We start from the raw sequence: 144,179 nt of genomic DNA on the forward strand, positions 1-144,179 counted from the left end.
ACCATCAGATGGAAATTGATCCTTTGCACGAATCAGTTTTACAGGCAGCTCACAGATGGGTGTGCTCACAGCAGCGTGCCGGATAAATCAGGTTTGTAATGGCCACTACTGCAGGCATGACAAACCGTGTAAGAGAAGCACTGAGCCCCATACGGGCTCACGGCGCGACCGGCGTCGAGTCGGACGCCTCCTCTTGAAAATGAAGGTTATTAAGTAAGTAAGTCCCTGTGGAACCCAATGTTTCCTTGAAATATTTGCTTTCAAGAGTGAATATCAATGATGTGTGGGAATTACAATCTGCACCGTGAAATCGAAACGCTAAATAAGACGTGACTGTGAAAAAAAAAAAGTTTCTCTTATTGTGCGCCTTGTGACACAGAGATCACTCCCCTGGTGCTGCGACTCCCAACACTAACACATGCAAACTCCTGCAAGCGCTATCTTAGTTTGGTATTTACATGTCGGCATATACAAAAATGCAGTCTATGTGACATTACGATACGCATCCATTTACGACCTTTTAAAAAAGGGTCAAATTTCAGCAGATATGTAGGATGATCAAGTCAAGAAAGTGGCAATAATCACCCTCATTGTCTACCTGTGTGTCTGTGCAAGTGTTCACATGTACGTAGTGTTTGGGGACTGTTCTTTGTCTTCACAAGCTAAATATAAGCTTCTTTGCTGACTGGATGTCTGTGATCGGGTCTAGACTTTTCACCTTTCTGCCAAATTACCGTCACTGTGTTGAATGGCAGATATGGGGAGCTAATACACATCAGGCGAATTAGTATGCCCCCGAAGCACTCAGCGCACTTTGTCAAGACGAGAGGCGATGTAAGAGGGGATAAATGTTGCAGTTTCCCCCTGACCTGGGGCTCACCGTCCCCCGCACAGTGACACACTGCCCCCTCTGGGCTGCTAATGGAGATTATATACTCGACAATTTAAACTGCGTCTTTTAAAGTGATTCATCTAGATTTGCAGTGATGTGGTAGAATCAAAGTGGCTTTATAGCAAGGTGGGAGCCGACATTAGAGGGATATTAAGACTACTTTCTTTCTTATCTGACATTATGTAGACTAATTGAAGGATTGAACAAAAATTGACATTTTAGTAAAAAATAATCTGATCCATATTTCTGTCTGCCGGCCTGTAGCCATATTTTAAATTGGATATTTTTTTTGTTCATTGCTATGTGCCTGTTTTTGCTCTGCTGAGATAATGAAACTCCTTCTTCTTAGTTGAACACACTCAGTCAGATAACGACGCCTGCAGCACACTTTTCTAATAGTTGACGTGTGAGTGAAGACAGCCAGCGTGCAGGAGTTTAAATAGAAAACAATCAGCAGGGGTGTTGTGATGTTTATCACACGGCTTTGTGGAGCAATGCTCTTGCTCACTTTAGACAAAGTAACATTACTGTGGACTTGTTCAGACAGACATATTTCACGTTGCAGCAACTGCAAACTGTTACTACTACTCGTAATACTCCTGGACACTCGCCACAATCTTTCTAGACAGGCATGTATCGAGTGAGAGCAGAAGGTGGAAAGGTTAGTGTGCTTGCTAGACTTAAATGTATTCATAAAGTGCTCTTAAAGCAGGTGTTTCAATAAGTGCTTAAAGAACAGAGGTCATGAATTAAGATGAGCAGAGTACTGAAAAGAAGAAAGAACAAGCTCTTCACAAATGTGATACGGGCCAAAGCTTGTAAGTGTTGCTCCCTTTTCTTCGCATAACCTACCTTTTATACTTAGAATTAAGGGTAAAATTTGGGATCTTTAACTGACTATTTGCAGGTAAAGCACTAAGCGGTTCAGAGCCAAATAATACACCAGTTTTCAGGGTTTTTCCTAACTCAAAATGAGGCGAAGGTGGTACCATCCTGATCATGTGGCGACGGGCCTTCAACTGGCTCAAGCAAACACTTCTTTCAAGCAACATATTTACGGGATTGAAGAAAATGACGATTATATGGACAGCTAGTGGTCGCATCTATAATGTCAATTCCTCTATATTAAATATTCATTAGCAATTTTCCCTACAGTGGTGATATTTGTTCTGTTTACTGTAGCATATCATATGACATGGTTAACTATGTCTGAGACTGAGAACATGACCACAAATACTGATGTACTAAATAAATTCATCACAATGTTAGAAATGACAGAAATCCACCAAGTACAATACTTCAAATTTGACGGAGGCGGCCGCCTTGGAATTCGCTTTGCAGGAAAAACCTCGCCATATTCTGATATCCAGCATTTTACATTGGGTTCATACATTGCAAGTTAGCAAAAGCAGCTAAGGATCATCAGCAGGATGAAAAAATAAACTGGGTTGAATGCATTCTTCGGCTCACAGCAAGGAGGAATGAGTCTAAAAAGAGACTATTACTTGTCCAAGGACTGAGCCCTGAGGGACAGGATTCCTTGCTTTGCATGGAGAAAGTATAATCCCTCAGAGGCAGTGTGCTATAGTTAGCAATTATGGGTAGAAGATTATTATTATTATTTTAATGGTTGCTCATACTGGGACTTCTAAAGAAAGAAAACATCATTGTTTTCCTATAATGGAAGTTTGAAGGCTAAGAATAATAACTAATAAGAAATAACTGTGGTCTCACGGTTACAACAAATCAAGGCCAACCTTATGAGGTACTCACTGTGACTCATGCCCCACGTTGCCCTTCAGAACACAACCTTACACCCATCCCCAAAATACAGTGAACAAGCAAAGAAAAAGAAATGTCCTCAAGTTCATCTTAACACAATACTCTATACTTTGAAATGGGGTATAAAATCCATAGTCCTAGTTCCATGCGTGAAATCAATAATAATTGTGTATATATATATATATATATATATATATATATATATATATATATATATATAAATAACATACCAGCACATTATTACAGCCTTTTGAGTATGAAAATCATTATTGTTGTCACCCCGGACCACAGCAGAGAAATACTGCATCTTAGTTGGATTGCCAGGACAAAAGAAGGTTGCCCATAATTAACCCACACAGGCTCCCAGCACAAAGAAACTGACTTAATCTGGTCAATTCTGACAGCGAAGCCTCATATTATCTTTGGCTATAAGTAAGAATGTATTTTTCAGAGAAAAAGGCTGTGGATTTTATTGCCCATCCCTTACAGCGTGTGTCATTTATCGTGTCTCCTGCAGAATAGTGTTTTCTGCTATTGTTTTAGGCGGTCTCATACTCCATTTAAAGACAAGTGTTTTGCTAATATGTCAACGTTTAATGCGAGTGTTTGGAAATGTTGCGGCAGGGAAAGGATGACTGTGGGCTGTTGGTTTCGGCAGGCATGGAGGTGAAACAAGTCTTTGAGATGCTGCAAAAATAGAGTGAAGGAAATAAAAATCCCTTGCCCTGTCCGCGGATGCATGAGATGGTAAGGACAGTCTGAGAGCACTGAAGGTAATTCAATACTTGCTTGCTGGCATCATGGTGTGTTAGAGACGAGTATTGGGTGCTAAGAGATGTGTCCTACATGAGCACGTCCTGAGTTAACCTCATCTATTAACGAGGGAATTCTGAGAGCAGAGGACTGAGGATATTTTCTGTTTGGAACAGGAAGAAAAGGGTCCAGTGAACAAATGTCCCTGGGATTAGATCAAGCCTATTGGATATCATTCATTTGAGCAGAGAAGAAAGGGAAACCATTGGCTCGCTCTTGTTTGGATAACGATGACAGAGGTCCATAGGATACCTGGGCAGAACAAATATGGACAGCTTTGATCCAAAATGTAAATCTATTCAGCATTCTGATGTTATAATCATTGTATACTCACCACACCGTGGCTGATAAGCATGAAATACCATGTTTCCTTTAGAAGGCTGCTTTCCTACAAACTATAGATTAATTGTGTCCTTGCATTTCCTTGGCTAAGCACAGTCTGCTCTGATCCCCAGCTGAACCAGCCCTGGCTCTATGTATGTCAGCCTGAGGGGTCTGTTTGTGGATATGCGTGTGTCAGTGCGCATGTGCAAATTGTGCATTCGTCCTACCTGGCACCGTGCATACGATCCCTAGGGACCGTTGTGTGTGTGTGTGTGTGTTAGTATGTGTGTGTGCTAGCATCACTCCAGCTGTCTCCTCACATCCATCCGCTCTCTGATGACTGAACTTCAGAGTGAAGCTCTCCGAGCCAATACCATCAGGGCTCCACCCATACAGACACGCATTATAAACAATGCTTCTTGGGATTGAAGCCAAATCACGCAGTGAAAAGTGGAACTTGTACTTCAGTGTGTGCAGAGCAACCAGCGATAGCGGGAAGCTATTTCACAGTGTTTGAAACAGACCAGCTGTGGTCAGGCAAGTGCTACTCTACTCCCCTGATGTAGACGGGAGAAAGCGTGAAACTGACATGCAAGCGACATGCATTCCAGAAACAAGATGAAGGGACAATCTAGTCATGCGATGCCAGATTTCACATGATTTTGCACTCTGGGCTTCGGTGTGTGAAAAATGTAACCAGTTCAGCCAATAAACCCGTGCACAATGTGAAAAACAAGGCCAGTGCCATGTGTTGTTCTGTCCGCTGACATGTTCTGGGAAACCAGGTGATTTGTGTTTCCAGAGAAAGCAACTGCTTCACCCAAAGCCCTGCTCGTTTTCATGTGGCTGTGTGCGGATGTGTTTGAGTACATTCAGCGTTTTCAGGTGTGAACATGACCTGGAAACGCGAATGAGGAAGCAAATCGTTCTCACACAAAAACTGTGTTTTAAAATTAAGAAAGCTGGATGCAGACATGGTGTGTTTCACACACACACACACACACACACACACAACTGCTCACACATGCACACAAAAGTGTGAACTTGCGACTTCCCAGACCACTTAGATTATTCCGGCAAAGGAAGTGTTGACAGAGAGATACAAGGGTGGCATCGACAGAGAGTTAATTAACAGCCACGTTTTCAGCTCCCTGAAGATAAACAACACCTGTAGGGGGAAGACAGGGTGTGAGATTTCAACCTAACACATACTAAACTGCAGAAATCTTAAGGATCATGAATAACTAACACACACACACAATATAATACTGGGAGGTCTGTATAACTTCACTCATTTTCAGTCTGTATTTCTTCTCTTTGAGTTTAAAATAAATTACAAGGCCACATCATTTATGAAACTGTTTGCACTTCTCAAAGTCAATTATATTGTATGTGCGTCATCGATCTTCGCTGAAAGCAAGAGTTTCGGTGTTTTACCGCATGAATTTAATTGTTGATGTTAATGAATTTATTTCCTCTAGGTCAAGCAATTCTTGCAGTTCTAACTTATTACAGTGAGGGTAACGAGCTCCACAACAAACAGCTGCACTGACAGCATATTTGCCCACAGCCACAAACTACATTAATTGGTCACCCATCACTAAAAAAACAAAAACAACGGGAAGTCCAGGAGGATTTGCTCCTTCACAATTGAAACCCAGGCTTATGTTAGGCAGGCTTGTTTATCCTCATGAATTAGGAATTAGCGTATTTTCAAAACTGAGATGAAGCGATAAACATAGGTGAAGGTTTTCACGTTGTGCAGTTGACTCCGTGCCTTCAGTGTTTCTAATTAGAACAAACAGGCTGTTCCTCTGATGGGGTCAGTGTGCTGTGGCTCCTCTCCATCCTGTCATCTGAGCCGGGAAAACAACACATCTCCAGATCTCCTATGAAGAAGAACCTCTTCTATTGCATGTGCTCCTCTGGGTGACAACTTGCTTTGTATGTATAATTGTGAATGTTCTGACATGGCTGTGTTGAAATGAAAATATGAATCAGTTAGCTGCAAACCAGTGTTTACCTGGGAGGTAACCAGAGGGTGGTTCTGCGACCACACCGCCAGTCAGGGCAGAGCGGCAGCCATGAGTTTGCCAGTGGAGTCAATAGAGACTCACAGGCACTAAAAGGTACGTGCGGCTGGCCCAGCTATATCAGCAAACGTGTAAGTCATTCAGCTGCATTCTCTGCAGCAATCAAATCTAAGAGTGGAAATGGCAACGAGCAACCTGAGGCCTGCTCGTAGCGGCATGCCTCGCAGACAAGGCACCGCTGGTGCCCTGCAAACGGCATGCTGCTTTCAGCGGCACTATGATGCCTTCACTGAACGGCCATTATAAATCATCTGCTGGAAGAGATGGAAAGAAAGAGGGTTGGAGGGGAGAGAGGGTACATGGACGGTATTTGAGAAAGATGAAAGCCGAGGATGAGGGGTGGAGTTGTATAAATACATAGATATGGAATAAAACAAAAGGAGAGACAAAAGCATACAATATGCCTTTATGCTGGGTTTTATATTCCGCTTGATTCTCTCCGTGTTTGCTTTCTCATACTATCCACACAGCAACACAACACTTCTAGGACAGCTTTTAGCTCAACGTTGCCTTGAAAATGTGAATAGAATATTGATGTTCGAGTCCTGTGGGAAGCGGCCGTTAATGTCATCCCTTTGCAGTGTAAATCAGCCCTGTTCTATTTGAGTGGGCACGGACAGGAAGTACGGCTATATTTAGTAGGTAGGTTCTCTCCCATGATTAAACAAGGAGAACAACAATTAACATTTTAAAAGGTTAGCCTCGCCGTTGAGAAACATGCATGTTGTCCCGATGCACCGCACATATGGCACATTCGCTATTCTTCTCCACTTTGTGGTGCCAGCGTTGTTTACTGCATATCTTAAGAGTTTGACACAGTTAGGATGGAACACGAGCTTAAGGTTCAGGGATAATCCCTCAGAGAGAGAGAGAGAAAAAGAGGAAGATTATGAGAAAATGATGAAAAAGCGAGTAACATGCTGCAGGATAGCAGTGTTTCGGCTTCGTTTCAACATAGGTAAGGTGCAATAAAGCAGACTTCAATCAAGTGATGACGAGAGTGGGTCTAATAACTGAAAAAAAGCCTCTGCAGTGCCTGATCCAACTCCAATTGCCCTTAAAACACAAAAAAATAAAAAGATTAGACAGCTATGCCAGAAAGGATAAGAAATGGAAGCCCATGCTAATTCAGTCAGGCTGGATCCAACACAATTAGCCTTGTGGCTCACTGTCACTGCACCACAACCCCAGAGAAACAGAGGTGGGCAGAAGAGAAGCCATCTCATATCTCATGTGTTAGAATGAGACCTGAGGTAGAACCCGTCTTTTGTTCTCTTCCAGGCAGAGAGCCGACTATTCCCACTTGATGCCACCTCTCTTGCTGCTGTACATACTGCACAACCTGCTCAGAACCTCCCGATTCCCTCTGCGATTTCCCTTTGAAAACGCACCCAAGTCAGTTTCGACAAATGCGCACAAAGAAATATATTATTAAAGATGTCAACAGTAGTCGGAATAAATCATAGTTAAATTGGCAAATATTTACAAGACTCGCTTGCGCTAGAGTTTAGTTGATGTGCATGAAGCATAAATAGAGAGTTAGCTATATGAAATACCATAAGTGAAGTGGCAGCTCTCACACACACACACACACACACCACAACAACAAAGGTGTACACTCACCTTTCCATTTGTCAGAGAAGCATACACACACACACACAAACCACCATGAAAATGCTATGCAATTACATCATACTGTACCACATACACATGCCTGGGCTCCCAGTCAACCCAGCCCATCCCAATGCTTCACTATAAGATGAGCAGCACTCCATGATGGTGGGCACGACATTTCCTTTTATTGGCCTGCCAAGAGATGTCATTGTGCGATCAGTATGAATTGGATCTCTGCTGTTGTCACACACCGTGGTTTATTGTAGCGTGACTGACAACGCCAGAGTGCATAACCCTCATCCCTCGCTGTTAAAACCATCAAGACCAGACCATCAACATGAAAGAATGCCAGCATATTTCAGTATTTCCGGGAGCATCAAACGCATATGCTCGAGGTGAATTATGGAGTCGATGACTCCTGCTGTAACCACAAGGGACACGCAATCTCCATTTTCATCTACTACGGGTACAGAGGACAACATCACATGTGCAGTATCTTTTTAAAAGATATCTTATCTTATTTATCTTATGCCCTTTTGGCCTGGTCTGTTTTAATAAACTGAATTTAAACATTTAAATGGTACAAGAATTTTAGCAGGACAAGCCATGCTAGCGGCTCTGTGAGGCTGTACCAGTGGTGCTTTGAGCCAAACGCTATGCTCATAATGACAAAGCTAACATGCTGGTGCAGCGGGTAAAATGTTAACCATGTTGATCACCTTTGTTTACTGTAACATGCTACCATGCCATCATTTGCTGGATCGCATGAAAGACAAAGTACAGCTGAGGCTTATGGGTAGATATTTGATCATAAACAAGTGTACTGGACAAATCTAAATTTAGTTCCAACCATCCCCACTTATTACAAATAATTCAGAGGGGAACGTGAATGTCCGTCCCAAATTGAATCGCAATGCATTCAATTGTTTTTAAGATACTTCAATCTGGATTGAAATAGAAACAGAACATGATTTGCCAGAACACTGTCTAGTAGAGTTTCCTTTACGTCTCCGGTCAGATGAAGACACTAATCTACATTTGCTCACATGACAATACTGCAGGGCAGCTGAAACAGAAAGGGAAGCTTGTGGGGCGGTGGAAAAGAAAATCAAAGGATCAGATCAGTACTGCGCTAATCTCGTTGCCATTTAGACCAAAATTGATTTCCATAGGAAGGAGCCCCGGCCTCGGGGCCTCTGCAGCCCAGTCTCATCGTTCAGAGCCCATGGCCTTAGTCAATAGGAGCTAAAGGCCATGCTGGTGTTTATAAGGAAGGTAATTAGCTTAGTGTCTTACCATGCCAAGTAGCAGCCCCTCCAAATCAATCCAGTCACTGTGACCCACTCTACAGGGTCATCCGCCTCCGCTAGCGACTGAGCACAGGAAGAAGCAGTACGTTTGCGTCAGTTCTTTTCTCTCAAGCATTGTGATTGTTTAACTGGTGAGTATATAAAGAAGCCCTTTCTTCTTCATTCTGAGGAGCTGTCAACAAACAAAAGCTCTCCTTTATGCCAGAGAGCGATAGGCAGAAACTGTTGACCCAAGTGGTGAGTTTCATAATTATAGTCAAAGTATAGAACATGAATAGAAGGATGGATGAGTGGATAGACAATAAGCAGACAGAGGACGAGAAAAAAAGTATACGAACCTCTCCGTCACACACTGAAGTCACTGCAGCAGCAATAATGGTTGGAATGACAACTGAAAATACACATTATTTTATATCTATAGATTGTTCTGAACATTTAGTTTGGCTCCATGTGAGAGCGGAGCCGAGCAGAACAGAGAGAGACGTTGAAAGAAATCTTCGGCAGTCTCAGTAAATAAATAGCATCATTAAACCCACAACTATAAGGTCCATCCATTGTAAACTGTCACAAGCCTTGTCTAGTGTGAAGGACCAACAACTAACAGAAGTGCACACCCTTTATGTACTCCTGTAAACCTCTATATCCTGAAATATGAAAGCTGCCGAGCCAAATACGCAGGCAGAATGACATAGACATAAAGGCATATAAAGCGAAGGCCGCGGTGGGTGTTGAGAGTCTAAGGGGGTACACTTTAACAGAAAGAACGAAACCGCAAGAGAAAAAGTCCAGGCGCTAAAAAGCTGAAAGGTCCTCCAATCTTACCATGCAGCTTGCTGTACTGTAAATATGTCCCACTTGGTGGGAATCAGTGTAAAAGGCAGCTAGCAGCTGGTGCTTAGTGGGGTCCTGTTGGCCCAAGCCCACAGCCACCCCGGCTCACTGATGAAGACAGATGGATTGGGCCACAGCCCCGACGCAGGAAACACACCCCCGAGCCGGCAGATTAGAGCCAAGCCGCCGATGGAGCCCTGATAGCCCGCTGAGGGAAAGAGAGCAGACTGGGCAGAGAGCTAGCGCTCGGTACGCAGGCACCTCTTCCCATGAACTTTTGAACCAAGGAGAGAGGATATAGAATGAGGTCGGCCTGATGTCAATGGTTGAGTGAAACGGTGCAGAGCGTTTAGGAAGATCGGGAAAGTTACCGGTAGGTAAATGAACAGCATTCGATGCATTCAACTCATTTCAGATGAAAGACGACCATGAGTTCTCGATGACAACAGTATTTGATGCTGTTTGCCAATAACAAACACTCATGTTGTTACAGAACCTCCAGGCAGTACGTTGCTGTCTAACTGTGTGGTGTTTTCTTTCTCTAAAAACCTCTTATGTACTATATGGATGGATGTTATCCAAACAGGGAGTCGGTGCAATGAGAGCGACAAGTAAATAATGGTGAGAGAATGACATCTATATTTACCAGCTGCATGTTCAGGGAAAAGCATTTTGTTTTCCCCGAAGGCTGATGGCTCTTACCTTATGTTAATCTGTGTTAAGGTTCAGGATATAAGTAGCTTACATTGCTGCCCACACAGCTCGTTATTTTAAAATGAATTGTTAGCGTTGGCTCCAATTGCGACCATTGCTTGGGAAAATGTTACACACAGCGATGCAGAATCACACAAGACGGCCAGCTGATGTAATACATCACTTTACCAAGCTCGCCAAAAAAACAACAACAAACTCAACACATAGAAATAGGCTTGTGACAGCACAACAGACATTTCACTAATACACACCCGCAATTCCATATGCATTGAAGCAACGTGGCATAGTGGAGCCAGGACTGCTGGATCACTGGCCATGAAACCAGTTAACCATGAAACAGCTCTACTGAGTGAGACACAACACATGAAAATATGTTACATGAAGGAACACAGACAGTGTCTGCATATTTAGCTTTCAGATACCAAACGTACAGACCCAGAGCTGGCGAGAGCTGCAGCAGCCCCGGGAGGAGAGCGTATTGATCGGCAAAGCCCCTGCTAGGTGTGTTACAGTTGGCTCAGGCCGTCTCTGGTAGACTTAGTGCGATGAGAGCATAATTAAGACTGCAGCACATTAACAGATGGCCACAGTATCACACCGAGAGTGAGTTGGAGAGAAGATGCCTGGTGCGAATGTTATAGTATGCCGCACGGACTTACCAAAGCATGCAGTACCGACAGACACGTTTTAAGTTGCTAAGCACAATGTATGCAGCTACATTTTCTCACTGTGCTGTAATTGCAATTATTCTTGTGTTTTGACACCTTTATTCCATTGTGATTTATTTTTATCTTCCACGTAATAAATTCATGCTTTTAAGCTATGCTCATACCGTCTGTTTCTTCTCATAGTGCCTTGTATTTCTCTGTTATACAACACACTGCCCTTGCCTTTTACTTTTATAATAAAGTGATTAAGGTTTATCTATGACTTACATGCCCCAGTACAGAGAGTCAGGAATGTCAGGAAATTGACAGTAACATCCATTACAAAGCAATGTTTGTTAGTTTATGATAGTTTCATATTATCAAACTTGTGGTTTGATAATATTAGCCAACATGAGGATACATTATCCGATTAACTACTGAACAAAATTGAGCAATTTGTTAAGTTATTGCTCATGAATTCTATTTATCATTCACAATGTTTGTTTCATTTCTTCTTTCAAAAGTTACAAAGTCTCGATTTAACACCAAGTCTGGAGCTAACGTTGAATGCGACTTACACGGCAGGTCTGCATTGTGTTTACTTCTATTTTCCAGTTTTCATCCCAGCTTTCATTCTCCCCATCTTTTGTGTAGTTTTGCCTCATCCAAATAGGATTAAAAAAAAAGTTAATAGAGAAGAGGAACCTCGGGGAGCAGATGATAAAACAGTCACGATTCAAGCCACATACAATTTGATGACATGAGCAGAAAAATCAATAGGAATTCACTGTGAGAAACCCCCTCAGAGCTTCACTACCAAAACAAAAGAACAATTCAGTGCTCTCTAGCTGAAGCGGTAATAGCCCAGTAAAGTCATTCTCCTGCAGGATTCAAACCATGCGCGCTGAAGCAGTGCATTATCCTTGCAGAGGCTTACCCCCCACCCCCCACTGTCATCACATACTAGGGCGCCAAGTTCTGAAAGCAGTTTCTTTTGAAACACTGTTTACAATGTGAGGGCAGTCAAAAACAAGCGATGAAATGAAAAGTTTGCAGAAAGGCAAAGGAACAAAAAGTGTTTCTGCTGTTCTTTTGGCAACCAGTTAGCTGCTTTTGTTGAACTCTGCAGAAAAGTCATATCCACTTTGTAAATTTGAGGGAGATACAAGCAGCTGCTGCGAGCTTTCCAGCTGCTGTAAGCTCTGAAGCCAAACTCAGATTTAAGAGTCTGAATGCCACAAACATCATTGTTGGATGCCAGTGAATAGAAATCTTCAATGTTACTCATATTTATAGAACCAGGATATCTTTAAAGAAAACACCATTGGCAAGGAAGATGCTACAGAACATATACTGCCCTTTGTGATGTGAAATGTGACCCCTATAGAGTGTTATTCCACCAGGATATCTTTAAAGAAAACACCATTGGCAAGGAAGATGCTATAGATGATTTCATTGGTTCCAACTAAATGTATACTGCCCTTTGTGATCTGAAATGTGACCCCTATAGAGTGTTATTCCACTCAGCACCTTTCTCCAGCACCTTTCTGTGCAACTTCTAAAATGATTCTCTATTCCTTGTGTTGCTGGTGCTTGAATGCTGCTCATCTAAATGTTTCAGTTTTCTTCTCCTCCTCACTGTGGTCTGGCTCATACATGGATAGATTTCACCATGGAGTTATTCGCTAAAGCTGTGTTTTCTCTTTTGTTCTAAATATGAACTAGTATTAGCTGGTTTAGCTAGCATTGACATAATACCCATTCATAATAAAAAAATTGTCAAGTTTGAATTCAAAGTTAAATCTTGCTGTGGTCTATTTGTTGTATAGTTGGAGACCTCACTGTCCAGTCAGAGCGATTCCCCTTTAAGCTTTTTGGATTGTACGCTTAACTTGAGCTACTACAGCCCAAAGTAGTCGACATTATCCTGACAGAGATTTACGTCCTCACTGCCCTCACTGTTCCATCCTTCCTGCCCTGATGTAACCCCTGAGCTGTTTTCTTTTTTTTCACTCAACAGCAAACCCTTACGGGGACAACCCTTCAAAATCTCACCTGACCCAATGTTTATTCATGTGTGTAGGAGAAACAAGAAAACAAGGCCTCTTCACAGCTGAACTAGCCAGACAGAACTAAGGCAATCACCCAAGAGAGCGGGGGGACAGAGAGAGCTTAACATTTAATCTAATATACACCCCCGCAGAGAAGGAGAGCAGGGTGACGGCGAGGTGTTAGAGAAGGGCAAAAGAGTACCTCTTATCATGGCCGGCCTGATGCAAGTCTTGATGCAGCTGCCCTCCAGTCCTGCTGTGCAGACTGCTGAACCACAGGGGCGGGAGTGGAAGACGGGATCCAGAAGCTCAGTGAACGGGGTCACCATTGGCTGACCTTCGGAGGATGACTCACTGGAAAGGACAGGGGCATATGATAATGAGAGGACTGCAGTACGGTTCAAGTGCCGAGTCTCAAGCGGGGTTGGAATGGTACGATATCACCAGGTGTGTGGTGTTACAATATTAATATTCTAAATTAGTATGATTATCAGTTACAATGATCGCTAAAAAGGTATGAGAACAGAATTAATAAAAAACTGAATAATAAAAACTTTAATGTGTTATACAATTACAGCGCGTTTTTAATTTTTTCACCTCATTTATACGAGTTTGCCAAAAGCATTTTTTGTTACTTTATTTTGTCTTTCTAAAACAAAAACAAAAACTCTGGTGTACCCGCTCGGTCACTGACACTGGTATAACTGTTACAAACATAGCAATGTTAATGCTTTTAATTATTTTTGGCTGATATGCTGTAACAGGTATTTGAAGCTTGGGCCTTTACTTTATATAGAAGAGAACACCGATAGACGTTTCATTGTACGTCACACCAAACACTGGTGTAGAGCCTGTTTAAAATGAATATCATGCAACAGAAATGCAAACAGTTGTTCAAATGCAGATAATCTGGTGATGGGAGTAAGTCTTCACATTTTATTTTAAATCGTAAAGAGCTGTATTCTCATTTGAGATTTTCGGCTTGCTTTCATGTTTTTTTTGGAGAGCAACTCTCAATATGATGCTAACAATAATGTTTGGTGTTTTTGGTAGTTGAAAAAAATGGCAGGTTATGGATGATGATCCACAAAGAAATTAAGAAGTTCTTTGTGCTGTGAAACTGTGCTGTGTGATTCCTGCAGTGGTTTTAGAAAAATACAAAACAAATCTGCAGTAAGAAATAAAATACATCTCTTCCAAGAATGTGCATTCTCTCTCTCTCTCTCACACACACACACACACACACACACACACACACACACACACACACACACACACACACACACACACACACACACACACACACACACACACACACACACCCCTGATCTTTTGTCTTGTACTCCTCTTCGGCATTCAAAGCATTTGGAAGTAGCAGTCAACTCCCCATTCAGCCGAGGCAATAGTCCTACTCTGAGGACAGCACAAGTCAAAAAAATTAAACTTCACTCATTAAAATAACCTGGAGTATTTGAAGCTGGCAGGTGAAAATCCCCCGTAAGCTGCTAAACACAACAGAGCAGATATATACGAGTGGAGCAGGAAGATAAAACGCGCCATCTATTCTTGCGAGTTTCTCTTTGAAACTTCTCTTCGGTGTGCCTCCGAGATGGAGGTTCTGTGCTCCCTGCAGAGCTGCTCCAGCTTCTCCTCTCCCTGGAGAGATTTGCAGAGCGAGACAAACACCTTGGGTTTCTCTGCGGCTGTGTGTTCTCCAAAATTCGCCCCAGGCAACTTTAAATTAATACCTAGCACTGCCTTTCCCCTGATAATTATGTATCATCACCCGCGAATGCTATAAACGGAAGATGTTTAGTGCCTTTAGAATAGGGCTAAACTGTTCCACAAGAATCTTGTGCCGGATATAATGAATGTCGCATCTTTCAAGAAATGTGCTGAACGTCTCCAGAATTACAGGTTAAAAATATTTACATGATATTACAGCTCTGTGCCTTCCAGCTACGGTTTCTTTTGTTCAGGGCAAGGTACCTGCGCTGCCTTAATAACCAGGACGGGCTTTGTACGGTGCTACTACACGAGCAGGATGCAGCTCTTCTCTCCATAATGGGCAGACTGACAAGCCCGGGGAGGTTTGTAACAGACAACAATCCTCCCAGGCTCGCTGAATGGCAGAGGCATATGTCCTTCCCGTCGCTGCGGTATGCGCCCTCTGTTGCAAGGAGACTCTCTGCGTTTAGCCGGGAATTCATTCCCGACATGATAATTGCTGTCAAATTACAGCCAACCACCAACAATTATGATGGGTGCCGACAGGTGAAGTGTACGCGTATCCCCAATCGCCATGCTGCGCGCGCGCACACACACACACACACACACACACACACACACACACACACACACACACACACACTAGAATGAGGGAATGCATACTATATACACACGCCAACACAATTTGCAATTGTTCAAGGTCCCCTGGTCAGGCAGCACAGTTCCATCAACACACATCTGTTGAGCCGACTGTGGCGGTGGTGGGGTAATGAAACCGGGAACTCTCTCTCCCCTGTGTGAACGCGTCTTCTTTCATCACGCACCAGTAACTCATCTACAGCCCTCTGAACCGCGTGTGCTCCAGAGGGAGCTTATTACATGTTTAAAGGCATGACCATGGATGCTAAAGGATGTGGAATCTATGGAGAGGAGCAGATTAACAACTACAAATGCACCGCTACAGAAAATAGAATTTACAAACCACGGGTGTTGTGTTTTTTTTATTCTGCGTATCGACCGTTCTTTCTTTGATGCAGCAAAACACAGTGGCATACTAGTTCATACTTTAAAGTGCATTTTTTTGTTGTCTTTTTGACCCGAAAGCAGACTATAATAGGGCCCCTTTCACAGCAGCCATTAAGACATATAATTGCAAGGTAAACACAGGTGACATTGAAAACAATTAATTATGGCCCTGTTCCATTTAGATGGGCTGGGGCCCAGGTAGTGTGCATGCTGGCTCACTGTAATGACCGTGACACTAAATAGAATGGGACCTTAATCAGTTTGATCAATTACACCTGTGTTTACCCTGCAATTCCATGTCAAAATGGCTGCTGTGAAAAGGGCCTATTCCGTCGCATAAAAGCAGAGACGATGGTGCAAAGGGATTTTCAAAAGGTTAACTAACTTAGTATGAAAAGGCCGACGTAATAATTCAAAAATACGTCTTTGTCTCAGACATTTAGTCAGAGTGGGAAAAGCACAGGTGTTACTAATAGCACAAACCGCTCTTTTCTATGCACGCGTTCCAGTGAGAGTGGCACACACACTACCAGAGATCTGAGATCCAAGCAGCTGAATGGCATTCGGCCATCATTCATTTGAAATTGATTATTCACACCTGTGCTCATGCTGCAACAAGCCAAAATGTCTTCTGTGAAAAAGACCAGTTATATATTTTCCATGTTATTTGTACCTTTTATACATTCTTTACACAGGACTAAAGTAACACGAGCTGCTGTGAGAAACATTGAAGCTTAATAAATGTCAGCTTGCTAGCAGCAGGTTTAAGTCAATGTTAACCAAATACTCTTTGTCGGGCGTGCTAATTAGCTCATTAACGTTAGCCTAAACACAGAGTACCGCCGAGGCTGATGGAAATGTCAGTCATTTTGCAAGTGGTTGGTCATAAACTAAAATAATGGGTAAAAAAAAAAGTGACGAGGTAGCTAGGCTACACTGTTCGCTTGACTGAAAATAATTGCCACCTGCTTTTCACCAAACAACCGAACGCTAACGTCATTTCTCCCAATTGTATCATATCCAGTGGCGTTTTATAGGTGAAAAAAAAATGCAACAACTAATGTTACTTTGTACAAAGGCCCAGAACATGTGGACAGATAGTAACACAGTGACATAACGCAGGTGATATTTAGAATGGGCACATACCTGTTCTCAGAATGACATTCAGCACACTGTCTTCTGAAAAAGCTAGCAAAGCCATTTTCCTGGAGATCTCCACTCAATGTTTTTTTGGGGGTTTTTTTACCAGTGGTTCGGTTTATTACAATATCCTGTGGCCACCGCGGTGTTTCATCTCGAGTTGGTCTTGATAAAGCAGACTTCCACATTTGTGCTGAAGAAGATAATCCAGCTGCTTTAAGGTGACCGTAGTTACTACAAGGCGAAACTGACTTCTGACAGCTACCGCATATTGCATCGTTACCTGCCACACAATGCACGGGGCAACACGCACGCGGGCGCAAGTGGCGTTTGTGCCATCCGCCCACATTACCTTTGGGCATGCCTATTGCTGGTCAAATCCTCTTCAGCCAAGCACAAGTAAACGCCATGTTAAAACTATTTTATCACCAACTGACCTTCGATTATAGAATGATAAATAACAGCAGCATTAATCCAGAATTATATTAATTACCTATGACTCAGTACACCTAAACAACTGAATGACCCTTTCCCTATAGTCTTATTGATAAATATGTCAATCTCATGGATGTATAATCCACAGCCAGTCTTTTAGTTTATCTCAAGGAAATCCAAAGAAATAGTGGATTCCACCAGAGCACATCGGTATTCAGCCTTAGCAAGATTGAATGCTGAAATTTAACATTTTAAGTAAAAAAAAACAACCTTTCTCATTAACTAACGGTGCTTTCAAATGGTGATATATTTATTCCAAATGGTTCCCGCAAACAGTTGCTAGTCCTTCTTCCCTAAATCACTTCCTTGCAGAGTAAGACGTGAGCCAAGGTGCGGACGTTTATTAGTTCCTCGGGGTGCATTGTGTCTCATCTCTCATGATGTCTGCAGTGCACCCCATGAAAGAATACAAATACTATGTCACAAGTCTCCAAGGTCCCATCACATAGAAAACTGCCATTCAGTCCATTTGTATTACATAGGGCAGTTTATTGAATTTGTAAATGTGTTAGCTGTCATTATGCATGACCTTAAGTTTTTCTACACTCACAAAACCATAAAAGTTTGAACATTTATAATAATAATTTGCTGCTTCAACATTACATTCAAAGCTGTAAATTGTTATAGCTACATTTTGTTAAAAACACAATATTTACATTAATTGTAATACACAAACTTTATATTTGGCATACTTACATTAATCTCATCATATAATTTACAGGTTCTCAAGTACTGATTAATGTGAATATTTAATCTCAAAAATTCACAACAAATCAAAAAGTAAATTAACAATACAAAAAATGAAACATATAAACAATATCAAAGCTACCCCCCCCAAAAAAAAAAATAATAGAATGGTGCACAGAATTTACGATTGATGAATATTTTAAGCCAAAATGTCCTCTATCTTACAAAACAATGTGAAATGTGCCTGCCACAGATAACTTACTTCACTGCAGCAATGCAATGCGGTTGAACTGTGCAACTATCTAGAGCGCAGTCAACTCACGTCCATCTTTTTAATCAACACAAAGTAAATCTCAACTGTACAAATATTTGACAATGATTAGTTTGTAAATATTTCTTCAATAGAGTGTCAGTCCTTGTGTGTTTTAAGGTTGCTGCTGAGAGTGAAACACTGTTCCAATTACTGCTTTTGTCAAATAGAGAGTTCATAAAAACAGTAATGGTCAAAATACAGATGATTAAGTCTTGTTTGTGCTCATCTGATCAATACATAACAGTTTAATTGGGATATTTTTGGGGGGTGAAATCACCTTTGTGAAATCAAAATTGTGTCTTAAAACTTTCTGCCGCAGTTGAACAAAAGTTTCTTGACAGCACATTGTACATTTTCCTTTGGCAAAATACTTGGTACACCCCCTAAAGATCTGTTGTCATGTACATCATGCAGGAGGGATAGGGTGTGTTCATCTAAATGTCAATGGTCAAAGGCAAAGTTCTAAGCATGCAAATGCACCAGTTTTTGCCCCTGTGTTTGGTCCAGGCTCATGATTTTATTGTTAATGTGGGCAATTTTTGGTAAGTGTGAGAGGCTGATTTTAAGAGAGAGAGAGAGAGAGAGAGAGAGAGAGAGAGAGAGAAGGGCAGTAGAGTGGTTTGATGGCAACTTCCCACTGAAAACCTCTCTCGTTTTCTGATTTACATTTGACCATGTGGAGTTAAATAATGTGGAGTCCAAATTGCTCCCATTACTGAGCTGAAGTTATCTTTACCAAACGTTTTAAATCACCCACCGCATAAAAATGTCATTTTTCGTCTGGCAGAAATAACAGCATTTCTTTTTTTCTTCATGTAACGGTAATACATTGTTCAATGTTTCTGTACCATTGCTCGTGGGGATATGACTATGGGAACACACCCGTTTCTACTACACTTCACTGAAATGCATACTCGAGGCCTCTAGCACCTTTTTAGCCATATAGTACACAAATGTACGGAGTCGTTTAAAAATAAAAAAAAAAACGTGCAAGACTCACGGATAAAAGACTCTGTTTCCAATACTTAAGGCAAAAACAATTCTCATATATATACCAATATACATATATTTGAGATTATTACATCTATCAAAACTGTGTTTTGTCTAGAGTGTTCTGGTAAACATACGTTGCGACTGACCGTGGTGACCTATTATACATACTAGAGCTAAAAGTGCAGAATGACCAAGTCAAAGTCAATGCAATGCCCTCTAGCAAATACAAAAAGAAACGTTCAATATTTGACCGTTTCTTCAGTTGTTGTTTTTTGACTGCCTGTTAATCTATAGGCCCGTGTCTTTTATTGGAGTGTAGGTCAGGAATGCCAAACTGTAGATCACAAAAAAACAAACAAGTGAGTGCCCAGTAGAAAAGTGCAAAATACGCCAGTGTGTGTTTCTTCTCCAGACCTGGACCCGAACCAGCACCTATAGCTGGGACACCTTCCTGGGCAGAGGCCTTGGTCTGGGGACTCGAGGGTCGGAGGTCCCGTCCAGCTTCATGCTGCCAGTGCGGAGCTGGTGAGGCTTGGGCGGCAGGGCCGGGGGGTCCGCCTGTGGGGGGATGGACAGACTGTGGGGCAGCGGCACGGGCCTGCGGGGGTTGTTCCTCTCGTACACGCTGTAGGGGGGAGGCGTCTTATTCTCTCTGCGGATCGGCTCGTCTGAGCTGCTGGAGACGGAGTTTGGCAAGGTGCCGGAGGGAGGCAGCGGGTGGGCCGGGTGGTCGCCCGCGGGCAGCTCGGTGCCCGATGCTTCCGACACGCTGCAGCGGCTGAGCGAGGAGATGCCACTGCTGTAGCTGCCGGAGAGGACGGGGGAGTTGGAGACCAGGCTGGTGGACTGGCACTCAGTGGGTGAAGGGGTGAAAGGTGGCACTGTGGTCTACAGGGAGAGGAAGAATGAAAAAATGGTGAAAATTAAATATGATCATTGCATAGAGATGTGGTGAACAACCTTTTCTTGGCTTCTGGGCCTTTCAAGCAGCTAAAGCTATTGGTCGATTAATGGATTAGCCAAACAACAAACCCTTTTGATCATCAATTAATTGTCTGAATAGCATCCTGAAAATCTTGTTTTTTGAACATGACTTGTTTCCAGCTTCTCTATTGTAATTATTTGCTGTTTTTCTCTGTCCTATGGTAACGATTATCTTAGTTTTTACTTAAAAAAATGCCCATTGCACGGTCTGAGAGCCCATGGTGACAACAGTGCTTGATATTTGTTGATATCAGCAGAATAATCAATAATGACAATAACCTTCTCCGATTGTTTCATTTGAAGAATTGTTCGTTAAGTTAAAGCATCCAGCATTTCACAAGAAAGAGGCAAAAACTAGTTTAACGTCTGAAAAAAAAAATAACTCGACATATAATGGCATTATTTAAAAAAAATGATGGAAAGGATGCAACCGTATTGTATGCACCCCCGATTCTGCTGTCTCCAACACGTGTGCTGACTCAGCCCTACAGCACCGATAAGTACTTAAAAAAATCAGCGAACAGATTGAGAGGGCCAGGTTTTTACACTCCATCAACCGGCCCTGTGCACCGAGACGAAAAAACACAATATGCCCCCTCAAAAATCCGATCACTCATCAAAATGTTTTTCTAAGCAATTACACCACGCTGCCATTATATCTGCTAAAATTTAATTGGATCTAGCGGAGTATACAATTGATCAGTAAGGTCGCATTGCTCATGCTTCAGGGGGCACGCACTAAGAGAGGTATCCAATTATCATGCACGACTGGACAAACCTTTTTTTCCCCACATCTGGGGCGACCATGATGAAAATCTGTGTATTTAATATAGTGCTGACAAGCGGTTTAAACTCCTGACCCAGTTCTCCAGAGAGAGGCTCCCACCGAATAGCATTTCTACCCCTTGCAGATGAGTAGGTGCAGCCCTGTCAGACTGGCACCATGTGTTTTCTGCAGGTTCACTATCTGTCCTGGGGTTTGTGGTCTGGTAATGGGCCCCCGGCTGCACTGACTGATGTGTGTGTGTGTGTGAGTCGTGTGTGCCGGGATAATGGGGCCTGCTGGAGGTCCACGGAGGACCAGTCTCAGACTGTGCCGTGATGGGCAGCGAGGCACTTCGCTTCGGGCCTCTTCTATCAGCACACACACACACACACACACACAAACATGGGTGCCGACATGCGCGCACCTAACCACACGCACAGATGTGATTGACAGAGCACGCTGAGTCCCAAGCTGTCACTCACACTTTCCAGTCTCTCTCTCTCTCTCTCTCTCTCTCTCTCTCTCTCTCTCTCTCTCTCTCTCTCTCTCTCTCTCTCTCTCTCTCTCTCTCTCTCTCTCTCTCTCTCTCTCACTCTCTCTCTCTCTCACAGCAGACCACACACCAAAAACAACCGCATTCACACGCGGCAGTTGTCACACGTGGGGAGACATCGCGCCCGCAACTAAGCTGGAAGCTTTTCACCGTCGCTCGTGACAACCCCCGGGAAGAAGATACCAGTTAGCAGCAGACAAGCTTCGCTTCACCAGAGTTTCAAAACTACTTTTTTTTTACCCCTCATTAAAAGCTCACTCTGCGTTTAGTTGACCTTTCCTGGACCTCTCCTGCATCTGCAGTCTGGTATTAACTACTAAGAGGCTCATTAACAACAAATCAGAGCTTGGAGACAAAGAGAGAGTAATCAGTTTAACTGCAGATAAACATAACACATAAACACATAAAACACTTGAGGTCAGGGGTATTAAAAACATCTCAGCTGAGAGATGCGAGAGGGAACATTCGGTACGGCACACGCAGGTCTCATTGCATCAATAGTGAAGGAAAAAAAACAACCCATAACAAATAGGGTTCAGTCTTTGAAATTCAAATGAACTGACAAGTACATGAAGTGAAGTTGAATAAATCCATCTGGTTATGCATATTTTTGGCAAGCATGCCAGGAGGTGCCCTCCTCTCAGAGCCAGAATGAAACATCGTGGAAAACAGTTGGCGCCTACCAGGTGTACATTCAGCTACCACGATGAGTGCCCTCCAGCCAGTACCGTTTTGGGTCCTCTTTGGGACGGCCGGGTCATAAAAAAGCTACAAAATCAGCAGCACTGGAGCAGTTAGCAGCTTCAGTGAACAGTAATGCAAAGCTCCCAGGCCTCGGCTTGACACAGAGTAGGATAAAGACCCTGGAGCTGGCCGGTAAGACCTGTGCAGTGCAGTACAAAGGCCCCGAGGCTGTAGCTAAGCAAGGTCAGGCAATCTCAGGGAAAGACAGAGGAACAATACACAAATAAATACTGAAACTCACACCAAAAACGGACAGAGGAAGTGAGTGACAGAAACAGAACCAACCTTTTGCGGCGATCTGGACGCGGAGACAGGAGACTGTGACCTCATGTTTTTAGCCGAGGAGCCTGCTGACAAGCAGATGAGAGAGAAACAGAGAGAGAGAGAGAGAAAAGAAGGAAAATTCAAATTAGGCAGCCGTTTTCTTCCATTCACCGTGGTGACACAGCGTGAGTCATGCAAACATACACACATGGAGCGGAGAGGGCCATTGGCTTAAAGCATCAATGAAGCGCTGATGTTCTGCAGGTCCTTTAGGCTGCCTTAAGCTGTTTCTACATCAAACAGCTGTTTCCACTCTACGCAATGAGGGCAGAAGTGTTTGTGTGTGTGTGTGTCTGTGTGTGGGGGGGGGAGGAGGAGGAAGAGGAGGAGGAGGAGGAGGAGGAAGAAGAGGAGGAGGACGGGGGAGGGGGGGGGGGCCACTCCATCTGCTTATTACGCTGCTGGCCAGCACGATATATCAGAAAGCACTGGGGGATAAGTCAAATCTGTTGAATCTGTAAATAAGTAAACAACTGAAATACAGTGTGAGTTGACGGTGGAGAAAGCTGTTGAAACGTAATGACATGCATTTCTCCGGGGTCAAAATCCGGCAATTGACTGGAATTTCAATTGGGATAGACTCCAGCCCTCTTACGGTCCACAGAGATTTTCGGAACTTTTTGTCAGCTGAACTCGTGCATCTCATACCATAAAAATACCAAAGCCAGTTAGTGAAGCAAAAGCTGTTGCCCATCACGTGTGTGCATGACGTTAGGAGCGGCAAGCCAGGAAGCGGCAGCTGAGAGCCTCAGATGGGAAAATGTCACTGTAGGAAGATGCGAGGGAAGCCCCAGGTGTCAAAAGTCGGAGCGGAGAAATTAGTATCATTCGTCAATCGGAGAATTCCATCATGATTCAGCCACTTTACCTGAGTACGGTGGCCTAGGAGGTACGGGAGGGCATAGCATTTTGCCAAAAGAGTCAGAGAAGGACGGGGCGCCCTCTTTGACACTGTCTAGGCTCCAGCTACTGGGTGTGGGTCGCACTTACGGCACACAGAAACATTACAAGTCACTCAAAAGAATATGGGGTTACACAAGACAACATGGAGAAACACATTTCAGATGGATGCTCTGATAAGTGGAAACAAATGGCAGTAACACTGGTTTCAGACCAAACGTGCAGGAGTGTATATATTGCCTGAGATTGAGTGTAGGATGAAGTGCGTTCTGTTAAAAGTCGCTTCCTACGGTGAGCGATGGAATCCAACATGAACGCGCTATCTCCTCCCAAACAGATTGCATTATTTCACTTGACTGATTTCTGTATTTTTCTTCTTCTTTGGGGCCTGAAAAAAGGTGACGTCGCTTACTTGCGTGCACCATTTAGGATGAAGCAGAATCTGAAGGAGGAGCTTTAAGCATCAACTCTGCCACTAAGCACATTCAGAATGTCAACAGTCATAAAATTCATTTTTCAGCCCGGTATCCTCTTCCGCTCTAATACATCATGCCATGCTTGAGATTTATTTATTTGTATTTCATGAAGGACCAGAGTCATATAACTCTGGGACCTCGGAGAGTTTGTCCGATACAGAGAGACTAAAGCCCTCATTATTCCTGCCTCCTGACACTGCTCGAACTCCATTGGACATGCATTGTCAGCGCATTTGGGATTACGCTAAAACCGAACTTTGACAGTCAAGGCAGCCACTACGGCTCACAAAGCATCCCAAGAGAGCACAGCTCAGTGTACATTTTGACATCCCATTTTGATTTTGTCTTCCTGGAATTCTGAAGCCTGTTTCAATTTTTTTTTGACGTGCTCCAGCTGTTTTGCTGTTTTCTTTTTCTTACTTCTAGTCCCGTCTCTCTGGTGCTTTTCAGAGGGTCGGTAGATTATTTTAGTCCATAAATGTGTTTCTGTTCTCCTTCTATTAATATTCGCCAACATTACTGGCAGAGACACGACACAGACACGCAACGTGTTGCTTCAGGTCAAGCAGCAAAACAAACCTCTACAGAAGTGATATGTGTGGTCGGTAAAAAAAATGGTTTTAAACAAAAGCATCCAAATAGAGCGAGGAAATAGAAAAGAGAAAAATAATGCCTGTATTTTGTGCAATTCCACACTCGCACATTTGGTGTGAAAGCAGGTTAATGGGTTTTCCTGAATATAGATTTCACTTCATCAACTATAAAATACACCATTGAACCAACACTACTTGCTCTGGTAGGAATCTCAGACGGTCCTTGTTTAGTCTTTAGCTTTATGGGTCACATTCAATCAAACTAAAGTAGCCTCTTCGAGTCTAGCAGCTGCATCAAGTGCCGGCCTTTCTGTGCAAATAGAAAGTAATCAGACACTATTGAAATCGCAGTCAGGGCGATTGGTCAGGTCACGGTTTATGAAGTGGTGGTAGTCGGATGCCTCCGGACACCGCTGCTGAACAGGCATCATTTCATTTCACTGGTCTAGGAGGCGTTGTATTGTAACAACACTATGTTTGGTTTCTGGAGTTATGATTTAAAAAAGGGGGGGAGGGCGGCAGATGTTGCAAACAACACGTTAACACGATCCCAGGCTTGGTGGCAATCCTAGCACCTTTCGTCGTTGTCGCACGGGCAAAGGTGTCCCGTCGCCATACTGCGGCAGTTTATCTATCTCTCACCGCGTTGTTTCACAGCATCACGCTCGGATCACGTGGAAAGGTGTGCGAGTCACAAGGAAGCTGTCGTATCCGCACTCTTCACTCTTTATTTGAAGGTGTCTCTTCCGCACTCCTCGCTAAAAGTATTACACAAAGTGTTCCTGAGAATGCACTGATGGAAGGAAACACATTTCACGTGTGCATTTTACTCTCTCTTTTTTTGTGTGCCAAAGTTCAGAGAAAAGCAATCAAACTGCTCAGGGTTTTTTTGTTAATTACATAAGGGGGTGGGGGGCTGTAAGCTTTCAGTCTCAATTCACAGGCATATTTTCCCCAGAAAAATGCAAGAATTATGCATCTCTCCTCGGCGATGCCAAGCAAAATGACAACCAGGTGCGTGTGTGTGTGTGTGTGTGTGTGTGGTGGTGGGGGGGGGGGGGGGGGGGGGGGGGGGGGGGGGGGGGGGGGGCTTAACTAATAGATATGAACTCATACATATGAATGTCACACACTTCCATCAGCGTTGCAGGAATAGTACCTGCCATTTTAATTACTCTTTTAGGATGAGGGAAGATGAAAAGCTGTAAGGAGTTGAAGGAAAAAAATGGAGCCCGGTATGTGTGTGTGTGAGTAGATGTGTTTGTGTGTGTGTATATATCCTGAGGCGCTCCCCGAAGCAGCTGTGTGAAGACAGGCGTCTCAAGTCACTCTGAGGTGAAACTGTCACACACACACTGCGTGTCCGAACAAATGGCCGCCAGCCTGGACAGTGGTGAGTAATAGAGGAGATGCCCGATACCGACACAGCCCCCTCTGCATCACTGCTCCAACAGCCGCGGACACACACACAAAAAAAAAAAGATCTAACCTCACTTTGGCATTATTATTCTGCTTGAGGGGATTCCCTGCAAGGTGAGGGTGTATGTCGAAGGGTTGCTGAGTGTTGGATGGAACGAGAAGGGTGTGACGGAATATGCTGAACGTGGCGTTTTACCTTTGTCTGGCGCCGACAGGTTGGGGTCACTCCTTGGTAAAGTGGCATCACCTATCTGATGAGGGGCGGCTCTCTGCACACAGAAGAAATAGTCCAAATGACTGTCAAACACATACAGCGTGAAACAGTGTGTTTGAGATAACGTGGGTAAACTCCAGCCTTGAAGCGGAGAGGAGTAATTGAATATTGAACCGGTAAAATAAATATCAAGGTGTGAAATCTTTCCCCTCACAAATTCAATAGAGCAGAGCGGAGGGAGAGCACGGACGGCAACAGAGTCAGAGAGCTGAATGCGTAATGACCTTTATGTCTAGCAGAGGTGTGATATTTGTAGACGTGATGAGCCCTCCCCCTCCACCCCCCCACACATTTTTTTTATAGATCTTATTACAGTAAATGTTACAAGTGATCAATGTTTCTGATGATCAATGTTCCATTAGCCGCTAATAGCCGGTCTTTCGCTGCTCTCGGTTTGGAAATAATTGCTTGGTCTGCCACCATCTCTTCATCTGTAGAACAATTCTTTTGATGCAACACAAAGCAGGCTACGAAAAAAAAACTAAAAACAGGTGAACTGTGCCGGCAGTGCTGACCGCAACAGATGAAGGGCCTTGAAAAGCAAACACCCTCTTCTTCTGTTACAGTAGCTTTGTCGCTGAGGAGAGAGTGTGCGATGACGTTACATACTGCCCTTCAGCGAGAGGAGACGCTGCAATATCGTGTTGTTCTTGTCGGCTCTTCTTCTTGCGTTACTGGAATGTTATTGTTTGTTTGTTTCTCACTGAAAATGAGGCAAAGCTGGACTGCCGCTCTTGAAAAACTGCAATACTCGGCTACAAATGGCGTCATGGCATGAGACCATTTTTCCTAAGACAGAAGTCACCCATTAGGATATGCCGTGATATACAAAGTAGAACTTGATTTCTGATAAGGAGTGTCAAAACATATAGAGATGGATCTTGTCTTATTCCAAAGCACACAATCACACATTTGGAGGACAGGTGGAGGCAAGTGAGCTCGACTGAAGAGGACACAACCATCCGTAAGAGCCGCGAGTGAGAGGAGGAAAAAATAAGAGGGTTCCTTTCCCATTACCCTCCTAAAAACAAATAGTCCACTGAGAATAGAGAGTGGAAAGGGAAGGGCTTTCCCCATTCTGCATTTGTCTTTCAAACTGTTCTTGTTATTATAGTCCCAGAGTTACTTTATATAGAAGCACAGACGGCTCTCAATACTACTAAACACATTAGCCTTGGCCGCTGTTTCCATGAAGAAAAAGAGCTGTAGGGATTTCAGAACCCTTTGTTCTTGCAGTTGGGAACAAAACACAGCAACATAGTTGCTACATGTACTGTATTATTAGGTTTCGCAACACTGTAATCTTAAACTTCGGCCACTCTGTAACTCTATTGTGATTGTGGCTATGCTTATATGCTACATATGGCAACATGTGGAACAATAACATTTGAATATTAGTTCGCAAATTAGATTTTCTTTTAATATCCTTTTCACCAAACGGTGTTAGATGCTGTGTGTGCTTCTTTTGCTGGCTAACCTTTGCATTAGCACAGTGGAAATACATTTGTTTTTCTTCTTCAAACCAAATAAAGAAATACAAATGTGACAATAGGAGCACATTTTCAAACTTTCCTCATACTAGCAGACATCTTTCCTCATTGTTCGGTCACTGAAAGGTCAAAAGCTGCTTTTTTTAATCCACCTTTTCTTTGCATGCAAACATCCATCTGTTTTAACCTAAGGGGGGACAGTTGCACTGCGCTGTATTTGACTGGATCATCCTACTATCCGTTATAACCTTAATGGATATAATGTGCCATTCCTTCTGGTTATACCAACCACACTTTAACGTGTGTGTACGTGAATGCGTGTGCGTGTGCGTGTGTGTGTGTGTGTTAACCTGTGCAGGGTCCATGGGGTTGGGGAAGATGGCGCTGACCGGTCGGTCTCGTGGAGACAGACAGGCATTTTCTCTGGAATGCTTGTGTTTCTCTGCCATCTGGGGTGAACCTGGAATGGACAGTATGAGATGTTAGAGCGGTCTCTCACACACACACACACACACACACACACACGAGAGCATGTGCAACACATAAGGGAACAAATAGCAGCAAGGTGTTAGACTATTACCCATGACAATCAAGAAAGGCCAATCTCTCTTTCTCCCTCCAAGCCTCTCTGCCATTCTTTCCACCTCACTAGCTCTACGACATGATAAATGGCCTGCTCCCTCCCACACGCACACACACACACACACACACACACACACACCTACACACACGCACACCTTCCTCACTCCCTCACCTCCTCAGTTAGACTGAACAATTACAAGAGACAGACACACGTGCTAAACCTTGACACAGAAACACGTGTAACACATGCATCGAGAGAAACTCAAACCCCCCCCCACACACACACACACACACACACACACAGACACACACACACACACACACATGCAAAGTACTCGCTGGCACCATTTACACAGCACTTCCCCCTCATCTGGTGTTAGCCACTGTAGGGATCTTGATCCATTAGCGAATGCGATAGCACTTGGAGGGCTATCATAGGAGTATGAGATACCCATCGCTGGCTCTCATTCAGATAAGACCACACAAGCAATAATTCTCTCCGGGCTTTATGGGTAGACAGAGGCCACTTTTATAAGGGCACCGCCCGCTGCCCGCAGCCTGCCAAAGGGGAGTGTATAAGCTTCCATAAACGTCTTCATATATCCTTACTGTTTGTGATGTGGATCAGGCAGAAACGTGTTTGCCCATTTGAACACAGCGAGATAAGCGGGCAAGCAGGGAAAGCGTTAGATATTCACTCTGAAGAGGAGGCTTGGACGGCCCGGGCCGGACTGGAGATAGTGTTGAGGTCCAAGAGAGATACCCCACAGAGCTCTGATCATCTCTTACTCCCTCGTGCTGTGTCCTGCATTTTCACTGGCTCCCATGTTTCTTTCAACAGCGTTTGTCACCACCACGTCGCAGCGCCGTTTCATTTTTCATCCCAGCTCATTTTGTATTCTCTCTATTTTTCAGTCTCCCAGCTTTCCATTCAACCCGGCTCCCCTCGCCTGTTCTCCTCTTCTACCCAATCATCCTCTCCTGCTCGTGTTCTCCCTGGCTGCCGTCTAACCTCGCTGACCTCACCAGACAGGATGCTGCGCGGTGGTTTGAGAGAACAATGTGTCACTAAAAAAAAAAAAGGTCAAAGGTTTCTGTCCCCATGTCCAGCGCGTCCAGCTGAACCTCTGTCTTCTGCCCTGGCGCGAGTCACTCCGGAGTGAAATATCAGCTAAAAGGCCTACAGTGTATGACATTGTGAAATGAGTGCTTTCTGTAGAGGGCCAGTCTCACCTCTGGCACTGGAAGGGGCTGAGCTGGTGACATTGGGCGAGGCAGAGTGGTTGGAGCTGAGGCTTGAGGTAGACGGACTGGGCTGTAGGTGGGACGACCAAAAACAACAACATCATCACTAACATGAACCAGAACATCATGAGCATTATGTAACACGTTATATAATCATTTTATAATGCATCACAATGTTAGAATGCATTCTAATGTGATTCGTCTAAGTGGTCATGAGATGCTGTCAGTTAAGTAATGACAATCCTGAGGTATCGGCAGATCACATGACCGTTCTTTGCTTTAAGTAAAGTGAACAAATATCATGAAATCTATGCAAGAAAGAAAAGTATTATTATATATCATAAGTCATTATAAACTGCTTTACGATTTGTTATGAATACTATAATAAAGCATATGCTTATAGCTAATATTACATGGTTCTATAAGCAAGTTATAACTATGTTTATAACGTATTGTAGACATGGACGTCGTAGAAAGTGTTGCTAATATTTACTGTACAGACATGAGAGTGGCATAGATAATGGATAAGACACAAACAAAAAACACACTGTTATCTATCTATCGCAGTCTGCTACTGAAACCTTCAAGATACAGGTCTCCAGAAGGGTGAGGGTTAAGAGCTTAATGCACTGTGTGACTTGAAGTATTCTGCACCGATACTTGTCTGGAAGATCATCGTTCAGTGACTTGTACTTGATCTATAAAATAACAGCTACGATGTTCAAAAATAACACCGCAATAGGTTCAGTCAGACTCAGATCCCCCGACAACAGGACTTTTCCTCTCGTGTTTGTGTCTGCGTCCTGTTATTCAAGGCCTGCCAGGTGCGCTCAGACCGCTTGCCAGGAGTTGTCAGCAGCTTTCCGAATGGGCCAAATCTAGTTTAGATTACTGCCAAACTCCAGCAAGCTGCCTGGACGGACCACACAAAGCACTGTGTCCTTTTTTGGGGGTTGATATCACAACAATTTGCACGGCCGGGCAACGCTGAGGGGACGACAGGGAGGAAGGGTCGGAGGAGGAGGAGGAGGAGGAGGAGGAGGAGGAGGAGGAGGAGGAGGAGGAGGAGAGAAACGAGGGTTGAGGAGGATTTAAAAGTATTGCACGTGAAATCTGCGGGGACTCTTCTTACCTTAAGAACCGTTGTGGGAAGGTTAAAGAGGTTGCATGTATGTGTGTATAAGAGAGAGAGAGAGAGAAAGAGAGGCAGATTACCTGCATGTTGAAGACTTCATCCGAACTCTCTGATTGCCCTGTGATGTTGCTGACTTCATTGGAGGCCTGAGACGACAGAGAGGACGAGGAGTAGCGGTTCACCGCAGGGTAGCTGGGGAGGCTGAGGGTGACAGCGAGACAAGAGAGCGATGCTTATGGTGGCTTTCAATAAAAGGGACATAGGTTGTGGTATTTTGTTTCATTAGCTTTCAGAGGTTTCACTCACCAAAGAATTCAGCACACAAAAAAGGCAGGCAGGCAGGGAAAAAGACAAACAGGGACAGAAAATGTCAGATCCCGAGAAGATAATCGATGCAGCAATCACAGCATTCCATCAAGCACTTGTCAGGCACAAGTGTAAAAGAAAGGTTAGAGAACAAACACAACGGGGGGTTTTCAGAGGAAGGGTAAAACGGGAGGCTTCACCAAAATGCGCAACTTGTTTTCGTGTTGCCAAACAGAGAAGGAAAAAGAAATCAAAACTCGGAAAGTAAAACGTGAAATGCCACTGGGAGACTGGAGTGATGTGTGTGTCTGTATGTGTGGCTTTGCCCCCTGGGATCAGACTGTGGAGGAAGAATGTCGCAGGTAGACAGAGTGGCAGGGTCACTGAACACATCAAAATCACACACACACACACACACACACACACACACACACACACACACACACACACACACACACACACACACACACACACACACACACACACACACACACACACACACACACACACACAGTCTGCCTGCCGGCTCGGCAGCAGCCACACAGAAATATCACCGAGGGTGCCAGCCCGGCAGCCCGGCAGCCCCCCCCCTTATTGTAAGCCCAGATGGAGCCACACCGGTAAAGATCGGAAGGGGGAAGAAAGCAAAAGGACCAGAGAGCGGTGTTCGAGGTGAGGTGGGGACATAAAAAAAGTGAAAAGAAGGAAGTAAGATGAAGAAAGATGGGCAGCACACTAAATATGAAGGCCAAACTTAATGCTGAAGTAAAAGAGCTTTTGGGGTGTTTTTTAACATTTCTAGGACAAAAGAAAGAAAGACGTAACATCAACAAAATACAAAAAGTAAAAGAAGACAAAAGAGGTCATCACCTCCTCCTGGCAACCCCTCTCCCACCGTCTGGGCTGATGATGTTGGGCACAGAGTTCCTGCATGTTCGTGGGCTCCCGTTGGTGAAGTGCACTGGGCTTGCACGCACATAAGCCGGAAACTCCTGGGGTTTTTAAATTGGAGAAGAGGCAGTGCACATGATTAAATGCTTCATGCCAGCATGAGGTACGTCAATAAAGTACACAAAACCAGAAGAAGGAAGTATGTGTAATGAGGGGTGGTTTTCTCCCCGGAGGACTAAAGGGGCCGTTCACTCTGACGTCTCAACACAGCGGTCGGCATCTGTTGTCACACACAGTGTGCACTTCCATAAAAGGTTAAATGATTTGAGTGAAATCTTTAACAACAAGTGGGACTGTTAAAGAAGCGTCACCTTGTTTTCCGGCTCACCTGTATGCCAAGACTGGATTTCATCAGATGGAACTGGTCCACTAACTTCTTGTGGAGAGGTCTCATGTCCTGGGGAACAAACTTCTCATGCACAGCGAGGCCGTACTCCAGAATGTGTGCCTGCAGAACAAAAGCTGATTAACTTCTCGGGACGTTACAAACAACCAAGTTGAGAGGGAAACTGAGCCGTTATTCCTCCTACTTCGTCTGTAAATCATCGGCGTAAATCGCAAAATATTTGGCTCATATGTTCCAGAGGCGCTTTGTTAAAATGAGTCTGCAAATTGTCAAATCCAGTGGAATACTTTCCACTCAACACATTTAATTGTGAATTGAGTTTTTGTTTGGCCATTATTTATGCGACTTTCAAAAAAAAAAAGAAAACAATTAAGAACTTTGTGAATAAAATGAGATAGGCCAAGCTAATCTCACCTGATATAGGTACTAGAGCTAGAGCGCTTTGGGTCTAAAAAAAGCACTTTAAAATTAAACGTATTATTATTACAATTATCATTAGAGCTGGACCAAATAATTGCAGTCTTTTGAATAAACAGTGTTAAGGGACCCCAATCATAAATTCTTGTATATGTTAATGATGAATACTGGCCGATATAATCCATGTTTATTAACTCTCAGACACATCTGCCCAGTTTGTGTTTGGCAACGCTAGGTCCAGTTCCTCGCTTGTTCTCCTTATTGAGAAAGCTCCAGAACAAGCACGTAAGTGGACCTTGAGTCGAGAGTGTTTAGTCAGGAATGAACCGTCACACTCAATAAACACGCTGTTTGATATCAGGTGGATCATTCCTGATCACCATGTTCATGTCCTTTGACATTGAAAGCACAGTATGAGGACACACTACACTTAACTTAACGTACAGATCTTTTGTTACAGACCTGTTCAAACATGAGTTCCCTCAGTCGCCCGATCTTCTCGCCGTCCTCGGGGTGATTCATAATGTAGTCCTTCACGAAGAAGGCCTGAGCGGAGACAAAATGCACAACATCTGTTATGCGCACACCGGGAGCTGGCACTCAGGCATTCTGCTGCGCTGCAGTGCTACCTGAACACCCGCTGGGCTGACGCAGTGAATTAGTGTCCACACATTTCTGTTGAATCCTTGAAAAACAAACACACGAGCGAACTGAGTAAACTTAACATCCAGCTCAAACCGGGTGCAATGCTCCTGTCTGGGTTTTTTTGTGTTGTCATATCAAAAATCGAGTTCAGGGACCAGAATAAAAGCACACGGTGGCTAAAAATAGAGAAACTGTGCCAAACGGTGGGATCAAGGGATGGATTTCACTTTGATTCAGGGGGCAAATTATAAAAGCGTGCGTTCATGTAACTGCTTCCTGCTAAAAATCATTTCTCTTCAGAAACATCATACTTCTTGATTATGGGTTTGAGAGCGTGCTTCCTATTCGCTCCTCCGAGGCTTCAAGGGGAAACAGATAAGATGAGAAACGGCCTGATCGGCTTTGAATGATCCGATTTTGTGGCAGCCATACATTAAACGCCAGTCCGTCACTGTTTACAATGCCATCGACACTTGTGAAGTGTCAACAGATTATGTTAAATCCTTTTTCAATCTGCATCAGAGTACACAAAGAGGAGAGCCGGCGGAAAGGCCCAGCTCACCAAATCTGCTTTCGAATCTGCCACAGAGAGAAAGTCACACTAAAATAAGGGACGGAAAGGTAAAGGGGGAGTTCACTGAAAAAAAGATCAGCGCGGTTCCTCTCCCGAGGCCGCAGCTGTTTATCTCCAAAGAGACGGGTACAGATGACAGTTAAAGAGAAGAGATTCTCCACGCTGCTTTGAATGTGTCACACTCAAACGAGGATGCCTTTCAATGAATGCATGAGACTATGAATCCTAAAATAAGGACAATTATTATTCCAGACAAACATCCCCGGATGGCCATCTTTATCAAGATAGCCTATATTAGTATGCACGGTTCATAATAGCACGTTACTCTTTAATTAAACCATGCAAAATGGATTGATTTCTTTTATTGCATAAATGTTATCACGCTCTTTACAAGCGATGTACTATAAAGAGCATATACATCAGCACCAAGGCAGAGGGGAAACTCCATCCAAGGACCTTTGCAAAAGGCAGCAAAAAAGAAATAAAAAAAATCAATAAGCGTCCTACGAATGATGGAACATTTTTGTCGGGCTGCAGGGAGTGAGTGCCATGGAGTAGCTCAGTTAATCATTAGAAAAGTCCAATTAGAGATGGAGCGCTAAGGGGAAGCGGGGCGGGGATAAATCAGACGGCATTCCCCCCACAAGGGTTTCAACTTAAACTGAAGCAATACATCTGAATATTAATAATGACAATCTCTCTTTCATTTGTAGCCGAGCAAACCTCTGCAGCTGTCAATCGGCATTACGCGGGGAAATCAATTGATTCGTGGCGCGTCTCTCCGTAAGGGCACTGCATGCGATGTTGTGCAAAGAAGAAGGAACGCTGTGTGTCGGCTGCAGAAGCAGCAGCCCCGTCTGTGTCCACCTCGTGATAAATAATAGAAATATGTTGTATTGTGCATGAAATAAAAATAAAAATTAAGGAAAGCTGGGGATCAATCTTTACTCAGAGAAATGCCAATTATACAATTATGTAGAGAAATAAATGCATGGTGTTGCCAACAGTGTATCAAAGTGAAGGGCTGCTCTATAAGTACATCAGAAGCCAATAATCAGTGAAATATGCTGTAATCTTTCTAACAAAATAATGGCAGTGAAGGTGGAAAGCACTTCAGCTGCCCTTGCGGCTCTGTCAAGTTTCCTACAAACCTTAATAGGCTACTTCTACACAGAAGCATGCTCTTCTGCACAAACCCAAGATGCACTCACAAACACAAACACACATACAAATACAGTAAATGCCCACACACACACACACACACACACACATTCATGCACAAAAATGAACCCCCACAAACGGGCTCCCAGTGGAAAAGGGTGGTTGCTATGCGACACGAGCAAGACAGTGAGTCCACTCAGTTTGTTGAGGGGTAAAAAGCATTTTTGGAAGCCATTCTCTTCAATTGAGCTCCTCCTGGTTGTGAAATTGCACGGTATTGTTACCCTGCTATTATTTACTGTCAAGGAGCTATCGGAGCGGCAGTAGATGCGAATGTTTGTCAACGGGATTGACCGTATTCCAGTTTTTCCTTCTATCAATCTGTGTGTGGGTCTGTTACCACTTCAGCGTATAATATAGCAGCTGCATACACACTCCCATCTCATCCATGCAGCCATCATTAGCCATTCATTTCGCTATACTCCTTCCTTTCCCTGCTCAATCTGCCATATTCTGACCTGACCCCGCTTTCTCCCCGCATCCATCCATCCATCCATCCCTGCATTACCCATCCACCTAATTTCCCCACTTCTACCCCTCCTGCTTCACCCGGCCATTCGTGTATCCACCCATCCATCTGTTCATCCACTCCTCCCTCCGCAAAACACCCTCTGTCCATGCGTCCCTCCACTAAAACCCACCTTCATGGATCATTAAGCCATATGTCATCGCTCCTAACTTCAGCCACGGTGTCAAAAACCCACCAAGCCTATCCTCCATCCGTCAATCCATACCTCTTGGTAGCGGGCCAGCCCTCCATTGACAGCGGCGTCGATGACCCCGTTGAGGCACATGGTGAGGGGGTTGATGTTCTGCATCTGCCGGCTCTGACACTGGGTGATCAATGTGCGCAGCTGTAAGTTCTTGTTCTCGATGACCTCGATGGCGTTCTCCAGCGGGCTCACCTCCACCTGCGAAAGGGGGATGTCGTAAATAAAATATAAAATCGTAATAACAAACTCCAGAGGGAAATGTATGAAAAATCATATCTTTAGCTGCCAACTACGTTTACCAGCTAGTTGCTCTCTTTGTCTGTCTATACTAGTCGCGCCCAGTGGATTTTGAAAGCTGCAGACGTTGACACTGATATATGCAGTCAGACTGAATCAAAACAGAGAAGTTGCTAACACCATGGTTTTCTCGATCTATCAATCAACTTGATAACAGCAGATTTAAGTATAAGGCACACACTGTATTATTCCAAACACACACACATTTAGTACATGGTCACTTTTCCGTTTACTCTTGGATACATTAAAAAAAAATGACTCCCTTTATCCTGCATTTCTCTCTTTTTCTTCCTCCGTCTCACACAAAGTTTAGTCCTCTCTGCTAATACAGCTTCTTCCAGTTCTGTATCATAAATGCTATTGCGCTGCATAACTATCGTAGAATAACACTGCTTTCACAATCCACCGTTTCAGACCGCGCTCGGCGGCTATTCACTAGAATATGTGCTTAGACCAACAGGGATACCGTGTCATGCTTTGCATACGCTGGAAAAATATCATTCAAAATCCTCCCACTCCTGAGAGATCTGAGAGAAGATCCAAGACAGAAAGCTTTTGAGGGGATTTACGTGGAGCGATGGACTCCTGCCAAATACGATAGTGATTTCAGGCACAAAAAAAAAATAAGTATTGGTAAAAAGCCCCGATACAAAAATCTATTTTAAAAATTGGACATTGGCAATCAAACCAACGCAATTAGATTCTTGGCACGACATCTAATCTATTCAATGGAGGAAATGAAATGTGTCCAATAGCCCGAAAGTCATGACACAGGTCATTATTGTTGTTCAATGAAACGTCTTAAATCAATACTTGGGTATTGGCCGGCAGTACTCGAAATTGCAACCTGCAAAATAAAAGTGTATTGCAGTGTCCCCTGTGTGAGATGCCTGTGTGTTGCAGTTATGTCTTCATGGTTATTTCATCAGAGGTGGTCACACTCACCAGCTCCCTCTTATCCACTTCAAACCAGCGGGAGATGCCCGGAAGACTCTGGACCAGAGTCAGGGTTGTCCTCTCCACCCACAGACTCTGCATTAACACACAACACATGCGAGGGTTAGCCGATTGCTGAACATGCCCGATGCACACATGCACTCTATCTCCGGCAGACGCCACAAAATGTAATTACGTATACATGGTTTGATGTACTGCTGCCAAACAGGAGCAGGTCAGATGTCACGTCTTATATCGCATATCATCATTCATGTTCCACCACTTACCCAGTCAGCCAGCATGCTCGTCAATAAACCAACATCCCACAAGGTTATTCTGACAGCATGTAAAAACTCCCAGCATTCACTGCAGGCTATTAACATAACGGATTCACGCCATGGTGGAGCACCCGCAGTAACGTTCACGCTATGTTTGTTGAAAACACATCGAGAGACGGGAACAACGGAAAGTAGTTGAACATTTACTGACATTTTAAAGATGACCTCATCAATCATTTACCGAAAAAACAAATCTTAATCGTGGTTCACTTACTTTCTCAGGCTTTTTTTGGTCAAGAATTAGCTTTCACTTTGAATACAAACAAAACTAAGAATCCCTCTGAGGCTGTATTTAGGGCACAGCAGTGCTTTTTGAGCTAAATTCTAACATTAGCAACAACATTTTGCCACGTTCACGTGTTAGTTTAGCATGTTAGCATGCTGAAATCTGCTAACTAGCACGAAACTAACTTATTATAAGTTTAGTTTAGAACCCAGTGTTTTGCTCAAGGACACTCCAGCAGAGGAGATGAGTGCTGACACGCAGTATCGATCCAGTGTCCTCAGTGTACCTGACGAAGGGCCTTCCGACTCACTACACAACCCGGCTGCCCTTTATTGATTTTCTGCGTTTTAAGGCTAAGAAACCCACCTGAACCTCTCTTGGAAAAACACAAACATGCATTACAGTTTAAGAGCGGGAAGTTGAAAAGTCTTGACCTTTTTTTGGAAACAATTGTGTTCTTTTGCAGATTCCTTTTCTACTTCATTACGGCTGATCACACCAAACTGGCTGCTGCACACTCTCGTCACCATGCAGAAGTGTATCATACGTTCTATTCCCGAGGGCCAGAGATGAGACATCCAGCCCTGATGGAAATGCGATATCGTAATTCAATTTGACCAAATAGCTTTGATGGAACGGAGATGAAATGACTCCATGGTGCGTGTGTGTACTAATATTGAATATTTATGAGCCTAATATCAGGGTCTATGCGGTGTGTTTATGTATGTGTTTGGAGTGTGTGCAGCTGTGTGGGTTTGCATGTGTGACTGAATCAGGCTGCCAAGACTTCATTCCGACTAAAACCTAAGTATAATTAGTGTGACGGGACACATGATGAATAAAACATGCGTTATACACGGGCTCATACGTGGGCGCAGGGTCAAACTATCATTATTTATGAAGCCTATGCTCGATGAACAAGGTAGAGAAGGAGGAAAATTAAGCTCTTTCACTTCGGTTTATTGCGAATGATCATAAATGTATAATTTTTTATTCTGAAATATATAAAAAAAATAAACTAGATATCTTACTCTTTATTTCTTAGCACATGACATTTTGCAGCTACTCCACAAGCTGTAAAAGGCTGCAATTTAATTATCTAACAGCTCGTGTTCGAGTGAAGAGTGGAGCTAATTACACAAATGCAGAGAAATGTCTGTCACATTGCCCTCTCACCGTGTGTGTGTGTGTGTGCGTGTGTGTGTGTGTGTGTGTGTGTGTGTGTGTGTGTGTGTGTGTGTGTGTGTGTGTGTGTGTGTGTGTGTGTGTGTGTGTTGTGCATGTGTGTCTACTTTTTCTGCTTTATGTGTCAATGTCCATCATCATCATCGTCATCTTTCCAGTGAATTCCTTGTTTTTCTCCCCTCCGTACCTTAAATTCATTCTCCTTGTCTTTGGTGCCCTTGTGAAAGGGTCGGTCATATCTGAACCTCCAGATGTGATTGAACTTGTAGAAGCTTTTGATGTTGTCAGGCACTCCGTCTCTCTGCAGAACATCCTGACTCTCTGGGATGGGGGTTACGGCATAGATCTGCAGGTCTGGAAGCACCGGAAGTTAAGGAAAGTGCAAGGGACAGCGCTGCGGACTAAAACTCAAAAGAATTCTTCAGTGACCGGAAAGAACATGGGAGACTGCAGATCACACAGTGGACAAGGACACACAGACACACACACACACACACACACACACACACACACACACACACACACACACACACACACACACACACACACACAGGTAGGCAGGCAGGCAGACAGGCAGGGGTTTACAGAGTGATTAAGTATGCGTCTTTGAGATAAGTACATCTTTCCTGAAATATATTTTGTTTCATTAGTCACACACACTTTTATCTGCATCCACATTGGAAACAATACCCTGCTACGGATATATTATAAGGGGCCAAAATATCCAATAAAACAATACCTGGACCTAAACCAAGGATGCCTCACAATATGACACATAAGTGCTAACATACGCCACGAACGTCATACACGTCATTACACAATCAGTGCACTCAAAAGAAGAACACAGTAAGAGAAGAAGAGCTAAACTGAGAAAAATCCGGAGAATAGAGGAGCAGGAAGTGATGCTGTGTTTGTCTGCGCTGCTCGGGGCTCACGGGAGACATATGAGTTGGGACAGCTAATGTACATACATTCATATGCATGAGTGTTTGCAACAAGGAAGTACAGATGGGGGGGGGGGGGACGATCTCAGAGACTCTATTGATTAGCGTGTGAGTAACACAGCGGTGTCCTAATTCAGTCAGACGATCCCTGTCCTTTATCAGTAAGGGAAGCACATACGAGCGAACGCATCACATGCATACATTACAACCACAAAGAATAGCAGAGTGTCTTAAACATGTGTCTCTGTCCTCCATCTGGCTTTCGAGTAGCGTTGCTCTCTAGAGTCACTGTGTCATTATGCCACTAAGTCTTTGCTTTTCTCTCCTTCTCCCTCTATATAGGCCAACAGTTGTCCCATACATCAGGGTGAATTATTAAAAAAAAGGCTCCCACATTGTGCAGCTGAATTTGAAACGAAGAGCACAGCTCTCAATGTGAGTCGGTGACTTGATTTATGTACGTTTGGTTGGTTTCAGAATTGGCTGCACAAAATGAAGCCAAACACAAACAAAAGGTGCGAGAGTCTCACAGGACTCTAAGCAGGCACAGACGTAATTTCATAGTCACATGTTCCACGCACCCCCTCCCATCGTGTGTGTCCGGAAATAAATATTTGGCGCTCTTTCAGTCTCTACGCAACGGCGCTGAGGTCTGCTCGGGAAATCTGTACGTTTCTATCGTACGTGTCAATGTCTGTGACAAGCCTGCTGAGATCTGCTCCAGAGCATCACATGAGCAGGGCCACACCGCCAAACCAAAATGTGTACTGTTGCAATAAATGGTTGCTGTGAACTGCTTTTAAAAGACTGACTTACTTAAAGTCATCTTTAGTATCATAAGATGTAATGTTGAACTCCTCTGTATTACACAGTGCATATGTATGGACGATTACAGCATCTTTTTTAGGAGAGTATGAACTGCAACTTTAGTTGAAAATGTGTATCTTTATGTTCCTACAACTGCCAAAAAATCAGAAGGTGGGCAGAAAGAAACCCCAAGGTAAAAAGGTCCTTGAGGCACCCGCTGCTGTTTTTAAGCTTATTGCACACAATGAAATGACTGAGGGACCCCAATGACTGTCGTATCAAGATTTCTATCATTTTAGAGCTTCTCTCATTATAGCCAGCAAGACGAAAAAAAAACCTTTTGAAATGCGGCCCTTTGTGCTTCAGGAAACGTGTCCATTGCGCATTTGACAGTGCTTTCTTGTATGAGATTTCGATAGACTGCATGTAATATTCAGAACAGTGTGTGTGTGTGTGTGTGTGTGTGTGTGTGTGTGTGTGTGTGTATATGTTTGTTCCTGGGAATGAGTCTTTGATAATGACAAGAAAGAGATTGCGAGAGATAGAAGGATAGCACGTGCCTCATTACAGGCAATTGCATGGATGTAAACACAAACTACGCTGCGTGGAAGCCTCCGTGTGTGTGTGTGTGTGCACATGTGTATCCATCCTGTGCTGTTTCCATTTTATTTATGCATTTCCGCACATTTGACTTGTGTCTGCTCAGCCACGCTTGCGGATGACTTTTGCATGCGCCTCTGTCTACAGAAAGGATACACTGCGCGTCCGCCTGGTATATGGTCTGGTCTGGCTGGTTGACATGCTGCATGGCGATGGCGTGGGGGAACTCGTTGAGCATCCGCTGCTGGAAAGCCTCCAGCCTCTCGTAGTCATGGCCGCGGCACACAAACTCTTTATTCTGCAGAGAAGGGGGGGGGGGGGGGGGGGGGGGGAAGAGCAGAACGCAGCGTGGGGTTAGCTTGACATCTAGTGGTCGCACATTGCAACTGCAGCTTCCAGCTGCAAACCACACAAAGGACATCTGTTACATCATTAAATGGCATTGAATAAGAGAGGCTGAATGTCACCTTACACTGGAGGAGTCTTACATAAGAAGAAGTTAATTCTTCCTGTAGGCCTCTTTCTTCTTTGGAGAGGGTAAACGTATGACTCTATTCAAAATGTTACAAAAGAGGGAATATGACAAAGAGGGAATATGGAGATTTCTTTACCCGTAAGAAGAAAGGAAACTTCTTTCCATAGAAACCCACTCGGAAAAATTCAGGTTCTAGTCTTTGCTGGTCCATGATCTTGTCATAGAGAGAGGCCTCCATCATCTGTCAATGGAAATAAATGACAATATTGATTTGGTGTGCAACCAATAAGGGGTTTGGTGAATTTGCAAAAGCATAATAGATGAATTATTAGGTCCACAATATGAATAAAAGTACTTCTTTCTCATTCCTAGTTTTCCCTATATCACCACATCATCACATGGAAAGACTTCAGCTAACAAAGCTTCTTCCGTCTCTACATCTTGTTCATTGTGGACAACTCACCCTCATCTTGCTCAGGTTCCTGTAGTCGTAGTAAGACTCGTATTGGTCAGCCAGCTCTCTGCACAGGATGATGCCGTTCTCCCAACACTGAAGACACAAAGACGCACACTTATTCATCCTCACGCTGACCCGTGTCCTGTCTCCAAAAGGAAGCAAATATAGAAAATATGAAGGAAGCTCATGATTGCCAGAGTGAATATGAATCGAGGGCTCATTGAAAGCCGCTCTGCAGTGGTGCTGCTAGGCTGCGGTCCCCCCACCGGATGGCACTGGTGAGTCGACAATATCGAGAGTCAGATCGTACCTCGTCATGCAGGTACACGCAGCACCCAGCCATCTTGCTAATTAAATGAAAAGCTTTCCTTTCCCGCTGCCTCCAGATCCCCGTGCGGCAGCAACCGGCAGATGGCAGAGCTCGTGAAAGTGAAGGGAAATTGGACTATGAGTAACGAGGGGAGCCGTTTTAATGATCCCGTAGAGTTATGTTATTTCATCAAGGAATGCTGATGTGGGTTGGTTTTTTGTGCCTGTGTGTGATTTCGGAGGGTTTCCATAATGGCACTTTTCCTACCCGAGAGGGCAGAACTGTGACAAAGGTAGTTAGGATGAAGAGATAAAATCAGCAGAGAGGAGTAGTTGGAGTAGGGTCACAGAAATGTCCTTCCTTGAGTAGCAGAAAGAAAGCCTGTGAACCACTTCTGAAATGCTGCTGCATCCTGAACCCGTTGAGCTCGCTTAAAAGCTGCCAATCTCACTGTTCATTCTTAATAGCTGCCTAAAAGCAACGCCACCAATGCCAGTCTCGCTTCACCCGTCACTCTCGCTGTCATCGCCTCCCACGATATGTCTGAAAAGGAACGTTGTGTAGGATACTGTGGGACGATATGGATCCTGCTTTAATTACAGCCGCCAGAGATTCGTCTGATTAAACCGAGGACGTGTTGATGCCTCGAGTCGTTGTCACAGTTCACTACAGGTAGAAGTGAAATCTCTGACCACAAAGTGAGACGTATTTTTGTAGCTCTGTACAGCTTACAGCTCGGCCTTCTTATGAGGGGGATTTCATTTCATGTGAATGACAGGCGGGGGGGGGGAACTCCAGTTCTCTCACCCTCCACCCTCCGAGTATTAATGTTTAATGTTGAAGCTTATGAGCTTAAATTCCATGTATTAATGGCTGGTATGCATTTATTCGAAATTACCGTTAATAATATGGCTGTGCTTCTTTGTCAGTGCCAGGTATGAGTTGGAGTTACATTTTACAATATGCATGAGAAGCCATGCAGTGTTTAGAACAGTGTTTCTTCGTTTTGGTATCTTCTAAAAACAGAGCTTATTTTTCCTATACAAAATCTGATTAAGGAGGCCGGAGCTTTACATTTTGTCATGATGTTTCTTTACATTAAAAGGGTTCAGAGGATATTAGCTTGTAGATTCCAACATATCTTTTAAGCTCCACGTAACTGTCTTTATGTACCCATGAAAAAGCTACAGTGTGCCACACAAAAGGGCTGAAGAGTGAGAAAGCCTACCTTCCCCCTGTCGAAGTTCTGGACGATAGTGAGGTGCAGATACTCCTTTCTTTGCCACTCGCTCTGCATGGGGTAGTTGAGGAACTCTCTGAGCGGCCTTTCTGACCATTCCAGTAACTCGTCGTACAGCAGCAGGGTGTACGATGCCTCTGTGGCACGCACAAACACACACAAACAGTCGGGAGATTTAATGCTTATTATTCAGGAAATACATGAGGATGCAGTGCTGCCACGACAACAAGAGGACAGGACAGTAAGCGGGGTTTCCCCCGAGTATTTACAAATCTGATAGGTCAAGTCTCGTCTATCTTTTACATACAAAAGAGCTCAAACACCCAATTAACAGGTTGTCCTCTTGACTTGGCATAGAATGCATTTTATAATAGGATGTATTTTAAATCTTTTAATTAATTGGCTGATTTTTTACACCAAAATAGGCAATATTATCATGATCTATTGGGAGACACCAAGCAATTCTACGTAAAATCAGACATTCAGCATCCCTATATAGCCAGACTGGAGTGAATCAGGCTCCTTAATCGTCAAATATGTAACTATTCGGGGTCTCGTACAGCAGGATCACAATAGTGTATCAATCACACATGTAAACACACACTGTATGATAGAGTCGCTCCCTTAGACGTACCTGTGTAGTTTTGTGCTTTAAAGTGCAGGTCGTACAGTTTGTGGATGTAGCGGATGTACATCTCCTCTTTGTTGAGCTCAGTTTTGTAGAAGTTCTGGCGGGGGCCGGAGGTGGTTCAGAGATGTTTAGGGACAAAGGAATCACAAGAGAGAGAGAGAGAGAGAGAGAGAGAGAGAGAGAGAGAGAGAGAGAGAGAGAAAGAGGGGAGATTGAGAAAATTATAGAGAGAGTTGGAGATGAACATGAGGAGAACTTTTTAAAAAGTGACAGATTGTTCTATGGTAGAGGCGGTGCAACAATATATTTCAGTGACTTCTGATCCGTCTGCCTACACACCCGGGAACTCTTACAGATGGCTGCAGTTGCGTAAGGAAAACCTAGTAGGCAGAAGGGCTTGACAATAGAAACAATAGAGTTTTGTAATGTCTATGAGTCAACGACATGAAATACACTTTTCACACCATTAAACAGCAAACGCACAACTATAAAAAAAATAAAATAAAAATGAGGTTTAACAACCTGAACTGAAGAAATCAACTAGTATACATATCACATAGTTTGATTTTTAATCAACAAAAGGGTGGAACTTCACAAGACTCTTAATAGCAACAGATTAGGGCAGATTAAACACATTAAGTATGATTACTATGCTCATACATTCTGCTCTCTTTAGCGCAAATGAAGATTGCTCCAATACTTTTGGATGGAAAACCTACGGAAAAAACTCAAGCCATTATTAAAAAGTCTTAAACTTTATGCAAATATACCTTAAAAACACTTATTTTTGTTGTTGCCAAGAGTTGGTTAAGCCTAGCTGAACATAAAAAGTGGAAGCGGGGTGCAAACAGCTAGTCTGGTCCCCCAGAGGATGCCTTTAGACAACAATTGTGTTGAAGATATGGTTGACTGCTGCTCACCAGTAAACTGACGGTACATCCAATCTTTTTTCCATCCACTTCTCCCAGCTTCATACAATCCCTGTGATAGAAACATCATAAGACATGCAAAGCTATGATTAAAAAAGAAATAATAATCACAAATTCAAATTGATGAAGCATGTTTGCATGTGTCGGAGAGTGTACGGGCGCACTCTTCACCTATAGTCCAGCAACCTCTCCATTAAGCGAGTGACGGTAGCGATCAGGGAGATGCCGCTCTCCCTCCAGGTCTCCCTCTCAATCTTCTTCAGCAGGCTGGAGGACAAGATAGAGAGATGTTGAGATCAAAAGAGACAAGAGATAAAAAAAGAAAAAAGAGAGAGGAAATGGGAAAGGAAAGGTGGCGGAGGAGGAGGAGGGGGGGAGGGTAAAGGAGGAAGAAATTACTAGAAAAAGAAAAGGAGGCGAAGCCAAGACGAAATCAATCCCAGTCACACCAGTATCACCTATGCTTACTGGCCTGCCTGTGAGTTAACCATAGAAAACACCCACAAAAAATCACACTAGCTGATATACTGTTTTGCCAGCTAAATAGATCTTTTTTTAATTGGTTGGTTATCTCGACTTGACAAACAATAATGCTCAAACAGCTTTAGGCTGAAGTTACACCCCTCCCCGCTGTTCCCCCTCACACAGACGACACAGAGAGAACATAGAGGAGAGCGTCTTACCTAGGGTACGGACCAAACAGAGGAATTCTAGTCCAGGCGGGAAGCATAGGCGGAATAAATTAATATTAATACGATTAATATCAGCGCACACTCACACGGGTTAGTTAAGGGGTTAGCGGGGTTAGTATGAGGAAAACAAACTAAAACATTAAATCATTTAAGCAAGAAAAGTAGGCTAAAATCATAAACATAAGCATTGAATAGTTGCATTTAAATAATAATGATCCCGAATGCATAATTATATCATATTGCACAATATAGATTCGACATATCTTCATAATATGCAGTGATATCACACTGTTTTCTGTGATGTTTCACACATAAATATGGTGGGAAAGAGAATGATTGACTATGAAAGACAACGGGACAGCTACAGGAGATGAATATTGATCAAATCCATCTATGTGATAGTAAGCTCAACGTACAATGTGTGTGAACCAGAAGAAATGGCTTCACATAATGCAATAATGTTGTTTGGCAGCTACGTTGAAATGTGGGGCCAAATATAGTAGTCCTTTGTGAAGGTGGACACAAAAATATGAGTAGGCAAAAAGTGAAGCAGGGATACACACACACACACACACACACACACTAACACACAGACACACACACATTAGCGTGAGCACATACGCTAAGCATGCAGGAGCACAGACCTGAGATACAAGGACAGAGTGGACGAGGAGCGGCCACAGAGGAGGTGTGAGTGAAGATGAAGGTGAATACTGATCACTTACCTCTCTTTATTATTCTATCAACAAGGAACTACCCACTGCTTATTCTTTAATACTAATCATGGGTTTGTAAAAAAAGAACATTTTTCATATTGACCGCATGTTCTTTAATCTATCCGTCAGCTTTACACATTTAACGGTTCTTTAATTCAGGTGAACAAGCGTTCCCCTGAGCATTAATGCTGTTATCTGTGCGGTTTGGGTTAAAAAGCTCATTTTCAAAGCAGAGTACATGTCCACTTTCAGATAAAGCGGCCACTTACTGAGGCAAACGAGCTGCGAGCTGCAGCGGCATCATTTAGGCCATTGGACTCAATAAACAGCTACTTCGTCTGTTAGTGGAAGTGTCCTGGTATCCTGAACTGCCATCTTTATTTAAGCATTTACTGTGATTTTACTGATGGTTCTTTGAGTGGCTCTGAGTGGCCCCCTGATCCAATCCCCTTTTCCTTTAAAATCCAAGCTAATTAGACAAATTGTAAGTAAGTGTGCACCCATGCGCCCCACTTCTCTATATTTTCAGTTACTGTCTGCTCCCGTCTCTAACTCACATGCTGTTGAAGAGCTCCCTGTACGTCTCGTCTCCTTTGCCCTCAGACATCAGGCTGTCCAGCTTGTCGATCAGCTTGGCCTCCACCTGTGAAGACAAAAAAAAAAAAAGGGAAACGGTTCACTCTCAAAGGGGGCAGCCAGTTCAAACGATATTGATAAAATGGCCGAGGAGGAGGAGGAGAACACGGGTGGTTTCAAATCACGTCACGTCAAAGTCAGTCACGTGTCAAAGCAACAGCCTCCGACATGTTATCACTTTTATGACGAATTCTTGCATTCATGAAAACCATCACCAGAGTGCAAGATGGCGGAGGAAAGAAATACCTTATCCTACCCGTCAGTTACTCTAGTCAGATACATACAGGATTTATTGTGGACCACATCTCCACTGTGATTGGCATCACCACTCACCTATTACTGTACACAGCAATATCATTTTACATTTAATACATTTATGTGTTATCTAGAGTTATTTTTTTACCTTTGCGAAAATTGAAATAGTGTCTTCTATTATAAACAAATGACCTAAAAGCTTGGCAGCTCGCATTACTATAGATACATTGTTACCTTTACAAAGTAGCTAGCTAAGCTACACTGTGGCTCACAATAAAATATGTTCATATTTGCAGCTCTGGTGATTTGATGATGAGGATGTTAAATAAACATCACAAGTTCAAATCATTATTTTGAGCAAAATGAACACGCTATTAACAAAACCATTGTGAGATGACCCTTTGATGACAGAGCGCATGCATGTAAGGGTTAAACTTGAAATTAAATATCAGTTTCAGGACAGTTCACGTCTCTTTAAGGACCGTTATACCTGTTTGAAGTTGCCGCTGCGTCTCTGCTCCCAGTCCATCATGTCGTGGAAGATGGGGATCATGACATTCCTCAGATCGGGCTGAGGCACCAGCGTCACCTCCAGGAACGGACCGATCATCGCCGGGATGAAGTTCAACTTGTGTTCCCCTGGAGGAGAGACAGAAGTCACCGCAGAGGTTAGGCTCTCACTTTGTGCCCGATGACGGCGTATTATTCATTTCAGAGGCAATTTGGCCGACTTTCGAGCACTGCACTCTAACCAAATTGATGCAGTATTTTGAATAATAACCACAGCGTCTGTGTTACTTAGAAATGCATTAGTGTCAGTGGGGACCCTTCAATTCATGTTGACATCAAATACAGCAAACAATAAAGTGACTTGAAAAATGTATTTCAAATTGGGCAAAAACAGACTTTAATACACATAAAAACATCAGACATCATAATAAAAAACACAATATGTGCACAGATGCATCACAAACTCGGAGCAGAACAAAAGGTTGAGAGCGCCCGTTTGGTTGCCATGGTTACAAATAGTTGTTGGCATAAAGAAAAAATAGGCTGAGAGTGTTTTTTTTTTTTTTTAGAGTACCGATCAGCTCAAGAACACTACTTTTGCTTCTGTAGAGGAATAAATATGGAGATATTTTACAGACATGTTCTACAAACCTGCTGCTGGACTGGAAGACAGACAGTTGCCTTTTTACAATAATAGTTAAATGTTACAGAGTCTCTAAATTTAAGAATAAAACAGTCCATGTGAACCACGTGCATTGCAATGTTTTATCATCTTACCTAAATTCTGCCACATGCTGAAGATCTCACAGCCCATCATCACCCTCATGTCTCCATACCTGCATGATAGCATGTCATTGTCAAATACCAAGAGAAGCAGTGAGAACAGCATGTTAAGTAGTCATTATACTGCATGTGGCCTGCAGTATCCTTTGTGTGTGAGCAGGATAGGATGGCTCGTTACAGCCAGGCCATCCTAACACGTGCAGCAGAAAGAACGCAGGGTGCGTGCACACGCGTTTTGCAAAAACAACCAGAAACTCACTTTTCCAGAATCCTCTTCCTCTTGGAGGGAGAGAAGGACTCCAGCTGAAGACAGGGCTGGTTGATAAATATTACAGACAGATAGAAGTACGAGTCCCACACCTGAAAATGACAGCAAACAAATTGCATCGTGTCAACGGCTGTGCAAAGAAAAAACGCCCTTCTCCAACATGAGGCAAAAAAAACAAGACAATTTTCCACAGGTAGTTTTTAGCGGCACGTTGGACAGCAACAGCTGTTCATTTCAGTCACAAATAAAGTGGAGTATCCTTTAAACACATTCATTCCAGCTAATTCTATAGTCTGCCATAGTCTGCCTTGTCACTAACGGTATTAGCTCTGATTTATGTCTGTGTCTCTGTGAAGGCTTTTGTTTTGAAACAAAAATAAATAAATGAATGCCTGTATATATGTTTGTCCGTGTGTGTAGGTGTGAGGCTGTTTGATATTGAAACAGCTCTGTAGTACTCTAGCACTGCTCAGATCTACCTACACACACACACACACACACACACACACACACACACACACACACACACATCCACAGAGCCCCTTACCTTGTAGTCAAACTTGTCATTGAGGAAGTTCTTCCTCAGAGCGTCAGAAAGGTAGAGGACAGTTGTGATGATGACACTTAAAGAACACGAGAAAGAGACGAGGAGTTCGAGAGGGCTGCTGTGTTAGAGTCTGTTCACCTTGAACAATTGACATGCTATTCAAACGGCCCATTTGTAGAGTGATGAAGTAAAGAGACATTTGCAATTACGTCCCATAATAATGAGGTTCAAATATATAATAAAGTTGTGCTCTGGTATGTGCCTTTCGACTAGAAACACATAGGCCTTCATGGTTAGGTAGATACAAGCATGTCATTAAACTTAATGTGTTCAGATCACCTATGCACTACATTTGATCATGTCTTTCAAAGATATTAAGATGCATCGAGGTTCCACTACTTTCTGGTTCAATACTGATATGTAGGACCACGTAATAAAGAGACATCGCATCGACCTGTTTAAAAAGGAGACCGCCGAGAGGTGGAACACGCCGTCAGCGGAGAGAGACGGGGCTCTACACGCACTGTTAGGCGGATGAAAGCCGCGTCTATGTGTGCACATTCGCGCGTGCGGCCTTACTTGTTGGTCACCAACCGCATGACGGTCCAGTCCTTCGAAAACATTTCCGGTCGGATTAGGATCCTGAAGACCGTGAAGATCTGAAGAAGAAAGTCCTGGCACACACAAACACACAGAGAACATGTCGTCATTGGACACTCAAATCCATTGGGGTTCAGGCTTCGTGCTGTATTTAAAAACAGTTGCTGCATCTCTGAATGGAGCTGAAACATTAAAAATCAAGCTCTATTGTTCACTCAATTAGAATTTCAGACATCTATTGATCATTGTCAGGTGTTTGGGTTTAAGGAGAAACAGAGATGTTCCACACAAATGTACCACTGTTTACATGCCACATGCTTAAATCTGAGGCTTAGTGCGGAATCAAATGCAGTGGATGTACGTCTCTCTCCATGGTGCTGAAACTATGAAATCCAGCGTCTCTCTCGGTTTAAATCCACTTTAGTTTATCGTCACATCTCAATTTGCCGTTTTTCCAATGATTGCCCAATGTCTTCCGGCCACTTACTTTGGATACTTGCGATTGAAGTACCGGAAATAAAGCATGGAAATTGTGCTCTCAAGCTAACAAGATCATATTACCTCTCTGCCTTTTCTGGCATTCTGCCAATTGACATTTCTCACTGGGATGAACTTGTGACCTCGTTAACTTTTTGTCCTGCGTTCCCGGCTCTCTGCTCCTTTTTCATTTTGGATCTTGCCCCTGCTGACCTTGCAGTAGAGCTCCCTTACATGTGCACATTCGCAAATGTGCACATGTAAGCACACAGAGACGAAAATACGTACATGAAATGTATGTACATATATATATTTATGTGCATACATTTCAGTCTGCAAGTGCAGTGAATGAGTGAGTCACTTGTTGGAAAGTTAGCGAGAGCGATGACTCAAAGAGGGCAGGGAGACAGACTAGAATGTCAAATCCAAAAAAACAACATGAATACGGTAATTCTTCTCTCCCTCTCTGCCCAATATTCCCATGCCAATACACACATAGGTCAAGTATCGACAGAATATGAAGCAATGCGGATAGAAAGCGATAAATATAGGAATAGGGATTTGGTGTGGTCTCAGTGAGGGTTGGGAGAGGGAAGGAATCCACTGCCACAAACAGATGGAGAGAGAGGGAGAGAGAGAGAGAGAGAGAGGGTGATTGATGTGGTGGTCTTACCCTCAGGTTGTCTTTGCTGCTGAACGCCTGCAGCAGCTGCTGGTAGTGTCCGTCACTCATCTGTCGCAGAAGCGCCAACAAACATGCCACAAACTCCCCCTGACAGGACGGAACACACCGAGATATATAAAAAGAGAGAAAACATCGTGCCGTCTTCAGTTTGGATATAACCAGGATTATCTTCAGGGCTGCTCTAAATTGGTAAATAAATGAGCTATTGCGGTTCTAAACATGTATGTAGAAAGTAGTCGCGCAGGACGCATTGCAATGTCAACGCTGCACTATGGCGCTTTTACAAAGGCTGGTCCTTTTATATCTTTATATCAGGAGAGAGGAAAGGAAGCACTTTGTAATATTGCATTTGCAGAATAGCCTTTATTAACCTCTATTGGCAACCGGTGAGAATTGCAGCAACATTAGTGGAGCTCTTATTACAAGTGGAACAAGCCCGCCTTGAGTCTCCATCATCATCACACAATGATGATGATGATGATGATGATGATGATGGGGATCTCATTATTATTCCCCTTTCGCTCTGTGTTGTATTATAAATCTTAATTATTGTTCGTCATTAATGTTAATCATGTTGGCGGAATTATAGACACAGCAGCAACTCAATTATAAATCTGTAACTACTCCTGCACATTTTGTGAAGTCCCAAAACACACACACACACACACACACACACACACACACACTGTACTGGTAAAACAAACATACAGTGACATCCTGGAACTGTAGTCTCATGGCAGGTCCAGCAGGCTGGGGCCGGTTGCTAATTTCCAGGATGGTTCTCAGTAAAACTCCCAGCAGGCTCTCGACAATTAGCTCCACCTCTTCTGAGACCACCGGCTCCTACACAAAGGACGAAACACTTGCACATGAATTACAGGCAAAAGCATAACTCTACTTTCACTTAATTAGCACACACACAAGAAAAGAAAGAGCACTCGTTAAGTGAATCTCGAAGGTCAGGGTTATCCTTAAATTCAAAGACATTGCTCTCTCAAAGTTACCTGGATGTTGGTTTTCCTGACTAATTTGCATTCCACTTCTGTTGGCACAAGATTGAACCATGACGGACATGATGTCACTCCTCGCCCTATAATCTTACTTTCACCGCAGTTTTTAATGAGTCTTGGACAAGTATGTTTGGGGACTAATGAGAAGTTTCAAGGCTAAGAGCGACATTTTGAAAGAGGAGAATGGAAAAATCATAAAAGAAGATGGAATACAAAAGGAGAGAGAGAGACAGTGAAAGATGAAAAGCAACTACAAGAGAGTGGAGGATAAACTGGTGTGTGTGTTTGTGTCTGTGCGCTTGTTTTTGTGTACATGTTTGTGTGTGTCCACCTCCCTCTAGTCTCCCCTGACAAGACAGACAGGTCTTGGACAGAGCGATAATGAGAAGGAGCTTCAGACTGGCACATTGGCTGCCACTGCTGTCACTTCCCTTTAGATGTGCCACCAGTCTCTGTGTGTGTGCACGTGTGTGTGTGTGTGTGCACGTGTGTGTGTGTATTGTCTGTATGTGTGTGTCCTACTGAGCTCCTTTACCACTAGCTGCCCCTCTGGCAGCAAACAGTCCAAGTCAGGCAACCCAAGGTGCCACACACACACACACACACACACACACACACACACACACACACACACACACACACACACACACACACACACACACACACACACACACACACACACACACACACACACACACACACACACACACACACACACACACACACACACACACACACTTCAAAGTGACTGCCATTTCGACAATGCCCATTGCTAAATTGATGGAGCTCATTACTGAACCGCACGGCTGCCAATGTCCTTGTTACAAAGACTAATTGACCATACACACAACAAAGCAATCTGCTATTGCAATGTATTGGCGAGGAAATTGTCTTAAGACTAATTCCTCAAGCTTCGACTTCCTTTAAAGTTATTTCCAGTTATTATGGTGCTAATTCCCTTGTTGCTAATTCTCTTGTATAGTCTTGTAGAATAGGAAGGGGAATTCATTTTAACAATGCTGGATAATGTCTAGGAATAAAGTCACTTCATCCACAATAAAAAATAAATCTTAGTCAAATTACTCTTTTTTTTTATCTTGCAAAGTAGTTTTATTCGACAATATGCTGATTTGTTGAAGTTGAATTTCTACAGCTGCCACTACGGTTAACACGCAGGACAGCTTAAAGGAAGAGTTCAACATCTCAGGATACTCATAATTGTTTTTTTGCCGAAATCATCATTTAAGGATGAGGTGGGCTTGTCCAGTTTAACGGTCACCAGTTACCTCACTAATACTCACCGCGGTGCCGTTCTCCTCCTTCTTGATGAGTGAGAGCATGCTGGTGAGGATGCGAGCACATATGACCAGGTCTCTCTGCTCCTGCATGTGTGCCTGAAGGACGCGGAGCACCACCGGCAACAGGATGCACCGCGACTCTGCAACACACACACACACACCGTTGTCATACATCAAAGACATAATGATATATAAGGGGAGAACACAACAGAGACCAAAAGGGGAAAACACACCGATCTTCTGCGGCTGCATTAGTTTTGCCTTCACCAGAGCGCAATGTTTCTTACATTCTAAATAAATGCATCTGTATGTAATTCTTTGTGTAGCCTTAATGGGATGTTTTCTTGCTACGTGTAGCCTTTGGGAGCATGCTGGGAATAACACATTGACTGTAATGTGCTTCAGTGTAAAGCCTTCATTAAGAACACTGTAATGGCCTGGAGTAAAGTGCACTGTGGGTTACATTAGCCAAGGTGTGTTGTCAAATGAATGCACTGCAGGAGTGCACAACCAATCAGTATAATACGGACTAATATAGCCTGTTTGTACATGATGCAGCTTGTTAAAATCTGTGCTGTGTGCTTTCCTGCGTTCGTAATCTGTATTTGTGCTATTTGCTCACGAATGTTTTTTGTGCTGGGGTTTCAGTGCGTCTACAAGCTTTAGTTATGTCTGCATACCGAACTGTGCATCTGTTTGTGTGAACAAATCTTTACCGGGGTTAGTGTAAAGCTGGCTTTCCACCGTCTTGGCAATGCACTGCAACTTGACAGCCTCCAGGCAGTCGGCGTGGACAGCTGTGGGCAGGCTGCCCAGCGTCTCCCTGACGAAGCCGGCCACCTCCCGCACTGTGAAGATCTTCAACAGCTCGCCGTAAACTGCTGGGAACGTGCGCAGGAACACCGCCTGGAGAGAACAGGTCCAATCACTAGGAGGCACTATGAATCCATCGTCAAAACGTTTATTTTTTAAAGGCTGGAATCACGTATTCAAACTGCAAATCGTACTGAACAGCATTTCAAGATATGAACATGCATGTTTTATATGTAAAGTCAATACATTCTCCACTAAATCAGCATTACAAAATGTATATTTAATCTCATAAAGGGGCCTCTACGCTCAAGGTGATGGGGGAAAATAACACATTTTCAGTACCTCGGGGCTTTGGATAAAAGAGTTCATCACACAAGATTAAGTTGTCTGAGGAAATGCAACCTTAACACAACACTCGTTGCAGTTATACTGGTCTGTTGGAAAAGGTAAATATCGGCTATAGTGCAGTGAATCACTGGCCTAGACTGGATTTGTCGTCAGGCCGTCAGGGATTACGTGGATTCAATTTGAGGGCCACTCCAGGGGGATTGCTGTCTGCCTGTTGCTCGTTTGCAGCCCTCGGTCTGATGCTCTGTCTTCCTGTCAAGTTCTGTCAGATTCTCGCCGCACAATTGAAAAATGAAGATTGCTAAAAATCCAGAGGGGTGAGTCACCCGTGTGTCCCTTTTGTTTCTTTTTACGTTCATATTTCCAGCAAAGCCTGGCAGAAGATAGACGGCATTTTTCAGCAACACCTTGCTTCACTGTCACGGGTGTTTACCTTTGAGAAAAGAGCAGTTCAGCCGGAGCAAAAAAGAAGTTCCATAGTATTGCTACTTATTGCCGGCTCCTTGGTGGCGGTAGCTAATTCAGAGGGTTTCTCTGCTGTCACGGGGTCTACACTCAGACAGGAGTCACAGAAGATTGATATACTGCACACCAGTCATAACTCAACTATGTTCGGATTACATTGTGTCTTTAATTGCTCTGTACATGACATATTTGGAACACAATAAGAGAAACCACTTGTTCCCGTAACGCAATTGTTCCCCAAGGCAAATTCCATCCGTGCCGAAACATCGCTTGACAATTAAAAATAAATTACACAATACTCAGACACGGTCTCCAGTATTGATGGAACAGCATCCCTTTGAGTGTTCGTTGCTCTAAACATCACATGCCGAGTCGTCCTGTGATGAAAACTATAACGCACATATCCGGTTACAGGTGCTGAAATATGTGCAAATGGATTTGCTTGTTTGTGTGCCAGGATGTCAACTTGGATCAGCATTAGCCCGGCCTGCATCTTCCCACAGCCACTGTTGTGTTGAGAATACCGATTAGCCCGAGATCAGGAGTCAGTGGAGGGATGAAGTGGAGCTTTCCAGACGGCATGAAGAGGGCATAACTGGAATAGCTAATGTTACACTCGTTCCCGTGGCCTCGGAGTGAGGTGAAATAATTACAAAGTGACTGGAGGGTTTAAAACAAGATCGTTGGTTTCTTGAGTAGATTGTTATAATTGATCAAATGAGCTGTGAAAAGAAAACCTAATGGAGTAATTGAAAAGATTTCTCCCAAATGCTAGAACAGAACGCATGTTGAGGTGAGGGCACATGGGTGAGGCAAACAAGGCGATAAAGAAAACTAATTATGAGCATACTTAGGGGAATTAATACACATTTAGATGCTTGTCCAACTTGAGTGCTGAGAGCAACCTGGTTGATTAAAAGAGTACATGACTTAAATGGACTAAAGAGAATACAAACCAGAAAAACAAAAGACGATAGGGAATAAGGGGAGACGGCAGAGGAATAGGAATAGGAAACAGATCCCCACACGGGTTCTACAGTAGAAACAAATGCAGGTATATCCCTCGCTCCAAGCGTGCAGATATACACACAAAACCACACAAGCAGCTGTTTCTGGTGTGTAATTAGGATTATCTTTGGCATCTTTAGCTTTGTTTGTTTTGGTTTGCTTGTTGGAAATCAGCGAAGGCGGCTGCCCTGCTGTGCAGACCTCCCAGCGGAAATGGGAAAGTTGCAACAGAAATTTCTATTCAGACTCCACACCCTCACCCTGTGGCGGCGTGAAATTCAATTACAGACAATTTCTAACCGATCACAACTGCATTAACAGGAGCCGCCCCCCCCCCCCAAGACAGAAAAAACACAAAGTAACTGAAGTTCCACATTCACATATGTGCACACAACGATGCTCATGACTTCAGACGCACAACACACACACACACACCTGTGTTTGTGCAACCGGACTGGTGCTTTTGTTTTCCTGTGAGAGGAAGAAGCGGATGGACATGAAGAGCTCGTGGATGCAGACTCGGAACTCCTCCTCATTCTGGCCTCCCGTGGCCAATGAGAAGAGCCGGCGAGACTGGATAATGTACTTGAAGATGTACTCGCTGGCCTGGAGGATAGAAAGAAAAACAGTCGTTTATCATCTGTTCTGTGAGGAATAAGCCAAGAAAGTCAGACCTCCCCTCCAGCGGAAATGAGTAAAGAATGATGTGACATTTCATTTTGCCCCTGATGCATATCATCCATTTATCTGAAAGCCAATAGTGGTGTTCACTTTTGTTTAAATGTTACCTACAACTTTGATAAAGGATTTTTTAAGTCATTTATGAAGCAAAAATGCCCGAAAGATGTGCTTTGCTTTAGCTTTTCTCTATTTTATATCTTCTTTACTCGAATATTTATGTTTCAGACGAGTGATCAGTCTGAGCACCTCATCTTGGGCTCTTGTGGTAGGTATCATTTTAGTTATTGAAAAAAGAATTGTCAGATTGACTAATAATGAAAGACATAATTAGATGTGGCCCTATAGTGTACACAGTTGTAATCACACAGATAACCAGGAACAGTGACCTCCTTTTCTGCTCCAAAATGAAACCTGTCCAAAAAGATTTGCTCTAAAACAAAAACTAATAAAAGACATCCTGTGGATCACTCAGACAGACAACCCTTGCAAAAAACATCTGCGGTGCATCGCTCATTTATAATTGACTGCATGACACAGTAACACTTTACGTCTGTTGAAGAATGTCCTGCGTGAATGACAAATGGGAAACCACAGCACAGAAGCCACAACGTACTCCTCCTCCGACGACGGCGGCGCATCTGCACGAGTCATTAGAATATTGTGATGTCGATTCCCAACACCAGAGGCACTGCATTTTCTGCTGATTAAAATTGCATGCGGCGTAATAGCGTGAGGAGGGGAATAACGATTGGCGGCGCGTTGTGTCCTCTGCTAATGGCGGGGAGGGGGGATAATTAGGAGGAGTGGCAGCAAGAGGGAGCAAGTTTATTCATTTGCATTCCTGCATGCATCTGTGTTTGATGGTGTTATTGTATAAATATTTGTGACCGTGTGTCCTTTGAAAACATCACTCCGGCTGCCTGTCGCGCGTGTCCTGTGTGTGTGTGTGTGTGTGTGTGTGTGTGTGTGTGTGTGTGTGTGTGTGCACGTGTGCGTCCTCGAAGCAGATGCCTCACCTTGAGCACCTGCTGTATGTGGTCCTGATGCTCGGCGTCGACGATGCGGTCCACGTACCACTTCAGCACTTTGATCAGGTCCCTAGAGAAAACACAGAGGCACACACAGTATCACCACTCACCCCCAGCGACATCGCACGTTGCTTCCCTCACTGGATTTAGCAAATAAAGATGAGGCAATGCAGTGTTTTTGCAATTAAACAATGTTTTTGAATCAATTTCAGAGAAAATGACTCGCTCTTCAGAAATACTGCCTATTCAAATGTTGCAGTCTTAGGATGATGGGCAAATTCAATAAAAACCTTTTGTCGTTTGCTCCACGTTTTAAAATCGGTGTTTAGAATTAAATTAAATTAAAAATGGAGGCATCGTCTTTGTGAAACAATAAGCTGGTGACAAAGAAGTTTGGATTGCTGAATGAGAAAAGTTTTCTCAGTCTAATCAGGACTGGACGACATCTTGGTTCCCTATTAATAACTTCAGATCGCGACAACAATGTCTGTGTTAACTAATTAAGGGGTGACACTTTGGATGAAACAGTATCACAGGTAAAGGAGTCTAAAGCAGATGGATGCGGCAGCAGGATTCCGTGTGGGTGCGTTGCAAAAGAGAAGAAGAAGAAGACACACCAACACATTATCTTAGCAGGTACAGAGAGTGTGAAGAAGACAGCCGGTGAGAACAGCAGGTTGTGAATGTGTGCGTCTTGAGTGTGTGTGTACGCATGTGACAGACATAGGAGAGGAAACGAGGGAGGCAGGAAGCAAAAGTGAGCCCATTTTCACATTTCACTTCATGTCAGCCAGGGGGCACCCTGAGCATTTCATTCACACTCCTGTTGACTCTATTCGCAGCACAGAGCTGAGCAGAGCTGCCTCTCAGCGCTGACGCATGTCGGCCTCTCTGATTGCACTGCGATACATTATGTCATTATGAACACAATACGTGGGTAAGGCCGCATTGCGGCCTCGAACAGCAACACCTCGAGAAGCGGAGGCTGAAACGTCGTGTACCTGTAGGACAAAGCTCCGGCAAAGTGGCTCTCGATGTAGGTGTCCATGACTGGCTTGAAGTGCTGGAATTTGCTGTCTTGGAGCAAGTTGATGATATGGACCTGGAAATAAACACAGAAGATGTATTGCAAAAAAAAAAGTAGTATCATATAAAAATGACCACATGCACACAGATATCTAAAAATAAAACAAAACAACCAAACTAAAGACTATTTTGACAGTGGCTGCAGCATTTATTCCATGCTTCCCTTTGTGTGCAGGTTTCTTGTGAAATGCGCTGAATTTGTCCGACCACAGAAGATTAAGTCCACGTGTCAGACTTGCTGGATTGATCTCAAAAACCACAAAACCTGATGGCTGCACCGGCCCGCTAGACCTTTTCATCATTGATAACGCCACGCTGAGAGGAGAAAGCTCGTGCATGTGTCAGTGTGAGAGAGTGATGTCGAGAGAGGGACACGCAAACAAAGAGAGTCGGAGAGAGATCGATCGGGGGGGGGGGGGGGGGGGGGGGGCCTTGCTCTATCAGCGCAGTGCAGCGTGACCAGGGGAAGATTGGTTCGGCGAGCTCTGTGGCGTCGCATCACTCCATCTTTCTCCGCCAGAAAGTTTGTGTTTGTGTTTTTTTTTTTTGTGTGTGTGTGATTGACTCAAACACTATGACTTTGTGCTTGACACATGAAGGAGGAAAGGAGAATAAAGAGTCATTACAACTTGCTTACCAGAGAATCGAACACCTTGAGCCCGTATCTCTGGGAGCTTTCATCCAGAATACCAAAGAGAGTGTCCAGGGTGTCCTGTAGAAACTGTACAAAAGGGAGTTTGTATGTGTGAGCGGCAGCTTTAAATTGACTGAGACATCCTCTCAGCTTGTGGATTGAAATCAAATCCGAAACAAGCAACACTACAAATGCCAAGTGGGGCCTACTTTGACAATCTCCGAGCCGTCGATCTCCTTCAGCTTAGAGAGGCTGTCGTTGATCCTTTCGGGGTGGGCTCGCCACTTCAACAGGTCCAGCATGTCTCCTGAGAAAGACAAAAAGAGGGGGAATCAAAAGATAGAACATGAAGTGAAGGCGATACAGGAACACAAGTGAAAAGCACAAGCGATCAAGACGCATCTCATGTTTGTCTGCAAAGAAACGCAGGATTATGAGAGCGACGCGCACCTCGGATCACAAAGCATCACCACACCCTTCAATTATAGCCCAAAAAACCTCCACAGAAGCCAAACAAATGATGACATTTTCAAGTGCGGCAGGATAAAGGAGATAAAAAGTCATTTTCCCTGAGCCAGGGTCCCCAGACATTGGCATGAATAAAACATAAGCCGCAAGAAGAAAGTCTTTCAGCTGTCTCTTCGGATCCCGTTCAACCTGAAGTGGGTCTTTTTTCAAAAACGTTACATGTAAACCTGCGTCTGTGTGCGCACGTGCATGTGTGCGCGCATGACTGCATTCACCAATCTGTCAAAGTGTATTTTGGCATCAAAAACTCTGCAATACTTCTGTAATCAATTCACAAACAAAATCAAACGCACACAGGAAATAAACAGTAAACTGTGCCTGAAGCTTTTCTGTTTCTATATTCTACTCTCTACTTAATGAGGTAAAAGATGATTTATCATTTGCTGTTCTCTGGTACAACAGTGACAGTGTCTAGTGAGTCTCAGTGGGGATAAAACAAACCTTATACAGCACATGTAATAATTATTGTTGGCTATTGTTTACTGCAGTATAAATGAGGGCAACCATTATCAGCAAGCTAGTCCTACTGAAATAAGACAATTGCCACTCTGCAACCAGTTTACGAAAGCAAAGGATTTATTGGTTCATTAGTGAGCAGTGCGAACTGGAGGCTATTCTCACCACCCTGCATATTCACATGTTGTTTTTTTCACACAATCGCATAGTTTGGATGGAGATATCGCTTTCTCACCTGCACAGAACTTGCCACTTGCCTCCTCTCTGTTAGTAAAACATATGGCATCTCACCATTTTGTCAGTCTATTTGGGAAGTGTCGATCCCTATCTTTGGCAGTAGCTCTATACCTTACACACACACACACACACACACACACACACACACCGAGCTGCTCAGAAGCACGGGACCGGCTAGTGTGCAAGCTAACTAAATAATAATGTGACGAGAGTACGAGCGGAGCAGCCAAAACACCTCACCAGGCAAGTGACAAAAAAAAAAAAAAAGAGAAAAAAGTCTTGTTTACCGTTCTGTGTGAGCTTGGTGGAGCAGAGAAAGCTGGTGATCCAGAAAGACTCCTTGGGGCCTTTCAGAGTCTGGTTGTTGGACGGGAGGTTGGCCTTGGAGAACGGCAGCTTCAGGTAGCGCGGACAGTCTGCCAAGCTGGTATTCTCCTCACACTGGGAACAAGGACAGAAAGCAAGAGAAAGCACACATTTGATAAACTGGCACAGACGATGTAGAGGAGAGGAGCGGAAGAATGTTCTACTGTCGAAACATTAAGGTAATGCATTCACTCTTTTATTACCAATATGTCAAAACCTAACCCTATACGTGGGTGATTTTTATGGTTCTTCAATATGTCGTAGCGTTGTAGGGCCGTATATCAATCGCGGTGGAGACGTCCAAGCTGTTGCACGCAATCAATCACAGAACACTGCTGTTATTTTGGGGGATTTAATGTGCTGCTTTAATGCCTCCAGCTGAGGCCGTTTGAGCTCCAAAAAGCTACCACACAGTTTGGACTGATTCTTCGGTGTCTATTTTGGGTCTGGGGAGAAACTAGGCCATGCCAGCTTCATTGAGCTTTTCAGCAACTTCCATCTGGCATTGGAACGGGCCTTACCCCCCCCCTCCGCGCTCTGAACGGTGGGAACACACAGGGCTACCAGAGTTGTCCTCTAAAACTGGCAGGCTCAGGTTAGAGGGTTTGGTAGGACTGAATCTGACCGCCTGACAGGAAAAGCAGACAATAAAAAGGAGGAGTTTTTGTTTTTAAAGAAAATTAAGCTAACAGCAATATAAATAATCAGACTTTCTGGTCACTGTTCTGCCTCACTGCCAATAAAAATGTATGAATGCGCTCGATGCGTTTCTGTCCTCCACAAAGCCTGTGGTTTGTGCACACACCCTTCGCCTGCAGCTGAGGAAAACCGTGCAGTCTGCAATTATTCTGAATTACACCCGAGACGGTCCTGCAGCAGCGTTTAACTGGGGATGCAGGCCATTTTATTTGCTTTAGTCTCTTGATGTTTCAAAACCAAAAATGTGTGAAAAGATGAGTGGGGGCGTCTCAAGGTCTATAAAAACGCCTGAAAAAGGACATAAAAGGTCATGGTAAATACAGAGATAGACTCCCTCGAATGAAACGTGTACGCGTTCAACTGTCTCTTACACATGCCGAGGCAAAACACACATACAATGCATACTCACTCAACCCCACAGCTTAAGAAATGTTACGTAAGTGGACATGACTCATGGGCCAGTCGGTCTGTAATGGAGTGATGTGAGCTGTTTTTCAACCCATGGCACCAAACGGTGTGATAACAGAACCCAGGATTCACATAATCATACACAGCATGTAATCCCATTCTAAATAGCCTTGGCGTCACCCGTGTGGCGCAAAACAGCTGAGTTTTCACTTTAAGAGAATCTTTCAGCTGCAATTGACCAATGGACAGAATGACCATGGGTCTTTTCTTTCTTTCTGTCCGCTGAAATCTTTTCCTGTTGAATACCATGTCATGCATTGAAAACAGTGGAATTATCATTTCCTATTGCTTTAGAATAAGACATTTTGGATGGAATTACACATCAAGATGAATACTTAGGCCAAAAGCACATCCTGGAAAGCACACAGTCGGATCTATTCCATGTTGTTCAGTCAAAACCTTTGTGTTGTTTTGGTTTTACCTTATGGATAACGAGCTCATGGGTGCCATCTGGCAGAGTCCTGCCGTCCTCCTGCATCAGAGGTACAAAGGAGTAGCCAAAGAGTTTCTTCTCTCCCTTGTCTTTAGCTGTCAAACAACAACACATGGACACGGTATTGAGTCCAAAATACACAAGCACAGACTGCCTGAAAGCACATGAAACAGAGAGCAACGTTATGAAACCAGTTCTTTTCAGATTATGCAATAGAAATGAACACGTCTGATGCTCAGCCTTTCAGTGCACGTATTCTACTCGATGCAAACCTAGCACCAAGCTGAATAAGCACTGCTGTACTCACACACACACACAAGCATGCAGGTGATGCACACTCCTGTCGACAATAGAAGAGCGCCCAAAAATGCAGCAATGCATCAGCAAAAGGCAAATGAAGACAACTAGCTCGCAAATGTAATACCAACAACTCAGGTTTGTTTAAAAGTTTACTCTGCGGATGTTTTATAAGAACATAAGAAATGCTGTCAACACATTTGTGTCTGTAACTTTAGAATGCACTGAACACACCGTCAGTACACAACTTCTACCACCGGCAAAAAGCAAAATAACAAGATTTTGCGCTATTAAGTTACTCTTCGAGGGCCTGATTGCCTGATTGACTGATTGATTGATTGACGTGGGCGAGTTTTTAAGAAGCTTTCTGAAAGCTCTGGGCAGATTTTGCAATGCACTATGAACACATGTAATCTGATTTATCTGCTGCTTCAGCAATAAAGTGCAGCAATAAAGTGCTCATTTGCGCACAGCGAGAAGTGAGAAGTGTAGCGCTAGCAAGGTTTCTACTTCCTTTCATTGCAACACACCACTTAAGCACCGTCTACCAGGCCTCTCTGTGTGTGTATGTGTGTGTATGTGTGTGTGTGTGTGTGTGTGTGTGTGTGTGTGTGTGCGTGTGCATTCTCCCAGGAGCAGCACAAGTTGTATTAAACTTAGAAAATGGTATTGCACCGTGGCCATTTTTTTTTTCTGTCCTGCTCTGCTGTGATTACGTTTTTACACCAGGAAAGATATTGCTTACAAGACTCAAGACTGCAAACTTTTTCATTGTTGTTTGCCTTGGGCGCCGGGAGATTAGGAAAGATTAAGGTGTACTGTGTGAAACTTGCTGAGCTCGGCAGAGCAGGTGGAGATTGAAATACAAATACACTAAGCTATTATATAGCACAATTACATAGTGTGTTTCTTTCTTAATTGTAAACAAGTAAATACCTATCATCACTTATCATACCTTTGAACTGTCCAGTGAGAGAGAAACAAAACAGCTGCTCTTACAGCAGCAATAGCATTACTAACAATAACATATTTGCTAATTGTTTCAGTTGTTTGAAATATCACAGAACCAATCAACAAACGATCGGCTATAATGAAGCAAAGTATTGCACTGTTGTTGCTGACTGGCCCTTGCAGCCCCCTTTAGTCCCATTTAGGGACAACACTGGGCTCCCCACAAACAAATGAACAATTACAGCAGCTGCATAATGAGTGCAAACACAAGATGGAATTTTAAAGGATATTCATAAAAAAAAAAATTAGCTGCCTGTTTTGCATTTATTGAAAATGAGTGTGTCTGCTAATCCTATTTCTACAGGCAGGTGTGTCCCAGAGTTTGGGAGCCCTAATAGTATGTGTAATAAGGTCTCTCCGGTCTGGTGTCACCACAGGCCTTAAATTGGGCTCTTAACGGGCAGCCCTTTGGCAGTAATGCTAGCACTGCGAGCAGTAATAAGGCTACTATATCTGCTGCACGCAGCCACACAGCCTCCCAGCTTGGCTGCAAACCGCATAATAATATCAGCTTGTTATGAGAGAAGAGACTGCCCTCTCTCCCTGCAGCTCAGAGAGAGGGAGAGAGAGAGAGAGAGAGAGAGAGAGAGAGCGAGCGCAATATTTTGGTTATAATTAAAGTTTTGTCTCATTAGAAGGTGAGAAGTTGGACAAACTAGTCTCATTATGAAAACGCTTAAACAAGCGCACTCTCATGCACTTGGACACCGTGTATTTGGGGGTGGCAGCGGCCTCTGGGCTTCGAGGCTGGTGTGTTGGCGGATTCAAGCGGGTGGGGTAGCGAGTGTTTATTGTACTCCAATCTCCCTTCACAACAATGCCTCTCTTTGCCTCCATCTCCCCAGGATAATCAACTGAGCAGAGAAGCGGCGCCTCGGGCATTCACACCTGAGCAGATAATGTCTGAAAATGCGTGAAAGCCTGGGAAAAGAGAAATAAAAAGGGTTAGCCAAATTCCTGTTCCCACTTACTGGAGCAGTGTCGGAACTCAAACCGGACGTGTGACCCGCGAAACATGTCGACCGGGATTGGCAGCTTGATCTGCTCCGCCCAGCGCGGGCTGTTGTTGTGGTACAGCACCAAGGAGTGGTACTCGTCCCCACCTGGTTCACCAGAGCCGGCAGCCACGTGAGTCTGAGAGAGACACAAAGAAGAGCGTCAACCAAGACAAAGGGCGGAGGGGAAGAATGAAAAGAAAAAAAAACAGGAAGCGAGGAGAGGAAATGAGAGGCCAGGCTCTGGGATGAGGTAAGGGGGCAGATTTGAAGGGCACAATGAATTAATGAGTCAGACATGAAAAGACAGGGGCGCATTGAAAACCGTCCACACGCCGCGAGTGCCAATAAAGTGAGAACGACGGGGTTTTCATGTGTGTGTTTATGTGTGTCAGAGCGATGCGTGGCAGCAGGGTTATATTTGAGTCTATTTTCTCTTCAAGGCCGAGGCGGCGCAGGAAACCACAGGAGCAGACTGTCACAGCGCTGCACCAGAATTGGGCAACACACGGGAGAGACACTTAGCTCTCATCTGGGTCAGCGATATTTAAATGAGGAGTTTTGCTCCAAAATAAGCCGCCCGCTATTAAGAAGAGAAAACAGAGGACTTAATAAGGCATTTACTATCCTTAAACAAAGTGGTTAGTCATTTCAAATGATATATTTTCCATGCGACAGTTATGGTTATCGCAAAAAGGAAACCTAACAACTGTGACATACAGTCGCTGAATGAGAAAGAAAATGTGTTTTTACCTTGAGGATCTGCCCATCGATATCCAGCACATAGACAGTGATCTCTACGTTCCTGGCAACGCTTTTCCCGCCCTTCTCAAACTCGCCTTTCTCCAGTGTGATGTAAAGGTCATTCCTCATCTCTCCTGCAGGAACAGGAAGGTAAAAGAGGCAACAAGGCATCGATTATGCATACGAGCAAGCATTATTAATGATACGCTCAGCAGCGTGGCCGCAATTCTTTTTTTTTTGTGTGTAATGCTTCATGACAGGAGTGGACAGCATTTAGGTAAGTGGCATTTTCTGCTGACATGAAATCGAGGCCTGAGCCGCGACCTTCCACAACCAGAGAATACAAGATTTAAAAAACAGGAGGCCATGCTCCACTAAATCGATGTAGTAGACCTACAGTAAATATATATATATATATAAATAAAATCTTTTTTCATTCAATGCATTCTTCTTCCTTTCACAAAAGCTGGAGCCTACACTAGCCACAATGCAACTCAACCACCAACATCAGAGATGTGGGTGCAGTGGCATCACTTAAGGCAACTAATCAGATTACACGCATCTCCTTTTGGAGCCATTGACGCCTTTGTTTTTACACACGCAGTACAACTCAACTCCTGGAAATCTGGAAGCAGACCTAAAAGCATTGATGGATTAAAGTTCCCTTTTATGCACTGCTTTTTATTCCTACATGGAGATGTAAGTGCATATGTGGTCAATATATAAGAAGATAATTTACCCAGAAGAAGAGAAACATGTGCTTGAGAGAGCGAGGTGTCAGAGTTCATCCTATAGCCACAAGGTTCTGAGTTAACTATCAACACCCATGCATCCTAAAAATGAATATGTTATGACACATTTATTCCCTCCTGTAGGGGAAGTCAAAATGGTGCAAAGCCCTCTGGGTAAGAAAAAGATGACGCCTGTTTCCTCTGCAGCCGACAGTGTTAAATATGTTCCCTATATAACCTGTGTGTGTGTGTGTGTGTGTGTACGTGTGCTCATCATATCTCTATTTCTAGGGTCAACATCGATTTTCTGCTCTTAACAACGGTAACCATGGCAACATGGGGCATTATATACACACCCATACTGTACGCTTGCGTCTCTCTCACACACACACACACACACACACACACACACACACACACACACACACACACACACACACACACACACACACACACACACACACACACACACACACACACACACACACACACACACACACACACACAAAGATTGCAGGAAGGCAGACACACAATGGGGCAGTCTCTTAATGTACAATAAGGAAAACAGGGAAGTTGAGAGGGAGGGGCGAGAGCGGCTGGAAGAAGAAAATGAGGAGAAAGATCCAGCGGGATACAAATCCAGAAAAGAGAGACACAGAAAGAGAGAGAGAGACGGTTTCCTTCACCCAAGGGCAGACTTAAAACGGGCAGAGAGGGTGGGAGCACTCAGCATTAAGGGTTTGTAGTCAGACAAAGAAGGAGACAGTGAACATAAATCTGTGTTAGTGAGGCGCTGGGGGACCCACAGTCTGTGGCTCCTCTGTATCTGTGTGACCAGGCAGCTCACCTCACTTATATAGGGAGGAGCAGGTCCCCTGATGTCCAGCTCTCGTTAATGAACGGACGGACAAAGAGTCAGAGAGCTAATTCAAACGGCACTTTCTGTCACGGCGCATGTCAATATAAACACGTACGTCGCGAGTTCTTTGTCTCATCTCACATTCAGGTGGTTGTGCATGCGTTACCGCGGCAACAAGACCACCAACCCAGCTCAGTCTGAGGGCTTCTGCAGGGGGGCCCCGTGTCGTTTTCGAGAAGAAGCTTGATTGGCGCCTATCTACCTGAAACAATCTGAATATTTCATCTTTCTGAGGCTAATTCAAATATCACTCTCCGGCATCCGGTAGGGATGTCAAGTGTTACCAAGGCAACTACAGTAGATCAACGTACACAATACAAACGCCAGAAAATACATTATTAAGTTTAGAGTCTCAAAAGGTGTCAGCTATGATATCATACAGTGAAGAGACCTTTTATAGAGAAATCAATGTTGTATTACTCTGAACCCCGTTGATGACTCTACACACCGGCTGCCCGGTGAGTCTTTCCATCTGATGCAGAGAAAAATATAAGTTGTGTACGATCACAAATAGCCACCACGGGGGGAAAAAAAAGCTGCTTCAACAGAAAATCAAAAAGGACAGTGTCGGTGTAAGCAATTCTTTGAAAGCAAGGTGATCTCTGGGATGTGTAGTGGCAGAACACCACAGCAGTGACTTTCAGCAACGCGTTGAATACGTTACTGGTTAGAAGATTAACTGATGAGCTGGTATTACTGTAGGAGTGTTTTTTGTCCACGGTTGGATGTAATAATATCTATCAATGCATTTCCTGTTGTGCAACTAAGAAGCTAGCTTCGTAAATTAGCAGTGTTGCAGGGATGACATGCATATCCACCACCGCACCTAAGGAGAAGTTGTTGAATGCTGAGCAACAGGACAGACAGCTGACGTTAAGTGAGCTTGTTTGTGGTGTCCTACCTGGCATGATGACATCAGAGAAGCCCAGTTTCCTGGTGATGGACACGCCCCGCGTGAAGAGGACCATGTACTCTCGTCTCAGCTGCTCTATGTCCCCGTGGAGGAGCTGGAGAGCCACTGCCAGGCCTAACAGAGAAATAATAACAGTAAAAATCTGAAAAAACATATTACTATTTTACAGACTTGATATTCCCTCCCTTATCCCTTACCATAGCCACTCAATAAACATCTCAAAATATATCATAACCCTATTCCAAACACAGTAATAAATATATTCACAAGGGCATATTTTCAGTTTTATTACAGCCACATGAACTTGCGAACCAGACAACTACAGTTATACCTGCCAACATCAATGATCATGTGCATGGAAGGAAACAGACAACCCCACATATACATAAACCAGAAATGTAAACAGCCTGTGAATCATCTCCGGTTCTTTTTATTGCGAGGAAATCCAACATGAAGGCTGTCGTTTCAAATCAATATCCTTGCGTAATAACTCCAAATGTCAGCGCAGCGAAATTAAAGCACCGACTTGCATTTAAAGCTGAAAGCCGCATCTCCTCGACATTCAAGTGTGCGAGCATTGTCCGTGCTCACGAGGAGAGGCGAACACACAACCGGCTTAACAGCAATGGAGTGTGTCAGGGACAAGATGATGGTGATTATTATTGTTGTGGATGTTTCCAGGAGAGTTGGGAGGCAGTGGTGAAACGGTTCATTAGCTGTGAGAGGTTTCGGCCACTAAGAGTCAACAAGGCAACGTGACTTGTTTGCAATATAACAAAATTGACTCCAATACAGAGGAATAAAGCAGGAAACGAGAGGAAAAAGGTTTAAGATAGAATCAAATTAATTAATTTACAAAAAAACATTGAGTGTGTGTGTGAACAGTAGTTTATTAACCAAACCAAGTCACATAAATTCCACTGCTACTCTTGCTAACGTTAAGCTAGTTGTTAGCGAGAGTCTATTTGATTTAGCTGCTGCCTCAGTTAGTTTTGTGAAACAAACCAAACTATCAAGATGTCACTTCATCAAAATGGGTATTTTTCAATAACAGTTAACAGCAAGAAAAAAAAATGTAAAACGTAAATTCAATTTTAGGTTTCGCTAAGGCTAGCCAGGCTACCTCAGTGGCTAGCTTGCAGTTGATAGCACTCTTGCTTTAATCGTCTACTTGTCTGTTTCTCTGAGGCAGAGAGAGCAGTTACTGTGATGGCGATTCACATATTACCAGTGTGTAGTTACTGTGGCTTGGTTTTGTGGTTACTGCAGTTAAGATGCTTTTTTTCATAAAGGACATCATATGGTAAAACAAAGATAGATAGTCGTCTGAAGATGAGCATTTTGGCTTCGTATGGCATTACAAAGCTCCGAAAACATACGTACAGAGGTTATGAAAGGTGGCAAAGACACTACAGGAAGTTGAGAGGGTGGCCAGGACACGACAGTCCTCTGATCTAAATAATTCAAAAATAACACATACAGTTAACCAACGGTGTGTTCAACCTGGCACAAAGGCCTGGTGTGAAATGAAAAGAGAGTCCAGGAGAGATTTTTTTAATGTGGATCAAGCCTTTGGCATTTATCCGCACATAAACAAACAAACACACACGGATGGGCTCTAAAAGCTACTGCCCGGGCTACAATAAGACTAACCAGCTTCATTACTATTCCGCCACAAAAACACCCTCAACCTTTGCAGCGCTTAGCTCACCCGGCCTGCCTCCTCAAAAACTCAAAAACAAAAACAGTGGAGTTGTCGCAGCCTCTTCTGTCACTGCCTACGCTCGCATGGAGGTGGGAGCTGAATTATCTACCTGACCTGACTCATGCAGAGCCAGATTCTTATGAAATCCCTTTTATGGATTCTTTTTTGGGCTACACGCAAACAAAAATCACCATCTCCTCGCATCAACTCCCGCTCTCGGCTTTCGAATTTGATTTACCCAAAAAAGCCACCATGACCCTGAAACACACGGATAAAGAGAAATGGGGGTAGTCATTAGTACACATGTGAACAAAGTAACCGTCTCGCCACATAGGCTGTCTCTCTGCATCTTTATTTCCCAAACAGCCCAGCGTTCTTTATATTTTGAGGGCAGTGCATTCATCTCTCCCCTGCTAATTGGCTGCTAATAAGAGACTTCTGGCACACTGCCAGGTCTGCTTTAAAAAGGAGAACCACACAGCGAGACAACTTCAGACACACACCGGGATGCACACACACACACTCATACAAAGAGGGCATGGCGCACACACCTATACAACCACGTACACGTATACACACACACTCAAATACACAATTACGTTATCTTACTTCACTGCACACTTTCTTTTAATTGCCCTCCTGACACTAAGTGTAATAAATTGTGGTCCTTAAATTATGCATGGTGTTCCATAACTCCTGCATGGACGTTTTCAAAGGGACAAAGTGGAGAGGAGACACTGACCTGTTTGCTAAAGATGAAATATTCTCTCCGGTTTGCACATTTGGTGTCGAGGCTAGACAAGTGACTCGAGTGTTATCTATGCTGTAATGTTGCTCTGCAGGAGAATAATGGCCCTTTGGGGGGGAATTGACTTTTCAGATGACAATGTACACAGTGAAAATGCGCTGCGAGTGATGTTGTGCAGCGCTGTTCTGAATGTAGTTTTTGGGGTTGACGGAGGAATAGTTGCTGAATATGCATCTTAATAAATGTGGATATGATATCAGGCTGTTAGCAACTTGCGTCGCCGCTGTCATCGGTGCTACTGGAGTGTGAGCAGGTGTGTGAGATAGAAGAAGTTAAAAAGAGGCAATAAGATTGCAGTCAAAAGCTGTCATAGCTAATAAAATCATAATGAATTAATTTGGTCCAGACAGATAAATGGGGCTCATAGTACAAAAATGAAAGTTAATATTCAGAGCTCATTATCTTAGAAATTTAAATGACCTCTACTTATGTGACTAAAGCGTTGATTTTGCGAGATCAATGTCAACTTCAGTTAAGCGGTGCGAGTTACATTTTTGAACGAACTCACTTGAATCATGCATCCCAGAGTATTGTACGCACAGCTCTCCTCTAACGCAGTCTGATGGAGAAAGCACCGAGGCTAATCAGCTGTTCAGCGGGATCAATGTCTTCAGCTGGCAGCTACTCAATAGCTAACACCCAAAGTGTTTGTGATAAACTGCACGCACAGCAGCCAAGAGAAGGGAGCAACTCTTTCAATTCCAATTCACTTCCATGTGTTTGTGATGCGTGTGCATAAGTCTGTCAGAACAAGAAGCCTGGAGCAAACCGGTGTATGTCGGATACATTTTGAGAAAGGCAACGTGCTGTCTCCTGCGTTGTCTTCCTAATTGGTGTGATTGATTGTTTACGATTACAGAATCAGAATCTTAAAGCTTGGAAATGTCACTGTCATCCATCAGGCGCGAAACACCGAGTGAGCCACATGGCTGCGGCGGAGTCACCTCGAAGGTCTCGGAAGTTTAACGTCAACAACGAAAGCACCACATTATCTGTCTGCTTCATCTGTAATTAAAATCAGACAAAGCGTGTCAACAGTTTACACGGCAAATACAGCCCATGCAAGGACTTCAGATTTAGTTGGAGTTCAATACGAGATAAGGAAACCAGTTAAGTGGTTGCGTAATATTTCTATTTCTAGTGTCATTCCTTTACTTTGGTTGCACTTATCAGCTCAGCTGATGCAAAGCCACGTTACGTCTCCATCTATTCAGCAGCAGCACCGTCGTATAGAGGTTTCAGCTGGATGCTGCGGTTCTGTTATGGAGCAACGCCGCGTAAAGATGCTGCTTGGATAACGCGGACTGCGTTAAATGGCTTTGTGTCTCTCGGTTTGATTACTGCACTCCTATATGCAAGATTATTCATGATTATTTCAAGTCCCCCGAGTCGTGTGACTTCTCCTCGAGTAATTAATTATTGGTCTTCGGAGACGAGGTGAATAGAGGAGCTGAGTCAGTAGATTCTCACGGATTCTTGACGTTCCTATAATCTCTTCCCCCTCAAACAATTAGCAGCCATTTTCTATGCAGCAGGCTGTGGTTGTTCCTCTAAGAATACAACGATGGAGACGTTAGAAGACAATGAACTCTTTGAATACGCAAAATGTTCTTGAGGAAAATAACAGCCTGCAGCAAGTTTGCAGCAACACTTCACTAAAGCATTATGTAAATCAGCTTTAAGACAAACTTCTAATGAACTGTTGCTGATTGCTTACTGGTTGGTTGCACATTTGGCCCCTCGCTGCAAACAGCTGCAGACTAGCCGACGCTGTTTAATTCATCGTTATGTTCTCTCGCGTCACTCTCTGTGCCTCATTCCAGCTTCCCGCACTGCAGATCATATTTTGAGGTCCTAATCAGAAGTTCATCTTGGGCTATGATTTCGTGCAAACAAACCCGTGGGTACAACGACAGCTGCATCTATGTCTGAGATTAAGGATGAATCTCATTGCGGAACAAACCTCTTCGCACGTCACGTGACATTTCTTCGAGGTTTTGAAGAACTGAATGTTCCGATTCTCCACCAACCTGTTGCTATGGGAAACTGCTGATGCTGTGGTTCAGTATGGTGCAAATGCAGCTATTTATAAAAGTCATCTGAATGCGTTTGCAACAGCGGGCTTCCTGAAGACACGACCATGTGGAGACTGATCCGCCTCCCTAAAGAGGAACTTCGCTCCTACATGAACGCTACGCAGACTGACCGGAAGCTGACTGTTGCACAGTAAGAGGCCGATGATGCAACCGAGCTGCCGAGTTTGTCATCGGGGCACAATGACGGATTTGTGAAAGGAATAAGCCCGATTATCACCAGACTGTTGAATTAACAGCTTTAAAAGGTTGTTCCCTGAGAATAAAAACATGATACAAAACAACAAGTGAACAAGTACAGTGGCTTTGAAACCAAGTCCCACAACGCTAAAGAGGCCAGATCGTAGCATTAACCAAATCCGTTTATTTAATGTCTCAACACAAGGTGTGTGGATGCGAGGCGGCAAAATAAAGAAAACACTTATGGTTCTTACCGGTGTTGGAGCCCGACAGGTTGTACCTGGAATTGGCCTTTTTGATTATGTTCTCATGGATCTGGTGCCACTCGCTCTCTGTGTTACACCTGAGACAGAAAGATGACACAGAAAATAAAGATTTTGTATAGACGTTCTACTTAAAAGGGGCACTTCAGCAATTTAGTATTTCACTCCGCCAAAGTAGGAGGACTCACAAGGACAGATTACTGAAAGAATGGTTGATGGTTGCCGTTCTGTTGCACTCTTAGCAAGTGGTGGCTTATAATGTATGTGACACTGGGTTTGACGGTGACTTAAAGTAGTTATAACGTTGAACGCGGGCTGGTCAAGTCAACACATTTCCTACAGCGCTTACTGTGACGTCTTGTCTGGACCTAATTCTGAAAACATCCAGAACTTAAATGCTTATCCGACTAAAACCTCTCTGGTGTTACTGCAGGTATAAAGAAAGTCGTTGTATTTTCTTCTGAGCTAAATGTATTTGGCCCCTCGGTCTGATCCAGCTATAATTTAGGTCAAACTACTGTGTCAACTAGCCTTTTTTTTTTATCCCTCAGGGCATCGTGTACTAGGTTGGACCACAAAGTCCTTTCACTGTTGATGAAACAACAGTGGGAAAGGCGCTTTTCTATTGTGAATATTTCTTTCAATACTGCTGTATTATTTAGTTTGACTACCAGCTAACAAACTGACTTGAATTGCTTTGTAAAAATGTGCTTTTAAGACTGATATCTTTTCGATATCAAGTGTGGTTAGTAATTAGAATAAAAGCTTAACTTATTGCTAATTTGGAAGAGCAGTGACTTCCTTCAAACACTTTCTTGCCAAAAGAGAGAAGAGAAAATGTCCCACTTACATAAGTGTCTGTGTAATATTAAGCTAGAGCTCGATCAAAGTCAGCTTAGCCGCAATCTGTTGTTTTCAGACTTTGTAATGAAATGCTGGTTGTTTACAGTGACTTACGCGTAAACCTTGAGCAGGTGGTCATCCTTGGAGTCAGCAGTGAGGAGGTCGGCGATGCTGACGACAGCACAGCCAAACGGCCTCCTGTACTGTACGCTACACAGATTCTTCTTCTCCCCTGCTCCCATTCTCCCTGCACACACACACACACACACACACACACAAAAAGAAACAGTCATGTCACAATTATCCTAGCCAAAATAACTGCGATACGCAATATTATCCTGATAATAATCCAAATATGCATGGCACTAAAACACATGGAATCACCTTACTTTTGAAACAAATCATTTTAGATGAGAGATTGAACACGTAGCCTTTTTAGTGGACAAACAATCATAAATCATAAGGCCCCCCTCGCATTAGTAAATAAAATATTGTGCGAGTCTGTTGTGCCTTACATGATAATTAATGAGCTTCTATTTTTCACTTCTCTGCCGTGATAGAGACAGCTTTTTGAAGTCACTCAAAATTCATGGCTATCACAATAATGGAAATTCACCAGCACTCATTGTGCGTGTCATACATCTTCCCATCGCTACTGCTATGAGAGCCCAAGAGATTTAATAGACCGGTAGTGCGCAGTCAAAAAAAGAAGCAGCTTCATAACTCCCACCTATTCTTACGATGTGCACAACGATGTAGACATCTTTTCGGAGATCGCTGCTTCCCAAATCCTGAAAAAAAGAAAGCAGGAAAACATATTTTAGCGTCCGATTCAATCATTGTAAACAAGCCACAGAGAGCTGACTTAGCTCTTAGTTTTGAGGGTAATGGAGCATGACTTCACTGTACATTGCTTTAAATTGCTCCCCGATCAATCTTCGTAAACGCACAGCCGTGTTCGCTACTCACCACGAATAGCGTGCATTGTCTTTCCGTCTTCTCTGGCGACTTGGGCAACCCGCTCTTATTCAGCTTGACAAAGAACCTTTCACTGTACACGGGGAGAGACAAGAGTGTGGGAACACACAGTGAGATGAATGGGGTCAGAAGTGATGGCTGGGTGTCAACATAAACAACCTGCATCCAAGCCACCGCCAACCGGAACAGAATAAAGATTAGAAACTGTGTCAGAAAAGTCAAGCGCTGAACGGTGGGCACTGGAGACAACGCTTCAAAGTGAAAGCTTCAAACCAAAAGCTGTCTGAAAACGGAATATGAGGCTCCAGCAAGACAGGCAGAGAAGGATCAGAGACAAAAATATATACAAAGCTTGAATTACTGAACCAAATCCCCAACACAGGCTGTCTGTAACATATCCGACAACAAGTACATCCACACGTGGCTCCTCCACGGCTGGCTTGAATATTCAGTGCGTTGCATATCGTGGGTTCTCTCTGACACGTTTCAGCTCGCATACCCGACTGTCGGCTAAAATAGTGATGGTTACAACAAAAAAAAACTATGACCTCAGCCTCAGAACTGCCAAGAAACCACAGTCTTGGACAGAATTTAAAAAAAAAAAAATGTTCTGATGGTTGAGCTAAAAGGAAAGTCAGAGGGTCTGCATCATTCAATAGCTGTCGAGTCACTTCAGTCAAGTGAAGTCAGCCCTCAGAAGAGTCAAGAGGATCGCAACAGTCATTAGGATATATCATCTGGGGACCTTGAATGTCTTTACAATAGGTGTTGAAACATTTACATCAGGACCAAAGTGGCGGATTAACCAACCGACATACCGACCAGCACCGCCACCCCTCGAGCTGGGACGCTAGCATTGTCTACAAATAAAACCGTAAGCCGCCACACTGAGACAATTGGACAAGCTAATTGTCTGGCTGTCTGTCTAAACAACTCTGAATCATACTTTGGACAGTTTGCACATACTCTACAGTGCAACTTTAGAATATGAAATCCAAGAGCTTCACAGGGCAGAGTGAACTGACTCGAAATAACAACTCTGGCCTCAGATGCCCCGCACCCCGCCTTCGTGCAGGCGTGTAATTAAGTGCATGTCGGGCGAAAAAACAGAAAGGACGGACACAGAACGCCTTTTCATTCTCTTTGTACTCCGTCCTTCTCTTTCTATCTCGCACACAAGCTCAAAGAGAGGCAGCGGAGGCATCCTGCTGGGCCCCGTCTCATCCTGGCTGGCGAGCTGAAGGCTAATCCAGTTAGGTGACTTTCACAGTCCACCGATAAGCAGGGAGAAAAAACCTTGTAATGCACCAGTGCCTGACAATGAGCCGAGTCTCTGGCACGGTTAGCAGGCGCGAGCTACAGTAGGCCCATTCACACAAGAGCAGCATTTACCCCAACAGAGCCTATATAACTTGACTTCATGCTGCAAACGGCTACGATGGATTAGGATGTTTCACAGTCTGAGCTATTAAAAGCTCTTATTACAAGGGCTTAAAAGTTACCAAGTCTCGTCTGTGATGTAAATAAGAGGCTGCTTCCTGCACTGTAATTCAGCGTTTTGTGTATGTAGGGCAGCGGGCGCCGTTTGAATTAATTACAGTTCTGATAATTAATTATACAAATGCTCATGATTTTTCAGACATGTGCTCCTTTCGGTAAAGTTTTCCTTCTCCATCGTCCGAATTGGAACGAGCCGGTCGAGAGCCGGTCGGATTTAGATGCGGTTGTTCCTCATTAGCTGCTCTCTGTAACTTTCCAGGCCATTTATCCAGCCATATGGAGGCGGATTCCTATGCATTAGACATGAGACGTGCGCACGTTTTAACCCCAGCCCTAATTAGCGCTCTACTGTGGAAACCCCAACTGCCAATTAACAGCCACTCCTGCAAACACACACACATGCGCAAGTCCCTTACACCCCCCCCCCCCCCTGCCATCAACTCCTCTCCCTCACAGCTGCAGCGTGAGGGAGAGGACACCCCCCCCCCCCCCCCCAGCGGGACCGTATCTCCCTCTATCACAGCTGGCATTAGCATAACATGAATGGCCGACTTCCCTCCCCTCTGGGCCCGCACGGAGCCTGCTATTCCATCTCCTGATATCGATGATTGCATTAAGAGCTGTGCGATCACCCGTTGAGGGGGGCGGAGGGGGGGGGTAGTGAGCGACTGGCGTGTAAAATACTGGCTAAATTAACTGCCACCGTTCCCTCCCCACAGCCGAAAAACCTTAATCTACCCCCAGAGGCCTTGTTGAAAGATGAGAGAAGGGCTAGACTAGACGGTGTGGTGAACAGGTAGAGAAAACACACCAGGCCAGACCCTATCAACCACATGCGTCTCTTTGTGAAAAACACACACTGGGCCTCTGCTGTTCACACTAAAGGAACATAAAAACACACACACACATAGGCAAACGCACATGTCCACTCATTCAGGATGACCCTGTTGGAGTTGAGTGGAGGTTGCGATTAGGAGGCGGGAAGTGCAAGTATCTACGGAGAGACCGGAGCGAGGCAGTGTAAAGTGTTTGATCTGGGATAGCGAACAGAACTTAGAGAAAGAGCAACGGGATCAAGTGTGAGCATGGTCGAGTACGCCACAGTGTGCGTCGAGCTGGGAGAGCCAGACGAGGAGCCTGTATCGAACACAAAGCAGCTAGCACGGTGCACGGGGGCTGCTGGTGTTGGCATGGTACTGAAACAACGGGTCGGACCCCCATCTGGTCCCTGACACACACACACACACACACACAGAAACCACCAGCACAGAAGGAAGTGTCGAAATGGCTTCATGCCAGGCATCTTGCCTAAATGTGTGTGTGTGTCTCTGTTTATGTGTGTGACCAGACAGTGAGAGACAATGTTGGCCAGCTGCCATTGTGAGATCTTCCTTGAAGACAAAACCACTAAGGCCCAATGGTTAAGGTCTGACAGCCTTTTCCCCCCAATACTGACACAAAGAATGGTATTTAGATCAACTGTGAGAAAAATCTCAATTTGTTATTACATCATCATATGATATCATATTGTTATTATTTGTATTCGGTGTAGATAATGGCGCATAACATGAGCTTAACAACTAAAGCCGACTTCATTGTGTGTCAGAGAATGAATGAGCTGTAAATCCATTTCAAATGCGGGCATATGTTACGAGTGGAACTTGATATGATGCCACTGGACTCTAATTACCCACTTCAAGTCAAAGTGCGGGTCAGGAATAGTCGCCAAAATGTACCTTCATTATTGGCAAACCTCTTACCGTACATCAGGAACTTGGATGCATGCGCTAAAAAGGAGGCTGGAGAGCACATTTATATATACTTCCGAATTAAAAGTGCTTCTGATCCACTGATGACACACGGTATATGCGTGTGTGTGCGCGCTTGCGTGTACACATGCAGAACTCATCTTTCTCTCGGACAGACCGCATCATGAAAGCCAAACCTCGCGCTCTGCTTGTAAAAATAGAGCCTCCTTTGTTGTGTGCCATTATTCATATTATGAAGGAAACCACAGAGTCTCCACGCAGGGTTTTAAAGAAACTTAGGTCAACCAAGCTCGCACAAAAGTTAGATATTCTGCCAGTGATGCGATGAATAATGAATTGGATTTCTTTAGAACCAGAAGTGGAGCTACTGTATACTGAAGCGAAATAATAAAAGAATCAATGTCACCCTCGTTCTTCTGATGTGACCCTGTGGGGCGGAGAGTCAGCGTCAAACACAAGCATGACTTATCAAAAGGAGTTTTCACTGTTGCCGTGCTCATTTTCCAACCCACTCATTTGCCTTGTCTGACGAATCCCGCTCGTTTGCGACATGAAATGGAAATTTGTTCTTCGCTTTGAACTGCGAAACCGGGGAGTTTAAACACAGTCTTGCATTTGGCCGGCGCCCCATCGGGAGCACGTGGGCGTGCGTGTGTCATTGCGCGGGCGACGTGTGCAGACTCCCAGGACGATAGGCTCTTTCATGTGGACGGCACAGACACTTTTTACAAGACAAAATAGCACGGCCTCGCCCACTTTTATGTGTCCGAGTGCGCTTTAACTACCTGCTTCATCTAATCAATCTTCATGAATATAATTAGAGCGGTCCTCTTGACATCAGAAGGGGAGCCCTTTGAAATATCGCCCTGCAATCACCAGTCCACCTCACTTACATTGCTATGGACGAGTAAACATTGGCTACTATTTGAACCTACAAGTATACAAAAAGCGATGCGTGTTGCGTCACTACTTGGTCAAATCACGGGGGATTCTTTTCTCTGAAGTGTCGTACCTGAGCGGCCGGTTCTCCCGTCCATCGTAAATGTGGAAGAAGACTTCTAGCTCTTCCCCCAGATTTGCACTCATCAGACTCTTCACGTGGACGAACAAGTGATGGGTGCTAGCGGCCGCAGGGGTCTCCTTCTTACGATGCCGATGTTCCATCTGCAGAGGAGAGAAACAATATCGGCACTAATCAATTTCCAGAATGCTATTCTGGGCAGAGAAATCTTTCTGTATCAGACTTGATCCGCAACTATACAGAACATGCACAAGTGAAATACATAAAACAGATACAAATACACATTGTGCTGTTCTGATATAGGATTGAAGGGATGGATTTGGAAAGGTTAAAAAATAAAAATATAAAAAGTAAAATCCATAAGCTCTAAATCCAGAGAGATCCTCAAAAAGCAGGATCAAAGCTTATCAAATACAGTTAATACCGGGGAAAAAACAACATTTGGTTACATCTCTTTTAATACTGGCCAATCACATTCAAGAGCTGCTGTGTTTAGTATCGAGTATCCCTCTGAGACTTGATTTGCTGCAGATTTGCATATATATTTAAAGACTCAGGCTAAGATATAGATTTTGTTGATATAGATGGAGCTAATATAACGTGTAATAACGCAGACTGTCAGCAGCACCAGAGGCTAAGATGCGAGTCGTTCGAGCTGTGCTGTCTGATTGGTTTTTTTTGTTGCAATCTTGGTGCCAAAGAAACACAGGAAACACTTATTGCTGCACATTAACAAACACTTTATAAACAAGCATATTCATCATCAGGTCTAAAAGCACTCAACATGGCCCCCTTCCTTATTTAGTTACCTCTAGCATTTATCTGCAAGTAGGTTCATTATTTTCTTGATAGAAAAATGTAATAATGGTGTTGTGTGCATCCCTTTCAACTGGTGGCTTAATCTCAGAGAAACAGAAACCGCAGCACTGAAATTCACCCTGAATATAAATGCGACCGTCCCACAATGCGGCAGAAAGTCTCAGTGCCTCGTAGTGCATGGGCACTTGTGCCTGGTATTACATGCTATATTAAGTCAATCTATATCAGAACAAATCAATAATGCAGATCAATAACGCCTCCCGCAGCATGGTGCGGGCGTTGTAAACACCACCCGGATCGACACACGCCTCGCAGCTCTGTTTATGAGAGGTTCATCCTAATCCCCTGTCAACATCCAAAAATACGAGGACAAACACACACACACACACACACACACACACACACACACACACACACACACACACACACACACACACACACACACACACACACACACACACACACACACACACACACACACACACACACACACACACACACACACACACACACACACACAGGACCAGATGGCCAGTAGAGCCGCTGCCAAATTGTGCTCCCCATTCACTTCTGTAGCAGGAAGAGATGGGGAGGGCGGGGGGGCAGGAGGAGGTTGAGGAGTGAAGGAAAGGAAAATAATGAAGACAATGCAAGGGCGAAGTGCAGTAAAGCATCACCCCCAACAAACATTATTCGGTATTTTTATTTATGAATTATTCTGACCTGTGAAGGTTTTGTTATTTGCATTATGTCGTCAAAGTTACGTTGGATGGTTCTGCAGGGGAAACCATGTTGGAACCCTCTTTATTGGTTTATTGGTGCATTTAAAAGAATATGTCAACATTTGGGTAAATAATCTTATTTGCTTTATTGCAACGATCGATTTCACTCCCACCTCCCAAGCTAAGTTTAGCATAAAGACAGGAAACAGGGGGGGAAAGTGCTAGCCTGGAGCTGTACAACGCTAACAAAATCCACCTACCAGCACATCCAAAGCACACTAATTAATATTCCATAACTCATTTGTTTAATCAGCACAAAAGATGTGAAAGCAACAAAATTGCCAGATCACCGCCGTTTGCCTGGTCAGGCTAGCTGTTTCCCCCTGCTAACAATCTTCATGCTAATCTGAGCTAATCAACTGCTGGCTCCAGCTAAATATTTACCATACGATACTTTCATCCAACTCATCGCATTTCCCAAAACATTTAACGATTCTTTTGAGAGGTGCATAATACGAGATTGGGATCATTTTGATTGCCTGAAAAAAACAACTTGAGGCGGGATTGAACGTCTCAGAGGATAATAATAATAAAGAATAACTTCTCTGCAAGGAAGTCGGACAGCTGAGGTTGAGGATTTAATTTGCACGTGGGCTCATGTTCCTGATTCTGAATACAATTATAGAATGTAGAAAACTGCAATGATTGAATGAAATGGGCTTTTTTTCCCCCCAGAAATAATGACATATATTCCTGGAGGCACTCTAATTTTTTTATAAAAAGTAAAACCTGGAGAAAAAAAGAATACGCATAAACATGGACGAAGTGAAAAAAATGCAGCTTGAAAGTGGTTCTTCCCTACATTACAAATGAGCTGTTTTGACTCGGCAGTGATGTTTTGAACACACTCGGGAGTGCGTTACCACGTGACGGCGATATTGCTTTGACAGAAACTAAAAAGGCATCAGAAACGCTCCCTCAGAGAAGGTTCAAGTCTCTGGAAGATGAAATTTTTATGTGGTAGGGAAATGTGAGCTAAGCAGTGATTGCCTAGAGGGTAATCTAAAATTGATGATGTGCTTTGGAAAACAGTTGGTTGCACTATAAATACAAACATACGAAGAAGAAAAAAACCCACTAACATCGTCCTCTAAGACTTAAAACATGCTTGAAAATAACAACGCAAATCATTTTACAAGAGCAATATCTGTCAAAATGATGAATGTGTTTTGTTTGGGTCCTGACTGCTGCTGCTGCTGCTGCTTTTCGTCTGGGAAGGCCTAATTCATGCTGTGGGATTTCACTACGGGGTTATTTTCAGTGTGTCATTTAAGATGCCCGACCGGAGCGGCGCGTGGTTGTTGTGGCAGCTTCAGCATGACTAGACACAAAAACGATGGCCGGGACAGCCCCGGCAGCCCTGCTGGCAACATGAAAATTGTACGGGAAACAAGGAGAGGGCCAGAGAGATATATAGCTGCACAGAGAGAGCACACGACCATGTGAGTGCTTTTCCAACCGTCTCATTATTGTTCACTCTGTCATTTTTTACCAAACAGCATGAGGCAGCACCGAGCAGAGTGACTGCCGGAGTAGCTTCTGAAAAACGGGTCAGGGGAGGGGGGGTCAAACTGAGGCGACGGAGAAACTTCTGGTCTTTCTACATCCCTCCTTTCATCCCTCACTTCCTCCATCTGTATTTAAGCCTCTTTTCGGCCCTCTTTTAAGCTCGCGGCGAGGAGACCTGTGTGTCACGAGCGGGACGCAAAGAGATGCGAGCTGCATCACTTCGGGCGATAAGTGAAGTCACAGAGGACATTTTGCTACCACGCGTCCAGGGAACGGGCCCTCGAGCTATTCGTCACTGCCACCGGTAATAAATGCGTCACTCTGGGATCTCAACCCTGGTCTGCTCCTCCCGCGCTCTGCTCCGGACTCCCTCTCCAGGGGCGTTGGAAGCCGGCGTGCCGTTGCACTACAGGCAGGTTGAGCAACTGAGCAGACTCGGCATGAGACTGGGGAGAAAGTTAGGGATTTGATAAAAGGTTGTAGCTCACTTAAAAGATACAACCAAGAAAAATGTTTTAAAAGGGTGTCAAGTCAAATAAATTAGGACTCAATCCCCAGAGTACTTACCTCACTGGCCCTGGCCCCGCTTTTAAATTGACCACTTTTAAAGTTACCAATTCTTAGCAAATCATAATACCGAAGAAAATGTTACCTATTGCCTATTCATACATCCAACAGACGCGGAGCAACATTAACATTCAGTCAAATATTTACCCTCATTTGAGCGCCGGTCAGAATAACATAATTCCTTGATACATTCTGGCAGTCAGGCTACACTTTCCTAGAGTAACACACACACACACACACACACACACAGCAGGTAATCCCCATCTCAATTGAATTAAGCCACACCACTGTAGCACAACAAGAAACAAAGAAGCTGTTCTCATAAACAAAAGATCTCACTGAAAAATATTGACTTAATTTGGGCTCGATATCGTGTTGCTTTGTGTCTTGGTGTTCGCGAGTGTGTGTGTGTGTGTGTGTGTGCTTTTGTATGTGGATGCCGGCGGTGAACACCAGTCCCTTTCTCCTGTCTCAGTGTAGGGGAATTGCAGTCATTTGCTCATTTGGTACGCCTGTTAATAGAGGTGCATTACGCTTTCTTCCTGCTATGCCTGCTTTTGTTTTGACTAACAAAACAAAAAGAAACAGATGGATTAAGAGCTTCAATTACCCCTGCGAAGGAAAAGCCGTCACAGTGTGTGTGTGTGTGTGTGTGTGTGTGTGATACAATTCTCCACGCACTGTATCAGGGCAGAGAAGTGGTTGCCACGGTAACAGAGGTTGGGGCTTGGGGAAAATGGGATGGGGGAAGCGGGGAGCAAACAAGGAAGGCTAGAGAACGAGCAAGAGAGAGGTACGGAGACGGGAGAGATTCAGACATTCTACACTTTCTATTTCTACGTGCTAACACGGAGTTTGTTGTGTATTAATAATGTGGAAAGTGCACAATGGCCAAAGCTATTCTTTGCAATCTTTCAGTCTAAACCTTTAAGCCAACGTGAAGTCCTTGAAGCGCTGAGAAAAACGGAGAGAGATTGTGTGATACGATGGAAAGCTCCAGTGCAGTGGAGAGATTGTCTCGCAAACTGCTGTTTTCCAAGGCCAAGAATGAACTTTGAATTCCCTACTTTTAAGCCAACATGGATGAGAAGTCTTTAAAAGTGCTCAAAAGGTTGTGGAAATGTTGAACATCGATAATTCCTTGACAACTCGGCAAACTCAATCTGCTGAGGAAAACATGTGACGCAGTCGGAAAAAAAGGCTCCAGAGCAGCGACTGAATGCACCGAGAGTGAGATTGTTTTGCATTCACGAAGATCTTTCACAAAAGCCAGGACACACCGATGTCCAGGATGGTAATATGTTTTCGTAAAGGTTCAAGATTTAAGCATAAAAAAGGTGGAGATGCGATGTGATGGACCAATGGACCAGACCAAGCACTGAAGAAACAAACAGTCCAATCTGATGCCATGGACCGGACCCTCTGCCCACGATACAGTACATGTGATGAGCAGGATTTAGCCGGATACACGCTCTTCTCCTCGCCTGCCCCTCACCACCCTGCTCCCTTAATGAGGCGCTGGGTTGAGAACAAAGCAGTTCGATATTGCGCGGAGGGTCTTGGGAGGACCACTCACCAGTCTGTAAAGCTCTGTGACGCTGATCTCATCGGGGTCCACCATGCTGAACTCTCGCCTGGGGACCAGGTCCAATCCGAGTTGCCTGTAACACACAGATTGAGAAAGTGAACTACATACAAAACAGTGGCAGTTCATTCATATCCGAGCAGGTGACGGGCAAAAGCAGGGCGACTGGACTGGAGCATTGACAAACAAAGTCAACGAACGCACAGCATGTAGACTTACACATACACAGACACACAGTGCTGCCAGATCACCTGTGTCACTCATTTGAATAAACTTGACAAATGAAAGAAAAGTGTCCTCTCTCTTTACCCCCCCTCCTCTTTTTCCTTCATCCAACCTCTCTCTCTCTCTCTCTCTCTCTCTCTCTCTCTCTCTCTCTCTCTCTCTCTCTCTCTCTCTCTCTCTCTCTCTCTCTCTCTCTCTCCTCTCTCTCCTCTCTCTCTCTCTCTCTCTCTCTCTCTCTCTCTCTCTCCTCTCTCTCTCTCTCTCTCTCTCTCTCTCTCTCTCTCTCCCCTTCTTATCGTCCTCTAGGCCGGCCCTTTCAGTGGACCAAAACGGCACGCTAGAGTGTGTCTCCTTGTCAGCAATAAAAGAGACAGGCCTGGTCAAGCATACAACAACCCACAGCGAGGGACTGTCCACCCATCTCACTAAGGAGGCGTGTGTGTGTGTGTGTTTGAGGAGGGCCCACAGCAGGGGGAAAGAAGGACAGTGAAGGGTAAGGACAGATAGAAAGACAGAATGCCAGAAGTTGGGGGATTGAATTATTTCGCCCCCATGGCATGAGAGGAAAGAGAGAAGAAAGAGGATGGAGAGGGTGCTGTCTGTGTGGGGGGGGGGGGGGGGGGGGGGGGGCTTGATTGAGTGAGGAGTGTGCCTGCAGGGATGGTAGGTGACAACAAAAGACAGTGGAGCAAGGAGAGAAGAGAGAGTCTTTGAAAGAAGGTGGAGACGAGTTGGAGAGTTGCGGGGGGCTCTTGCTTAGAAGACAGAATAACTGAATCAAATATTCCAATTGTTCCTAAAATATGTGAAGAAATGTGAGAATCATTTCACAACGTCATGTTCGATACAAGCGTTCGTTAAGTTAAACTAATGTTAGCTGAATCAGGTTGTTATTAGACCTCAGTGGGCGGTTTCTCATTAACTACAAATATGCTTAAATAGACTTTAAACTTTCTGCAGGTTGTTCCTCACGGTGAACATGAAGTTTTCTTTATTTTATTTGTTAATTTTGCGATGCGGGGTATTAATGTTGTTCTGCAGATGTGAGCAGGGGCTGGGAATGATTCATCGGTGGTGCATTCAAAGAAACTCAGACACTCAAGATTTTAGAGTGAGTGGTTGAAAAGCATTACATACGTAAGAGTTCAATAATAACAAACCCCAGGAACAAAATATCAGCATGATACTGAAACTGACCTTATAAAGCGGATCAGATATCGGCCATAACAAGACCGATCCACATTAAATACAGCTTCTTGGTCAAAGTCATAATAAAATTCAGTGTTTCTGCTAAACATCCCACATATGGACCTTTTGGGTTCAAAGAACTATGACATTAGATCTAAAGTTTTGGTTTCGGTTTCATGTTAAGGTTCCTGGTTTGCTTTAATGGTTCCTGGGTTTCTTGAAAACGAAAAAATAAGCAAAGAGACAATATAAATTATGCAATAAGGATGACGTGCATTTGATGACTGCATTTCAGATGTTTTTTATTGAACGCACCAAAAAGCAAGACTAAAAATTGTTCTGGTTCAAAACTACATTACCATGCAATAAAAACATAACTTTTATAATAAAGTAAGGCTGACTGAATGTTCCCTGTGATTATTGCTGCTCTCAAGCAAGCAAGCGAGCCTCTGGTTGCTGGTATTTGATTTTCACACAACACTATGAAGCGAATATAATCCGGTGGCTGAGCAGAGGGCAGAAAATCAGTCTTAAACCGAGTAGTAGTTCCAACTAATGAAAGATTAATGACTTCAAACATAGAAAAACAAACATAAAAACACAGATATAGGAACTCACTCGTTGCCCCAGTCCAATCTCGCCGTGATGTGCTGCTTGACGTCCCTCATGCGGTCATGGGTAAGGTGGCCCACCAGCACCTGCCGCCTCAGGTCCAGGATTTCATTCATCACGTGCCAAAGTCGATGGAACAAATCCCCCTCATTCTTCTGCAGACACAGGAAACAGTGGGGAGGGACGGAGGGAGGAAAAAAAAAATGAGTGGAGAAGCACAGTGAGCCAGTCAAAGGCGGGGACTGAAAGGACGTAAGACAGAGGGAAGGACACAGATAAGAAGACAAAAACATACATCTTGCCACCCGGAAGCCTAAGTGAAAACAAAGCGACAGAACGCACATTAGAGAGCCAAAGAGGAACACGGCGACCCACAGAGAGAGGAAGACGGAGAAACTTGAAATGGATTTGTGCAAATTAGCTCCAGTGTCCTGCTGCTTTTTGCCGCAAATGTATGCACTTTTGATCCGCGCGTATTCATCTGCTCAATTTAATCAGCACCCCAGATAGCTTAATATGCCACAAACACAATCAATCCCACTAATGAATGTGTATGAAAAAGCTTCGACTATTTGCGGCTTTTGAATTACCCAGAATGAAGCTTCGCTTAGGCGGCAGTGACATTCAAAATCGATGCAAACTGTGTGTGTGTGTGTGTGCGGATTCTTACCACATAGAGTTGTTTCCACATGGCACCCCAGTCTCGCAACGTCGAGGTCATCTCTGTGATGACGGAGTCTTCCACGGGGATGACCGTCTCAAATTGCCTACAAACACACACAAATAAGAGTTCAAACCCTCCATGGCGACACAGGGGAAGGGGAAGGGGAGAAGAGGGGGAGAAAATGGTGCCACTTACCCTTTATTCTTGACGTGGGCATTCTTCAAGTGGATGTAGCTGGACGGAAAGATCCCCTTTGAGCAGAAGACGAACGGGTTAATGAGAAGTTCTTCTAATTCAGCTCAGTAAGTCATTCTGTTCGCGTGCAGCAATGATGCATTCAATCAATACGGTGTGTTTGTGTGTTAAAAGAAGGAGAGCAGAGGGAAACGGGAGCAGACGAGGAGATAAAAGAAAGTAGCATTGGGGGTTTAGGAGACCAAAAAGATGAAAAGTGTGTGTGTGTGTGTGTGTGTGTGTGTGTGTGTGTGCCCTGTTTGACGCTAATAAACTGCAAGTTGCTCCCTATTGACTCGGGAAGATCAAAGCAGAACTTACGTTTAAGTAACTGAGGATGAATTCAACACACTCGCACACACACACACACACACAGACTGTGAACACTTTACTCCCAACTTGGTTTGAGTTATCACACGCTCTCCTGAGCAAGAGCCTTTAAAAGCCACATCTATTACTGTCACTTTGGTTTAATTGGTCGGTCTAGAGCAAGGACGGGGTTTTTTATTTTTACATGGAAGAGCTGTCATCCACTTGACTTTCTCTGCTTCTTCTTTTTTTCCAGCAGTCGAACTATTTGTTTCACAAATCACATTCTGATTCGTGCCGTCAGCGTAAACCTATGCTATCGTATTCTAGGGCGCCAACTACACACAGCACCGGCAGAGTTATTGAAGAGTGGAATTGATTCAAAGAAAATAATTGATGAATTCTTAAAAAACCTATTAACAAAGAAGTTGCTTGCATTAGACTTCTAGAGCTCTGCGGGAAATGATGTGATGTCTCAACGTAGGCCTACTAATAGACCTTCTTCATTTCAGACATTTGGGATCGTCATAGCCGGTGTAGTTTAATTAAAACAACAACCAAGGTTCTGCTCTAATCTGTCGAAAACATGCAAAACACCTGTGCGGATGGACCATAGGGCCTCTAACCCTGCAGCTGACCACATCCGGCTTACGTTACCAACACGCTGAGCACTTTCACCACACAAGAGTGAGCACAGCTAAGGATATCCGTCACTGAGTGTTGGTGAAATTGCTAGTTGCGGCGGCTAACAAAACTAAATGACGGCAAAACACACACGCACTCCGAAAAAGTTCGCTCACCTTGAAATTTGGATTCTTCAGGATGAACCCTCGGTACCAGCCTGCGGAGACAAAGCACCATTTTAATTTACAGCATGTGCGTATGAATATTACACCCCGACATCTTTATATCTGGCTCAGACTGCAAGGAGAGACGTTGGAGATATATGGAATACTATGCATTTAATAAGAGAAGGACAGGGAATGGGGATGCATGTGTGTGAGTGCATAACAAGCACACCAGACAGGCAGTTTTATTCCATTTCAGCATCATGTGAAAAGGGGGCCTGAGACATAAACGGATCTCTCTCACCGCCAACTGAATGACTCTCCACCGCCAATAAAAAGGTTAACACCACTTTATTTATTTTTATTGTATCACATGTCACCGGAGCGCTCGAGAGCACTGCGGTACAAGGTAACTTGTTGGCAGTGACCACAGGCTAATGCACAGCAGAGTGAAAGGAAAGGGAGCTGTGAGACAAAGCCACTGAGAACCCTGTGAACCTGTAACACTTGTCCTTAGCAAGTATGAAAAAAAAGGAAGCAGAGGCTACAGCTTGCATATGCTCGCGCCATTACACACTCCAATCTGGGCTCAAATTAGTACATGCTCGATGCTTTAGCAAATCCCAGTCCTGATAGAAACGATCTAATACGTTTCTATCTGAGGCTTTTGAGCTTGATGCTCTTTTCCAAACTGACGATCGGAGCTCATTCCACTGTTGCAGTCATTGTAAGTCCCTCCAGATAAGAGCATTAGCTAAATAGCTCAAATGTAAATGCATTAGATTATTCTAATCACTGTTGGGTTTTTCACCAAGAGCGTCTGTGACTTAGGTAGTGCTTTCGCTCCGATTTGTTTCAGGCATGCGTGCTTCGCAACGGCGTTGAGTAATTTGTCTGGGTCCGCGCTGTGGAACACACGCTCAGTATTTCCGAGGTGAGTCAATTTCTTTTTTTCAGCAGCAGAGGTCAAGGACTGTGACGGCTTTCTGAAACGTTTTAATGTCAGCGAAGGGTAGCGAGACAGCAGTACGAAATCAGTGGGATGGGACAACTGATCAATGAGCAACCAGGGCTACTTCTGCAAGATTGAAGTAGCTTTTGAAGGAACTTTTATGTGCATTTCACTGACACATCCACATTAGGAACATGGAGCATTAGGTGGTGTCTATGAAGAGGTACTTGGGCTCATCTCATGGGTCTGTGGTGGGAGGACATTAGATACAAACTTAAATATATATACAGTACACAAATGCATTCACTGCTGTCAGGAACTTAACAAAAGTCCAAGTTACAGCCGAAAGTCGAAATTCAATTACTGGGGGGCGGCGCCTTTTACAGAAGGGAGCCGCGTGTCAGCAAAGACACGTTCGCATGATAAGCTCCTGTGTTCCGAAGTGTCAACAGCATCAACATGAGGCAGACCCATTAGTCGGCCTCCACTGCTGTCAGCACCCCGTCTCTCAGCCTGCTCGCTGCTGGCAGGAATTTGATTTTTGTTCCTCCCTTCTGGGCCAAGAATTCCGCTGGCTGTGCTTTTGTCTACTTCCTCTGGGTCTTTTTTTTTTATTTTTTAAACCGCAAACATCACAGCCTTCTGACTGGCTGGCTGCACGTCTGACTGCTCGACTGGCTGACTCTCTCGGTGCGAGTGTCGTCTCCCAACAGGAAGTGAGGCAGAGGGTGTCAAGAGCTCCAGAAGAGAGGAGAGGTGCGTCTGAGTTAGTGCATGCCTGCTTATCTGTGTTAAGGTGTGCGTAACAGTGCGGCTTTGCTGCGGTTAGATGAGTTTATATCATTCTGGAAATAAAAAAATAAATAAAAAGGCCCAAAGATAGAGATAGAGAATACAGAGCAAAAAGGAGAGAAGAATCACATTACAGAGAAAGCAAGTAGAGGAGAAAAACAGACTCAGCGTGGGCAGGAAGGCGGGAAAAGCGGCCAGTCTGTGGTGCAGGAAACGGTAGCAAACATGACTTCCACAGGCGTTCACCAAAGACATGACCTCAATGCAAATGCTGCACCGTGAGATAATCCTCAAAAAGACATTCAGAGAAGGTATCCGCATGGTTAACTTTGCACGCGTTTGTGCAAATCCTTGCCAAGTAGCGTTTCCAGGCCCGTTTGTGGTTGCATTCATAAATCTGTGGATCGACGCGAGTGTGTGAGCGAGTGCATGTACAGCCCAGTGTGTGCATGGCTTTACCAAACATTTGGGATAGATTTAATAAGGTTAATCCAAGGAGTGTAACCGCTGTTTGTTTGATCTGGATATTTAATAAAGCGAGTGATTTGTGATTTGAAAGTACCACACAGTGTACATGTACTAAGAGCGCGCCGCGTGCACACTTGTACCTTCACATTTCTCCAGGATCTGCACCGTGTCTCCGATTTCCAGCGGGAGGCCATGCTGGACGGTCCCTCGGAAACTGGCCAGCACTGCAAGAGAAAGAGGCACAAAACACCCACACGAGTTATTTTAACATTCTGAGCAGAGTTATGCAGAGTTTAGGAAAAAGGTCCTGAGACACAAGCAGAGCGATACACAGAGAGAGGAGGAGCAATCAATAATCTGTGTAGGTGAAATAAACATCAAAGCTTATATAAATAATGAAACATCGCTGTATTTCTGCCCAAACACACTTACATAAATACACACTGTGTCATACAGAAGTGGATTTTTTTTTTTTTTTAAAGTGAGTAGCCGCAACTTGGATGTGTGATGCAACTATGTCATGGCAGGTGTGTTACTGAGGACCCAATGAAGCGCGTGTGAAATTGATGGCATAAACGGTTGTCGAGAAAGCGGCAAGCAGCAACACCACCACGGGCCAAGCTTTCACTCCACTGGTTGAAATAGATGGAGAGCAGATGTAGGGGTGGGCTTAAAGGGGCATGCGTTTTAGAAAGAAATAGAACTCAGATCATTTTTAACAGAAAGCCTGTGCGACAAACTGTGGGTGTGAGGTTGCAAGACATGGTCATTCACCAGAGATGGAGGATCTGATAAAAGGAAAGTGATAGAGTTGCATTGTACGATTGAAGCTCAAATAATACTGCTTTAAGATGATAAAATGTATATAAAAAGGAGAATAAGTAAGGATAACCTTCTTACTTATACAGAGAGATGCTGATGGTCCATTAGCAGTGAATGCTACTTTGCGCTGTGAGAGTGTAATAGCCATCAGAAGTGAGTGTCATGTGATGTGCATACAGATACAGATACAGAAGCAAAAACCGACAGATCCACCCCACTGACTGTATACAGTTTATCATCCATCCACACACACACACACACGCTGCAGAAAGGTCTACATACTCTCTTACACAGGCAGCAAAATTCACACAAGTAGCCTATTCAAACAGCTATGTAAGCAAGCACACACAGACACACACAGACGTGCATTCACACACGGACACATGCACACACACACAGGGGGGGGGGGGGGGGGGGAAGACAGCTTTACTGGGATTTGGAAAGGAAACGTATAACAAGAGTCCCTGCCATGCAGAACTGAGAGGGATCCGGCTACAGCTGAAGAGTTTAGAGAGAATTTCATTTCTTCTGCCTTCCGGGGCTTGTCCAGTGTACCTGAACGCACCGTCCAAACAGCACTGAGATAATTCCCCCCCCCCCCCCCCCCCCTCTGGAGAGGCACTAGATTTAATCCAGCCCAATTTTCACAGACACCAGGAAATCTAAGGTACAGACATGTGTGACCCATAGGGGACGTTTCATGGACTGTTGACCACGGAAGAGCATTTAACGCTCAGTGGATCTAAAACACAAACACCATCGAAAAATGTGGGAACGTTTTTTGTGAAAAACAAAAAAGATGAACTTTACTCGTCGGAGAAATATCAGCAGAAAATCGCATGTTTAGTTTAGTTTTTCTGGAAGAAGCCCACCACCCAGGAGAGGATTCAGTTTACCCATCCACCCACTCTCTCATGTTGACATTGAGATCAGGTCTGCTGATGAAATCAAACAGCAGCTAGACACTCTGTGCTGTCTGTGACTGTGTGTGTGTGTGTCTCTGTCCTTCGACGCTGAAGCTTCGCCAACTGCTCGTTCTCCCTCGAGCGGCAGAAACACTATCTTTACAAGGGATTTGTCACAAGCACACATCTGACTTTGTAATTCACTCAAAGACCGACCGCTTGCGCGCACACGCGCACGGAAAACCCCCGAAACTTGCCTACTTTTTCGTAATTCATTCAAAGCCCAATCACTGGCGCACACACACATGCACGCAGAGCGGCAATCACAGCTCACAAAGTGTGCCCAATGCATGAATTATCCAAGTGACTTTCCCAGCTGCAGTCGACTAAATTATTCAGCTTCAAGTCGCCCTTTTTGTTTTTTTTTCTGCTGTGAAATGAAAGCTTCCTGCCTGTCAATCTCGGAGCCAGCTGCTGTCTGTCCGTGGGTCTCTAAGAGCCTGTCATCAGTCTGCCTCAGACTGTCCGTCTGTCAACCGGTCTGTGCCGGCTGACCGCCAAACGACGCACCGAGAGGACCAGAAAGGTGAAATGCTTGAATTTATTTGTTGTTGTTGTTGTTGTTATGTAGTCCCGTTGGCTGGGAATGCGGCATGTGTACTTTGGAAAAAGAGAACAGCGATTACAAATGGAAAGAAAGATGCCATTCGTGTATGTTCGACCGCACAGATGCCGCACAGTTAAAAAACACGCATAGCATAGCATTGGGGGGGGGGGGGGGGTCTCTGGCGGAGAGCTGGTGGTTCAACGCTGATGCAGTGTGTCACTGGGTCTTCAGGGCTGACATGGCAGCGTCCACATCCATCACAACACTTCTCAGTTCATGTGAAGGTCGTAAAGAGAGAGAGAGATACGGAGAGAACATAATAAAACTAAAGGTCAACATTATATTCTTTATCAAGACCGCACCGTATTATAAATAGCAGATACACTTATATACAATGAGACTTGAACAGGTGATTTCGTTTGAATTTTCATTAATGACGACTCTTTTTTAGTGAAAATAAATGGATGCACGTTGGGTTTCCACAGGTCCCTTTAGGATCTGAAAACGTCTCTTTGGGCTTTTGGGAACTTGAGTTGAGAATTCTTAATTCAGGTATTGAATAGACTAAATGGTTAATTATTAAAAAGTATCGATCGCCCCATCCATAATGAAAAGAATCATTATTTGCAGCCCTCACTCACATATCTGATGGGTAATTGACGCGGACTCCTTGGAGTCAGAGGTCGCGTTTCGATCTCCTTGATGCGCTTCCGCCTCGCCTCGATCCATTAGGCCTTCGTGTGCGTTGGTATAGTTTTGCGAGCGCATTCTGCTGAGTAAGTCGAGATCCCTAGAAAGCCGCATACTGGCTCGGATTAGGCTCGCATGTGTTTCGGGCTGCCACTTGCAGTCGAGGCCTGTCATACCACGTCACATTTGGTTTGCTCCAACGCTCCCCTTAAGCCCCTTAGAAGAACAAACACTGCCACGGGCCCCGAATAACAGGAACACCAGTGCTCCTCCTCCTCCTCCAAAAAAAGAAAGAAGGGTAGGTATGCTGCCAGTTATCAAAGCATGATAATATGGTTGATGCAAGACACAATTTTACAGAGATTTCACCATAAAAAAAACATTAAAGACGCATGAAGAAGCCACTGATTTCTGTCTCAGCCCCCCGGCTTTTTTTTTTTACTAAATCACACGACAAATTTCATTCAAAGCGCTCGTTAATGTGCTTTTTAAACTCATTTGCATGACCCTTTCTTCTCCCCGACGGATCTGACAATGATTCACGTGCATAATCCCCTCCCACGTGTTAATTATACACCACTTAAACCATTAACATTGCTAATTGGACAACACAGCAACCGGTGGTGCTCCACTGGCCTCCATTGCTGCCAGAAGTAAGGATCAGGAATATCTCATTTGCGCGTGGGAATATAGGCCTACGTGTGAGCGTTAATAAACGTGCACAGACGTGCGTGCAAAGATTAAAAAACAAAAAAAGCTGAATGAGCTGATTAGGAGGAAGGGAAGAAAAGTGATACCCAGAATGGGGAAGCAGTGCATGTTTGCATCCCGTTTCCTAGACATTTACAAGGTGAACGTTGCTGAAAAGCACCAAACACACAGAGAACTGAAAGTTTACGCCAAAGAAACCTCATCACTTCCTCATGCTGCACATTCTGCGTCCTGCACGTCCACCGTCCAAAGACATCAACGCGGTGCGATCTGCCTTTGCCAAACCAAAAGAGTGCACATCGCTCCAGCAATGTGACTAAAACATTCCGACTCAGACCAAAACCAGCTCAGCTATGTTTCGCCTCAGCCAACTCCATGCACGCTGCGTTCCAAAACCAAAAAGGCTTCAGGCATCCATCTTTCTCTGTGGTGAGGTGAAAGGGGCTAAGATGCCTTCACGTCATGTCGAAGTACTGCAAGTGTCCCGATGCCTCATGGAAAAGAATGTGGTTAACAACACACAAGGATCACGTAAAGTACGAAAACCACGAAGACGTGTTTATGCACACAATATCACACGAGTGTGACAGGGCAGGAGAGGTATCCGACAGCTTGAGTGTGAGCCGCGCGTGTGTGTGTGTGTGTGTGTGTGGACTCGTGCGCATCTGCGGAAAAGGTGATTTCTTTGGTTTGAGGTTGGAATGCTGGGGAAGTGGCATCGTGCATTTTAAAGCGGGGGAATCGACGGGGGGTCGGCAGCGGGAGAGGAGAGGAGAGGAGGCAGAAAGTAGCGGCGCTGAGGAGTCCTTGAACACAACTCGACTTGGCAGTCGGTGCACACAGAGAGAGACAAAAACACACACACACACATGTGCAGACATAGAGGTCTGATAGGCAGTGCAGACAAAAGCCGGGCCGGCGGAATCACCCAGGAGGAACGGCTTTTCATTTCGCTTTTCTCCATCGCCGGCCGTCAGGTTCCTTTCGCTGCCTTTGTGTTGTGTGTGTGTGTGTGTGTGTGTGTGTGGAGATTGCAACCTCGCTGCGAAACCGCTCACAGGCGACAATAACCCTTCGTTCAAATCAGGCTGCTGGAGCAGAAGCTCTCAGCGCGCGGAGTTTGTGTGAGGAATGTTATTACTTTTTTTTCTTTAAATGGCTGCATGACAAAAAAAAAAAAAAAAAAAGTGCAGCTCAGGGCTCGGTATCATTTCAGCATCGCAGAAGACCGTATGTGAAACTTTATACAACCAACAGCGTGTGACTCATGAAATAACTCACAAATAAGTACAAGCCGTGCAGGCGACACACACACACAGACACTTATTAAGCTTGCAAATTACACTTTCTAAATAAAGCGCGGAATGCATTTAATCTGGGGGGGAAAAAAGATTGTTTTTCTTCCCATAAACCTTTTAATTGGCGCGATTACACACTAAAAGTAACACCAGTCATAAAGAGCAGGAAAACAAGAGAACAACAAAAGCACCAGTCAGTCCTATTGGCCCGAGCAGGAGACCCCATAAAGGACTCGGGTTAAATAGAAATATAGGTCAGTGCGCTAAACCTCACCTCATTCACAGGCACTAATCTGGCTGCCCGTGTGTATGTGTGCAGCTTCAAAGATAACTAAGTGCTGGCATTAGATAGCCCACTGATGCCGTAGTTGCGATGAGTTGATTACTGTAATCCTCTCGGGATGGTTTTATCTCACCTGCTGTATAAATTTGCCTTTTTCTGACGCAGTCACCAGCGGTGTTAAAGTGGTTTCTGCACATTCTTGAACAGGCTCTGGCCACCAATCATCCTCTCTAATCCCATATCACTTTCCTGTGGTTCATCTCATTTACACTTTGGGATAGCTGATCACGGCCATTGAGGTGCATGCTAACATAATGGGACACTTCTTGTGACTGGGTTGAATGGCCTTCAAATAATAAACACTCCAAAGTGGACCAAACAAGTCAAGTGGGAAGGAAAGTTCATCATCTCCATCAGGTATGTATCTTTGTTTAAATAATATGATAAGCCAGAATTATCCTTATATTGGATATATAGACCCTCACCCACCACACTCACAAGACCTATTCCTTCTCTTTCTAATGCTCTTAACACTCCAGATGCAAATGCTGGGAGCTGCAGCTTTAGAGAGCTGAAGTCACACTGGTGCCTACACATCCTCCCACCCTGCAGAGAGAGAGAGAGAGAGATGGAGAGTGGAGGAAGAAAGGCTAAAATATACAGCAGGAGAGAGGAGGGAAAATGAAGGGTGTGGGTGTGTTTTATGATGAAGCAATACAAGAGAAACATTTAGGGAGACCGAGAGAAAGAGGGATGGATGGAAACCCAGAAGACAGAGATAGATAAGTGGAGAGTAGGCTGCATCTCCCACTGACAGATGGAGAGAAAAAGAAAAAAGCAGAAAGACTAACGGGCAAACATCTGCTTTTCTTCCTTCAGGTGTAACGGCTAAATGTGGGAGTGTCGGGTGAAACCCACTGCATCGCTCCGTATCACTCTCACTCTGACTCACTTCCTTTCCTCTCTCGACCGGCCCTCGCCCCGCTCTCTTTCGGGGGAAGAGGGGGTGTGAAGAGGAGGTGTGGCTGACCTCTATCTGCACTTCAAGCTCTTTTTGAAATCAAACTACGACAAATTGATGCACTTGATGCAAACACACACCCAAAGCTGACGGGGAAACCGACAGAGGAAGCGCGTGACCCGGACGGAGCAGAAACACGTGCGCACCTGCGAGCGAGTGACCTTTGTGAGTGCGTCCGAGCACACACACGTGCACACTCGATCCACGTGGATTCATGATGCATCTGGCAGGTTGTAAGTTTAGCTGTTGGCAGCACTATTAAACAGAGCCTGACATCACATCTCACTGACATGACATCGGCTACAGACCCTCACCCACCACTGGGAAACAAACACGCACGTTCGTTTTTCATAGCTCCGGGCTATAGCCGCTCAGATGGCAGTCGGGCTCACATTGAGGGTGATGAAACGATGATGAAAAAGTGATGAAACGCAATCCAACCAAAACAGCATCTCCAGTTTCAAACACTGAAGGTGTGACCTTTTATAAAAATAAAAAAAAGGGAAAAAGGGTGCCTCCAAGGTGAAGCTAAATCAATTGGATGTTAAAAGCAGAGCAAGTAAAAAATGGTCCGACGGCTTACTTTACATTTGTATTTGTGTTATTTAGCCTGCAGCCACAGCCTGTACGGACACACATTAGTGGGATGTGTGCTTTCTGGGGAGCAAAAGAGGAAAGAGTCTAGACAGACTGAAAGAGAGAGAGAGAGAGAGAGAGAGAACAGTGAGCGGTGGGGAGAGACGGGACGGTATTGGGAGGGAGAAATGGAACAGAGGGAGGGAGGCATCAAAAAGAGAGGCAGGAAAGATAAGTATAGCTGTCAGCTCCCGTGTGTCTCGCTACACTTTGTTTGGCCCCTGCGCCGCATTGGCGGCTTGAGGGGAAGAGAGGCCCTCTCTTGTCGGCTCTCAAACAAGCGCGCACGCCGACGGCCGGGCCAGCGGAGACGGTTGTTGGACGAGAGCGGGAAGCTAAAAAACACACTCACACACACACACACACACACACACACACACACAGCAGTCCAATCAATCACGGGGATGAAAGAGAAGAGGAGGGGGCTGCGTGACACGGAGAAGAATGAACCGACAGAAATTGGAGTTTGAAAGTTGAATCGTGCGACGCCCAGCTCCCCTTAATCCCTTCATTACTGTTGCTACGCGGCCTCACTGTGGTCGGAGAAGCTCTCCATACAGACGATGCACCAACATGTGAACAAGTGAAACAGTGCTGATTGTATTATGTTTTTTATCTTGAAAAGCAGCAGCAGCATTCATCAGCTGTAAGAGGTTGCTTGTTGCTGGATGAAAGGCTTGGGACTTCAGAATAGCTCTGGCATAGAACGATATTAAAGCAGGGGAACGGGAATCAGAAAATAGCAAAGCTCCCACTTGTTAGATAACAGCAAAGAACAGTTATAAATATATATGAGAGAGAGAGGGAGAGAGAGAGACTTTTGGTCTGAATCCACTGTATGATCAGTTATCCAAGATGTCCTGTGAGATTATGCAAGACATCATCCTCTAGACGCAGAATTGATGGACTTTTGGATTGTTGTATCCGTGTGCCCCAGAAGCCATAAATACGATGCTCCTATTATCTCTGTTGTAGACACCTTGTTGCCGGATTGTCATCTTATGGAATAGATATTGCTCTGTGTATCCATCCCAAGGTGCTCCCGCTTCTTAATTAATCAAGTAAATGACGAGGAAGCAGCAGCACCTTGGCACCTTTCCTTAAAATACACCTTTTTTCAGAGCAGGAGCAGGAGAACTCTCACATTTTTATGCTTTCTGGAATGAATCCGTTGGACCTGGTTTTACATGAGCTGTCTCAGCGTTTTGAAGGATGGTTCTCATTTGTACACTCAGTGTGTGTTACTGCGTTAATGCTATGGCATCATACCATTCGATTCTGACATATCATTCTGGACAGCTGGTGCTTATCACCTCATTAAAAAACATCCTCCCCCCCCATACTCTGATGAAAAGCATGTTGTACTGCACACATACAGCATCTCAGCATGCACACATGCATGAGATTGCACTGCGGAGGCCCATGATACACACACACACACACACACACACACACACACACACACACACACATACAAACGGGGGGTTAGCTCGCCATCTCTGAATCTGCACCGAGCCATGAACAACCATATGGAGGCCTTCTTCTTAGTTAAACCCGCTAGATTGTTGCACGAGTAGCCTGGGAACGAGTAACGCATTTTATTGCACACAGATGCAGGGTGCTTTTTTTGGTTTTATGTGTCGTTAAGGCAACGCGCCGCCACAACATCGCCGCCCGCACTCTCAAATTGTAGGGTGCGAGCCGCGACACAAAAAGCCCACAGACGACGGGGGAACCTTCGGCAACTCAACAGCGAGACACAAACACACCTCCTCTGAGCTGAAATGAAAACGATTGTGCGGCATTCCTCACTGCAGAAGGAGGTGCGCGCATGTTTCCTGGCGCTAAATGGGAGCAGATAAAACACATAGATGTACTTTAGAGGTAGTTCCATCATGCATGCGTGGTAATAAAAGGGCAGTAATAGTCTTTAGCTCTCGAGGGTATCGGGCTATGGTGCTGAGAAAAGTGAAACTTTACAGCTTCATTTCTTTGCTATTAACACAAACATACCTGTGGCATCGTATGCGCCTATACAATATTGTGTGTGTGTGTGTGTGTGTGTCTGCCGGTTAAAGTGCACTTCATGCCAGCAGTATCCAAACAAGAGGCTGTGTTAACATCGTCCCTATGGGCAGGCAGGCTTCTGCCTAACCTGATTAGCAACCCTCAGATCGAGAGCAATACACACACACATAAGCGGAGAAAGGGAAGGATGAGGGGAAAGGTTAGCCTGAGAGTGGGGAGGAGTCGGGTCGATCAACGTGGGTCGATGAACTAATGAAAATGAAAGGACGAGGAAGTTTCATAGAAAAGAGGAGAGACGGGGTAAAAGGTGAAACGGTGTCAAATGTAACTTGAGAAGATGGGGAAGATGTCAATTAAAAAAGGGAAAAAAGAAGATAATATAAGTTGGGTTTAGAAGAGGGTTCCTGAAGATAAATGTCAGCAGTGGACCATGCGGTTAATATTGACTTCAGCCTCGTAAGCCAGTTTCATCTAATTCCCCCCTCGGATCATAAGTCTTCCATTAGGGACGAGGCTGACCGTACATGTCCCTTTGAAGCACGATAGAAGCCAGTCACGGAGAAATGACCCCATGCTGCTACCGCTAAATGCTAAGCCTCCCAGAGTGGCAGTCCCAGAGTAACCAGAGTGCAAAGGAAAAAAGAGACAATGACAAAGAAAGAGGGGAGGAGGGAAAATTACATTGTCGGTGATAGGCCTGAAGCTAATTATAGAGTTGAAGACAATTTGAAGCAATTATATTACTTGTTTTCATGTCTGCGCAAAGTTGGCAATCTTGCCGCCAACCACCAAGAGTCTTATTCAGCCTCGTTTGTTGCAAAACAAGATAAAGCACAAAGCGGGGAGAATAAAAGAAGCATCATACACAAACGAGAAAGAGAGAGAGAGAGAGAGAGAGAGAGACTCCCACTGGACTCGTATCCCAAATACTAGCCATTATTGTACATGTTCACTTCCCGTCCTGGCCTAGTAGCCTTCATGCCGCTCTCCTCCCGAGGAGATAAAACAATGAGTTGAGTGACAAGCGGAGACAGAGAGACTGTATGAGAGAAGAGAGGGCACTCAGACATCAAGAGAGTCATTCGAGTCACTCGGGAGTGAACGAAAAGCACGGAAAGTGAATGAAAAGACCACAGTGTGGGTCGCCTGCGCTGAGCCGCATGGGGGCCCGAGACACGGGAAGAAGCACCGACTGTCACACGAACAGGACGTGTTTGTGAACATGCCGTGATTGCTAAAAAGCACACGCACACACACACACACACACACACACACACACACACACACTGACAGACGGTGGTAGCCTCCGAGCACAGCTAGGGCAAATTGAAGACACTTCACAGGAAGTGGCAGAGAGGAGTAACTCCAGAACACACACACACACACACACACACACACTCGCACATACATAGCGGCTCCACTCAAGGACACACAGATGGCAGGTGCTACACAAATACAAGCTACTGGAGCGTAGCGTATCATGAGCTAAGCTAGCTCAGTCACTGCTCCACAATAGGAGCCTATCTGGGGTTTTAAATACGCCGGCTTCCGTTGACGTGGAGCAGCTAAGCTAACAACCTAAAGGGGAACCCGTGTAGCATAGCAATTAAATGGGACACGAGACTGGAGGATATGTGATGGATGGATGGATGGATGATTTGTTTAATGATTTAGAGACAGGCCTGATAGCGGTTATAATAACTGTGAATGTGGGTGCGCAGAGCTGCAAGATGTTCGCTGGACACACTGAACACAATGTATGTTTGTGGGCGTTTGTGTATATTCTGCCATTTAATAATTCCCTATGAATCCAGCTTTAAAAATCTCAGCACAGTGGGAGTTTTCTATTGAAGCCAGACAAAATAACCATGTTATCAGCACAGATAAATATTACAAGAGATGTAAAACAAAACAAAGTACTGCCACCAGAACCCAATAAATGTGTTAAGTGAACACTCTGCATCATGATTTCCAATTAATACATTACTGAAGAGAAGTGAGACAGAGAGTAAAGAAGCGGAAGAGCAAATGAGGAAGGAATTAAATTAAAAAACACAAACCACAGCGCACAACACAGCCGACTTATATAAAGAGAGATGTCTGAGAATCGTTGTTCTTGTATCTCCCATGGTTAATAGAGAGGGAACTAGAAGGGATAACAGGGAAGTCATAAGCACAATCATAAGTATATATAAGTCCCTAAATTGTAATAACTCTTGTGTTTCTGACTCTGAATGCAGCATTGCAAGTCCATAGTTTACAGGCTGATCTCAAATCTGTAACCAACGCACTTTCCTAAAAGGCCTCTAAACAAAGCGCCATTCAACAGGCATGTCCAAGTGCAGGGTGTACAGCAACAGTTTGTGAGCTCCGCCACAAGTCCCTCAAACTAAGCGGAGTCGACGGAGCAGAGGAGGCCGTTTAACGGGGAGGGGGGGGCGTTACAGTAGAGCGTCGCTGACAATGACAAGATAGTGACAGCAACGACGGGCGGCTGAACCAAGATATACGACAAGTACGAAATCATGTCAGCGAGCCCGAGCCTCAGAATAAAAATAAAATGTTTTCATGTGATATGCAGTCCCCTTTCCATGAACCACAAGATTTGGAGATTTGTGTGTGTGTGTGTGTGTGTGTATCCATGTCTATATTGGCACTGATTGTCATTCTTTCCCTTTAAAGAGAGCCTCACACACTGAAAAATGAGGGTTTGGATTCCGCGGCTGGTTGGCATACCAGTTCCTCTGACATCGGCTACAACCTCGACCGATCAATAACGGATGGAGCACACATTGACATGCCATCACGCCGAACTATGGGCAAGTGTAGGCAAAAAGCTGTCAAACAATTACTCTCTTACGTACAAACTTAGTTTATCAAAACAATATCAGGGAAATCATTAGTGTTACAATTGTAATGGCTTCCTGTAGGAAATGGATTTCCTTCCTTCTACGTGCTTCGGTCACCTCGCATGGCGCTTGCTGTCAGGAAACGTAGGGCCTAAAGGCGCAAATGTAAACACCGGCGGATGGCTGGTTGCCACTGATTCCAACACGGCCATCTTTCAGAATGAGGCGCTCTGTTGTGCCGCGCTCTGTGCCGCTCTGTGTGCCTGAATGTATGGCCTGTGTGCACGTGGCCCGAACATTCCTGCGGGGCTAAAGGGGTTCAGCTGTCGTCGGGGCTATTTTTCCTGTTGCGCCGCATGCCATTGGTGGATCAAGCAGGATTATTCCTGGGGTTGGAGAATTTTGGGCTCGCAGAGATGGAGGGAAAAAGAAAAAAAAGAAGAGGAAGAAGAAGAAGAAGAGAAAAAGAGAAGAGAACCACCGTGGTTTGGAACGCTTTCTTCCAGGAATCGAACTCAAGCAAAAGGGACTGCAGAGCGAGTGTGTGTGTGTGTGTGTGTGTGTGTGTGTGTGTCAAAGGAAACCACGTAGGAAATCACACAGCCAAGAGCTACACTGAGTAAAAGACACACAGAGGGAGAGAGAGAAAGAGAGAGAGAGAGAGATTAGCCACTAGAGCCATCTCGAACCGTAAAAATAATTAACCAATACTCAACTGTCACGAAAGAAAATCCCTCGTGCCTGCTTTGAATTTCGCTTCAGCTCGAGGAGCCGCTTCACACTTTGCCTTAATCTTGGCCATTACTGCGACGGCATCAGTGCGAACAAAGAGACTGCCCTCCAGTTTGTTGTATTATGGCTCTCGTCCTGTCAGGGTAACATTCGCAACTCCTCTACACATCCTCCAGATCAAATATGGGGGTGGGTGGGGGGGTAAACTAGGCTATGCAGAAGCAGAAGACAGAGGCAGACGGACAGCCAGTGACAGAGAGCTGGTGTCAAACTGATGGCCGTGCTCAGATAATTTGCTCGTGCTCACACAGACAAAATCAATAGAGTGGGGTAAGAAGTTGGAGAGGGCGAGTAGCAAAAAAAAGAAAAAAAATGCCCCACTTTCCTGATGTAGGTCAACGGCAGTTGTGTGCACCCTAACGCAGTCTGTAATTAAATAAAACCAGTTAAAAAGTCTGCAGGAGCTGTGGACTTGAAGTGGGAGGGAAGACGCGAGAGTGATTAATTTCATCTTTGTTTTTCCTCCTCCCACAGTTGTGAGTGAACACCATTCTGCAAAGTAGAAAGGTAGCCTCATTTGTGTGCCAGTTCAGCGCCTTGTGCTCCCTGGGGGGGGGGGATATATGAGCAACGGAGAGAGAGTTCCTGAAACTCAAGCGGGCAGATAGAGGCGCACTGGGACGGTGCTCGGCCAGCCTCGGCAGCTCTATACTCTGAGGAGGAGGAGGAGGAACCCCATGTGGACCGTCTGACAGCCCGTCAACCATCACAGTGTCTGATTCTCTCCGCCTCTCGCTATATCTCTTCCTCCATCTCATCCACATGCACCTCCCTTTCATTTTTCCCCCTTCCTTCATATCACGATCAGCCAATATCAGCTTTAACGGCTCACATAGTCAGAGCTCAGACAAAGCTCTTCCCCCATGTAAAAGGGAAAACCTCAATGGCTCATTTATCAGCACTTGCCCTCCCCCAAACAAGCTCCAACAATAAAGTGATTATATTTGGGTTTAATCTATATCTAGTTACAGATGAGGTTCGGGGATATGGGATGTAAATCCCAGCAAAAGGGATGACAGGATGGTGTATTTGTTCTTGCATTCAGAAATGTGATGTTGATGTTGGCATCTGTATTTATGTGGAGTAATATCCTGGCCTTACACATATCTATGTGTGCGTACATGCGTGTCCAATCTCACAGCTGTGTGCCAAGCAAGCACAGTTGTAGCCCGACGCAGTCACCCGGTCTGTATTCCCAGGTGGTCATGGTGAGGTTACTAGTGCATTAGGACGGCCTGTGCAAAGAGGATTATGGCCGTAGTCCAGATGAGGGTCCCGGGCGGAGCTTTGTGGGTGACGCATCACCACTGATGATGCCTGGAAACATTCCTCCAGAAATCAATGGCCTGGTTCCAAATGCCCATTCAATCACCGCCATCACCACGCTAACCTTTGAACTCAACACAAGCCGGAGGAAATCAGAAAGGAAACCGTTGCACCTTTGATCAGAATCGCAACGCATGGAGTTCTTCTTTTTCCACTTCGGGGGAAACAACAGCCGCATCATGCTGAAAACATATGTCCTAAACGTGTGCAGTGCAGCATGCTCTGCTTGTGCATCAGTATTTTTAGCTATCCCCGCACTCATTATGTCAGCACGACACAGCAGAAGGCCCGAGCTGGTCTGAGTGAGCACAGAGAGCGAGAGAGAGAGAGAGAGAGACAGGAAGGAAGGAAGACAATGCAGGGTTCTGCCTCGACTCGGGCATCTGCTGCGGCGTGCATGTATCATGGCTGCGAAGAACGTGTTTCGCCCCTTCACTCCTCCAATTAAGTGTATTTTTGAGGGTGACGGCAAAAACAAATACGCCTCGTTTCGCTGCTGTAGCTGCGTATACCAGCGAGCTCTGGAGGTGCCGCCGTAAACAAGGCCAGAGAGGATGGGGCTCGAGACAGGAGGCATAAATCACTGATGCTAAGCTATCCGTCTCGCTTCCCTTTCAAGTGCAACTACTGAAACAACATGAAAGCGTCCTTTCTTCAAAAAAAAAAGCTCAAAAGTGCTCGAAGACTGAAATATGATACGGGGCTTTGTAATGACCATCAAGGTCAAAATGGGAAGCGCTGACAGGTCATTAGGCTGTAGATAAATAGGTTGTGGGGATACATGATCCAAAAGGAGATTTGCATTATTGATCCATTAACAGCAGAGATTACTCTCTGGGTACCGAGGACTTCCAGAAGGGCTCTGATGCTATTTCTGAAATTCAGATGCCCTTGGGGACGAAACAGTAACACAAAGTCTTCTATCACTTGACCAACGAAACCATCTGCTGAAAAAAGGAATCTTTGGCTCCGAATACCTGTTAAAGTGGGCATTTTCTCACCGACATCAAAGCGCCTGCACTATTTCCACGCCAGCGTCTGTATATTTGATCTGAGGCCAGCTCTCAACACAAATTGCTTGTTAGCGAGAATAGCCAGGGGGGCCTCACGAGGTATGGGAACCATCCGCTGGGAGGGAAGCTGCCCTGGGATCAGGTTTTGTGCCTATGTCGTGTCCATAGCCAGCATACATACAAACAATCTGCTGTCATCTCCTCTGCTGAACTGAACCAACAGCCCGAGGTGTCCATCCGCCGCCGTCCCCCAGACCAAGTGCTCTTACTCCCTACGCACAAAAGGCTCCCACAGTGGGGGGGGGTTTCCTTCTTATGTCCCCTCTCGCCCCCGCACAAAGGGGATCCATTTCAACCGCTTTTAGCAGCGCCACTTTGCGCGTTTGGTTCTTCAGATTTTCTCCCCTGAGGGTGCGACCGGTGGAGGGGGGGGGGAGGGGGGATCAAGACACCAGGTGGATGCTTGGAGAAGAGGTTGGGCTTGTGGCAAACAGAGCCACTTCAAGCCAATCCCACAGTGGTTGGATGTCCTTTTTTTTTTTGGTAATGTCTGGCAGGAGGAAAAGAAACTGATACCAGCACCTGGAGTGACCCTGGTGCCTGGTTTAGCGTTTGTTGCTTCACGCTATCTGACAGTTGGCGCAACACCACCACATATCTTTTAATAAGATAGGATTTGGTTTCTCAGTTGAAATTAATAACTTTCTCGCTGAGCGTTAGATGAGAAGACCGATACCGCCGTCATATTTGTGCAGTAAATATGAAGCTACAGGAAGTAGCCGGTTAGCTTAGCTGAGCACAAAGACAGGAAACGGGGAAACACTTCCGAAGCAACCATCTATCTATCATCCCAAGGACAATGTTGGTCCCGATCCTTGATCCCTGGTACCTGCGCTACTGGAGGAAAACGAGTAAGGATGAACTATTTCAATAACAATGTTAAAAAAAACTTTTTGCACTTCTCTCTCAAATGGTAGGAGAAGTCACACACAGCCTACTGAATCAACATACGCAATTCTCAGTGTGCAACTTCCAGAAAAGGAGCAGAAAACAAAGCCAATCAAGCCCACAATGCACTGCCATGCCAACCTTTGGTGTTGCTAGAAGAAGGCTGGAAAGGCCCCATTCAATCAACGATGAGAGGCAGAAAGCAGGGAAGATACTTGGTCGTCTCCCCTCAGACAAACAAAACTTCAAACAATCCAGTCGCTCAGATGTTTGGGGGGGGGACTTATTAATTCAAGACGAGTATTTAGCTAAGAGATCTGTTTCTGTCTCTGCGTGGTTTCAAGGCTTTCCTCTTAACTGGATAAACATTCCAAACGGGAACAGTCCCCGCAGACGGGTCGGGTTGAAAAGAAGTGAACTGGGTCGCAGTCGGAGGTTTAGTCAACCTGATGAATTAAACAGACTCTCCGAGGCAATAACACTCGACAACTCCCACACAATTAATTTCGGAATTCATAAGAATCGTTGGGCTGAGGAGGACAGTCAGTTAGAAGTAATCATGTTTTTGGGGCTTTGCCACCGAGACCGGAGTTAATCTCATTTCAAAGTTGGAAGTCCTCTTTTCTTTTGCCCCATCAATCTAAAAAAAGACCCCCCCCCCCCCCCCCACAAAAAAAAATGCAGAACAGCACACATCCTGTGCCTTCTTCTTCTAGAATAAAGCTATTTCAATCAGCTGAGCACTCTTGCGCGCCAAAAAAAATCAATTGCAATCGGCCTCAACACTTCAGTCTCAAATTGGCTGAAAAAAAAGAAGAAAAGAAACTGCAGTGAAAAGCCCTTTTGAAAGTCAACCTGACATCAAACTGGCTTTTCTGTGCACGGGCCAGAGAGCGAGAGAGGAAGTGAGGGGAGCTGACAGAGGCGAGGAGGAGGAGGAGGAGGAGGAGGAGGACAGGCGGCGAGCCAGCGCCTCGCATGCAGCAGGCCGACGTGCAGAGGAGAGGCAGGCCATCATCTCGACGGCACAGCGAGAGCAGGAAGCGGATCGCTCGCACACACACACACACACACACACACGCATGCATGCACCTCAAGTGGGACAAAGATCAAATGTAAAAGCTGTATAAACACTGATGCAACCGCAGAAGAGGTGTGTACACACACACACACACACACACACACACACACACACACACACACACACACACACACACACACACACACACACACACACACACACACACACACACACACACACACACACACACACACACACACACACACACACACACACACATCGTGCGGGAGTAATAAGACAGCCAACAGCAGCCAAGGTCGGAGAGGCCGCCGGCCAGAAATCAGCCGGGCGGCAGCTGATCCTCCCAATGTGATCTTTGCAGAGACAGAGAGAGTGATGGAGACGAGGAAAACAGTTCAATCTCGGAGAAGAGACAAGAGAGGGATCTAAACCGATCAATGTCACTACCACAGCTCGTGAGCCCACGGTCGATATACACTGCTAATATGACATACCTGTGGTGAACGTGGTCAATTCTGAACTGGTCATCACAAAAAAAAAAAAAAAAATCTGATTTGAATATGTGCACACAGAGCGTCGACGGGACCAAAAGAAGGAAGACAAAACGGACAGCGAAGACGAGAGAAGACGAGGAAGATTACACCATCGCTTTTTATCGGAGGCAGAAGTCATAAACAGCGGGGCATGAATTAAAAAGACGAAGTGTTATTCTGGTGTTTGTGCACTGTAGCCAGCATGAAAACAGCTGCCTCTGCCATTAAGAAAAGACTGATGAAACAGGTACCAGGGCCAGAAATAGAACAGACTCAATGGGACAGAACGAGCCATATGTCTGCCTGCTATGCACACGTCAACGCAACGGACTTATGACGGACACATCCCGTCCCTCATGGTTACCGTTGCTACGCCTGTCGAGCTTTCCGTTCGTGCACACACGCGCAGTCTGCAGTGGAAACAGTGGCCGACTCACCACTCGACATTTACAGCTACTTTTTTTTTTTTGAAACAATGGATATCGATTTCACGCAGAGGAAGACCAGAGCGAGCTCCTCGTTTTTTTTTTAGCCGGCGAACATTGATTTTTCCCAGAGAGGTGAGATTAATAAACTTAACACAATAAAGGCTTTATTGTTGGTATTTTCACTTTTAGAGGAGAGAGAGAGGCCTTTGAAGCTGTGGAGGGATTTGGATTTGGAAAAAGTAAAGCTATTTCTGGAAACAAGTTTAAAGTGCTAGAATGATCGATTTGGGTAAAAAGAAGCAAAAAGCAGTACTTTTGTGATATTTTCAAAATAGTGCTTGTATCTTATCCACTGCCAAGTTACTTAATCTAAAACAAGAACTTTGGGGATTTTACATTTAGGATGATGTGCTTCCTTCAAAAAGGGAAACACTGTTGAGTGGGGTTTGATGGGAAGCACGAGTATGCAGCACAACAAAAAGACGTAAAACATCTGCTGTAGAAACGGCTCCACTCCAAAGCCTGTGGGGCGTCTCAGTGCTTTATCATCTTCAGACTTCCAGTCCTCTGAGGCTGCTGCAGACACACACACGGACATACGACATACAAAAAACATGCACACGCGACAACACACACACACACACACACACACACACACACACACACACACACACACACACACACACACACACATACACACACACACAGTATCTGGGGATATCTAGGACAGGTGATTGTGGATCCAGAGGAGGAAGAGGGGGGAGGGAAAGGAGAGAGAATGAGACACATGTGGAAGAGATATAAAAGGTGGAACAGACTGCAGCACAGATAGAGGGAAGTGGGCTGCCGAAAAAAAGGAGAATAGAACAAAACCCAGACAGGAAAAGGAATGAGTGAGCGATAGATGAGGGGGGAAAAAAAGAGGCAGAAAATGAGATCAGGGTCATCGCGGTGTGACCTGCTGTCTCTGGAAACAGTTCACTCTGCAGGAGCAGGAGCGTGGAGGGAAAAGGATACAAAAGGAGGAGAAGCTAAAAGGAGCCAATTCAATAAAATACAAAAGCAGCTTCATTTAATTTAGGAATTACAAGACAAAAGCAGAGGAGAGGGGGGGGAACAGATGAGGTGGCCAGCTAGGCGTGGACGGTGCTGTCAAGGTCCAGCAATGGCGTCAACGCGCTTTCTGTCTGAAGACCTTTCACCCTCTTCCACTGTCTGGGCGTCTCTCGCTGACACACTTCCTGACCGTCGCCCTGCTCATCAACTCCCGACAACGTCCTCAGTGACCTGAGCTGGACTGTGATGTCTTTGAACCAGAGTCTTTTCCGGGGAACAGTTTTCTTGTTCAAAGTATCTCGGCAGTGAAAGGGTTAGGGTTTTTTGATTTTGAAAAAATAAAAGCATTTTTCACACATCGCATGTATTAATGGCAGCACCTATATATGTGATCAGCTACTGTAAGCTGCTAATACAGATGATTAGCATAAGGCTGAGCCACAATTGGTGGCAACAAAGCAACAAAGCAGTGCCAATCATCAGAAAACTAAAAGTAAACAAGAAGAGAAGAGCATGTGGTCAATTCTCTGTGTGGACGTAGATACAGATTGCATTGGTGAGGATATGTCCTTAGTGTCCTCATAAAACCACACAGGGCTAGGATGAAGAGAGATGATGCTCTGAGGAGGAAACTGGCCCAATAGAGATGTGGCCTGATGAGGGTCAATCATCCCAAATAGAAATAGATGACACAGAAGAGCAGAACAAAAGAACAGGACCAAAGTGATCTGTACGAGTCTCCTCTTGCACATCCCCCACTGACGGTTTGAATGACGGTGTTAGATATTAACAGGGTAATTAAACAGACACAACGACGACCATTAGCCCTTCACATCCTTAAATTATGCACATGTCCTTTAATAAGCAAGCCGTGACATTTTATCAGCCATCAATGATACATTAGTGGTAGAAGATTTATCCTGAACAGACCATAACTACTTTTTTTTTATCAGCATGTTAATAATGAATTAAGCACACTGGATTTAGTAACTTGAGGGTGAGCAGGGGTAGCTATAACTGGAGCGAGGTTCATGGGGAAATGGAGGCCGTGAGGTCATTATCTTGCACAGGGTCAGCCACACAAACGCTCACACAAATCAATTTACACTTCCTATACGGTCAATACACGCACGCCTAGATTACAGCCGCAACACACAGACCAGACCAGGCTTTTCTTTAACTGATGTAAATGAGCAACAAAAAAAAAAAACCCACGTGTCTCTCGATGCATAAACAGCTCTTCTCACCCGCCAATCACAGTGATTGTCACCGGCAGACGCCCTTCGTTTATGAAAATAGCATGTCAGTCAGCATGTCCCCCCCCCCCCCCCCGGCCCACGCAGATGATAAAAAAAAACACAAACACACACACACACACACACACACACACACACACACAGAGAGAGAGAGGAGCGCTGCTGATCAGTTAAGCTGCTGAATTCCTAATAGGACATATCCCATTAACCTCTTTCACACAGGGATCGTGGATTGAACCCCAACTGTACCTCGCCACCACAGGCCTGTTTCATAACAGCGAAGCTACAGCCCCCCCCCCCAAAAAAAAAAGCCACACACAAGAAAATCCAATTAACAAAAAAAAAAATCAATTTGCGATCATTTCATGATCAAAAACCAAACAAGTGAGCCTCTAATAAGCATATTAGATGCGCATTTGAAAGCAATACTTCATGTCACATAGGCCGTTATAAAAGCCACATGCATTCTGGGAAACTGGGAAATCGCTCGGCCATCTCGGAGCAGAAGCATCATCTCCGTACAGCGGGCACGCTAGACTGCCTCGCCCCGCAGCTGCCTTGTCTCAACATTGTACATACAGCATATTGGTTTGTTTGTGTCACCAGCCCCAATGGGATACACAAGGGTATCCCCCAAGTGTGTGTGGAAAGAAAACCGGTAAAATATTATTTCCACAAAATATAACTGCGATGACGCAAACTGTCTGTGTGGTTGCTGATGATGGATCGAAAACAAACAGACCGTGTTTAGATGTTTTCTTTCATAATTGAGGGCTCCATGATAAATAGAGCGTGACTTAATTGGACAACACAGAACGAACCAGCGGTGGCATTTCTCCAACTCCGTGCTCACGTCTCGGGCCGCGTTTGTGTGCCACGGTGGCTTATTATTGTGCGGGTGAATCAGCAATGAGCAGAGCGCTCGCCGAGCCCCGTCATATGTCACATGTCGGTGTCGATTTATTTAACCCATACATCATGCACACACGCCAGGGAACAGCTTGTGTATGATAGTGGGCTGGCTGGTTAACTCTCTTGCTTTTTCCATTTTCTGCATCTGTTCAAGTCACAGGGGAGCCTCCATGTTGAATGTGTGAGGAGAAGAGGTGCTATCCCTGCACAAGGAGACGAGGCAGCGGGCGACGAAGCAATTACAAGCCGGTAGGCTTCACCTCGCCCCCCCCCCCCCCCCCCCCCCTCTCACATACATCGCCTTGGGGCCTTGCTGCATTAGGGAATCATGGGTATAATGGTGGAATGGGCCTCGGGGCCCCCCCCCTACAAAACAACCTGCTAATCCCCTGTGGAGTGGGAAGGGGGCTGAATCCGGAGGGTAACAGGGCAGGGCGGACAGCCCCCTCCGACAATGAGTCCCACCCCTGACACGCGCCAGCACCCTCAACCACCCATCAACCCCCACCCATCAAACACAGCGACATTCCCCCCCCCCCCCCCCCCGAAGGGAAGGAACCAGCGATGTCAGCCTAGGGAGAACAGAAAACCCTCAGGCCCGACACTGGCCCTCCATCGCAGCGGGGCCTCGAGCGATGAACATTCAATCAGGCCGCTGTGTACATTCTGGGTTTATCTGATGTAGATGCTTCTCCCACAACACTCAAAAGAACAGACCAGGAGCACTGAATCGAGCCTCTCCGGCCAAATCGATGGAGAACCCAACGCACGGCGATCCAAACCGACTCGTTAAAACGGCTTAATTATGTGTCTAAATTATGATGAGCAATGACATGCTTGATTGGTTGTATCAGAGGGTCTTAATGAGAAGAAACTCTGTCTGTCGACAGCATTAACTCTGCTTCCACTCCAAACTCGAAACAATGCAGCCTCCGGAGTGTTCTGCAGCCAGCGATTAAGTCAAAGTGTGTTTGTCCTCCGTGACATTTGTGGCAGATTATCCGTCGTGCATTTTGGAGAGACTTTCTTGGGAACATCTGTGATCCAGTAATCTCACCATTACACCTCATGGCTCCTTTCATCCTCTGATGCCGAATCTTATCAGTTTCACTGGACACCGAACCCTTCTATTGTGTTCAAAAACATGACTCTGATGTCAAAGATTTTCGCCCTCTTTGCTCAATCTAACGTCTCCATTTAGGAATCAGACATTTAACATCATCTCATCAATCTTCCAACCATCTTGCTTCGGGTTAAAAAGCAGTAATCACTCCACTGGCGGGCTAATGGGCGCCTTAACACCAACTCGCCGAGAGCCCATTCATATTTCATCAATGGCAGCGAGCCCCCGTCCTCCCAGGGCACCCCGCTTCGCTAGTAAGGCGAATGGAACATCAAAAGCTGCAACCTTCCAAATTACACAGCGAGATGTTCTGATCTCGTCTCGATTTGGCTCGAGATCAAATGTTCCCGCAAGGATCCAAGGATTTCCAAGCCCCTTTTAGTCGGCCGGCCTCCCTGTCAAAAGGGGGTAAAATGTTCGCTGGGAGCACCTGGAGGAGATCACTTTTAATAATGGCAAAGGTGGGGACTTACTTGTACCAATATTTAGATATCACTGTACAGCATGGATATTCATGAAAGGCCCTACAGGACTGGACATAGAGAGAAATAACAGGTTTAAGATCAATGGTGTTAATTCTACTGAGGTGGGATTTAACAATTTCAGGTAGTGTTTTGCTATAAAGTGTGGAGACCTGTAGAGAGGCAACAGCTGTTCCTCCTGGCTTGAATAATTTAGGGTGAGACTCAGTCTGGGGGTCAAAGGTCATTGCTGGTGAGAGTTTAGCAAGGGCAGAGTGGAAATGTGAAGTATTTCATTTCATTGCGATTATCTGATGAATAATAAATACAGGAATAGCTTTGTGTTGCGTCAGTATGTTTACTAAGGTCAGAAGGTCAACCCCCCCCCCCCCCCCCCGACATCTTTCCTACAGGAACTGGAAGAGGGAACTTCGTTCAACAATTTCTGTGACTTTTCGAACAGCGCCAATCAGACATCCATGGCCAGTTCATGCAGCGACTGACCAGCTGTGGGGAGAGAAGGCATTTCATCTCGACTTTAAAGCCTCTCTCGAGTCACCGTTTACCCACTTAAATCAGGGTGAACGACTTCCTCTCCAGACACTGACAGAGAACGTACATCACAAGCACGTCAAGCTTTCTGAGCATCAGCCTGGAACAACACCGACACATTTCAAATTGCTCTTATCAGAACTAAAACTAGCGGGTAGAATCAAACAGCTCCTCGCCGTGTATTTGTGTGTGTTTGTGTATCATGTAACCTGAATTGCATAACAGGAAAACATCCTAGTTCCTTCCTTAAAACAAAAAAAAAAAAAAGGAAAAGACCACAAAGAAGTGCCACGTTGCCAAAACATGTCTTAGAAAGCAAATCACAGCCAATTAAGTCTTATTGATGTCACAGCGGGAACAATGCGGGATTTGGGAAGAAACTTAATCCAATTAACAGAACCCTCCCTCCCAGTTTGGTGACAATGGTGAGTATTTAGCCTTCAAAATAAATGTCTTCCTTTCATCCAGTCCATTGAACTTTGACAGATGGGTTTAGGAAGCTAAATGTATTCTATGGGAGCCGTGGGCTCCGGGGGACTTTGCACTGCACAGGATTAAGTGTAATACAACTGCACAGTGACTCTACTAAAAGTATCAGGGCTTTAGCACTTACACAGACAGGGAAGGGAAACAAGTCGACACCAGGGGGGGAATTTAGCAGTCAAGTGACCAGACCACAGAGTGTGACAGAGAGAGGCCGAAGGCTAGTTTCTGGTTCGCTGATTCCAGGTCGTGGTGGCAAGGTAGCATTTTTTGGGGGGACAGTAAACAACATTTAAGAAAAGCCTGGGAGCCTGCTTTATTATGCAACCAGAAACAGAGCACAATGAGGCAAAAGAAATGTATAATCTGTTATCATATCACAGCCTGTATAGTAGTTTTTCCCGGACACTTTTTTTCCTCCTGGCATCCCCTTGCAAAGATGACTAAATGATTATTGGCTCATTTTCACGGAGGCTGGGGGATCATGTAGGGGACCAGAGCATCACCCACACACACCCACACACACACACACACCAATATCTCTGGGGAATATAATTATGAGACATATAAGCCGCCTCTCAGCGCCAGCATCTCAATGAGCCCCTGTTTTTTTTGCGGGTAAAGACATTCCAACCACACCAACAAGACAAAGTCTGTGTGGGATCTCCCCCCCCCTCTACATTTGGCTTCGGTTGCGTTGTTGTCGCTTGTTTGTCTCACTTCAGTGTTTGATCCAAAGCCTCCGACTGCCTGGAACAATGCACCGAGAGAGACACACACATTACCAGGACCTCTCAAGGTCCACTGCGATCTCGATCCCACACACACACACACACCAAAATAAAGATCTCTTCTTTGTTTGTTTTCTCAGATTTGTATTTCTTTCGAAGAACTGGCAGAGGTTTGCGCAAATACAGACATACACAGCGACTGACTGGCAAGCAGCTGATTTCTCCCCCCCCATTCAAAACAGACACAACATAACGAGAGCGATCACAAAGCCTTTTGAGTCAAAATAGCCCACTAGTTATTATCCTGACAATGCAAGGGAGAAATCACGAGTAGGGCAAAAACAAATAAATCAAATGTGGCTGTCCATATAGCAAAAACCCGTGGGGGGTCAGAGCGACAACCCTATGCTCTGCAATGTGGCAGTCAGATGCAATCCAAGCTCCCATCATGGGGCTGATGCTGCCTTCCGATAACAGAAAAAAAAATAATTCAGAAAACAATTCGCCATGCTGGAAAAACCCATCATCCGTAGAGCCAGTTCACCTCGACAAAAAACCCCGTCCACACATGCACACATGCCCTACAACTGAAGGACAGCAGTTAAAAATAAATTTAAAATAAACATAAAGCACGAGAACTCACCGACGCCGTATTTTTCATGTTCCGTAGGTATCCACATGTTTACGGTCTCGGCACATTTAAGTGAGCGGTCGGAATCGCGGGGAAATGCAGGTTTTTGGTGCTGTGTAACGCATTCTACTGGCGTGCTCTCCTCCGGTCTGTAGTAGGAGGCATTGTTTAGGTTACACAGGGAGAGAGAGAGCGCTGCTGCTGCTGCTGCCGCCGCCGCTGCTGCTGCTCGTAGTGGTACGGAGACGTGCTGCCTTCTAGTGCTGTCGGAAATGTGATGATTGCGAGGTCAGCGGCACTCGAAGGGCCCGGCGAAACGAGATTGTCTCGTCATTCAACAGCATGAGTTCCGTCCCGTTTAAATTGACGTGGGTCAATACTTTTGTTCTTCATTTCACCATCAACGTTTAGCTCCGAATTGTTTCGTTACACAAGCAATTTGAAATTGCAATGTGAAATTTAGACATGTTTGCATCATTAGCGTTAGTGTATGTGATATTGGTGTCACTGACTTGAGGTTGCTTCAAAATAAAAATAAAACGCCCAAACAATAAATAGGTTTATATATATATTATATAGTGAATTTCTGACACAATAGTTAAAGCTAACGCAGGCTAATTAGGCTCGTAATGTTCTAACATTAGCCATTTTTGATAGAACAGCACGAGTTAACGTAAGCTAGTATATTCTACATGAAACAGTTTAAACATGCTAGCTTCCCTCACCATTTTTTACTAATTCGTTTTTGCATCCTATATTTCTGTTAAGTTATAGACAACAGCTTATATTACTGACATGACACATTAGTGACACTCCACACAGGTATCACCAAACCCACACACAGGGTGAAATAGTTGATATAAAACAAGTTATACAATGATGACAACTTACATAAGTCCTCCTCATTCTGCCACGGCACTGCAACGGACTGTTTCATTACTGCGAATATAGAAGAGAGATGTCCCACATGGGTTTGTATTGTTTTATATCACAACTCCTTGAGTTTGCAAGCAGCAGCTGTGATTTACAAAATCGGACATAGGCAGCCCCGAGGAGTACGTGAATGCAGCGACAAAACGAGAGCAACGCATTCTGGGACTTGTAGTGTAACCCAGTGATGTCAATTTGGATATGAAGATCACATTTTATCCGTCGCATCTTTACAGTCGTGAGAGTATTCGGCGTTTTTGGCTTTTCTATGAGTAGTTAGCTTATAAGAAAGAGAGAAAGAAAGAAAGAAGAATTTACTGTTTTCTGGGGAAGCTCTCATATTCCTCCTATAACAATACACATAAGCACACATTCCCAGTAGACATTAGACCCCTCACTTCAGGGTATCAGTGTAGAACATGACCTTGTAACAGCGGAGAATCCCATCTTGGACCCACAGGCCTTCTGCTGGGACAACTGGTTCATGAAACATGCATGAGACTGAATGAGAGGAAGCAGAAAACTGGAGGGAGTTCCAAAGCCAAAAATGAAGAGAGTCCAACACACAGCTCTGAGTGTGCTCATATATGACCGGTGTGGTGAGTTTGTGCATGCCTGTGTTGCAAGTGGGGGCGTGCATGTACACCCAATGTCACACATTTTTTACGAGCAGTGTCCTCACCACCTAATAAATCCATGGCACCCATACACCCCCCACCCCCAACCCTTTTTTATTTATTCCCTACTAACTCTCATCATCTGCTGGGGTTTTGCTGGTGTTGTGTTGAGTACAAAGGATATTTTTTGTCAAAACCCATTGTAATGCACGTTCATTCCCCATGCTGCAAATGGTGCATTAAAATGCTTTGAAGTGTCAAATGTGCCTCTCTTTTCTCCGTCTCTCATCACTAGTTCGCTTGTCCACTTACCCATCCAGCTTTGTAGTTTACACGGTGAATTATGAATGCATGTGGCATGAAAAAGCAACCCGAAGCTCGCTTCTGGCTTGGTAGGTTAAAGTACAAACCATGTGCTGAGGGCTTCACGTGCCGCATGTCATCCCCCTTTTCTTCTCCGTCCTGTTTCTCTAACTGTACACAACAATACAGCATGTAAAGTAAATGCCACGGAATACAACATTTTTATTAAATATTATATTCGCAGGACTAAATAGAGCAGATAGAGCAGGATTAATTTTGCAGTGCGTATCCCTGTTGCAGCGCTTCATCCCCATTCGGCCTCCTTCGATATTTCTGATTGGAGAGGTGGGGGGTTGTGGGTAAAGGGTGGGGTGTAGGGGGTTGTTGGAATGTTCTACTTCACATATGAATAAATCATAAGCCGGAGGAGCAAAGTGAGATAGAAGCCCGATGGATTCATCCCTGCGAGGACAGGAGATTGGAGCCAGTCGGCTCTTTTAGCAACTGGAAACTAGACCGTGATCTGCATCAGCGAGTCACTGCGCAAACTTTGGGCTGCCATCGCATTTTGCGTGTGATGGAGGTGGAAAAATGTGGCAAGGTAAACAAGAAAACAGGAGTGAAACAGATAAGAAAGATGTTGTTGACTGCCGACAGCTAAACGGGACCTGACTGAAATGCAACATTTGGAAAGAACAGTGATTACATGCTTTTTATCATTGCCTCTAAAACACATCTGTTTGTATACTGTCAACCAATAGCATTATAGGACAGCATTTCCTTGATGATGATGTTTGAAAAAAATTTGATGACGGTTCATCCAACAGATCAACCAATCAACATTTCCATCCCTTCAACCAAATTGTTATTGTGGCTAAAAATACTAATCCAAAGTATATTTAACTAAAATATAGTAAACATGACATTGAGAACGATGAAGTGGCAGCCGAGGGGCTGAAGATGAAAAAAGTGTGAAGAAGGAGGATCAGAGGTTTCATATCTGTTTACTGAAAGGATGTTCATGGTGGACTGAGGACAGGTCGACACACCCAGGGTTCTGTTTAGGGCTTGATTTCTCCTTCCCTTTATCTTTCCACCTCCCCTCCCCTTCCCTCTTATCCCTTGTCCATCCCCGGTGGTCGTACACACCTTCGTGTTTGCGCCGAGTTTCATCAGGGGTCCAATATGTACCCTGCAGGGCTTCATAGTTGAAAGCGTGACTGAAGATGATGGAAGGAAGATGGAGTCGGCCATTTACACGGACAGTTCCACTAGCCCAGATGGACTGTGAAGATTGCTCAGCATTTCCAACCACTCAACCACCAGTCTCTTTTCATCTCTGGCCCGTGGCCACATATAAACCCAACATCTGTGACGCATAAATCAAAATGGCTAACTGCTTTAGCATCAACCAGGACTCCACCGCTTTTGAAACAAAACGAGTTGTAAAGGAGATGCGAGACGACATGGTCAGTGATGCGTTTTAAAGGCAAATTCGAGCTTTCAGGTTTCATCGAAGGACAACCATGATTTATTTTTCATGTCTTCTCATTTTCCCCCTTTGGGCATTTATTATAACGACGACCTGGTTTATTTGTCAGAAAGTGAGACCACATGAGGTTGATTTACTTTGCTGGCCGGTTGGAGCAAAAAAAAATGATACTGGCTTATCTCAAGAGCCTATCACCTCTTCTAAGCACTTCTCAGCTTTGATTTAATTCACACCAGGAAGTGCAGGTCAGATGGGGGGAAAAAACATATGCTTCCCTCAGCTCACACACAGCAGGCAATATCCTCACCCCCATTAGAAACAGGCCTCTAAAAATAGCCATGAAAATAGGCTGTGCCTTACAAGAACAACACCCCTCACTGTACATTGTGCCATATGAAGGATGCATTTCACAGCCCCATACGTCTGATGAAGGATCTTCATAAAGGAATAGTGGCCTTCATTACTTCGCTTTTCCTAGACAACACATTGACAGTATTGGCACGTTAACTGTAGTTTCGAAAGAAATGAGTCATTTCCTATTTCTATATAATGCTTTCTCATGATATAATTTACCCATGAAAGCTCAGTCATATTCATACAAACATGTAGATCTATACATACATGTATGTACACACGTATACATGGACACATATTATGTACACATGTATAACACATGGTGTACAATATGCAGTAGCCATTGTGGGATCCACAAAAAAATACAAGCACTGTTAAAGAACAACGTGAATTTGACAGAAATATAAATTTGTCAACACAGACACGTAAAAGAAATCAAACGGGGGGGAAATTCAAATGAATCGCTTATACTTTCAAATGACTGCAGGGGCCATGCTCACGGCTTTGAGCTAAATGCTAATATCAGTGTGCTAACATGCACACAGTGACAATGCGACATTGCTGATATTATGTGTACTGTCTTAGTTTACCGGTTGGCGTGCTAACTTCACGCAAAAAAACACAAAGTAAAGCTGCAACTAATGAGAATGTCATTAGCCTTAGTCATAAAACAATGGACACATTCATATTTTATGCTGATGATTGTGTTACGTGAAAAGTTTAGGGATCATAAAAAGTTACAAAAAACACCCTGAGGGGAATATGAACGTGTGTACCAAATCTCATGGCAATCCATCCAACACTTATCCATCCTTCCAGCTTCACTTCTACTGCTGCTGGAAACCCTTCAAAACCTATCGGTGTTGCCAGGTATCTGAGCATCGTCCTTAACAGTCTCTGAACAACGTGAATGACAGAGCAGCATCGGCAGAGTCTGGGTGAGAGCGGCACATCAGCTCAACTTTTTCCTCCTCTCTCCGCTGGGCCTTCGCATCAAACCTTGTTTTGGCTCGATGTAAAAATAGACCTCCTCCGTCAACCTCCTTAGCATCATCACGGAATACACCGACGGATGATTTGTCATCGGTTTGATGTGCAAAACTGCACTCAGAAGCTCTGAAATATGATTTGCGGCACAGAAATGGATCCTGTCACCTGAAAGTGTTCACTATGGGAATCAAAAAGACTGAAAGGTGCAGTGTTTCCTCCCATGTTCTCTCCTATCTAGTTTAACAGATACACCTAAAACGTTTATCAACAAGCTTCTGAGTCACTTCAGTCGGTTAAGTTATTATTTCTTATTTTCGTTTCCAGCTGCTATTTACATGAGGAAATAGATCTTTGCTTCTTCAGTCACACAGGGTTTCAGTTTTCACCACATTCCCAAAGATCTTTGATGCCCATGGGATCTCAACCCAGATCGTGTTACAAGATATATCAACAAGTGGAGTCAAAAGGAGCTGCTCAGTCCCCTTTATGCCAAACGTCATCTGTTATCTCCTTTAGCCTATGAAGTGGTCTGTTTCATCCGCTGTGCCTCCGGCGAGCCTCCAAACAGACGAGCTCTTCAGCTGCCCACAAAATATACGACGTGGTCATTTGCCACCCTGGTAACAATCAAGATGATCTTTATTTAAAACGCTTCCCCTGCTCTGTATGATTGTGAGTCCTCTTGGTCCACGATGATCATGTTTTTTTTTTTAACTGTATGGTAAACAAACTGTGTTGGATGCGGCCAGCTAAACCACTGCCTTCAGACTCGAGTTGTATCCCCAAAAGCCATCTTTTTCTCAAGTTACAGTTTGTGGTTCATGGTAAGTGCAAGCCCCAGAATGGGCGTCTATGAAAGTGCTTTTATGACTAACATGGTCTGCAGGGCTCCCACGTTCCTCGTGCTGTTGCACACTGTGGGTGCAATATTACAATATACAGCCACCTGGACCCCAACACCCACCAGCGAAAAACATAATTGTGAATGCGAGTGTATGCACACACACACACACACACACACACACGCTGGACAGATGGCTGTCATAAATGGCTGTGTCTGTTAGCAAGTTGAAAGCAATCCTTTGCAATGTGTCCCCCCCCCACGACACCTCCCCACCGGCCCACATGCATGTTTCATCTCATCCCAGCACACACACACACACACACACACAGAAAAAAATAACAAGTCATATTTTATGACTTAAAAGTGATACTTTAATACTTTAAGGCTAAAATATCCAGTTGACCAAAAACATAGATTGCCCATTTAGCAACCGTAACCAGGCACAGCAGGCCTGCTAAACTTTGGATTTGTCCACATGCTGGAGCAGTTTGCATGAGGTTGATTTTCAACAGAACAGCTTGAACCATCAAAAAGTCAGCTGGAGACGATGTTTTCAACCAGCAAATTGAACAACTTTGACTTGTCATTTCAGCTCCCCGATCAACAATCTGCAGCCACTGAGAAGCTGCTTTTGTCTACCGCTGTCTGACATCCGTGTTTGCTCATTAAAACCAATACCATTGGTTGTTTCAGCAAAAACAATGGACTTTCCAATGAAAAATTAGCTCCTATAAAGGAAGTGACAACATTGTATATGTGCTGAAAGCAGATTATTCGGAATACAAAAGTAGAACTGGACAGAAAAAGCACAGAACCAAAAATTCCACTGTCAGAAAATCCAACAAAAAGAAAGAAGATGAAGGGAAGAGGAATCCCACTGTACTTAGTTTCCTGATTTGTTCCACTTGTTTTGGACTCTTATTCAAATGAAAGATTCATCCCCTGATTGAATAACATATAAATAGTAGAAAGCACACAAACATGCAATCTTTTGTTTCTCTGCTTAGTCATCCGTCTTACTCATATCTGTAAAAAAACCACAGACCAGCAGTAGCGCAACCAGCTCTCAGCTAAGTGCTGTTTGCTCTTTTCTGGTTGGTGTTTAGCTGTTCTGTCCGCCTGTTGGCACGTGGGTGTTGGTGTGAGGAGCAGTCTGTGCTGCGATGAGAGTACCGCCAGCCCCACCTACATCCTGTAATTCGCAGAAAGAGGTGGCGTATAAGATTTACCATGCGGGCGAGCTGATCATTTCTACTTTTTGGATTCATTAGGCCCCTATAGGTGAACAAAGATGTCACGAGGGGTGTGATTACTCGGGGTGTGATTACTCGGGGTGTATGTTTACATGCAATCATGACATAAACACATGTTGACACATTTGACTGTGGCCTGTGACACCTGTGACAACATGCAGGGCCGTCAAGCCGAGCGGCTGGAATTACACACTGTAATCGCTAATGCTTAGATTTAGCAGAAAGTCAGCAGTTAGGTTATCTCTGGTAAAAACACGGCTGCAGAGAGAGAAGGAGGTGATACCCAGAAATATATAAGGCAAATGTGAATTTCCATAATGCTCTGCTATTTATAGAAATCATTATGCCATACATGATCCCAGTGAATATGTTAAGTAGGTGGTTTATGAAATGCTGCGTGAGAACTTGTCCATGTGCTTATGTGTTATTCTGAAGTAAAACTCAATGATTGGCAAACGTCCATGTACGAACAATCTATCAGCTGGCTATATTATATTCTTAATATGACTTTTTTTCAGGTAACAAACGAGTCTAACATTGCTGTTCTGATTTCATTTAACTCAAATTTGGTGGAGAGATAACCCAAAATCAAGTTTGATTGGTTAATTACATTTTGGTGCTGATTAAGATCTGGGATTTCCGACATTATATGATTATCTTCGTCATTGTTATTCTGATGAGCTCATATGCTGCTGCAGGTCTGACACATAGACCTCTGGGGCCTCAGAATCAGCTGCTGAAGAAAGAAAATCAACTGAATCCTTTCAGTTTGAAAATTGCTTCTTTTTTTTTGTGCACCCATGCTCCAAACTGTTCAGGGAGACACGACACAAATAAGGGCTGTTCTTGAGGCTATTCTTCTGTGTGTGTGTGTGTGTATGTGTTTCTGAGCATGGTTGGGTACCAAAGAGTGGCTTTGGCCTGTCAGCAAAACCAGAAGCAGGAAAGACTGATCTGGGCAGATAAGTCAACAGAATTACAAATCCCAGCAGGATATGAAGCAGCCCAGATTTCCTGTCTTGGTGAGCTCTGTCTCGCATGTTGTATATCATTTACAGGTCTTTGTGCTGCACAGTCATTCACATTTATGGATTTCACACAGCATGATTCATGTGTTTCAGTGTTTTTTTCTTCTTCAATGCCATGACTCTGTATTTGACTCTGTGCACATGTTGAAATAATCAATGCTTATTAAACTAAGGATGCAAATTCAGCACTAAGTCAGTGCATGTTAATGTGTGCACCATCAGAGTCAAGCGAACACTTTTGGGATCATTTAGAACACTCAACCCAGAGCTGCATCGGCTCTGTCCGTGAACAAACAACACTCCAATCAACACTTGTCAATACCAAATAATTGTCGCTGAAAAAAAATCAACATTCATTAACGTTAGAAGCTTTGCTGCGCATTGTGTCCTCTTGAGCACCACTTTAAGCATCAAATGTACTCGAAAGAACGCAAAGATAAAAACAAATGGTTAGAAATTGGGGGTAAAAAAGTAGGTAAAAGGGGGTTGGAAATGAATGCGACAGTTTGGCAAATAAACAATATGTGTGTGTGTGTGTGTGTGTGTGTGGGTGGGTGGGTGGGTGGTTGTGCTTTCAGTGCAGCTGCATTCAGGCTCAGATGAAAGATGGTGGAGGGAGATCTGTGCCCCCTGGCTCAGTGGGAGACACACCAGGCTTTACTCTTATAACCCTTTGACAGTGAGGTGAAGGGGTCCGTGAATCGCTGCTCCACTCAGTGCAGACAGGACTGCAATACAGAGATATGCTCAACCAGCACTCACACACACAGCGCCCTATTTCAGGCATTTAAGAAACAGAAACGATATAAAAAGGGAAAAAAGGAGAGAAATTATGAAACAGAAACAAAGACAGACATGCAGTGAGAGGCGGAGAAAGAGAGAGAGACAGCTCTGGACAGATTTGCAGAAACAGAAAGGCAGAAAAAAAAAAGAAAAACACAACTCTATTCTGCCTCCCACATCAAAAAGCCTCCTCTTCCAAATGTCAGGGCAGCTGGATATCAGGCCGGCCCGTGCTTCTGTGTCAGGCCCTCGTGGTTTGATTTGCTGTCCTTAGACCTTGACTGTCAGATGTGCTGCTGTCTTTCATAGTTCATATTTGAGATGCAGCTGCAGCTACAAGGCAAGGATGTAGCAGAGGAGACGGCCATTTCTCGGTGGCTGAACTGATGTATGAGAGGTCAGGTGAGTGATGGAGAGACAGACGGACCGGCACCTGGAGAAATGTACAGTGGGACGGAAACAGCGGCTGTGTTCCCATGATTATGATTTATCGCCTCAGGTAGTGTATGTTTAATCCAGACAGATATCAACCTTCGGTTCTCACCTTCGTACATTCCCTTTGAGAGGGAAGTAAATAGATTATGTCCAACATGTTGTTGGGGGAGCAGAGCTTCAATATATTTCTGTGCTTTGGTGTTGTTCACATTTACAGAAAAACACTTTTTTAGCCCCCTGGAGGGAAACTGAAACCCTTCACAAAAAAAAACTTCACATGTGCAAATCGACTGTGCATGGGTTGACAGTCCAGCCTTTAATCCAGGCCATAGAAATCAACAATTCTTTTATTCTTGCGCTCATTGCCTTTATCAGACTTCCTTATTTCTCCTGAACACATTTGCTTCCCTTTCTCTATGTCTCTCTATCTCCCTCCCTCATCTCTGGCCTGACAGACAGAGCCCAATCCCAGCAGGTATTTCATTTTCTCCTCCAACTGTCTCGAGCGATGACATAACCTTTAAAAGCCCTTTGGATTGGTTTCTTACATCGAATTTCTGAACAGCACCCTGCCATGATTGCAGCAATTTTTCACTGAATGCTCAGCCCAGTCTATTATCCACCGAACATGACATCTAGCACTCTAAAATGAAGACCGAATCAATACAATTGCGCGTGCGGCGCGGTGCAGTGCCAGGAAATGGTACAATGCACCTTAATATGTGTCTGGTATTAAACGCCCAACAGTAATTAGGCAGTGAAGAACAAGATGGGCCAACAGTTTGATTTACACACATCATTTCTTTCTAGTTACACATGAGTTTGTGTAAATACTTATGATGAAATATCTATCTACGGTCAGTGGTGGATAATATCTTTAACAATAAGGTAATAGTTCAACATCTTGGGAAATACACGTACGTGCTTTCTTGCTGAGAGTTCACTCATATTTGTCTGTTAGATATAAGGCTACAGTTATCAGCCAGTTAGCCTAGCTTAGCATAAAAAGTGGGGGGAATAGCTAGCTTGGCTCTATCCAAAGGTACCAACATCTGCCAACTAACAGTATACCTGGTTTACCTAAGCAGAGAGGTGTGTTATAGGCAACCGTACATTGCCTCTTAGTAGAAACATACAGTATAGATCCCTTACATGCAGCCCAGAGAAGCATCATTTGGGAATATGTGCCAGACTAGTACTTGGCTGGTAGCGGTGACTTCCTGAGTCTTCGCTGGTGACGGTGATAACAAAAATCCCCAAAATAGTCCACATGAAACAAGCTTTCGTACAGATTAAATCAATTAGATATAATGTGTTTATTAAGCTTTAGAGGTGCTGGTCTGCCTTTATTTTTTTTCCGCCCCCTGTTTTCAGTCTTTATGCTAATCTAATATAACCAGCTCCTGGCAGTAGCTCCATATTTACCGTGCAAACATTGGAGTGGTATCGATCTTCTCATCTGACTCTCTGCAAGAAAGAAGCGAATACGCGTATTTCACAAAATGTTAAACTATAATTAAATACACATCGGTATACCCTGTATGTGATAAAGCCACGCATTGTGCTATTTATAGCCCCGAGGCCCTTAGTGGCGTGTTCCCAGGACTTGCAACATGCTATGCAGCATTGTATTTACTTAAGGTCAGTGGTCACAAACTGGCACGGCTTTGATATTTCATATTTGGTGATTCACCTTTCGTGCTGGAGTTTGGAGCTTGGAGCTGGAGCTATAATGTGACTGCACGAAGGCGGCACATACTGTAGAGGCATCTGACATGAAACCAGTATTCATCGCCCATGCCTCGGGGTCTATAGCCACGGTGCTTTTGAAGACACACGCGTGCCTGTTAGCAGCTCACATACATGTATGAATGCACACACCAAAAATATGATGTATCTTTGATCTCTGTGCTGGCTGCATACATTACAAGGGTGGATTTGTGGTAAAGGCACCTTGGAGGAGGAGAAATCTGGAAGATTATGAATTCTCCGGCAATTCTCGAGAGAGAGAGAGAGAGAGAGAGAGAGAGAGAGAGAGAGAGAGAGAGAGAGAGAGAGAGAGAGAGAGAGAGAGAGAGAGAGAGAGAGAGAGAGAGAGAGAGAGAGAGAGAAAGAGAGAGAGTTGAGGTTTCATTATACATGAGGCAGGTTCGGGGGGGGGGGTGGATTGAATGCACGTTTGTCGTTTTTTTCTGCCAAAGATGTAGTTTAACAGTGAAAAGAAAATGTTCCTAGTTGCATACCAGTAATTCCAGCCAATGTTGCCATTTGTAATAAGTGAGCAGATGTATAGCCAACAGCGTGACAGATTATATTAAATGGTATTATGGCTTAAAAGGCAGATTTTCCAGCCATATTTCTGAACCAGTCGCACTAGTTTAACCCCAGACAGCTAAAAAAAGACATTGGTACAGAATAGTGTCAACAAGTAGTGACAACTTATCTCTTTCTATTGCCCAAGCAGGGACAGAGGGGGGTCCACACACACTGATAGGATAAAAACACATGCACACGACCAAACACCCAGATGCCTCAGCGGGAAGTATCATTCGCTTAAACATTGTGTTAGTGCCAAAATCAGAATCAATAAGTCAAGGAAGGAAAACAGACTGGTGGGGGGCCAGACAGTGTGAGAGCGAGACAGAGAGGCAACAGTATAGATGTATGCATATACAGGGCAGACAAAGGCAGACACACGCTGGGCATAGACAAGAAAAAAAACAGATGTACATATATCTAAGCCTTTTTTGCAGGGAAGCCTGTTTTATAGAGTTCCCTTTAGCTGATAGTAGTTAGACAACTAACAAAGTATCCAAGTGGGGAAAGACGAAGCTTCCTCAGGCAGCTGTTTGCTCCCCAACAAAAACAAGAGCTTGTATTATTCAGCCTAAACACACTACAAGTAAGAGCCTGCACACCAAACAACAACAGGAACATGAGCTGCTCACCCCCCCCGTGATGTGACACTGACTTGAAATTGAGATATATTCCGAGCAATAAATAGAGATTGGAGTCTAAGTAGCACGCTAATTTGCAGAGTGATGCAGAAAATGCAGAAGAAGTGCAGTTAAATGACATGATGGTAAAAAAGGGATGGTTGAATTTAAGGAAGGGAAATTGAAGAAGCTGTAGAAATGATTGCTGTTGATAAAACATATGATAAACCACTGGACTGAATGCCTTACATACATAATGGTTCTAGCACAGTAGCCTGTGAACGTGCCTGAATATGGAAAGATATGTGCTGCGTGCATATGAACATAATTCACAAAGTCACACTTTTTTCAGATATTAACAAGCAAACACAAAAAATAAAGAAACACAGACACACAGATATGTGTGCTTTTGAGGTGTGTGTGCCTGCGTGTATGTGTATTCGTGTGTGTGTGTGTGTGTGTGTGTGTGTGTGTGTGGTTCTAGCTGAGGGCAGCAGTATTGGTGATGGTTTTGGGACTCAGGGGCCCAGCGCCCTGCTTCTGCCCACGGCCTTACTGGTCTGCTCTACCAGAGATCTAAGCTCTTTATTTCCACACACACACACACACGCACAACACACACACACACACACACACACACACACACACACACACACACACACACACACACACACACACACACACACACACACACACACACACACTTCTCTCTCTCCCTCTCTGGGCTCGGAGGGTAGAGAAAATAATGAGAGGGTGAGACAAGATGGAAAGAAACACTGCAAAAACTACAAGAACATGGGATAATCATATGTTTAGACATTGTCTTCAGACAATTTGTTGTATCTTGTAAAACGGTTAAAATGTTCTAATTCGGTACACTACTGACATTTCCTCATTTGCAGCTTTCGTCATCGGGGCGGGCGTGGGGAGTCTTGTTTTCTTTGAGATTGTTGGCTGGGTTGGGCACATTGCGACTTGTAAAGCCCATTGAGACACGATAGGATGCTGTGTTCTAAACTTGAACTGACTACCATGGGGGGAACAAGTTACAAAGTAATTCATTATCTTTAAGAGGATAATATGTAATTTAACATGGTATACTCTTATCTTTTTTAAGGTTTTCTAATTCCCTGTCCTCCTTTCTTTGTTTCTGTCTCTCTGAATTACTAAGTGCCCAGTGGCCTAGTAGGCAAGCAGCTCCAGTGAGCACACAGTGGTTTTAATTCACAGTCAATCTGTGCACTGGACCGCCACGCAGACTCATTTAAATACTGCCCACAGCCATTACTATATTTCTCTGTCTCTATCATTATCCGTATCTCTCCCCTGTCTTGCTCACTTGACCTGCCCAGGCTTCCTGCCGTGACTGCTGCTCCGTTTGTTTCTCTTTTGGACCATCACTCACTTGTGCATTCACAGCATCACTCCTTCACCTTCCAATAATGATTCAATCCCAGCTTCTTACCTTTCTCCCAGCCTTCTCTCTTTATTTATCTGTTCACCCAATCCTCAGAGCTCGGGGGTGAGTTGCCAGGATGCCAGGAAGTAGTCCTGTTTTTTTGTGTGTGTATGTTTTGCACTCCTCATGCACACACCTGTAGTATTCACTAAGGTCCTGCTGTTTTCATGTCATCCGTCAGTACATACAGTGCAATACCATATTGAGATATTCTGCACGGATTCCATCCATCGGTTCTGAATCTAAAATTCACAATGCACAATGTGGCAAGCATGCTGTGCTGCAGAGATTTTAATATGTATTCAGGAATTATTTTTGAGGATGTCTTGTAATTTATCTTTTAATATATGCCAAGTGACCTCTGACCTGCCTCTCCCATTGTAGGTCATTAAAGCAGTGCGAATGTATTCTTTAGGTCCCTTGGGGGCAGTGAAATAAACTGTAAACACGACATTGACACATCGTCACATTATACATTGATAGCTGCTTGTGTCTCACTCACCCACTCAGTCACTCAGTCACTCACTGCTTCATACATATCTTATTTGGTTTGTTGGAAAGAGCGATGTGGAGCTCCGTGGGTGTCCATCTGCAGCGGTTGAGGTGTGAGTGAGTGAATGAGTGATCAACTGAACGTGCGAATGAGGGAATTGGAGCACGGCGAGAGATTCAACCTGGGAGTCGTAATCCTTTCCAGCTGCTGCCCACCGTCTCTCCACCTTTCTCTGTTCTTTCGCTTTCTCCTCCGGATTCCCCCGCTCTCTGTCCTGATCGACCCTCCCCCTTCCTCCCTCTTCACCCCGGTGTTATAATCTTCCACACTGCAGGAAAAATCTAGCTCAGGGTGCCCATGGGCTGTGTTTATCCCAAGCTCCAGGCTCCCCAGGCAGGCAGGCGGGGGAGAGAACAACCCCCCCCCCCACCAAGCCTCACCGCAGGTTCACCGGAGGTTCTCATGGCTTCACTGCATGCTGCCCTGCAGCGCACAGTTTGTGCAGGCCTACAGAAAAGAAAACACCACCAAGGATGAGAGATTATATTGGATTGCGCCCCTATAAAACCATTTGTGGAGTTAATATAAAGCAAAATCTATCAGACTTTTGAGCGAATGGTTTGTGAAAACGAGCCAATCCCAGCCCTATTCAACACATTCTTTCTTTCAATTTTGTTTTCCCAGATAGTACAAAGAGAACAAGTTGTGGGAATGGATTATTTCATTCTTTCTGCTGAAACTCACCCCTGCGGTTACATAAGGCGTCATAACAAGCATCACACTTCCTCCTCTTTGTGACTAGAGGGTTGCCAGGCAACTCCATGAACGTCTGCCTGGCTGCGTCCCTGCAACCTTTTTGCAGCACACACACACACACACACACACACACACACACACACACACACACACACACACACACACACACACACCAATGCACATGCACATACAACCCAATCTTTTAAATCACCTGCTCTCCTTCTGGAAGTGTCGTGCCATAGAGGTAGATGAGCCTACTTGGTCCTGTTTTCTGTGTTTGTTCAAGCTAATGACGCTGCCAAAAGCAGAAGTCTGAAAAGAGAACAGAAACTTCACTGGACACCAGATGACAGCGCGGAATTTCCCAACTAACTTCCTGGACATGGCCAAAGGAAACCATGTCTTCTTTGAAGTCTTGTGTCTTTGGAGTCGAATTCCCTTGTTTCTGCCAAATCTTTCTGTCGACGCTAACAGACTAAGATCAGTCACTATCACAGTGCGTCTGATTTGGTTGCTGCAGAGCTGGATGATGACTACAGACGGGTGACAGGAAGAACACAAACAGGCTGAGCTATCCAGATGGGCGACATCATCTTGTTGAATGAGCAGAATTAGCCGGAAGCTTTGAGTCCCCATGCCGTGTCTGGTCACTTTTAGTCAGACGGACATGACTTTGACAAATATAGAGCTTCTATCCTGATGAATGTACAAAAAACAAAAAAAAAGTGAATCAGAATCATCAGGATCAAGCAGCAGTCAGGCTGAACTTGCTGAGTTATATTTACAGTCGCAGTGGTTCTATGGGATTTAGTAGTGCACGTGAATAATTTGGTCTTATCATTAGACGCAAACATCTAAATTATCTATATTTTTCCACACTAGTTTATCTTAAAACAAAATCTGTGTGATGCTTCCCCATTTCAGCTGTCACTGACATGAATGACCCAGTGTGCCGTCTGTGATTTCTTTCAGATTTCTCAATACTACTACCACTGTGATCGCACCCTGATGATTTCGCTGTACTCTGACACTGGGCTGTAGGGCTCCGTGATTGAACAATCCATTAACTGTCCCTCCTTTAAAATGGGATATTATGGGCTCCAAAATGGATTCACACTAGAAGTCCTCTGTAGGGCGAGTGCAGGTGCATTGACGCTGTGTGGTATAGTAAACAGAGGCAGCCCTCATAGCCCCGAATGGATGCAAAGCCAGTCTCGAGTCTGAGAGATCTACACAGGACAAGCTTATCTCACATGAAATACTAGCTTTATGTTTCTAACGTTTTATTGTAAGAAATAACATTTAACATGACGGGGCACTGAGTAAGCAGAGTGGACTTCTTTAGTGCCTCAACAGGAGGGACACATGGACAAACATGTTGCAAAGATCAAAATTTTAACCCTCTCATATGTCTTGCATCTGCATCTGGATTTTAACTCCAGGTAAAAACAGAGAGCGGTTGTATATTTTTCGGCTCTGATGGTACAAATAATACCACACGGGTCGATAGGCACTGTAATATCCTGTTTTTTTTTTTTGCTCCCCACAGGCACATACACAGACAGAAAAAAAAGAGAAGCGGAGAAGTGTGCGAATGAAAAGAAATGTTGCACAAGATGCAGGCTAGCGTATAAAAATGAGGTGTAGTCATCCAGCGCTCGAGATTCCCCAATAGATCGTCTGCCTGTTTTAATAGCCTTTGGGCATAATGTCCTCTTTAGATGGGATTCCATTGTCTGGGAGGCTGCTGCCTGCACAGACATACACAGACTCAAGCATAATTCACGTACAGTGTTTGATTTAAAAGGGTGTCATATTTTGTTAATGGCATTGTTTATTTGCCCTTTCCTATACCTCCCTTCTGGCTGACAACCGGAACTGAAGTGAAAACCGACATAGTATGTATCCTATAATAACTCAGATGTCAACCTTATAGGGTAACTGGGAAGATTATCTTTTGAAATGAGTAAAACAGTTTTGAGCTCATCACTTAACAGTGTTATAACTTCAAACAATTCATTCAGCTCGCCTCTCCGGGTGGCTGCACTAACCGGGCCGCCTCCCACGTGAGCCTTTTAGAAAGGATGTCTGAAGTTATTTCACATGCTTTTCTTCCATCCTTTTCTACAATCTCTCCAACCGATGGGGAAGTGAGGAAAGTCCTATAATAAGAAAAGGGGCTTTTCTGAGGAAATGGAATTGAACACAAGCTGTCTGGTAGCTCAGCCCTCTATTGATTCAATGCCCAGGTCTCTCTTGGTCTATCTGTCTTTTGAAACCTTCAAAAATGGACCTCGCATCCAAGCAGCTGTTGTGTTGTTTCAAGGACTTGGCCAAATCGACAAAGAAAAAAAAAAGAAAATGTGTGGAACATGCTTTACAACAGGTGAAAATATGCCAGGCTGCCTGAGATGGAGTTATGGATCTTGCTGCCTCTGAGTGATTGGTTTGTTTTTTTGCTGGTGTTAACAATATACTGGACCTGTAGGTGGGAAATGGCGGTTACCTTCAGACAAGGCAGCAGGTAACGAGGACAGAGCAGAAGGTGCCATTTACCTCCCCATGCAAAGTCATCAGGGCCACAACAAGCCACCAAATGTGTTTTGATCTACTTAATCAGATGGCCAGATGACAATGACTTTACCTTATCAGCTTTGCGAGTATGTGTGTGTGTGCTCGAGTACGTGCTTTGTGAGACTTATTGGATTTTCCCCAGGACTCAGATAAGCCTATACCTGGAGTGAAAATGCTTCCATTGCAGATTGTCATTCAGATTCTGCAGTAAATTGATGCTTCCAACCACTTGCTCAAAGCAAGATACAAGGTAAAGCTCACCTTAAAATAACATTTAGGCCACTTCTTGCTGCAGTAGGCAGTGCAAGCAGTGCCAGTCGAAGGCGGATGGCTTTGAAAAATTCTCATTAATCCTGTTGTGTAAATGGATGACTGCCTAGCAAACTAATTTGAAAATATTTATTTAAAGAGAAACTGTGTGCCAGTGACTTCCTGCTGAGAGTGTGATTAGGTTTGAAGATGAAAAGGCAGAGCAGAGGTAATGGGGGCATACAGGTGTTTTTGACTGACCTTCCCTGCTCTCTCTCTTTCTCTCTTTTTTTTTTTTACCGTCTTTGATGAATTACAATCCGTGTTAAGGATCCTAGTGATCGTCACATATTCAGAACAAAAGCCTCTCTCTCTCTCCTCTCTCTCTCTCTCTCTCTCTCTCTCTCTGGAGGTTAATGGATTGAGATTGTAAAATATGAGCCAGTAAGACAAATGTGTGCAGGGGTGGAGAGGTAATTACAAAGACAAGCGTATAGCCTAGCTGTCATATTAAGCTGTCTGATAAAGGGCTAAACCCCTCTCAAAACAACAAAATGAGGGGAATGAGTATTGGATTCAGCCAGTGACTAACAGCCTGTAATTAGGAGCTGGGTGCTCTAATTTAAGCACCCTGCCTCTATCAACCAGCAGTTGTTTTTATTTCCCGAACAGAGCTGGATTCTTTGATAAATAATATGAATTTTAGTGACTGCCAAGTGGAGTTGATGCCAAATGATACTGTGGCATCTATACAGGTCACATTAAATCAAGTTTGTTTGTTTGGAGCATTCACATAATCGGTACCATTATGGCAAGATAGAAAGGCCCTGATCCCTGTGGGTAAACGGAATGCTATACAATTTTGGGGGGAAATTCAGTTAATATATTCAGTAAATATAAAGCTATAGCTAGCAGCCAGTTAGCATAAAGAAAGGAAACAGGGGGAAACAGCTAGGATGGCTTTGACCAAAGGTAAATCTCCTCGAAAGCTCAATAATTAACACTTCATATCTAATATTGTTTAATCTGTCAAAAAACAAAAATGTAAAAAGCCACGAGGGGCAGTTTTACAACAGACTATTTCTTGCCAGCGTCAGCGACTTCCTTGAGTTTTATCGCGAGGTTGCCAACCAGCGGAGACTTTAGGAGAGTTGTTGGTATTGATGGAGGCTGTTTCCCCTCGCTGCAGTCTTTGTGTCAAGCTAAGCTAACCGGCTGCACCAGCGGCACCTTTATATTCACAATACTATCGATTGTCTCATCTAACCGCATGTTTTGTATATAGCATGTGCAGAATAAATGCTGAATATGCACAAACAAACTACAAATTGTATGACTATACAGACGCACCTTTCTTGGTTAAAAATTCTTCCTGCCAGATAGTTGAGGACGTGGAACACGTGAGAGCCACTTCACCTCTAGATCTATGGAGGCCTGTCTACGACGAGTGACGAAGAAAGGAAGAGAAAGGCACACTGCTAAATTTCAAAGAGAACTGTTTCAGGTTTGTGAAAAATCACCCCCCGCTAAGCTTTTTGACGTAGTGTTTCCATCAACACAGACCCGAGATCATTCCCTATCCTAGCTCACCCCCCCGACAGGCTTAACACCGTGCAGCCTCACCACATTGCTCCAGGCCATGTCATCTATGAATTATTTAAAAACAGTAGTATTGCACATGAAATTAATATTCAGATATTTTCCATTATCTGCTGTCAGCTCTCTCTCTCTCTCTCTCTCTCTCTCTCTCTCTCTCTCTCTCTCTCTCTCTCTCTCTCTCTCCCTGCTATCTGTTATTATGGTAACGATCTGTATTCCTGTGGCATGAGGTTGGTCAGGGCTGGTGCCCACTGATGCAACGTGTCAGGCATGCTGAGTGAGGTTACACTGGGCTGCTCTGTTTTTCCTTACTCCCACACTGGTAAACTGGCAGGTGATTTCTCTCTCCTTTTTTTTTCACTACACACATTGCTTCGACTTTGCATAAACCAGTTCCCGCTATTCTCAATACAACATGTGTTTTCTTTCCGTTACTCAGTAAACATCTTGAAATGCAACTTTTTACAGATGTTCTAACTGGTTTGGTTGTTTGATATTTTCACATCGCACGCTTCAAACCCATCAAACGTTTAAAGCCCAGCAGTGAGCACAGTTCACTGACTCAATAAATTATGGATAAAAAAAAAGCATCTCTTGGAATTTCACTTGCTCTGTTACAGTGAGAGCAGTGTGTCCTTTGAATTTCAAACAGAATGGCTCCCCCTAGTGCCAAAGACAGCCACCAGGCGGGAATGCTCCTCAGGCAAATAGGTTTAATATTACAGGCACCTTTCACTGCGAGTGTGTTTGTGGACATCATCAAAAACCTCTTGCCAGCTTCTTTTTTTTTTTTTTTTAACTCACAGCTCTCTGAGTTTGCTGTATTGCTCAAACCCTACAGTTAACAAATTAGATTTGGGGCCCACTTTTCGACCCCTTTAGCAATCAAGGAATGTCTCTTTAAACATTATTTAGCACATATTCTACCATATACCATTTGACCTCACACTATTTGTTATGGTGTCCACTTAACACACCCCAGCTTCACACATAATAAATTATTCAAGCTGACAGAGAAGCAGTCCAGTCCGCATGCCCAGTGCCCTAAGGGCTACACATAGCCTCTTCTAGAATGGAGTACAGTCTTGCGGTGGGCCATCTTGAGGATAGAAAGTGTTTGCCACCTCAAATATTCAAGCGAGCACACACCGCTCCATGCACATAGGGAAGTACAAAGAAAGGTCACGTCACTATTGTATTGCTATATTGTCAATGTCTTTAATGTCACAGTTAGTCTGCAAAGGAGGAGGATTGTCTGCAATGTGGATAAAAATGTACTTTTTTGTGCAAACCCTTTCATCTTTGCAATTACTGAGCAGTGGTTCTAAAGTTTTCAAAAATGTTTGGCTTCACTGTTTTATGGAACTCCACATCTTTCTTTCTGTATTTCACCCCACAATGAAGGATTATGTGGAGCCGTCTGTGCTTGGATTTCAAGTCATACATCATGTTGTCATGGCCACTGCCTGCTGAAGTGATTAAGATACAATCTACTCCCGCTTTTTTTCTACATGGTAATATGTTGATCGTGTGGAACTTTCTTATTTGTCTGATGTTATCTTGGCAGGATGTGCAGGGAAATCGTCTCTTGGCAGAATATATTTGGTTAAGTACAGATTGAAACAAATTGCTGAATGTGTTTTTGTGTCCACCCACGCTTTAGGAGTGCTTGTGCATCAAGGCAGTTGCTTCTCCAAAGAAAATACGATCTAAACTGACAACTATACGCATCAATCAATCAATCGTGTGTTCTGTTTCAGTTCCCGATGGTGCATGGAAAATGAAAGTCAGCTTTGAATTCTGCAGGCCTGTATATTCTGATGTTTGTCAGGTCTGAGCTGGCAAGTGCACTGTTGACAGTTGGGCCGTGGGAATGGCAGCATGGAGGCTGCATCTGTGAGATTCTCCACTTGTGTGAAAAAGAATGAACTATTTCTGCTCTGTCAAGCAAAATGCGGAGTGACGGAAACAACAAAAGCCAGAGAAGATAATTAACTGGAAAGACTCAATCTCAGCTCGTTGTTAGGCCAAGATTTGATAAACGCTCACTTGGACTTTAGGCAGCAGGACAATTTAGTGGAAACTGTGCTTATCAGATGCTGTCCCGTACTTCACCTCTAAGCTCGCTGTAGAGAGATGAAACTAAAAACACAAGATTAAACAAGCTGTACCAAGTTTGCTTTATGGACAAAGCAGTGTATGTGTGTGTGAAAGAAGAGCTTTCATGTTGTAAATCTGTATACAGAAGGATAAAGGACATTTACATACGTACCTAATGATGGAGAGAATAATGGGGACACCTTAAAAAACAGTGTCTCATGAACAACTTCAAAACAATTCCAAAAACAATGCCCAAAAGACTCATATCCAGCCCAGGAAACTCCAACATGACAGCTGGAGTACAGATATTGGACTTGTGTCTGTCTTTTGCTGTCCAGGAAGCTTATGTGTTACTGATACTCATTGTCCCACATAGTTGAGGAAATGTTCCAACTTCCCATTTGGCTAGATTACAAAATTAAAATGCACCAGTGATTATTATCAATGCCACTGAATGGCCTTATTTTCAGTGACACACCAATGATGGAAAATGAACACCCATCGATCTTCTTCAGGTAGTGTGTCAGCTTCCTGCAGAGCAAGACGCAAGTAACTCTGCAAATATTTGGCCAAATGAGTATCTCAATAACTTAAAATTCTCTCTAAACTTAATGAGCTAAAGGAATTGATACAATGCATTCACCCTTGAGATGTTTACTACAATTGTCACTACTTGCGGTATGTGTGTGAAATTGTGGTCGACTGGAATTGATTGTCTCTTGCAATCTTACTCTTTGTACCTCTGCAAATAAAGCAACAAGACTGAAGCAGTGCTGGGTTAAACCTCTTTTATATCACTTTCTTCTGAAAGAAAGAAATATTGAAACACCCTTGCACTGGTGAGCAAATGTTAATGGTTGCATTTACCTTCATTCACACACATTTAAGCAGACTTTTGGACAGTTCCAATCAATTGCTCTCCTCCGAAAGGCAGAGACAGAATCCATCCTCATCCCAAATCCATCTCATTCGGGGCAATGATCACAGAGCGTGAGCCATGAAGCATTGGATTGTATTATATTGGACACTGTGTCCATATCCTGTGTACTGCTAATTGATATAATTTGTATAACTGCTTATACTGATTTAGATGTTGCTAGTAGAACTTTGCAAAGGCACCTGAGAACAGAAAGACTAAACAACATTTAAATATCCATATTTATGACAACAACACTAAGAAATTGACCAAAAAATGGGCCATAAGTGCATCTCTGACAGTCATAATAATTCAGTTGCTGTTATTTTGCTATGTTTTTCTGTTGTTTTGTCTACTTTAGCATATACAACATACAAGATTGTACATATTCTTTAAGGCAAACAAATCAATGTTCTGCATTGTTTCTCAAAGGACTGTAATCACAGGAGGTTATAATCAGTCTCTAATGCAATATATAATATTAGCATATCTGCAGGGCTATTGGTTGCATCACAGTCCTCTAATCACAGCATCCATTAGATTCATACAATGACAGCATCAACTGCTCACAAAGCCCTGTCATCACAGTGTTAGTTGCATAAAGTAAATGAATACAATGACAGCATCACAGAGGAACATTATCACAGGAGGCTATGTGTCGCAGCAGAGAGCCCTGTGATGCAATAATGAATATGTTGCATAAGATGCAGATTGTATCACAGGAAGGTGTAGAGGATGTCCTCAAAGCCTTTACTTAAGTATAAGTAGCAATACCCAAATGTAAATAACATTTTAAAAGTAAAGGTGCTTTATTTTGCTATTGCACAAAGAATTTGACTTTGAATTTGTTTTGGAAAATCCAAGCAAAGCTGGACAAATAAAGTTAGGAATAGACAGGACTTTTATGGACACAAGTAGTGAACAAATAGGTGTTTGTATAAATATTATGGAAATAGATATAAAAAGAACCAATGACCAACATTAAAGTTAGAAATAAAACATCTATATGTGTTCTGTAAGATGTGCAATAGAAATAGCGGAAAGAAATACATACTGAATGAATATACATTATTCGTAAAGTATTAGTAAAGATGTCGAAATACTGTTTTTACAGCATGTACGATTTATATTGACATTGACAGATGATATGTACATATGAAAAAAACGTGTGCATTAAAAATCTGTAACAGCAGCAGTGGATATTTTTGTTTTAGTGTATGACTGATTTAAGTGTTCATCAGAGCGATGGCCTGCAAGAAGTAAAGTACAATCCTTTAATATTCAAACTGTTTTTTGTTCTTAAGTGTAGTTAAGTATCAAAAGCAGATACAGGTTTATAAATACTATGTCTAAACCCGATATGACCATAATCAGATACGCATCTCACGTAAATAACCAAATACGCTTTGTGTCTACGTTTCTGTGTCCTGCATCACGCGCGAACACACGCGACGCATGCTCCTGTTCCCGGATTGGTCGGAGATGCCGGGAAACCTCCTCGTGACATGTCAGCCGGTATAAATATTCGGAGCCGCCCTCTTCTTACGCAACCCTGGTTTATGAGGGAAAATGTATCGTCTCGGTCAACAGTTTATCTCCCAGATCGCCTTCAATTCCTTTTTATCCGCTGTGCCACGGGACTATTTTCATTTTACGAGACAATATAGTAAAAGCTGTTCGTGTATTGGGTGATTTTTGATCAAAAATACACGTTTTTCTGCACGAAAATGCCGAGGACCAAGAAGAAGAATAGCAGGGGTAAGTAAGCGAGCGGCCGCATTGCATTGGCCCTGCTCATTTGCTAAAGGTAGTTGTAGTTCTTTTCGTGTTTTCAGCCCATTGTGTGGAGTTGAACGTGTTTATAGTCAGGACTACAAACGTTGGAGGCTGGCCTACGTTAAAATACAAAGCTAACTTGCCATGGTAACACAAAGCATCGCTTTTACAAAAAGGTGCTATCATACGACAATATTCTTTATATTTATTGACTCACTAGTTCAATGATCGAAAACTATTAACGTTATATACTTGACACGAGCCCTTCATCATCGTACGCTACAAGCTAACGTCTGCTAGCGCTAGCTAATGTTAACTTCCCACTGACAAGGTAACGGTAATTTATATAGTACACATACTTATGTGACGACGGGACATCTTTTGCTGTGACTATTGCCTCGGTGGAATAATACATAATCTTTTTGTGGGTCTACAAATTGAAATATAGTTATACATGTTAGCTAAACGTTAGCTCGAACTCTGTAAAGTGAGGTCCTCTTGTCTAAAGATTGACCTCAAATAATCTTTAGCCGAATTTGTGACGTTAACTTAGCATTTTTAATGCCAGATAACCGCTAGCCTTGTTTGTTATTATCGTTTAGCGACACAAGGCGGACATTTTGGACTCCGGAGAGCGGGCTGGTTAAGAGGCGGCGCCCGGTTCCCAGAAATCAGCTGTTGTCTGGGGAGAGTCCACGTAAACACTCATAAATAGCCTCTGTTAGGCGGCTAAAATGGCATTTAAAAAACAGCCGACAGTGCTTCCTATGTGTCTGTCACGACTGGAGGTATCTGAGTACTTTCATTCATGGTCGTGACTACTTTAGGACTTGTTAGTACGGTGCTGCGCTTCACCAGCATGTCTTCCAGAGGTGAATCCAGGTCAGACTAGTAGACAGAGACGCTTGTTGCGTCTGGGTCTGGTTACAGCGCGCCACCACTTGTGGAAGCAATGTCTCACACATTCTGTATACGTTTAATGATGGTGTCTATTATCTAATGCAATGAAAGCTTTTTAGTTCTGAAAAACGATCAGACTGAAGAAGTTCACACACTTTCAGCTGTGAATTTTCACAACTCTCCCACTCATCTTCATCTCGTATTCTAAGGTGTGGACTTGTGAGGAAATAAAATAGCTTCCTTCTCGCCCTCCATGACACGTGGTTGTTTTGCTCTTGTGTGTCTGGACGGTACCGAAACTGTCTATTACCGTCTGTTCTGAACAGTAGCTTTGCTCCTGAGAGTATTTCCTGTAGCAGATTGTCAGAGACTTCAGCCATGTTGACCCATGAACATACTGTTTGTGTCTACACAGTCAACAGAAGTGTGGGTTGCCCTTTTACCTTGGCAACATGGTGCGTTCTCATACGAGATAATGAAAGTTCAGCAGGATAAGGCGTGCAAAGGACACGACTATAGATTAGACAACTGCAGTATTTGCCACAGTACCTGTGTGGTTACATAACAGGCTTAACCAGCTGCACTGTACGAACACACTTGATTTTTGATTAGGCTGTAAATATATTTCCTGTGCTTATGGCTGTCTCCTTCTTTTGTTTACAGGAGGGCAACATGGAAATGTGCATCCTTTCAGTGATGAGGATGCCTCCATTGAGACCCTCAGTCACTGCAGCAGCTTCAGTGACACCGCCAGTGTCGCGGATGAAGGTACGTTTGTGTGTGTATTGTATATTATCGGGCAACTTAATGAGTAAAACGGGACAGTTTTTTGTTTTTAGGACCTCCTGAAAAGTGCAATTCATCCAATGTTTTGTGACCAGTAACTCGTACAATACTGTGAAGCATATCAGGCGTCTACATCTTGTGGCATTTCCAGGTGGAGAGGCCAGTGAGGACGCAGCCCAGGAGGACTTCCAGTACAAGCTGAAGGGGTTCATAGACAGCACGGTGGATAAGAGGTAATAAAAAGTACTAACTGCTTCTCAACGGTCTACACACAGATGTTATCTATTCTCGGTACGCAGGCTGCAACATGGCTGTGCAGAGTGTGTGTTATGCACTTTTGTTAGTTCATTTCATATAGACTAACCTGTTGTATTTACTTAGACTAACCTATTAGAAACCTTTTGATTTTAATATTGCTCTACTTTCATTCAATCACTTTAACTCCAATCTAATGGCTAAAGCAGAGGGTGTTTAGCACATGCACTTAACGGTGCATCGTCGGTGTTTCTTCATACTGAAGGAGACGGATAACGATCTGCGTTATTGCAATAATGGATGTGTGCGTCCGTTTCCTCAGCGCTAAGACCAGACAAGGCGCACTGGATGGGCTTAAGACGGCAATGGCCACGCGGATCCTGTATGAGTTCATCTCGGACAGGAGGATGACCATCACAGACAGCATCGAACGCTGCCTCAAGAAAGGTACTAGAGAAGATCATTAAAGTGTTATTTCAACAGTCTGGTCCTGTTTTTATAATGGCACAGCAGATTGGTGTTTCAGTTGGTTTCTTTCTAATAGGAGTGGCTCTCGAAGTGGTGAAATCCTGAGTTTAAATGAGGACACGAGTCATGTTACGATAATAGGATTTTGTTCCAAATTTACCGGATGACATGGTGAAGTAGACGGGTAACGTTAGCGCACACCCTTCTCGCTGTCAGGCAAAGGAGAGGAGCAGCGAGCGGCGGCTTCTTTAGCCTGCCTGCTGTGTATCCAGCTGGGCTCGGGCATCGAGAGCGAGGAGGTGTTCAAGACCCTGAAACCCATCTTCAAATACATCCTGGCAGATGGATCGGCCAACATGCAAGCCAGACAGGCTGTGAGTACCTAATGTGTTTTTTCTGTTTTTCTTTTCTGAAATGTGTTTACACTGTGGAAAGTTAACGGAACCAATCTCTCTGTTCACCTGACAGGTTGCGACAAGTCTGGGCCTCTGTACTTTAGTTGCAGAAGATGACATTTTGGTAAGTTCTTGATCTCTTTTGGTATCTTTTCTGTGGTTTTACACCTCCTGTTTGTTTCATTGGCGATGTTATCAGCACTGGCAGCTGAACTCATGTTTCATTATGCTCTCCGCTGCTTCGTTTCTCTAGGACGTGCATGCCACCATGGAGTGCTTTGAGAACCTGTTCACCCGGTCCTATGCGAGGATGGACGGTACCTGTCCTCTGATCAATCCCCAGACGAGCCAGCTCCACACCAACGCCCTGCTGTCCTGGGCTCTGCTGCTCACCATCTGCACCGCCAACCAGCTCAAAGACGTCCTGCGCACGTAAGACCCACTCCTGTCGACGACGTTAACCAAGTCTCACAGTTGCGTTTGTGAGCTTAACCACACGTTATTCTATTTTATCGAAACCTAGACTCGGATTCGCCCTGAAAAATGTTTTTTTTAAATTTTGGAATGCATGTTTTGTTATGCAGACACCTGCCTAAACTGCCGAGATTGCTAGAAAGTGAGGACGTCAACATGAGAATTGCTGCAGGGGAGACGATTGCCCTGCTCTTTGAGTTGGCCAGAGACATGGACTCAGTAAGTTCTTAGTCATTCATGTAGTACAGTCCAGTATTGGGACTAAATAACTGTTGTTTGATGCAAAAGGGACTGTAGTTTGGTCTTTGTTGTCCTACATTTTCTCTTTATCCCGACATCTGTCTAGTGTGACACCTTTCTTTTTTATTCATTGGCCATGAATGCAGCATTTCATTCTCTG

At 44.2% G+C, this 144,179-nt stretch overlaps 2 protein-coding genes across 5 annotated transcripts in view; one reads left to right on the forward strand and one right to left on the reverse strand.

Moving 5' to 3' along the window:
- Window positions 1-17,939: 17,939 nt before the first annotated feature.
- dock4b (dedicator of cytokinesis 4b) lies at window positions 17,940-116,663 on the reverse strand (the record flags this gene model as incomplete). 4 transcript variants are annotated; one of them, XM_079183491.1, is made up of 53 exons in its annotated part: window positions 17,940-20,341; window positions 22,786-22,847; window positions 23,693-23,809; window positions 26,409-26,481; window positions 28,327-28,436; window positions 29,792-29,873; window positions 31,019-31,139; window positions 32,115-32,236; window positions 32,524-32,643; window positions 33,421-33,504; window positions 36,133-36,309; window positions 37,354-37,440; window positions 39,281-39,447; window positions 41,601-41,742; window positions 42,056-42,160; window positions 42,383-42,469; window positions 43,915-44,063; window positions 44,561-44,654; window positions 45,478-45,538; window positions 45,658-45,753; window positions 46,170-46,196; window positions 47,452-47,537; window positions 48,276-48,424; window positions 49,073-49,131; window positions 49,338-49,438; window positions 49,894-49,969; window positions 50,473-50,567; window positions 51,644-51,742; window positions 52,364-52,498; window positions 53,967-54,103; window positions 54,680-54,869; window positions 57,033-57,203; window positions 58,295-58,376; window positions 59,308-59,408; window positions 60,030-60,113; window positions 60,236-60,333; window positions 61,535-61,688; window positions 63,202-63,308; window positions 65,493-65,655; window positions 66,270-66,394; window positions 68,812-68,937; window positions 73,864-73,952; window positions 74,830-74,962; window positions 75,446-75,506; window positions 75,685-75,766; window positions 79,975-80,126; window positions 85,237-85,321; window positions 87,277-87,425; window positions 87,941-88,037; window positions 88,130-88,185; window positions 89,278-89,318; window positions 91,618-91,701; window positions 116,627-116,663. In XM_079183491.1, the coding sequence occupies 53 exons, from the start codon at window positions 116,661-116,663 to the stop codon at window positions 19,886-19,888; spliced, it is 5,943 nt and encodes a 1,980-aa protein (XP_079039617.1). In that variant the 3' UTR covers window positions 17,940-19,885. The 4 variants fall into 4 exon arrangements, with proteins under 4 accessions (XP_079039617.1, XP_079039618.1, XP_079039615.1 ...); XM_079183492.1 differs by having other exon boundaries at window positions 22,786-22,850; XM_079183489.1 differs by having other exon boundaries at window positions 53,952-54,103.
- A 23,622-nt stretch (window positions 116,664-140,285) lies between these two features.
- ifrd1 (interferon-related developmental regulator 1) overlaps window positions 140,286-144,179 on the forward strand; it is a 5,837-nt gene continuing 1,943 nt past the window's right edge. The window contains exons 1-8 of the mRNA XM_079183463.1: window positions 140,286-140,483; window positions 142,065-142,169; window positions 142,339-142,420; window positions 142,765-142,889; window positions 143,127-143,284; window positions 143,379-143,429; window positions 143,559-143,737; window positions 143,890-143,998. Of these exons, the coding sequence (XP_079039589.1) occupies window positions 140,453-140,483; window positions 142,065-142,169; window positions 142,339-142,420; window positions 142,765-142,889; window positions 143,127-143,284; window positions 143,379-143,429; window positions 143,559-143,737; window positions 143,890-143,998 (840 nt within the window). The 5' untranslated portion in view covers window positions 140,286-140,452. The remainder of the gene's footprint in view (window positions 140,484-142,064; window positions 142,170-142,338; window positions 142,421-142,764; window positions 142,890-143,126; window positions 143,285-143,378; window positions 143,430-143,558; window positions 143,738-143,889; window positions 143,999-144,179) is intronic.

The sequence above is a fragment of the Pholis gunnellus genome (genome assembly GCF_910591455.1).
Source record: "Pholis gunnellus genome assembly, chromosome: 22".
NCBI lineage: Eukaryota > Metazoa > Chordata > Actinopteri > Perciformes > Pholidae > Pholis > Pholis gunnellus.